Source organism: Castor canadensis, chromosome 1 (genome assembly GCF_047511655.1).
Source record: "Castor canadensis chromosome 1, mCasCan1.hap1v2, whole genome shotgun sequence".
NCBI lineage: Eukaryota > Metazoa > Chordata > Mammalia > Rodentia > Castoridae > Castor > Castor canadensis.
Window position 1 is genome coordinate 196,135,012 of NC_133386.1, and position 144,179 is coordinate 196,279,190.

The following is a 144,179-nucleotide window of genomic DNA, read 5'->3' on the forward strand; positions in this document are numbered from 1 at the left end:
TTTTATTGCTCCATGTACTTTGAATGATAGTTTTGCTTGGTAGAGTATCCTGGGGTTGAAGTTGTTTTCATTCAGTGCCTGGAAGATCTCAACCCAAGCTCTTCTTGCTTTTAATGTTTCTGTTGAGAAGTCTGCTGTGATTTTGATGGGTTTACTTTTGTATGTTATTTGTTTTTTGTCTCTTACAGCCTTCAATATTCTTTCCCTAGTTTCTGAACATGTTGTTTTAATGATGATATGTCATGGGGTAATTCTATTTTGATCTGGTCTGTTTGGTGTTCTGGAGGCCTCTTGCATCTGTATGGGCATAACTTTCTCTTTATTTTGGAAATTTTCTGTTATTATTTTCTTGAATATATTACTCATTCCCTTTGCTTGCACCTCTTCTCCTTCTTCGATGCCCATGATTCTCAGGTTTGGTCTTTTGATGGAGTTGGTGAGTTCTTGCATTTTCTTTTCACAGGTCTTGAGTTGTTTAATTAATAGTTCTTTGGTTTTTCCTTTAATTACCCTTTCATCTTCGAGTTCTGAGATTCTGTCTTCTGTTTGTTCTATTCTACTGGGTAGCCTTCCATTTTGTTTTGCAATTCTGTTTCATTCTTTTTTCTGAGGTTTTCCATGTCCTGGGTCATTTTCTCTTTATCGTTGTCTATTTTTGTCCTGAGTTCATTTATCTCTTTATTAGTTGTGTTCTCTGTTTCACTTTGGTGTTTCTACAGTGCTTGTATGGTTATCTTTATTTCTTCTTTTGCTTTTTCAAATTCTCTATTTTTGTTGTCTTGGAATTTCTTGAGTGTCTCCTGTACATTTTGGTTGACCATATCCAGTATCATCTCTATAAAATTCTCTTTGAGTACCTGTAGTATTTCTTCTTTTAGATTATTCTTGTGGGCTTCATTGGGTTCTTTGGCATAGTTTATCTTCATTTTGTTGGAGTCTGGATCTGAGTATCTGTTTCCTTCATTTCCCTTGGTTCCTTTACTAATTTTTTGCTGTGGGGAAACTGGTTTCCCTGTTTTTTCTGTCTTCCCATCATTGCCCTTGGTGTTGTTTTTGTCCCTGTACTGTGTGCAATTAAGTATTTTGTGGCTTGTAATATTAACACTATTGATATTTAGAATGGAAGGGTGAGAGGAGATGGAAAGCACAGAATTTAAAGGAAAAGGGAAAAACAAATAAACAAGTAGAAAAAAAACAAAGAAATAAACAAAAAAGTTTCAAAGATATAAACAGGAAGAGACAGTGTAATAATAAACCATAAGTGGGAAAGGCTTTAGAGAGACAGAGAGAGGATTGAAAAATAAAAAATAAAATAATAGTAAAAATAAAAATAAAAAATAAATAAATGAAAAAAATATATATATATATATAAATCTCCAAGTTCAAATGCAATAAAGTTTCAATCTTAATAATATTGATGTTTGTCCCTCAGTCTCCAATCCTGGAGATAGTACCTCTGATGTTGTTCTGTAGTTGTCTCATCAAAGGGGAAAAATAAAATAAAACAAAACCACGCAAAACAAAAAACCCACAAAGTGTCCCAAGTTCAAATGCAATAGTTTCAGTAAGTTTTTCAGCACGCACGTGTAGTTCAGTTGTTGTCTCATCAAAGGTAGGGAGGGAGAAAAGAAAAAAAAAGTCTGCAAAAAGTTCTGTGAAGGCTATCTGAGGCTGTGGCTCGCCTGCCTACTGCTGTCAGCCAGCTGTTGCTGGAGGCTTTATTTATGCAGATCTCAGGGGTGAGCTTAGCACTCACCTGGCCCCGCAGGCTTTATTTACTCCGAGTTCTCCTCTGTGCGAGCTGCTGCTTCAAGCTTTCCCCTTTCCAAGTACACTGGGGGAGGTGACACTGCACCCACTTTCTCAGGCTGGCGTGTTTATTTACAGCTCATGTGGGAAGTGGGCCTTCCCCTCCTCCTGTGGAGTTTTCCTCAAACCACTGCTTTTACAAGCTTTCCCACTCCTGGTTGCTGGGCGTTAGCCACCGCTCCTGCTTTCTCCAGCCCAGCTTGTTTATTTACAGTTCTGTGAGGGATTCCCCGCCCCTTCTGTGCTCAGGGCACCCCACCCTCTTTGCTATGTGTCTTTATTGTTCTTATTGCTTATTACTCAGTTTCTCTTTTTTTCCCTGGGTGGGGGTTGGTCTGTCCAGGGGGCTATGCTGATCTGGCCCAGGGTTATCTTTGGGAGTACCACATACCCCTTATGTCACCTTGTGGTCCACGTCTTCCCAAGCTTTCTGGGTGCCAGCGTCTGCTGGCAGTGCGGAAGCACTCCTGGTTTCTCCATTTAACATGAATTGAAGATGCTCTGTGCAGGCTGGAGGTGTGGAGGGGTCAAAGTTTTGCCTCTTCTCGGTGGTTTTGCCTGTAATGTGTATCTCCAGCGTCTCTTCCAGATTTTTCTTTAGTAGGCACACTTTCTGCTTCCTCCCTCTAGCCGTTTCTTGGAATCCCCTATTTTGTTGTTTTTGCATTTACTTACATGTGTATACAATGGAAGTATATGTTTAGGCCCCTCCTCCCTCTTCCTATTCTCCCCCACTCATCTTCCCTTCCAGCCCCCCCACCCCCGGCCCACTGCTTCCATGCAGAACCTGTTCCACACTTTTGGCCTCCTAAGAGATAATAAGAAAGACATAGCATTTTTGCTAGTTTGAGGTAAAAATAGCTACATAGAGAGACACTTAGCGATGCTTCCATGCACTTGTGCATTGCACCCCACATTGGTGCATCTTTGCCAGACCTTTTCAATACTTCCTGGTGCCCTGCCCATAGTGGACTCTGCCAGTTTAAGATTACTGTATTTACTCCTATACAATGAGCACATCAACCACATTCAAGTTTTAGGTTTCCTACACTTTCCCTATTCCTTCCATGCACATTCTCCTCTTAGTGTATGACCCATGTCCAAGAATATTACTGCATTTGTTTAAGTCTATAATCCACATATGAGGGAGAACATATGATTTTTGGCCTTCTGAGTCTGGCTAACTTCTCTTAAGATGTTCTCCAGTTCCACGCATTTACTTGCAAATGCCAAAATTTCATCCTTCTTCATGGCTGAGTAAAATTCCATTGTGTATAAATATCACGTTTTCTTAATCCACTCATTGGTCGTGGGGCATCTTGGCTGTTTCAATAGCTTGGCTATTGTGAATAGTGCTGCAATAAAAATGGGTGTGCAGGACCCTTTGTAATAACCTGAGTCCCATCACTTCAGGTATATCCCTAGGAGTGGGATTGCTGGATCATATGGCAGATCTATGTTTAGTTTTTTAAGAACCCTCCATATTGTTTTCCAAAGTGGCTGTACTAGCTTACATTCCCAGCAGCAGTATATGAGGATTCCTTTTTCACTGCATCCTTACCCACATTTGTTGTTGGTGGTGTTCTTGATGCTGGCTATTCTTAAAGGGGCAAGGTGGAATCTGAATGTGGTTTTGATTTGCGTTTCCTTTATGGCCAGGGATGGTGAGCATTTTTTTCATGTGTTTTTGGGACATTCAGAGTTCTTCCTTCAAAAAAGTTCTATTTAGTTCCGTTGCCACTTCTTTAAAGGTTCTTTAATTTGGGGGGAGTTTAGTTTTTTGAGCTCCCTATATATTTTGTTTATCAGTTGTTTCTCTGATGTATACCTAGCAAACATTTTCTCCTACTCTGTGGGTGGTCTTTCAGTTTAGAGACCATTTCTTTTGTTGTGCAGAAGCTTTTTAATTTCACACAGTCTCATTTATCCATCCTTTCTCTTAATTACTGGGTTGCTGGAGTTCTGCTGAGGAATGTCCATCCTATACCTATTGTTTTGGGTATTCCCTTCTCTCTCATGTATTACCTGCAGATTTTGGGTCTGAGATTAAGGTCATTGATCCACTTTCACTTGATACTAATGCAGGGTAATAAGCATGGATCTAGTTTCAGTTTTCTGCAGGTAGTTAACCTCTTTTCCCATCAACATTGTTGAAGAGGCTGTCTTTTCTCCATTGTATATTTTTGGCACGTTTGTCAAAAATAAGGTGGGTGTAGCTGTGAGGGTTCATATCTCAGTCCTCTATTCTGTTCTACTGGTCATCATATCTGTTTTTATGCCAGTATCATGTTATTTTTATTGCTAATGCTCTGTAGTATAGTTTGAAGTCAGGTATTGTGATACCTCCAGCATTGCTCAGGATTGTCTTGGCTGTTCATGGTCTTTTGTGATTCCAAATGAACATTAGGTAGATTTCTTAATCTCTGTGATGAATATCATGGGACTTTGATGGGAACTGCATTGAACATGTAGATTGCTTTTGGTATTATAGCCATTTTCACTATGTTTTTTCTGCTAATCCCTGAGCATGGGAGATCTTTCCATCTTCTGCAGTCTTCCTCAGTCTCTTTCTTCATTGGTTTCGTCTCTTTGTAGAGATCATTTACATCTTCTGTTAATTTATTCCTAGGCATTTGATTTTTTGGGGGGGGCAGTTATTGTAAATGGAATTGTTTCCATATATTCTTTCTCAATTTTCTCGTTGTTGGTGAATAGAAAAGCTACTGATATTTGTAAGTTGATTTTGTATCCTGCTACATTGCTGAAGCTGTTTAAGTTGTCTAGGAGTTTTTGGATGGAGTTTTTTGGGTCTTTGAGGTATAGGATTATGTCATCTCCAAATAGAGATACTTTGACTATTTCCTTTTATTTCTTCTTCTTGCCTTATTGCTCTGGCTAGGAATTCCAGGACTATGTTGAATAGGAATGGGGAGAGTCGGCATCCTTGTCTCGTTCCTGACTTTAGGGGAAATGGTTTCAGACTTTCCCCATTAAGTATGATGTTGGCTATTGGTTTATCATATTTAGCCTTTATAATGTTGAGGTACATTCCTTCTGTTCCTGGTTTTCTTTGAGCTTTTGTCATGAAGTGGTGCTGAATCTTATCAAAGGTTTTTTCTGCATCTGTTGAGATGATCAAGTGGTTTTTGTCTTTGCTTCTGTTAATGTGCTATATTACATTTATTGATTTGTGAATGTTGAACCATCCCTGCATCCCTGAGATGAAGCTGACTTGGTCATGGTGCATGGTCTTTCTAATATTTTATTAGACTTTGATTGCCATTATTTTATTGAGGATTTTTGCATTGATGTTCATTAAGGAGATTGCCCTGTAGTTCTCCTTTTGGATGTGTCCTTGTTCAGTTTTGAGATAAGTATGTTACTTGCTTCATAGAATAAGTTAGGCAGTGTTCCTTCCCTTTCTATTTCATGGAAAAGTTTAAGGAGTGCTGGTATTAGTTGTTTTAGGTTAGTCTGGTAGCATTTAGCTGAGAATCCTCCAGGTCCTGGACTTTTCTTTATTTGGAGGCTCTTTATTGCTGATTCACTTTCATTACATTTTATAGATATGTTTAAGTGGATAATATCCTCTTGGTTCAGTTTTGGATGGTAATAAGTATCCAGAAACTTGTCCATTTCTTCAAGATTTTCAAATTTATGGGAATATAGGTTCTCAAAGTACTCTCTGATTATTCCCTGGATTTCCTTAGTGTTTGTTTTTATCTCTTCTTGTTCATTTCTGATTTTACTAACTTGGGTCTTTCCCCTCCTCATTTTAGTCAGATTTGCAAGTGCTGGTCAATCTTATTTTTTCAAAGATTTCATTGATTCTTTGTATGTTCTTTTTTCCTTTTTTTTTTTTTTTTTTTTGGTTTCTATTTCATTAATTTTGGCCCTTACTTTTATTATTTCTCTCCTTCTGCTTGTTTTGGGTTTTTCTTGTTCTTGTTTTTCTAGGAGCTTGAGGTTTAGCATTAAGTAGTTTACTTGAGATCTTTCTGTCCTTTTAACATATGTACTCATGGTTGTAAACTTTCCTCTTAGGACTCTTTTGCTATGTCCCATAGGTTCTGGTAGGTGGTGTTCTCACTTTCCTTAGTTTCCAGGAAACTTTTGATGTCCTCTTATTTCTTCTATGACCCACTAATCTTTGAGCAATGTTTTGTTCAGCCTCCAATTATTTGCATATTTTCTGCTGTTGCTTTTGTGGTAATATAAGAATAAGAAATTCACAGGTTACATGCCAGACCAGGTATTTACATATTATATAGAAACCCCTTGATGATAATATCTATAAACAGTGAGAGTTGGGGCAGATGATGGTTATTAGGTTATTTACAAATATTGAGGAATTGGTAAAGGTGGTACTTAAAGGGGAGTTGGGAAAAGGGGTGGGTAGATGGGGTAAGAGTTATGGGGGCTGCTGGGTTTTGTGAACTTGTGTGTGTTTGGGTGTGTTTCTGTTGTTGTAGTGGAGGGTGCTTGTGTCAGGGATTGCAGAGGGTGGAGTTGTGTACTGTTGGTACAGTAGGCTAGTCAGCAGGTGGTGAGTGTGTAGGAGGGAGGTGCAGTGTGGTGACAAGGTGGAGAAGGATAGGATGGGAGGATGAAGATGGGGAAAAGAGTGGATGAGGGGGCAGAAAGAGTAATTGGGAGGGAGAACATTGGATTGTAGCACAGGAGAAGGAGGCAAAGTGAAGAAGGTAAGAATAGGGGTAAGAGAATAATGGTGTGAAGTTAATAATACAGGAATGATAAAATTTAAAATAAAATAAAGTCAATAAAAAATACCCAGTTCAAGAACCACAGAAAGTTCAGTCTTTTGGTAAAAGTTCTGGAGTTTTCCTTAGGTGTCTAATCCTAGCATTGGTGTACAATCAAAAGCTCTAATGTGATAAGGGCAAAATAGTTTCTGCTGGGTATTGAGGGTGTTGGGGGGAGAGGGAGGGAGTGGGGTGGGTGATAAGGGAGGAGGTGGGGGCAGGGGGGAGAAATCACCCAAGCCTTGTATGCACATATGAATAACCAAACAATAAAATAAAATTTTAAAAAGCTCTAATGTGATCTCACCAAGTGACTGGCTTGTGAGTAGTATTTGATTCCTTCTGTCCACAAGATTAGTTGGAATTGTGAGGTGAGGTAAGACTGCCAGCTCATGCAGAGTGGTCAGAGCCATTTTCACCAGGCAGCAGTTGGGTTTCCCTTCAGCAGCAGCTCTGTCTGGTCAGCTCCTCCCCCAGCAAGGTGGGTAATTCAGTTTTGAATGCTGCCCTCTGTTCCCTGCTTTGGAAGGTTGGCCTGTCGCTTTTATGCCTCTCCTAATTTCTGATGGGTGCTGGCAGCTATTCTGGGAGGTTGGCTTGTCACTCTGCTCCAGCTCTCAGCCTTTGCTGCTTTAGACATGTGTTAGATCACTGAGAGTTCAGCGCTAGTAATTTGGCTCCTTGCCTCACCCCAGTTCTCCAGGGCAGGTTCAGCATTCCACCCCCACCTCCGCTATTGGTGTTAGAGTACAGTTCTCTGTTTTTCAGTTTTCCTTGGGAGGAGGTGTCAGTCTGCCCAAGGGCTGCACTGGATTATTTTCCCAGGCTGTGGGTAGGGAAGTCACCCATGGTGCATAATGCTCACCTGTTCTTCTGCTGTTTCACACAAGGAACTTTGGAGCCAGCTGGTGGGGAGAAATGGCTTGCTTTTTTCTGTGAGGTGGGGCATAGGGAGTCTTTCCACAGCTTAGGAATCCAGGATGTCACAGAATTTGATTCTGATTGATGCTCTGTCTTCTGCTTGTTGGGAGTAGAAAAGGAAAAAAAGAAGAGAAACAGCCAAGGGGCTTATTTTTACCCAGGCAGGATGCAGGACATACCTTACTGGCTGTGCCACATGGGATTTTCACAGCTGTTAGGTGCAATTAAAGGCTAATTTAAGGGTCAGCCTTTGAATTTTATCTGCACCTAATGTGATGGTGGTTATTATTTTGGCTCAGAGCAATCAGAATTACCCAAGTGTAGCTCCAACATCCCAAGGTTTCTGGGGTCACTGTGCTTAGGATTTCTGATTCCCTACCCTAGCCACCATTTTGGATTGCCCCTCTTTTTTCTTCCTGTTGCTGGGGGATTGAACCCAGGGCCTCACACTTGCTAGGCAAGCACTTTACCACTTCAGCCACATGCTGAGTCCTCTCTTATTTCCTTCCCTTTCTTTCCTTCCTTCCTTTTTCCCTTCCTTTCTTCCTCCCACTCTCCATCTTTCCCTCCCTCTCTTCCTTCCTTTTCACTATCTTGAGGGATACTTCATATATTATACAATTTGTCCATTTGAAGTGGATAATTCAGTGGTTATAAATATATTCACAGATTTTCAGTCATTACCATGGTCTAATTTTGGAAAGTTTCATCAAAAGAAACCCCATACCCACTAACTGTGGCTCCCCATTCCTCTCCACTGATTGTCCCTAGGCAACCACTAGTCTACTTTTTTGTCTCTATGGATCTGCCCATTCTGATCACTTCATCAAAGTGGAATCATATAATAGCCAATCCTTTTCTTTTTCACTCATTAGCTTAGCGTGATGTTTTCAAGGCCCATCCATATGATAACTTGTGTCAGTACTTTATTCCTTTTTGTGACCAGATAATATTCCACTATATTAATTTACCATTCTTTCTTTGGATTCATCAGTTTTCAGAACTCTGAATCATGGAATTTCTCACCTATTCTTAGTATTTCTCCCTTTGGGGAAGATGAATTCCTTTCTGGGGAGATTTGATTTGTGTTTCATCATAGTTAATACCAACTGCCTTATCCTCTTTAATGATAACTCCAATAATGGAAGGTTTTCAGATCTGTTTACATGACCTGCAATTTTTTTTCCTTCTAGCTCTCAGTTATGGGGGCTTGACTGTATCTTGTAATTTTTTTTTACTATGAACCATTTTTTGTTTGATTGAACACCATCTGTGAGAATAGTGCACTGGTATTTCTGTGCAAATCACCTTCCCGACCCCATGGGACATAGCCTGACTTGGTCTTCTGATCCTTCACCATCCAGTTCATCTACTCAGCAGGAGATCAGTCTCAGTTCCAGCAGGACTTCCCAGGTAAAAGTCACTATGGCACTTGTTTACTCCCTGGTTTCCTGGTTTTACTTCATCTGATCCTTAGCTTATTGCTCATTTTCTTAAAGTAAGTGGAAACACATGTTAAAATTATTTTATTTCAAATCCAATATTTCAGTTATTTCAGATAGGATGGCCAGACATGGAAATCCTCAGTAAACTTCATTCTTTTGTTCTTTAACTAACATTTCCTGCATATTTCAAGTCACATAATTATTTTTATGGGCCCCATACTGGAGTGTTTTCTTGATCTTTACCTAAAAGGTCTTCTTTCATTGTGTACTTTAAGATATGTGTTACCTAATTTACTATAGAAAGTTGTTTCAAAGAATTGATTTGAGTATGAGTTTAGATCGCCTCTTAATAATCATAAGGGAGGATTTTCCTGTGCTTCTCACAGGACACTTACAACCTGGGTCTACTTTAAAATTAATTATCAGTTGCAGATTCTGTTAACTGCACAGGTAATGTGGATTCAGACCACAAGCCTCCATTAAAGTGTAAGCATATGGCTACATGTCCTGAGTTTACTTTTCTGCAAATGAAGCACAAAAACCTGAAAGTCCAGATTTCCACTCAAATGTTACATGTAGTCTGGATCTCCTATCAGACATTCAGGAAGCCCCAAGCTTTTTCTTTCTTTTTCCAAATCCCTTGTGTCTGGGAAACAAGCTCAATATTACCAGAGTTAATTAGATCACTCCAACGTGGAAGACATCTTTAGAGCTACCTTAGCTTTTACAGATTTTACTTTATACCTATTTGAGTGCCAGAAATTTCCTTTTATTCCCTTGGCTACAGAAATGTATTTTAAGATATAAGTGTATTTTAAGATAACAGCAGAAATAGAGCTTTTCCAATATATAGACCAAGTGATCATTTCTTTCTTTGTTTTGTAGCTTCCAGGACTACAATACATAATACATAAAACTCCCTTTCTTCGTTCACTTTCAAACTATTATGCTTAGTTCTAAAAATAAAACCCTAGAAAACAAATTGCAGACCAGACTTCCTACTAAGCACATCCTTGGCAGAGAAGTTAGATCAAAGACTAAAATTACACTTTCTCCACATTCCCTCCTGTCTATTGGAACTTGTGTATGCACTCAAGGGTCTGAAGTCTGGGACAAAATAGTCATTATATTGTTTGTGTTGCAGCGCTTGAGAAAGACCACTGTCCTTGTGTTTAGTCCCATTCTCTTCGACATAAAGCCTGAAATTTTGTGGAAGAGTTAAAACCTGAAGAACTTAAGGTTGACACTGCATAAAAATTGATGTAGTAATTTCTTTGCAAGGTCACTGCTGGTGGAAGAGAAAAAATCAACTCTCAAGACTGAGAATAAACACAAGTTTTGCATGTCATTAAAGCAGTCATTCATAGAATTAAATGGATTACTCACTTGAAATCCTGTCACAGCATTAGTGAGGTTGAATCACATTAAAATCATTTCTCTCACATAGTCTAGACACTTCCAGTCAGCATAGTCACTACCTGACTAGACTTTTAATTAACAGTGACTGTGGGAAAGCATTCTCTTCTTCCTACTCCTCTTAAGGGCATCTTTGATTTCCTTATTCCAGGAACTGTAAATCAAAGGATTCAACATGGGAATCACCACTGTGTAGAAGACTGATGCCAACCGTCATAGCCCAAAGAATTATCAAAGCTGGGATGCATATAGACAAAGAGTGATGATCCAAAAAAGAGGGTAACTGCTGTCAGATGAGAAGCACAGGTATTGAAAGTCTTGGACCTGCCTTCCACTGAGCTAATCTTTAAGATGGCAGCAATGATATAACCATAGGAGATCATGATGATTAAGAGAGATGTCACACCAAAAATCATTGCTATCACAAACTTCATAACTTCCAAGAAAAATGTTTCAGAGCAGGATAGGGCTAATAATTGAGGAAGGTCACAAAAGAAGTGGTTGACAATATTTGGCCCACAGAAATTGAGCTGAAGTAAAACACACAATTGGACCAATGAACAAAAATACCAGTTATATAGGCTCCAACCACCATCTGCACACAGAGGATGGGGGACATGATGACTGTGTAAAGCAGAGGATTACAAATGACAACATACCAATCATAAGGCATTGCTGCAAGAAGGCAGCACTCAGTGAGACCCAAGCTAGAAAAGAAGAAGTACTGCATGGTGCACCCCATAAAGGAGATGGATTTATACTTCCTGAAGAAGTCTGAGAGCATTTTGGGGGTTGTGGAAGTAACATAGCATAAATCTAAGAAGGATAAGTTGCTGAGAAAGAAGTACATGGGTGTATGTAGGTAAGGGTCCATCCCAATCAGGATGATGAGGCCTAGTTCCAAAATGCTGTTGAAAGGTAAGTCCCCATGAATGTAACAAAGAGAACAATCTTGAGCATGGGAAAATCCAAGAATCCCAAAAGGATGAATTTGATAATTGTTGTATTAGTTTTTTCTCCAGCCATTATCTTGGAACTTCTTAAATCTGCATAAAGAAATTTGGGTTAAAAATTGTCTTTTTAAATATTATGAAACTTCATTGTTTTGAATATAATTTCATAGTTTTGAACGAAAAATCACCTACAGCCAAGCCAATTTAACAATATAAAAGTTACTTTTTAAAACTATTGGAAATCCCACTTTCCACTTGCTGTTCATAGTTTGAGTTATATTCTTACAATTTTTTTCTAGACACACAAACACAAAGATTTTGCCAATTTTTGTCTATGTGGATATCAATTCACCCCGGTGTCAAGATTTCATGGTACATGTGAGCCATTGTGTACATTAGCATGCCTGTGTACTATTTGAACCATCAGCATGAAGACCCTCCTGCTGCAGGCAGTGATCATGGCCTTTGGCTTGCCTCAGGCCTATGAAAAATTGACAGAATTCTCATACGTGATCAATTTTGATACAGGAAAGAATGCCCTTGCCAGTTATGGCTTCCATGCTTGCCACTATCACTGGGTGGCAAAGGATTCTTCAAGGACGCAACAGATGGGTGCTGTACCTCCCTTGACTGTTGCTACCACCTTCTGGAGAAAAGGGTGCAATACTGAACTTGAGCTACAAATTTTGCCAGAGCAGAGGTAAAATATTCTGCACCCTTAACCAAGAATACTGCAGGTGTCAGCTGTGTGACTGTGATAAAACTACTTCCTACTATTTTGCAAGAAACAAGAGAACCTATGATAAGAAGTACCAGTTCTATCCCAACCTGTGGTGCCATGGGAAGAAACATCATTGCTTTTGTGCTTTTATACTTACATTTCAGTTCTCTGGGATATTTTAATGCAGAGTGTAACACATAAATCTGAAATGACTTTGGTTTTGTTTTTCTAAACTGATTGTGACTATTCTCACTACCACTAATTGAATGATGTCCCCACTGATTTATGATAAGGTGCTTTTTAGAATTGCTATTCTTTTCAATTTTTAATGTGTCAGTTCACATGCCATATGTTCCGTACCAGACCATCTTCTGATTACTTATGATCATGTTTTACTAATAAGTTATAGAATGTTTTGATGACTGGTAAACATCCTCTCATTTCCACACTGAGATCACATCAAGGTTCTCATATCAGTGCCTTCTGAAGATCTTTATTCTGAATCCATCAAAGTAATAAAATTGGAATTTTCATTGCATCTCATTTTCATTAATTTGGAAAGGTAAATAAAAATTTTCTTTTTATTCAGTTGGTAAGTAAGGTTATACAAGAGATAATACTATATTTCAATAAATTTTATAATATTCTGTGTCTACATTGCTGTAAATGCTCTGTGCATTCAATTTCCTCATCCATAAAATGTGACAACTGTAGATATTCCCTTTGCCTTAAAAGGACCTTTTAGTTTTAAGAGAGCAATAATCATGGTAGGAAACTCAGTAAGGAAATGAGAGCTGATATTCCACAACATTATTAATGTGATATTAACACCCAAAGATTTTAAACTACCCAGAAGGAGGAAACCACACAGACTCAATATTATCTATCAATGTATTTAATGAGGCCTCAACAAGCATCCAGACAACGTTCTTATAGCAAGAACTGAATCATATGTCATTTATGTGTCTTCAACCAGGATAGAAAAATTCCATCATTGAATTTATATTTCAACAAGTTAGATACAAGATTCTTTGAGCTGGGCACAGTGATTCACACCTATGATCACAACTAATTGGAGGCAGAGATCAAGAGGATAATGATTCGAGGCTAGCCCAGGAAAAAAGTTAGCAAGATCCCATCTAAACCAATAGGCTAAGAGTGATTGTGCATGTCTGTGATCCCAGCTACCCAGGGCTTCCTACCTAGGTAGGAAGATAGAATTTTAAGGCCCCCTGGACAAAAACATGAGACCGTACCTGAAAAATAGGCTAAAATGTTCTTAAAAGGGTTGGGGGGAATGGCTCAAGTGGTAGAGCACCTGATTAGCAAACATTAGCCTCAAATTCAACCCCAGTACTTGAGAGAGAGAGAGGAAAGAGAGAGAGAGAGAGAACCACCAACTATTGTGTCATTTCTTTTTTTTTCCTTTTTCCTTTATTATTCATATGTGCATACAAGTCTTGGTTCATTTCTCCTCCCTGCCCCCACCCCCTCCCTTACCACCCACTCCACCCCCTCCCTCTCCCCCCCCAATACCCAGCAGAAACTATTTTGCCCTTATTTCTAATCTTGTTGTAGAGAGAGTATAAGCAATAACAGGAAGGGACAAGGGTTTTTGCTGGTTGAGATAAGGATAGCTATACAGGTCATTGACTCACATTGATTTCCTGTGCGTGGGTGTTACCTTCTAGGTTAATTCTTTTTGATCTAACCTTTTCTCTAGTACCTGTTCCCCTTTTCCTATTGGCCTCAGTTGCTTTTAAGGTATCTGCTTTAGTTTCTCTGCGTTAAGGGCGACAAATGCTAGCTAGTTTTTAGGTGTCTATTCTCGTAATATATGTGTCCTGGACATCCTGAAGCTCTAAAATTATTTTTGAGACCACAGGAAATACTTTCAGTGAGGTTGATTTGGTTTTGACTCTTTTTGCATCTGTAGGATTTTTTAAGTGAAAAGATTTTAATGAAAAATAAGTAAAATTGTGCATTATAATAAACTTTTCTAATCCACTATGAGCAAGAGAAGATGAAATGAAAATATTTAGATGGTGACAAAGACTATGATAGTGATGATAAAAACATCCAGTAGTAGAGAAGGATTATTTAAGTGGAAAAATAGAAAGTCTGTTTTTATATTGATTCCTGCAGTTATCTTTACTTCGTTCCCTGCGTTTGCTTTCATTTCCCACTGTCCACTCAATCCAAACCTACAGCCTGGAATGATAGGATATATGCAGGTCCTTCACCTTTCTTTAAGCCTGTGAAATGAACCAGGGGTCCAAGCAGTACTAACGCAATTCAGTCCCGTGTGACTTTAGAGGGATGACATCAACAACAGTGTACAGACTCAACACAGTAAGGAGCAAGAAGTACACAGACTGAACACATAAAAGAGAAAACTTAACATTCAAATTTTGTTATTATGGAAATTCACTGCAGACACAATGTTTTCAGAGTCTGATAAAATAATATTTATATAAAAATAATATCAGGAGTTTGCAAACAAAGGTATGTCACCAGTTGTACAACATACAAACACCGTTTCTATGCTTTTGGAAGGCCAATGAATAGCTGTAATGAGAACAGGACAAGGTACCAAGAACAGTTTAGTAGTTAAGAAACAAAGAATCATCTCCCTACTCTTGTTTTCTGTCTTTCTCTTTAATATAATGAAATGTCATATTTCCTAAATAAAATGTTATATCCTAAGAGTTAAATAGTTTACATTTATTTCTTTTTAATACAAAAGCCCAAATTAAATTTTGAATGTGTGAGTCATAGAAGATGTTTCTCTGTTGTTCTGCAAATAATATGATGTTTGTTGAATATCTACCATCTGCCAGGGTCCAGGTAATGTAGTCATTTGGGAAACAGAAGAAATAGCAATTAGGTAAGTGCTTCAAATGGCTCCTCATATGTTTTCATAAAGAAAGGAAAAGGAAGTAAGAAATTTAACATGAAGAGGGAAATACACATTGTATCCAGTAAAGCATATTTTTCTCTCCTACTCTGGAAACCTTTCCCAATTATGAATTCTTCTAACTCCTACTGTACCTGTGTATTTGTCTGGTAAAGCAAGACTCTTATTGCTTGTATTTTATGAGTTTTCCTAGTAGACCTCAAGCTGTAATTACAGCTTGAGGAAAGGGTACTCTTTAAAAAAATTTTAACACCTCATATGTCAGTTATAATTTTTGTACAATAAACAGCTCAAACTTATTTGTTTAGAACATCAATGAGTTGTCATTTCTCATGACTCTCTTGATTGATTGGATAGTCTGTAACCTGGCCTCACCTGTATCTACCTTGTGATGGTGGTCTATTCAGATGACTACTCAGTATACTGATGTGGAAACAACCATTCAAGATAACTTCAGTCACTTGTTTTGGGCTTCACCTGGAATGGCTGGGATGGAAGGGATGGCTAGGATGGATGGAATGGCTGGAATTTTCTCTGCTCATAGTCTTTGATTTTTCATTCTTGTAGGTATGATCTAAGGATTCCAAGACAGCAAGACCTAATAGCAAGTGCTTATCAGGCCATTGCTTGCATTGTATTTTCTGATGTTTCATTGGCCAAATCAAGTCCTATGATCAAGCAAGGAAATAATGTGAAAGGAGACTGTACAAGGACATGCATACAGGGAAATGTGATTTATTTATGTCCATTAATGTAACAAGGGACCACATCTGGGTTAATTCAGCAGCTGAACAACATGGGTATGCAATAAACACTTGTGGAATTAAAATTTGTTCAACAAATATTCTGGGAAGATGCAGAGAAAGTTCTTGCCCTCTATAAAGGAAATTGTTCTCTTCAAACAAACAGCTAAAATGTGTCTTCACTCAGAAAGGTTAATGAGGATGAGTGGCGTGACTCAAGTGGTAGAGTGCTTGCAGCATAAGATCCTGAGTTCACACACCAGTACTGCCAAAAAAGGAAAGGTTAATGGTATTATGTCTCTAGAGTAAACAGAGCCTAATTAATTGATTGATCTTGTCTACTGAAATTGAGTCAACACATTCTACCTCCTAGAAGATCTGAAAGGAGATTGAATGCAACAAGTTGCAATAGAATTAGTTGATAATATTCTAGCAATTGCCTATGTTAGGGTAGATGCTGTGAACTTTTATACATATGTACATACATTTATATATGTATATATATGTGTATACGTATGTGGGGGTTCAACTCAGGGTGTCACACTTGCTAGGCAGGGACTACCACTTAAACGATGCCTCAGCCCTTTTAAAGTTGCTTATTTTTAAGATAGGGTCTCACTTTATCCCTGGGCCGGCCTGAAGAGCAATCCTCCAATTCCTTGAAAAGCTGGGAATGACAGACATGAACCACCACAATCAACAGCGCCATTGGTTGCAATAGGATATTGCAAACTTTTTGTGGTGGCTGGCCTCTAACTGCCATCCTCCAGCTTATACTGAATGTCATAGATCTCAGCTGCTATTTGCAGTCTAAAGCCCTTTGCAAAAGGCAAACATAGTGCAATCTCCATTTTACATGTAACAATAATTTTGTTTGAAATTCAAATATTTAAGAACACAAAGTTAGACATTTAGCAAGTTGTAATACTTTACTAATACTTCTAAGACTAAAAAAAATTATCTGAAAATCATTATAGGTCATCAACAAAAGTATGCCTAATACTAAATGTTTAACAAATAGAAAGTGTAACACGTTACTTCAGTGCTTAAAATACTAAAAAAAGCTATTTTCTTAAAGATCATAATAATTATTTAAACATCATGATCTCTTTTGGCAACAACTAAGTGTCATAAATATTAATTTTTAATGTGTTGGTTTTTTCAAGAAATGTCTTTTGATAAACGTTCTAAAACATTTTTTTAAATATTCTTCAAAAATACCCTTCAAAAATAACTTTAAGCTCAAATATATTCATTGTAAATAATTTCTGATATTTTTTAGTACTGGAATTTGAACTTAGGCCTTTGCACTATGCAAATCAGGCACTCTACAGCTTGAGCCAGATCTCCAGTCCATTTTTGCTCTGGTTATTTTGCAGATGGGTCCTCATGAACTATTTCCTGGAACTTGCCTCAAACATGATCCTCCCAATCTCAGCCTCCTAAGTAGCTAGGATTACAGGCATACACCACTGGTGACTAGCTAAATATTTTAAATAAATTAAGCATTATATTATTTTGAGTCTGAAGTATCTTATATGCCTATCAATAGAAACTTCATTTCTACTCTCCCTTCCATTACCATTATGTGAGTTTGGAAGTCTTTCTTATCTTCTTATCTCCCAGAATGAAACACTGCTAGTTAAAAATTTCCCAGCACATTACAAAGGATAAAGAGAGTATGAAACTGCAAACTGCAAGAAAGATTTTGAAACTGCAAAGCCACTTGGCTAAAAACTCAAGAAAATGGTTCTATTCAGGAAAAATAAATCAAGAGTACTGAGTATTTGGTATTTAATTTGTATAATTTTTAGTTGGATAAGTAATTTCAACTAGACTTTGCAGAATATTTCATAAAGAACCATATTATGCACGTGAAAGTTATTATACACATGCGTACATATGCATCTATACAACCATGGGTTGCTTAACTGTGGCATACAGTGAAATGTGTCATTAAGTACTTTCATCATTGCACAAACATCACAGAGTGCATTTACACAAATCTACATGGAATATCTTACTATATATCAAGGCTATATGGTTTATATGTGTATATTACATGGTAAACAAGAGAACATGAGGTTAATTCAAGCACAAGAGAGGGCAATACAATCAAGAGATACCATAAACACAAAATGCATGAGGCTGCAGTGTATGAAACACAGGACACTATTTACAGTAAATGTTTCTTTCATGAATAGAAGCAGTATGCTCTAAGTAACAGTGAAAGTAGAGTAAATAGATAAACCAGTAACATAGTAGTTTATTATCATTATTATGTACTGTACATAATTATATGTGTTATACTTTTATAAAACTGGCAGCTCAGTTGGCTTGTTTGCCTTAGGTTGTTAGAAGGGCTATTATGTCACTAAGACATAGGAATTTTTCAGTTCCATTATAATTCTTTTTTTCTAGTACAGGGGTTTGAATTCAAGGCCTCATATTTGCTAAACAGGCACTCTACCACTTCAGCCACTCCACCAGCCCTTTTTTGTGTTGAGTATTTTCAAGATAGGTTCTTGTGAACTATTTGCTGGGCTGGCTTTGAACCATGATCCTCCTGATGTCTGTCTCCTGAGTAGCTAGGATTACAGGCTTGAGCCACCAGCACCCAGCATGTTCCATTATAATCTTATGGAACCACCACTGTATATTTGGTTGGTTGCTTACTGTATCACTGTGGTATACATGACTATACATATATGCACAAATATTTATGTACCTATTACATATATATCACATAAACTTGAGGCCATATTTCTTTGCTGTTCTTGTTATAATTAAAATTTATATCTTCTAGATATAATCTTAAGAGTTCAAATAACTGTTACCTAAACACAGTCTCTCTGATTTTTCTTCCTATTCTAAAAAATTCAGAAATCAGATGATGGAGAGAGTTGGCTAGAACATGGAAAGTTGATCTTGCTGAACAAGCATCTTAAGAAACAGTGATTGATCATGAAGTGCTCAGTTTTGTAAGAGTGAGAAGTACATGAAGAGATGTGGCCAATGTTGTCAAATTAAAAACTCAAAAGAATTTTTCCAAGTACGAAAACAAGTATGGTTTCTGAAGAAGTAAGAACTAAAAGGATGGTTGAAGATGTAGGAAGACACTTCTTACATCAACTGTTTCCAACATAGCTGGAAGGCTATGGAGTTTGGACTATGGTACTACAGAGATATTCTCAAGGTTTCTAATAATAAATGATAATGTGTCCTATAGAGGATTAGAATAGTGAAGGGTAGTGAAAATACCGAAATTCTTTCTTTGGGTTTTAATTACATTCTGTGTAGTGAATAAAGTTTATCTTTTACTAATTTAAGTAGTTGCTATTTATTTTTCACTTATTTGATGCCAGGCACAGTTATCAACACTTCACATACACCATCTGATTTATTCTCGCACAGCCCTATGAACATTATTTTCCACAATTTATAGATGGGAAAACTCAGACACAAGGCAGCTGAATTACTTGTCTAAATTTAAGTAGCTGATGAGTGGCCATTCTGAGATCAATTTTTTTGATATTAAGGACTAAACTAAGCAAATGGAACTTGAAATATTACATTGATTCCACGAAATGAGTTTGTTATCACTTAATTCAGATATTGAATAACATGGTCTTTTAAATGAATGATATTGACCAGGAAGGACAGGGAGATAGTAAGAGAAATCATACCAAAGTCTCCTTAACATAATAACAATTTCTTAAATTCAAGATATTGAAAAATAAAATATTCTTATTTTCATTATAATTCTCTACTGAGGGAAAATATGTCCTTCCAAGAAGAAAGGACTTGAGCTGTAAGCTTATCTTGGACACTACAGCCAGCATAATTATCTTATGAATAGGATGATACTGGAAGGCATGGTGGTATGGAGGAGAGCAGCTCCCAAATGGGGAGTCAGGACATTGGAAAGCAACATTATTATGTTGCCCCAGCTGAGTTTTGCTGCCTTCTGTTGACCACAGGCCTCACCCAGTTATTTGTGAGGAAGACAGGCATCTATGGCTGTTTATTCCACTGGTGCCTGGGAAATCTAGCAGTATCCACGTCCCCTGCTGGTTCCAGACTCCCATTCTTTAGATCCTAAGGAATATTATTGAACACTTACTTTTTGCCATCTTCCAAAGGAACATTCCAATAAGAGAATGTTTCTCCTCTAAATTCTCCTTTGCTCATGCAGTCTCCTGCCCATCCATGATAAGAGAATTTCTTTCACCCAGGTTTAACTTAAATACCTCCTTAGCTCCTAGATGTAAAGAAGGTAGCTAATTAAACTGTCCAGGTAATTGTTCTCTAGTGTGATGATATTAGAGAAAGCAAGATTTTCCCCTGTTGATTCAATTTTTACTTTCTGGATCCTTCATTCAGAAAATGTTTTATAATAACAAATCACTAGAATATGGTTGCACCTTTTAGATCATCTTAATCTAAAACTTTTCATTGTGAATTTTTTTTGTTATATACAAAATGCTATAATATATATTTCATTTTTAAAGTTATCATGTGTATTTAAATTATTCATAAACATCATTATGAACTTGAGTATTAATATTTATATAGTGTTTCACGTTAAACAATTCACCTCTGCTAGATTTTTTCTCTATTGGATTCAAAATGGAATATAAATGTTAACTATGGAAAACAATACTGTAATCAAATGCAGTTTAAACACTTCAGATAATTTCCATAAAATTGATTTCTAGAAAGAAGCATTACTCTTAGTATAAACCTTTTTTACCAGCTTTCTATTTTCATTAATTTTATTTATAATTTCCTAACTATAAGAAAATCTCATTATTTCCCACAGTGAATGTTATTGCTCTAATTTCTTCCATTGGTTTTAAGCAATGTTTTTCCAAGTTCACAAACCAGGTATGTATTTACCTGTTTTGTTGATTTTTTTTCTTTGCCTAGCATTTTGAAACTACTCAAAAAAAAACTCCAGAATTTATTTTAATTTATGGTGTAAGGAGTTCATTTTTCTTAAATACCTTGCCACTTAATTTAAAAAAACAATTTTATTTTTCAACAATTCATAACTCTTCTACCATATATTATACATAAAGGTCATGAGACAATATGGTTTTAATGGTCTGTGTCTACCTGAGCATTATAGTCAGGATTCAAAATTGTCATGAATTTTGTAGGTTCTGTGAATTTTGTATTTATTCACATTGTAGTGAAATTATTTCTTTCTAAGTAATATTCCTTGACACACTATAAGGTTCTTAAGAAAGATATCATAAACTTTCTCTCTTGGCACATTACATATTACTAGGTACCAAATGAATGCTGCTGACAGAAATGAAAGAATGAGTAAAGTCAAGCTGAATTTGATGATTGAAGAATTATATATTAAATTCATCTCTGTGGCTAAGAGTATAGTAGGATATTTACATGTTCTTTTGGCAAGGCCCTGTTTGGAGGCATTTCTTAACCGATGCATGTTATTTGTTATTGACATCAACTCCAAATACAAATGTCTTTGGTTGTTTTATAAGAGATGTTCATAGGACCTTCTGAAAGGGCAAAATGAATGGAAGGTAGGACAGTTGAGAGTTGGAACATTGAGAAGACTTCAACTTCATGTTTTATTATCTTCACTTTATCTCTCTCAGGCTCTTCTCTGTCTTTGATTCTTATTATTATTATTATTATTATTTAATTCAAAATGAGTAAGTGGACTCACTAACAAAACAGTCTACTATATCAATTTTACACATAACCCCCATCTTACTTATACCTCTGCAATCCCTGATAAAAGCACCTTCCCTCACAACTAAACTACACCTTAACACACCTACAGCCCCCACATCTCACAACCCTTTTCCCCTATTTCTTTCCCCTTTTCTGCCCCCTCATCTAGCACCATCATCTTAACTACCTATCTCTATCCAAACAACTGTTATTCTCCCATACCAGCTGTTTATAGACAACATCACCAAAGTGTTTTGTATATATTATGTAAATGACTGATCTGCATTGAATTTGATAATATGTTATTGTTAAATCGTACATTCAGGTCAGGCAACAGAAATAATACAACAACCTAGCTAATGACTAAACCAGTCACAACAAAGAAATTAAGCCAAGGGAAAGATAACAGGAGATTAAAACCCCCAACTAGCTAATCAGCCACACAGGAGCAAAGCACAAAATACAAGAAGGAAAGGAAATACAATGCCGCAAAGGACTAACAATAATTCAATAGAGGATTTAGTGGAAAGTGAAGGAAATGTGTCCTTAGTTGCTAATCCCAGTAGAATGATGAAAAGAATGTCCAATGAGATTAAAGAGGGAATCAAAAAAGAATTCAGAGAGGAGCTTGAAGAGATCATACAAAAACTCCTCAAAGAATATAAAGAGAACATAGACAAAAAACTTGAGAGGACACAGAAATAACTAAATGAACTCAGAGAGGGCTTTGACAAACTCCAAAATGAAACTAAGGAGGTTATTTCTAAAAATAGAGAAATATTAAATAAAGAAGATGGCACAAGATATAAAAGAGGAGTTTAACAAAGATGTTGAAAATCTCAGTAAAAAGGACTAAGCAGAAATCCTAGAAATAAAAAGATCCTTATATCAAATAAAAAATACAGTTGAAAACACTCCAGGAGATTGAACAAGTGAAACAATTTGAGGGCTCAAAGAATAGCCATTATCAAAAACACCACCACCACCAAGTGTTGATGAGGATGTGGGGGAAAAGGAACCTCAATCCACTGCTGGTGGGAATGCAAGCTGGTACAAACCTTTGCAAAAAAATTTGAAGACTTCTTAAAAATCTAAACACAGACCTGCCATGTGATCCAGCAATCCCATTCCTGGGGATATACTCAAAGTAATGCAATACAGGTTACTCCAGAGGCACCTGCACACCCACGTTTATTGCAGCACTATTCACAATAGCCAAGTTATGGAAAAAACCAAGAAGTCCCACTATTGATGAATGGATCAAGAAAATGTGGTACTTGTTCACAATGGAATTTTACTCAGCCATGAAGAAGAATGAAATCTTATCATTTGCAAGTAAATGGATGGAAACGGAGAACATCATTCTAAGCAAGGTCAGCCAGGCTCAGAAGATCAAAAATCGTATGCTCTCTCTCATGTGCAGACAGTAGATCTAGGGCAAATGCAGCAATGTGGTTGGACTGGGATCACATGACAAGGGGAGAGCACATATGGGAGATAAAGGAATAGGTAGAAAACCCAAAAAATGAAAGCATTTGATGTCCCCACTCCAGAGGAACTAATACAGAAAACTTAAAGTGACAGAGGTTATCATGAGAAGGAGATTACCAACTAGTGTAAAGATCAGTTAGAGTGGAATCAACATGGGTAGTAACACATGGGTACATGAAAGCAATGTTAGGAATCTCTCTGTATAGCTATCCTTAACTCAACTAGCAAAATCACTGTCTTCCTTATTATGCTTATGTCTTTTCTTCAACAAAATTAGTGATAAGGGCAGAACAGGACCTGCCTGGAACTGAGAGGGGAAGGAGGGAGAGGGTGCAAGAGGGAGGCAGGGTGGAGAAGTGACCAAAACAATGTATGCACATGTGAATAAATGAATTTTTAAAAAGACAAACCAGATATTAAAGAAAAAACAGAATTCTTGAACAAAAGACTCAAGAGCTCAAAAGGAATACGCAAGAACTCAGCAATTCCATCAAAAGAACAAACATGATAATCATGGGGATTGAAGAAGGAGAAGAGGGGCAAGCCAAAGGTATACATGATATATTCAACAAAATAATAGCAGAAAAATTTCCAAATCTCTAGAAAGAGATGCCCATTCAAGTACAGGAAGCCTACAGGACACCAAACAGACATAGCCAAAATAGAATCTCTCCACATATAATATACTTAAAACTAGACGAGAGAACAAGGAAAGAATATTGACGACTATAAGAGAAAAATCAAATAACATATAAAGATAAACCCAAAAAATAATAGCTGACTTCTCAACAGAAACCTTAAAAGCTAAAAGGGCATGGAGTATGGTATTCTGAGCACTGAAAGAAAACAATTTCAACCCTAGGATACTCTACCCAGCAAAGCTATCATTCAAAATTGTTGGAGGAATAAACGTCTTTCATGATAAACAGAAACCAAAACAATATATGAACAATAAACCACCATTACAGAAGATTCTGGAAGGAATCCTTCACTGGAAGGAATCCTTCACACAGAGGGTGAAAACAAACATAACCATGAAAGGATGGGAAATGTTAAACCTCAAGAGAAGAACAGACAAGTAATCAGAAAGTAGCATAGAATTAGCTGCACACACACAAATCCTTAAACAACAAAATAGCTACATGACAGGAATTACCACATACCTCACAATATTAATGCCGACTGCAAGTGGACTCAACTTCCCCATCAAAAGACATGTTGAAAATGCCTGAGGGGTTTGGGTTTATCTGACAATTTTTCTCATGGTTAGCAGAGGTTGTAGGTCTCTGGGAGGAGAGATACACAGATAAATTGCCAACTTTACCATATCACCTCAAAGGGTGCATGCTATTAACATAATCTATCACTGATTCTATTAACTTTGAGCACCTGGTTGAGAGTGCTTGTCAGGATTCTCAGAGTTTTTCTTTTCTCTATTTCGATATTGCACACTTTGGAGTGAGATTACTGTTCATAACTCACATGAAAGGAGTTGGGCATTAGGCTACACCTTGATGGTGGAGAATATACATAAATTACTTAGAATTCCTCCACATGTGAGACTTTGTCTGTTATTCTCCATTCTAGCACTTCTTACACCCAAAGTTTATTTTAGACTTTGGGTAATAATCCAACACTGAATTACGTACTTCATGGCTTTGATTGTTCCCACTTTGGCCATTGGGAGCCATTTTGTTCATCTTCTGGGTCCCTTTGACATACCTCCATTGTTTTGTTTATTTAATGTTTCCTTGCTCTTTGGCACTACAAGATGCTCCGAATTATGCTGTACATTCCCTGTCTTAATATATTCTGGGGAATAAAAATAAAAGTGATACTTATGTAGCTATTTGGAACTATAAGTAGCACAAAAAATGGTAGCAAAATTGAAAACAAAATAGAACATTTCCCCTTTTCACTTTGAATAATTGATCATTTTTAGGCACACTCGTTATTAACAAACATAAAAAGTAAATTTTATTACTATTTATTAATTAAGAAAAATTTTGAGACAGAGTGTCATTTATAAAACCCAGTTGGCATCTAACTCACAACCCTTCCACAATAGCCTCTCAAATTCTGGGATTACAAACAAGCATCACTGAACCCAGAAAAAATTTACTATTTTCACCTGTTTTTTCTCTAGCTTTGACTACATGATGCTTTCTGGGAAGCTTGAGTCTTCAAGAAAATACCACAGCCATAATGATTTCTATCATATGACTGAGTGATGTTAACATTTGGCTTCTATTGAGAAATATATTTCTGTTTGGGGAGCTTCCAAACAATTGCCTTAGGCAATTTCAACCATGCATGAGTGATTATTGATGTGTGACACAAGAAATATTGGAAGGTAGCATCAGATTGGAAGGAGGCATGTAGGTGATAATGATGAAGCTCTCGATGTATCAATGACCTGGAAAATTAGGTTTTCATAGATACACAAGTGCCTAGGAACCATTTGATCCATCAATAAATTCTGCTAGCTTGACCTTCAAAAATTTTTAAACTTTTGCCCACAGCTGTCATTACTACCTTCAGTCACATCTTCATTATTTGTTTCTTCTTGCAGAAGCCTTTTTTAAAGGATAACTATTTCTTCTTATCATTAAAGATACTTTGTTTGTTTTATCATTCATGAATATAATGTACCTTGATCATATTCACCTTCCTCATCATTTTCTTTTTCCCTTCTCCACCCACTGGTGTCCTCTCCCAACAGTCACCCTTCTATACTCATGTCATGTATATATATTCATATATATGTGTGTGTTCTGTGTATGTATGCATACACATCATATATATATAAGTCTATATTCTACATATGAGAGAAAACATAATATTTGTATTTCTGAGTCTGGCTTATTTAAATTAACAGGATGATCTCTGTTCTATCCATTTTCCTGCAAATGACATAATTTTATTCTTCTTTATTGCAGAAAAATATTCCATGATTTACATGTATCACATTTGCTTTATCTATTCATCTAGGTACTGATCGGTACCTAGACTGATTCCATTGCTTGGCTAACATGAATAATGCTGTAATAAACACGGGTGTATGAGTATCTCTACTATAGCTAACTTACATTTCTTCAGATATATGTCCAAAAATGATATAGCAGGATTACATGGTTATTTCTGCTTTTTAGATTTTTGAGGAACCTCTATACTGCTTTCCATAGTGACTGAACTAATTTACTTTCTCACCTATAGTGTTCCTTTTTTCCTGAATGCGCTTTAGCATTTGTCATTTGTTTTCTTGATAATGGCCTTTCTTTCTTTCTCTCTCTCTCTCTCTCTCTTTCCAGTCTCCCCCTCTCCATTCCTTTTTTTCTTTTTTTTTTTTTGAGATGGTATCTTTCTATGTTTCCCTGCGTTGCCAGGTTAGCCTTGAACTTCTGGATACAAGTGATCCTCCTACATCAGCCTCTCCATTATCTAGGACTGTAAGTGTGTGCCACTGTATCCAGCCTTTTTCTACCACTTGAGCTACTCCACCAGACCAAGCTCTTTTCTTAAACATACCCTCCAATTACTTGAAGAGCAGAAACCAGTGAGAGGCAATATTTAGTCATTAAGCTTCTTAATTCAACAAGTTTGTATTAGTTTTTACGATCTCCCATTTGTCTCAGGTGCTAAGGACATGACAATAAATAAAGCAGTATCCTCCTTAGGGATACAGGAAGAAAGAAAACATGAAATTTGAAACCAAGTCCCATGTACTGTGCTAGAGTTTAGTATAGGCTGCTAGTGGAATACACTGGCATGGTGGACAGCAGGTCTGGATTCAGAGGAAGGTCAGATAAGAAACTTTCTTGGGGGTCACAGAACTCATAACTAGTGGGGCCCATATTGTAACTCAAGCATATGTAACTCATAGGCAAATGATCTTAAGCACTGGAGTGTGGGATTTAGATTTAAAATCCTCAGGTGAAAGTTATTTAATTTATTCTTACTGTAGAATGGGAGGAAGAACTTAATTTGGATGTGATTATTTCATTAGGATGTGATTACTTTATGGAAGACATCACAGAGTCCCAAAACCACTATATGGGCTGATAATATGTGTCTCAGATCCCTTCCTGGTAACAATGCAGAAGTATAGTAGGAATATTTGGGTGTTTTTTGATTCAGTTTCTTTTAGTTTATCCAATGCTGTATTGCAAAGGCAATATACGTCTCTGTTGAAAACAATTTTATTTCTTTACTTTCTTCTGTGGCCTAAAATTTATCTATTTTTATGACATGGTGATCAGAACCATTGAAAGTCATGTGTATGTTAGTAGAAATGAAGAAATTAATTAAAAATCACTTAGTAAATACAGTTTACTTGATATGCAAACATCTTCAAAAGTGGTGATAGGAGGAAACTACTGATCTATTCCATTACAAGGTCCAAACCTTTTCCTGACTCTCCTCATGGATGACCTCATCTCCTGATTCCTTAGAGTATAGATTAATGGGTTCAGCAAAGGGGAGATGACAGTGAAGGTGACAGAGATGGCCTTATCTGTGGGGAGGGCAGTGAAGGGCCGGGCATAGACATAGATGCAAGGCACGAAATGCAGGGTCACCACAGTGATGTGGGAGGTGCAGGTGGAGATGGCTTTCCTTCTGCCCTCCCCTGCCTGAGACCTTAGCAGTGATAATATGACCACATAGGACACCAGAAGCAAGAAAAGCCACAGGGTGGTGAGCATCCCATTATTGGAAATCATCAACACTTCAAGTATAAAAACGTCTGTACACGCGAGTTTGAGGACTTGGGGGACATCACAGTAGAAAGTGTCAAGAACGTTGGGTCCACAGAAGGGGAGTGGGAGCAAGAGAGAAATCTGCACAATAGAGTGGACAAAACCCCCAGCCCAGGAGGCCACTATCAACCCAACACAACGGCCTCTGCTCATGATTGTCACATAGTGCAGGGGCTTAGAGATGGCTACATATCGATCGAATGCCATCACTGACAGAGAAAACGCATCCACACCTCCAATGAGGTGAAAGAAAAACATCTGAGTGAGGCAGCCATCAAAGGAGATGGTCTTTCTCTCTGAGAGAAGGTCCACCAGAACCTTGGGGGCAGTGATGGAGGAAAAGCAAATATCGGCAATAGATAAATTTCGGAGCAGAAAATACATGGGGGTGTGAAGGCGGGATTCACAGGTCACGGTGAACAGGATGAGGAGGTTTCCCAGTAGAGTTGTCACATATACCAAAAATAGGAGAAAAAATAAGATCAAGCTCACATCCTGATTCTGGGTTAGACCAAGGAAAACAAGTTCTTTTACTCTGGAACAATTTTCCATCTCCATTCATATCATCCTCCTTTTTGAGTTTTTGTTTCAAGCTATATCATAGGGAAGCGCTGTGCTATTTGTCTTGTTTCCTCCTAAGCACCTGGAATGCACTTCTGAATTTTCCATACATGGCTGTAATGTTTGTAATATATTGAGTTGTCCACATTTTTAAGATTGCCATCAATTTTGTGTTCATAGGCAAATTCATTCAATAATTTTTTCCTATAGAACTATTTGGTGACAGAAAAAATATGAAATAGTGACACTTACATAGCATAGTTTTTTTTCTGTTTCTTTTTTAAAGTTTTATTTTAGTTTTGAATTAGTACACATTAGTGATATGAGGGAAATTCATTGTAATAAGTCTATGCATGCATACACTGTACTTTGAAAAAGTTCACCCCCATTATATTTCCATTTCTCCTTCTCTTCCTCTTTCCTTCCCCTCTTTCAAACAGTGTTTGGTTGGTTTCATTATGCTGCCTTCATTAGCATATTTTTATTCTCTTAGTCTTAGGAATTCATTCTTCAGCATCCTTTCCTTTCCCACTTCCCTTCCCACTGATCACCCCTAGGCAGCCCCCCATATACGCTCATGTCTCATTATCATTGTCATCATTATTATTATCACTGTCATAATCATTTTAGGTCTAGATTCCACAAATGAGTGAGAACATGAGATAATTTGGCTTTCTGAGCTCAGTACACAGCATATTTCAAAAAAGATAAAATTACCAGGGTCCAATTTTATGCTTTTGATATAAAACTTTCAATGTACTAAGACTTTTCTCTGCTTTAATAAAATATTTCATCTGTCTTGTCACTTATACTAGTTTTGAAGTCGAAGTTTCAGGCTTTTATAAAAGAATAAAGTAAACTTACTCTTTGTGGGTTCTTATTTCCATTTTAACAGTCTCTGGTTTGTTCATTATTATTTTTATTATTATTATCTGTTTTATACACTGCTCAGGAACACATCTGGATAAATTTCTATGGACATTTTGGATATCTGAAAGATGATTTTTTTTTTCCAAAAGTAAAAATACCCTGTGGAGGGAGGCAGTAGGGTGTACTGCAGAGATCTCTATACTGGAAGATTGGAACATTGGTTCTATCCCCTCCATATTCTGCCATCAATAAGCTAATTCTGGGGGCTCTGCCTCCTCAAATATCAACTGTGGGTAATACCAGTTTGAGCCAGATGGGACCAGGAGGAACCTGAGTGAAGGTGGAGATTCACTTGAGAGGCTATTGGAGTGAAGAAGAGTATAGCACCCTGGGTCGGAAGAGTATAGCCTAATCTTAGGCTCTGCCAAAAAGAAGGAACCAACTGGTGGTCTACTTTTCCCTCCTGTTCTATTTCTCTTCCCCTCTCTTGTCTTCACCATCAGTAGACCCATTTGTAGGTAGTCAGGAAAAAATAGTTGGTGAGTTACGGTGCTTTCTGCAGTCTTCCTTTCACAAGACTTAAAGTGTCTTGTAAATGCTTCTCATATGTATTCCAAAGAAGAGTTTTTATTTATTCTCTATGATGAAGAAACAGTGTTCAGAAAGGTGAGCTCATTGTCCCAAACTCACAACATTAAGTTGGGAAACTGAATTTCAGATGCAATTCTATTCAGCTCTAAAGCATTGTTTAAGCATTCAATAGATTAGAATTGTTTCTTCACCTCAATTTTAGAATAAAGGTAGCAGAAAACCAGAATCAGATGAGCTATTTACTTAAAAATCCTAAAGTTTCCAGAGAAATTTGGAATCAACCCAATCTCCCACACATCTGCAGCACCTTTGGTAAAATCCTTTGCCAAAGATCATATGGGATATGGCACCATATGGCAACAGAAATTAATGTTAGTAAAATGGAACGAGACTCCCTAAAGTTAGATTAGCTTGAATTCCCAATACTGTCTTTACTAGGAACTGAGAATGCATTCATTTAGTCAATGAGTCCTGAAGTCCTTCAACACACATTTTGTAACCTTTATAGCATGGTTGGGACTGGGGTAGTACTAACTATAAACAAACAAGTACAGCAAAGTTCCTACTCCAGAGCAATTTTCAGCATAATGGAAAATGCAAAAAATTAAGTGTCTAAACATACATGGGATACAGTGCTGGTACAAACATCAGAGCTCTATCTGGGGATACTTTGTGAAGGTTTCCTAGAAGAAGTAAAAATTGCACTGTTTTGATAAATTTCTGAGAAATAGAGGCAGGAATATATCATACAAAGGAAAGAACTCATAAAAGTCCAGTCAGTAATGAAAGTAACATGACTGTACAGAGAACACTGGAAAATGAAGTGTGATTGGCACAATGTAGGGGAGTGTGGAATAAAAGGAAATTTTTATTAGTAACAATTTCTCACCTCATCACTTCATTGATAAATGTTTTGTCATTACATTCTGTGGTTCTTAGGTTTCCTTTGTCAATGAATGATTGATCTAAGCCTCCTTGTTCTCATATTCAGGATTGTAAAACTTAACTATTCCTCCAAGGTAGGTGAGAGCAATGTCCTTTAATTTCTTTACCCTCAACTCCAAACCATGTATTTAGTAGTACATGATGGGGAGTGATCTGGAAAGTCCTTGTGGGATTTTATGGCTCTTGACTGAGGGTGGGAAAATAAAAAGGTACAACATCTCCTTTTGAGAAGTGGACCATATGACATCAGTCACACTTTTCTCTGCATTTTTCCCATTATGAATGATGCCAAGCATGATGGGATCAAATAGCAGTGAGAGGCATTGGTATGACCAGAATAATGCCTTTTTTAAAAAATGAGATATTATTGATCATTTCAAGGAAGTTTTATGGTTATTATTACTTGTTCTGTCTTAAACATAGACAGTGAATATTTATTGCAATGTTTAATTGTGTGTGGATAAATGGATGGAACCAGAAGATATTATGTTCAGTAAAATATGTCAAACACATAAAGATAAGAATGTTATGTTTTCATATATGGAAGTTGAAAAAAGTTGACCTGAATGTAAACAAGTGATTAATAAGATTGGTAAGGCTGTGTGAGTGTGTGTGTATGTGTGGTGTGTGTGTGTGTGTGTCTGTGTGTGTGTGTGTGTGTATATGTGTGTCTGTGTGTGTGTGTGTGTGTGCGTGTGTGTGTGTGTGCAGGTAACGGGAGGTTGGATATGATCAGTGCATGATGGATGCCTATGTAAGAATATCACATTAACTCCACTGATATCTAAATTAATACATGTTAATCAAAAAAATTTTAATGATAAAAAATATGTATGACTTGATCTGTATTGCTAAAGTATTTACAGTATATGAAGCAGATGATTTATGCAAAATGAGAAGAAATAATGCATGATCAAAAATGAGATATGTTGGTAGAGAAGTACAGATAGATTTAGGTGCATAGGAGATAAGAGAGAGGGAAGATCATTTATGACAGTAATAAAGCATAATATTTTTTGAGTTACTTGTATATGTAACATGTTATGCTAAGTTGTTTTATTTGTTACCTATATCCATTAGGAAAGCATCAGTATTAATCCTGTTTTTCACATAAGACCTAGCATGGATCTACCTTGTGAAAATAAGGATCTATAAAATGGAAGAGATAGAAAAAGAATAAAAGACATACAATTTTTTACCCTAAATTCAAACTATATATGTGCACATTTTGTGTTGCAAAGAATTTGAAAAAGTCTGTGTGAAGGAAAGCATTCTGCATAAACACCTTTTACATTGATTTTAGTGTGTGGCAGCCTCAACCAAAAAGCAATATAAAAGGTCTTAGCAAATGCATGATGACTTCTCTCATATCCAAAACACCATTTTTATGCATCGTTCTTAACACAAAATTTCTCTTCCCAATATTTGACACCCACCTTTGTTGTCAGTGAGATGTTCATCTTTTGTTTGAAGCATTCAATACACCTGGAATATGCAAATTCATATCAGTTATACATAATCAATAATGACATCTCGATTTCACTGTGCATAGCCTTAACCTTTGCTTATACTTTAGTGTCCTTACCTATTTCCTCTGATCCTAAAATTCCAAGTAAAAATTTTATGATGTCAGGTACTGGGCATAAGATCTGTAGTCAAAAAGATGAAAATTATGTTTCTGAAAGTACAGCCCTTAGGAGGGTTAAATATCTTAGTGTTCTTTCTCCATTTTCAGGAGACAAAGGACAGACACAAGGAATCACATCTTTAAGTTTCTTGCACTTGCTCTCCTCTGTTCAAATCCCTCAGCTTTATGATTATGTAAGAATGGCAAAGGGGGGCTGGGGATATAATTCAGTGGTTTAGTGTTTGCCTCGCATGCATGAGGCCCTGAGTTCAATTACCAGTGCCACAAAAAAAAAAAAAGAATGGCAAAGGGAATATTATTGGACAAGAAAGTAGAAGCAAGTGACTGACTCCAGTTTTGGTGCCTCAATGGGAGTTATTAAAATGTTACCAAAACGTGCACATGCACACTTGCACACACACTTAAGGACAGACTTTGATTGGTGTCCAAATTATTTACATGCAACAGAAGGAACCTATCTTCCGCATTTCTCCACTGGGCCCATGTCCCATGTCCTAGTCCCTTAGCCCCAGGCCTATTGTAAGAGCTCAGCAAGGAATTATTGTTGGACACAGCAGTGGAGATGAAGTGACTAACTCCACAGGTGGTGTTGGAGTTTCAGTGGGAGTTATTAAATTGTTGCTAATACATATGAAAATGTGTAGACACACAAAGATGTGTTATGGAGAAAAACCACATTTTGGTTTGTGTCAGGTTATCTAACAGCAAGAGAAAAAATGAATCCCATTATTCCCAGCTTAATCAGTTTTTTGTTAAAACATGCCGAACAATGTCCCTGAAAACTTCCCAGGGTCCATGTTCATGTTTTAAAAAGGGGAACAGGTACTAGAGAAAAGGTTAGATCAAAAAGAATTAACCTAGAAGGTAACACCCACGCACAGGAAATCAGTGTGAGTCAATGCCCTGTATAGCTATCCTTATCTCAACCGGCAAAACCCTTGTCCCTTCCTATTATTGCTTATACTCTCTCTACAACAAAATTAGAAATAAGGGCAAAATAGTTTCTGCTGGGTATTGAGGGGGGGGAGAGGGAGGGGGCAGAGTGGGTGGTAAAGGAGAGGGTGGGGGCAGTGGGGAGAAATGACCCAAGCCTTGTATGCACATATGAATAATAAAAGAAAAATAAAAAAAAAAAAGAAAAAACACTTTCAGTTTGTAGCCAAACTGATGAAACTAGATATAACGAAAATCATAAGCATAGAGGGACAACAGATTGTTGTCACGATCAAAGTGACAGCAGATTGTTCATTAGGAACTACGTAGTTCAAAAACAAAAAAGTTGAACATTTTTTTTTGGACTGGAATTTGAACTCAGGGCCTTGAGCTTACAAAGCAGGCACTCTACCACTTGAGCCACATCTCTAGTCCAAGAAGTTGAATCTTTAAAGTTCTATAATTTAAAAGAAAAATCTGTCAACCCAAAATTATTTACCTGTTAATCTGAACATATGTTTAAATCTACCAACTTACTATTTTTCTTCTTATTTCTTCTACTCTTTATTCTTTATTTCTCTTCCTGTCTTTTTGGGGTTTGTTGTTATTGTTTTGTTTTTGTTTATTTTGAGACAAGGTGTCTCTGTACAGCTTTGGCTGGCCTGGAACTCACAATCCTCCTGCCTCAGTCTTCTGAGTGCTGGGATTACAAGTGTGTGCCACCACACCTGGCTTCTTTCTGTTTTTTAATTTTTTTAGAGTGAATACATTTTATGATTCCACTGTATTGGCTCATTATATTTAAAATTATATTAAACATAAATGGTCTAATTAAAAAAAGATGTGGAACATTATATGTTTGATGGATATGTTTGTTACCTGGATTAGGCTGACAAGAAGCTAGAATAGAGAACTGGATGGCCAGCACGTTCCTCTTATTACCCTTCATTCTTTCTTTATTTATTTATTTTGTGGTACTGGGGTATTGAACTCAGGGCCTACACCTTGAAAAACTCCACCAGCCATTTTTTGTGATTTTTTTATGATAGGGACTCGCAAACCATTTGCTTAAGCTGGCTTTGGAGTGAAATCCTCCCCATTTCTGCCTCCTGAGTAGCTAGGTTCAGGGATGAGCCACCAGCACCCATTGTTTTATCATTGAGTAGAGAATAGTTACAGTTCTCTAAACTTGGATACCCACCTGTATAGCGTGTCATAAATGATAATTAAATTTGTATGCCATATAAAAAACTTGTCTTTGTGGGGAACTAGGTAGAACTAAGTTAAGAGGTAGCTAAATATAAATAAGCTGCTAAAATTATTTCCATAATAGCATTTGGCATTGTATATTAGCTCAATTTACTGCTCTGCAGAATAAAAGCATTATGAAGTAATACCCAGTAGTTGAAATAGGAAATTTTGGTTTTTGCTATTTCTAAGGCCATGAAGTCTGGGACCAGAAGCCCAGGATTAAGTGAATCCTTGTTTCTACTCTTTATACCATCATAAATGAACTGCAGCAGGTAAAAAGAGGGACTAAAACCAACAGATTTTAGTGTGTGACAGAACTTCAATGGTCATAGGATAATTGATGAACCATAGCCTTGTTACTGTAGTCCTGAGATGTTAAGAAAAATGTCCCTGTCAAACTAGTAGATGTCTGAAAATCACAGCACTATCCTTTTCAACACTGCCTGAACACCCAAGAATTTCCATTCCATTTAATATTAATACCCTGCTCCTGTCAGTTGCTTTTCAGTGACTATGTTCTTCCAGCTTAACTTTCTGCTGATGTTCGTTCTTCAAAACAGTATTCCAAGTCACTGATCCATTGGTTGTACATGCTGAGTCCCAATATTTGGTAATATTTTATTTTATTTATTATTTTTATTAGCATATTTAATGTACAGAAGTGTTTCTTTGTTATTTTTCCACACATTCATGTAGTTTGACAGCTAATATTTTAAGTAGCTCAGTTATACAATTCTGTCTTTATCCAAAATCAATAATGAGGATATTCTTCTTAAGAAAGTGGGAGACTTTTCTTCAATTTCTCCATGGCTGACTTCATCTCCTGGCTCTTCAGGGTGTAGATCATGGGTTTCAGGATTGGAATGATGACAGGAAGGCGATAGAGACAGCTTTTCCCATTGGATGGCAGTGAAGGTGTAAGTGAAGGGTCACTAAAGTTATGTGGGTGGTGTAGATGGAAATGGCTTTCTTCCTACTCTCTTCTCGGTGTGATCCCAGTATTGTCAAGACAACTGTATAGAACACAGGAAGAAGGACAAACTATAGGGTAGTAATCAGGCCTTTGTTGGAAGGCATCTGTAGCTCAAGAGCAAAGGTGTAGGGGCAAGCAAGATTGAGGGCTTGGGAAACATAACAATAGAATACATCAACAACATTAGGTCCACAGAAAGGGATTAGGAGCATCAGAGAGATCTTTGTGATACAGTGAATAAAGGACTTCCATCCAGAGGCCATGTTGAGGGCAGTGACTGTCCCCTAGTCATGGTGATCACATGGTGCAGTGGCTTGGAGATGGCTGTATAATGATCAAATACCATCATAGAGAAATAAATATCTGCTTAATCAAGCAGGAGGAAGAAAACATATGAGTGATGTAGCCATTAAAAGACATGGTCATTCTCCTCTAAAGAAGGTACACCAGGTTCATTGGAACAGCAATAGAGAAAATGTCCAAGACAGAGAGGTTATGAAGTAAGAAGTACATAGGGTGTGAAGGTGGAACTCACAGTTCACAGTGACCATAATGGCAACATGTGCTAACACAGTTGTTGCATAACTTTAGATAAAAAGAAAAACAAGAGTAAGCTCAGCTGTTGAGAATGGGTAAGTCCACAAAAGTAAATTCAGTCACCTTGGTATAATCTGAGGGCCCTTAGATTTTGTTTCTTCCTCTATGCACACATTTGAAGAAAATAGTAATAATTCAGAGACAATGAAACCAAGGAAGGTTTATCCTTTATGTGGAAATGGAACATGTAGACATGTGCATTTTTATCATTGAAACATGTTCTTTATGAACTTTTTATAGTACCTAGGAAATCACTCAATTCTACTTGCCTCAGCTTCATCATTAGTACAAATTGTAGTTTGGAATAGGTCATTCATATTTTTACTGTACCCAGTTGGTGCTCATGAATTATGTGACAATCTACTTCTACAGGTTACTAAGGAGGAGAAACTTAACACAGGATTTGTGAAAGGAGTTCTAATCAGAACAGCTCCTCCCATTTTGTTTGTATGGCTTTAAAGATGTTGGAATGAATCACCACTCATTAACAACATGAAAACTATCCACTTAAAAAGCATATTATAGTTTAAAAAATACTTCATACTTAAATACAATAACATTTCTTAATGTCCCTCTGAGTTTGAGGAGAAGATAATTTTATTATTCTCACTTCAGTAATAATAAGACTGAAAACAGTAAGAGTAACTCAATTCACTGAGGTTATACAGAAAATCAGTGGCAGAGGAAGAATAAGATAGTTTTCTCCTGGCTCTTCATTCCCCAATCATTCTACTATTCCACAATGCCTACTAATTTGAGGAACCATAATAATCCCTTCAATTTCCTCTCTCGATCACAATGGAATTTTAGGTAGTTGGCTTTCTATTTTCTTTAACAAATAAATGACATAAATGAAGCTTATTCCTTTTAATTTCAAATTTTTATTTCAATGATACTCAGGTAGTGGATAAAAGAAGATGACAAGAATGGTAACAGAGATAGCTATACTCATGAAAGTAGCTAGGGTCAGGCACAAAAGAGCATGAAAAGTCAGATTGCCACAGAGAGGTAGGCAGTGGGAAAAGATGGATTTCCTTTTTCCTCCTCCATGTAAATGCTAAGCAGTGTCTGTCCAGGTTTATATTTCCTGGCAGAGTACAAATATACACATTCACCCCAGCACAATATGGAAACAATGACAACCACTCCCTTTTTCCCTGGTAGTTTGTTGCTTCTTTGATGATGAACTCTTGAATGTGGAAAAGGAATAAATTCACTCCCTAAGTGAAAGGAATTTCTCACTTCACTGTACTTATTCCATTTGAGTCGAGTGAGTAATTTTTTACAGTTTGAGGACCAATAAAGGAAACATAAAGCTCCCAATGGAGTTAAGCGACATATAATAAGCCACATTTCAAATTAATGATGAAGTCAGATTTTGACTTTGAGCCCAATATATTTTTCCATCCATATTACTTCAATAAATCCTGATGGTGGCAGCATAATAAGAGTTAGCTCACAGATAAGAATAGCTAGAACATGCCTCAACATAATATAGGTATACAGGATATGTATAGCCAACACTTTATTAATCAGGGGGTCCCATAACCAGCAAGAATCTAATCCCTCTCTGAATCCACAACTAGAAAAGCAACTAACCACAGAGTGAATGGGAAGAACAACTCACAGCTCAACACTCCTGATCCGTCACCCCTGAAGTCTCCACACAGCTCCAGGCTCCATTACTCAGTACTCACTGGGTGGTAAGTCCTGCTTCCCAGCATACAAAGGAATTCAGAGATCCATGTTCCCCCCAACTAAATAACTTGCTACCTTCACCCTTAAACACTAGAGAAACCAGAGCCCCTGTATAAACTGGACTCAGACTTAGGTCCACCAGGCCTGCAATAGCTGCCTTGGTTCCTGATAGCTTGCACTAGCAAGCAGACCCCAGAGCTCCCACTGCCCAAAGGCTTGGTTCCCCATGCCTGCAGTGTGATGGCTCCTGGAAGCCCATGCACAACACAAGAAGACCCCAGGGCCTCCACAACATTGTGGGCACCAGATGATTCAAGCCTGACAGGTTTGCAGCCCCACAGTCACTATCAACATGCTACTCAGTGTCAGGAGCCCACTGCCAGGCTCTATGCTTTGCTATTCTGCCAGCATCAAGAGGCTTTCCTCCCCACAGAGCACAGAGGCCCTGTGCCAACCAAAAAACTTCCCATGGGAGAGCATCTCTGCCCCATCAAACAGCTCTTCCACTGAGTGGTAATCTGTCATTCTGTGGCTGTCAGGAGACCTGCTTCAAGAAGGCATAAAAAGGCCGAGTGCTTCCCACTGTGCCTAAACCCAGAAGATCTGTTTCTCTGTTATAGGCCAAAAAAGCTAGATTGATCACTAAGAGGAGGAAATCTGTAATCTATGCAGTGAGTGGTACCACTCACTAGTGGCACTAGAAGGCCTGCCTCCTAAGGTGCACAGAGGCCCAGCACTCCTCATTGTGCAGCTGAAGCAGCTGGAGAGTTCTGGCCTCCCTGTAGGAGAGTCTGATATCTCCTGTCCAAGACCTGGAATCACATCTCCTTCACTGACTGGCAATCCACTATTCTGCAAGTGCTAGGAGGCCTGCTTCCCCCAGTGCACAGAGACACAGCACTCTCCACTGTGACTGCAGGAGAGTCCCTGTGCCCCAACCTAGAACAAGAAATCCAGACCCTTCACAGAGGGGAGAAAAGAGGTAATCTGCACCACAACAAGAATCCTGCAAGGGGTAACATTTCCAGCATAATCTCTCTGAGGAAAATTGCTGGAGCTCCAGGAGAAAAAAACCTCAAAATCCCAACAACAGGGGCACAAGGGATTAAAACCCTAGCCAAAAATAACTTCAATTGTTTAAATCTCAATTAATGAAACAGTAAGACAACTGCTTGCCCTCAAAAGTCAATTCCACCACTAAAGATGTAAACACCTGTATAAAGGAAGAGATGTCAAATAATGAATTCCAAAAAATAATAGTAAAAATGATTATCAACCTCAAAGAAGAAACACAAAACTACTCTTAACCTCAAAGAGGATTTGAATAAACAATTAAATGAGCTCAAAGAGTATACAAACAAATAAATTAATGAAATTAAGACTATCCAGGATATGAAAGAGGAAATCAATAAAGATATGGAAATCCTGAAAAAAATAATCCAAAATGAACAACTCAATACCCAAAATAAAAATCTCAATCAAAAGCTTGTGACAGAGTGGAGCATGTTGAGAATAGAGTATCAGGAATTGAAGACAAAGTAGAAGAATTAAGCCAAACAGAAAAAGATAATAAAAGAATACTAAGACAATATTAATGGAACATGCAAGATATCTGGGACACCATGAGAAGACCATTCATGGTCTATGAATCATTCATGTAGAAGAAGGAGAGGAGATACAAATTAAAGGCATTGACAACCTATTCAAAAAGAATAATAGCTGAAAACTTCCCTAACCTTGAGAAAGAGAGAGTCACCCAGATGCAGGAAACTGACAGAACAGCAAACTGTTAGGACCAAAAAAAAAATGTCCCCAGACACATCATAATTAAAATAGCACACAAAACAAAGAATTCTGAAAGCTGTAAAAGAAAAAAGACAAGTTACATAAAAAAGCAAACCATTAGAATAACAGCAAATTTCTCAACTCAAACACTAAATGCAAGATCATGGCAAGACATACTTCAGGCCCTGAATAAAAGCAAATGTCAACCTAAGACTAGTCTAACCAGAAAAACTATCCTTTGTAACTGAAAGAGAAATTAAATCTTCCACAACAAAGAAACACTAAAGGAACTTACAACTAACAAGCCAGAACTGCAGAAGATCCTTAAAGGACTTTTACATACATAAGAAGAAACTAGAGTGAGACAGGAAGACTCAAGAAAGAATAAACCCTTTTGAGCTAGCAGACGAATAGACAAGGAATAGGTGAAATTAACAGCAGGGGAATAAAAATGGCTGGAAAACAGGCACATCTCAAAATTAACACTAATTGTAAATGGCCTCAATGCCCCAATCAAAAGACATAAAATAGCAAACTGGGTTAAAAAACAAACTCGACCACAGGTTGCTTATAAGAGACTCATCACACTGGAAAAAAAAAAAAAACGCTGGATTAAAGTCAAGGGTGGAAAAAAGTTTTCCAAACAAGTGGACCCCATAAACAGGCAGGTGTACCTATACTCATATCTGATAAAGTAGACTTCAGACCAAAATCAATCAGAAGAGAAAATGAACATCACTTCATATTAATTAAAGGAAAAAAAATCATCAAGAGAAAACATCAATCCCTAGCATAAACACAGGCACAACCATCTATATTAAAAAAAACTTTAGTGGCCTTAAAAGCACAGATAGACCCTAACACAGTGATACTGGGAGATCTGAATACCCTACTGTCCCCAAGAGATAAGTCATCCAGGAAAAGAGAAACAAAAAATCTTCAGAGCTATTACAAACATTAGACCAAATAGACATGGTTGATATTTACAGAGTATTTCACTCAACAACCAGGCAATACACATTCTTTTCTGCAGCTCATGGAACTCTCTCCAAAATAGATCATATTTTAGAACACAAAGCAAGTCTCAACAAATTCAAGAAAATCAAAATAATCCCCTGCATCATATCAGATCACAACAGAATAAATGTAGACCTCAACAACAAAAGAAACCCCAGAAAATATTCAAACACATGGAGACTGAACAACACATGGCTGAAAAACCAATGGATGACCAAGTAATATAGAAAGAAATTAAAAAGTACCTAGAATTCAATGAAAATGAAAATACAATGTGTCCGAATCTGTGAGACACAGGAATTGTTATGCTAAGGGGAAATTTTATAGCTACAAGTGCCTACACTAAAAAACAAGAGACTTCTCAAATAGACAATACAGTGATGTACCTTAACCTCCCAGAAAAGCAAGAATAAACCAAACCCAAAATTAGAAGGTTGAGATCTATGAAATCAAAACCAAACAAGCTGTACAAAGAACCAATATAAAAAGTTGCTTCTTTGAAAAGATTAACAAGATCAATAAACACTTAGCCATCATGACAAACCAGAACAGGGAAAAGACCCAAATGAATAAAATCAGAGAAGAAAAAGGGGACATAACCACAAATACTAGTGAAATCCAGCGAATCATTAGAAAGTACTTTGAAAAGTTACATTCAAGAAAACTGGGAAATCTAGATGAAATGGATAAATTCCTAAATGTGTAGAATCAGGCAAAATTGAATGAAGAAGATATTAAATACCTAACTAGTCCTCTTACATATAATGAAATTGAAGCAGCAACAAAGAGTCTCCCTACAAAGAAGAGTCCAGGACCTGATGGATTCACAGCTAAATTTTAAAAACCTTTAAAGAAGAAATAACACAAATACTTCTCAAATTTCCCAGGATGTAGAAAGGGAAGGAAGTCAGTCAACAGTTGCTCATGCCTGTAATCATAACTACTGAGGAGGCAGAGATCAGGAGAATTGTGGTTTAGAACCAGCCCAGGCAAATAAGTTCATTAGACACTATCTTGAAAATACCTAACACAAAAAGAGCTAATGGAGGGGTTCAAGGTGTAGACCCTGGGTTCAACCCCAGTACCCTCCCCCCAAAAGAAAAAAGGATGGAAAGGAACACTACCAAACTCATTCTATGAAGCCACCATTACACACATTCCAAAACGCAATAAAGACATAATGAGAAAAGAGAATGATAGACCAATATCTGTAATGAATATGGATGCAAAGATTCTCAATGAAATACTGGCAATAGAATTCAGCAACATGTCAAAAATATCATACACCATGACCAAGTCAGTTTCATTCCAGTGATACAAGGACAGTTCAACAATGTAAATACATAATCATAATACAGCATATAAACACAAGCAAGGACAAAACCCACATGATCCTCTCAATAAATGCAGAAAAAGTCTTTGACAAAATGCAACACCCTTTCATGATAAAAGCTCTGAAGAAAACAGGAATAGAAGGAATGCTCCTCAACATAATAAATGCTATATAAGTCACACCTAGAGCCAACATCATACTAAATGAAGAACAATTGAAACCATTCCTACTAAAGTCAGGAATGAGGCAAAACTGTCTTCTTTCTTTCTCCACTCTTATTAAGTATAGTTTTGGAATTCCAAGCCAAAGCAATAAGAAAAGAGCAATAAATAAAAGAGATCCAAATACGGAAAGAAGAAGTCAAACTTTCCCTATTTGCAGATAACATGATCCTATACCTAAAAGTCCCTAAAAACTCTACAAAAAATTATTAAAAATCATAAACTCTTTTGACACAGTAGTAGGGTACAAAATTAACATACAAAACTCAGTAGCTTTTCTATAAACCAACAACAAACAGACCAAGAAAGAAATCAGGGAAACAATCCCATTAACAACAGCTTCAAAAACAAATAAGCACCTTGGGATAAATTTAACAAAAGATACATAAGACTTTTTTAAGCAAAACTATAAACCACTGAAGAGAGAAATCGATGAAGACATCAGAGGATGGAAAGCCCTTCCATGCATGTAGATCAGTAGAATCAACATTGTAAAAATGGACACACTACCAAAAACAATCTACATGTTCAATGTAATCCCTATCAAAACTCCAATAACATTCTGCACAGAAGTAGAAAAAGCAATCATGAAGTACATATGGTAACACAAAAGACCTTGAATGGTCAAAGCAATTCTGAGCAAAAAGTCTAATGCTGGAGGCATCACAGTTCCTGACTTCAAACTATATTACAGAGTCATAACAATTTTTTAAAAAGCATGGTATTGACACAAAATGAAAGGAAGACCAATGGATCATAATAGAAGATCCACAGATAAACCCACACATCTATAACCAACTGATCTTCAACAAAGGAGCCCAAAACACACGCTGGAGAAAAGACATCCTCTTCAACAAATGCTGCTGGGAAAACAGGAAATCCACATGCAGAAACTGAAACTAGATCCCTATCTTTCACCCTGTATCAAATTCAACTATAAGTGGATCAAAGACCTTAATATAAGGCATGACACTTTGAACGAATTCCAAGAAGCAGAAGGAAATACACTGGAACAGATAGGTATATGGAATGACTCCTAAATAGAACTTAAAGGGCTCATCATCTAAAACAATGAACAAATGAGACTGCATCAAACCAAAGAGCTTCTGCACAGCAAAGGAAACAGTCACCACACTCAAGAGACAGCCCACAGAATGGGAGAAAATCTTTGCCAGCTACTCATCCAATAAGGGACTAATATCCATAATCTACAGGGAACTCAAAAAATGTAGTCCCCAAAGAATCAACACCCCAGTGATGAAATTGGCACATGAATTAAATAGGGAATTCTCAAATGTAGATGTACAAATGGCAGTAAATATGTGAAAAAGTGTTCAGGATCCCTGATTATAAAAGAGATGCAAATCAAAACAAAACTTAGATTTCATCTCACCCCTGTTAGAATATTATAATAAATTACAATAACCACAAATTCTGGTAAGGATGTGGCAAAGCAGGAACCCTTATAGACTCAAGAAATTCCAAGACAACAAAAATAAAGAATATGAGAAGACACAAACACAAATACATGAAACCATAGGAGCCCTAAAAAAACACCAAAGTGAAACAGAAAACACCATAAATAGACAGATAAAGGAATTAAGGATGAAAATTGACAATATTAAAAAGGAAGTGGCCCATGATATGGAAAACCTCAGAAAAAAGAATGAAACAGAAATGCAGAGCAAAAAGGAAGCCCAAACTAAAACAAGCAGAAGATGGAACCTCAGGACTTGAAGATGAAATGGTAATTAAAGGAAAAACTGAAGAACTATTAGTCAGACAACTCAAGTTCTGTGAAGGAATGTGCAAGAACTTTCCAACTGCATCAAAAGACTGAACCTCATAATCATGTGCCTAGAAGAAGAAGAAGAAGAAGAGTAGAAGCAAAAGGAATTAGTAGTATATTCAACAAAATAATAACTGAAAATTTCCCAAATCTAGAGAACATTATGCCCATTCAGGTACAGGAAGCCTCCAGAACACCAAACAGACTAGACCAAAATAGAACTACCCCATGACAATAAAACAGCAAGCACAGAGAATAGAGAAGGAACATTGAAGGCTGTAAAAGAGAAAAAACAAATAATATACAAAGGTAAACCCATCAAAATCATGGCAGATATCTCAACAGAAACCTTAAAAGGAAAAAGAGCATGGAGCGAGGTCTTCTGGGCACTAACTGAAAATAACTTCAGCCCTAGGATATTCTACCCAACAAAACTATCATTCAAAATAGGTGGAGCAATAGAAGTCTTCCATGATAAGCAGAAACTAAAACAATATATGACCACCAAGCCACCACTACAAAAAATTCTTCAAGGAATTCTGCACACAGAAAGTGAAAGCAAACAAAATCATGAAAGGGCAGGCAGTACCAAACCACAGGAGAAAAGAGGCAAGAAAGTAGAGAGTACACTGATTCAGCTGCACACAATCAAACCCTTAAAGAACAAAGACAACTAAATGACAGGAATCACCACATACCTATCAATACTAACACTGAATGTTAATGGACTTAATTCCCCCATCAGAAGACACCATTTGGCAAACTGGATTAAAAATGAAGATCCAACAATCTGCTGCCTACAAGAGACCCATCACATTGACAGAAACAAGCACTGGCTGAGGGTGAAAGACCGAGATAAGATTTACCAAGACAATGGTCCTTGGATCAGGAACTACAGAAAAGGTTAGTTCAAGAAGAATTAACCTAGAAGGTAACACACACGCACAGGAAATCAATGCAAGTCAACTCCCTGTACAGCTATCCTTATTTCAACTAGCAAAAACCCTTGGTCCTTTCTATTATTACTTCTACTCTCTCTTCAACAAAATTAGAGATTAGGGCAAAATAGTTTCTTCTGAGTAGCGAGGGAGTAGGGTGGAGAGGGAGGGGATGGGGGAGTAATGGTGGGGTGGGGGAAGGGGGGAGAAATGACCCAAACGTTGTATGCAAATATGAACTTAAAAAATGAAAAAAAAAGACAATGGCCCCTGAAAACAGGCGGGGGTAGCCATGCTTATCACGGACAAAATAGACTTCAGACTTATATTGATCAAAGGCGTTAAAGAAGGACACTCCATACTAATAAAAGGGTAAACACCAAAAGGAAATAAAATTATCAACCTATATGCACCCAACGTCAATGCACCCAAGTTCATCAAACATACTCTGAAGGACCGAAAAACATTTATAGACTCCAACACAGTGGTAGTGGGAGACTTTAATAACCCCTATCACCAATTGATAAGTCACCCAAACAAAAAAATCAATAAAGAAATTCTAGAACTAAAGCACCCACAGATCAAATTGACTGAGCTGATGTCTACAGAATATTTCACCCAACATCTGCACAATATGCATTCTTCTCATCAGCTCATGGAACCTTCTCCAAAATTGATCATATATTAGGGCACAAAGCAAGCCTCAGCAAATATAAGAAAATAGAAATAATTCCATGCATTCTATCTGACCACAATTCATTAAAACTAGAAATCAACAACAAAAACAGCAGTAAAAAAACATGCAAATGATTGGAAGCTGGACAACATATTGTTCAATGAGCAATGGGTGATTGATGAAATAAAAGAGGAAATTAAAATTTTCCTGAAAGTTAGTGAAAATGAAAACACAACCTACTAGAACTTACTGGACATACCAAAGGCAGTCCTAAGAGGAAGGTTTATAGCAATGAGAGCAAATATTAAAAGGACAGAAAGATCTCAAATCAGTGACCTAATGCTATATTTCAAACTCCTAGAAAAACAAGAACAAGCAAATCCTAAAACAAGCAGAAGGAGAGAAATAATAAAAATAAAGTCTGAAATCAATGAAATAGAAACCAAAAAAACATACAAAGAATCAATGAAACAAAAAGCTGGTTCTTTCAAAAAAATAATAATATAAAAATAAGATTGACAGACTCCTGAAAACCTGACTAAAATGAGGAAAGAAAAAAACCCAAGTCAGTAAAATCAGGAAGCCAAAAGGGCAGGATAACAACAACCCCATGGAAATCCAGGAAATTATCAGAGATTACTTTGAGAACCCATATTCTAATAAATTTGAAAATCTTTAAGAAATGGACAGATTTCCTTGTACTTACGACCATCCAAAACTGAACCAAGAGGATATTAATCACATGAATAGATCTATAACACAAAATAAAATTGAAGCAGCAATAAAGAGTCTTCCAATAAAGAAAAGTCCAGGACATGATGGATTCTCTGCTGAATTCTATCAGATGTTTAAAGACAAACTAATACCAACCCTCCTTAAACTTTCATCAAAATAGAAAGGGAAGGAACACTGCCTAATTCATTTGATTAAGCCACTATTAATCTCATCCCAAACCCAGACAAAGATAACTCCAAAAAGGAGAACTATAGGACAATCTCTTTACTAAACATTGATGCAAAAATCCTCAATAAAACAATGGCAAACTGAATCCAACAACACATCAGAAAGATCATCCACTATGACCAAGTTGGCTTCATCCCATAGATGCAGGGGTGGTTCAACATAAGCAAATCTATAAATATAACACAGCACATCAATAGATGCAAAGACAAAAACCACTTGATCATCTCAATAGATTCAGAAAAAGCCTTCAACAAGATCCAACACTACTGCATGATAAAAGCTCTAAGAAAACTAGGAATAGAAGGAATGTACCTCAATATTGTAAAGGCTATATATGACAAATCTACAGCCAACATCATACTTAGAGGTGAAAAACTGAAACCATTTCCCCTAAAATCAGGAATGAGACAAAGGTGCCCTCTAACCCCAATCCTATTCAACATACTACTGGAATTGCTAGCCAGAGCAATTAGGCAAGAAGAGGAAATAAAAGGAATATAAATGGGTAAAGAATCTGTCAAAATATCTCTATTTGCAGATGAGATGATCCTATACATTAAAGACCCAAAAAACTATACCCAAAGACTCCTAGTCACCACAATCAGCTATAGAAAGGTGGCAGGATACAATATCAACTTACAAAAATCATTAGCTTTTCTATACACCAACAATGAACAAACTGAAAAGAATATATGGAAACAATTCCAGTCACAATAGCCTCAAAAAAAATCAAATATCTAGGAGTAGACTTAACAAAGGATGTGATTGATCTCTACAAGGAGAACTACAAACCCCTGAAGAAAGAGATTGAGGAAGACTACAAAAAGTTGAAATGCTCATGGATTGGTAGAATCAACATAGTAAAAATGGCTATACTACCAAAAGCAATCTACATGTTCAATGAAATTCCCATTAAAATCCCAATGACTTTCATCACAGAGATTGAAAAATCTACACTACAGTTGGTTATGAAACACAAGAGACTAGTAATAGCCAAGGCAATACTCAGCAAAAATAGCAATGCTGGAGATATCACAATTCCTGACTTCAAACTATATTACAAAGCAATAGCCATAAAAACAGCATGTTACAGGCACAAACAGACATGAAAAACAGTGGAACAGAATACAGGACCCAGATATGAATCCATACAACTATAATCACCTTATTTTTGACAAAGGTGCCAAAAATATATGATGGAGAAAAAACAGCCTCTTCAACAAGTGTTGCTGGGAAAAGTGATTATCCTTCTGCAAGAAGCCAAAACTAGATCCATGTTTATCACCCTGTACTAATATCAACTCAAAATGGATCAAGTACATTAATATCAAATCCCAAACTCTGGAGTTAGTACAGGAAGGAACAGGAAACACTCCAGAATAGGTATATGCAAGGACTTCCTCAATAGAATCCCAGCAGCCCAGCAACTAAGAGAAAGAATGGAAAAATGGGATTTCTTAAAATTAAAATGCTTCTGTAAAAAAATATTTCCCTGCCATACAACAGACAAAGGACTTATAACCAGAATATATAGGGAACTTAAGAAATTAAACTCTTCCAGAGTCAATGATTCAATTAGAAAATGGGCAATTGAGCTAAATAGAACTTTCTCAAAAGAAATTCAAATGTCCTAAAAACACATGAAAAGATGCTCACCATCTCTAACCTTAAAGGAAATGCAAATCAAAACCACATTTAGATTCCACTTCACCCCTGTTAGAATAGCCAGTACAAAAACACCACCAACAGCAAGTGTTGGTGAGGATATGGGGAAAAAGGAACCCTTGTACACTGCTGGTGGGAATGCATGCTAATGCAACCACTCTGGAAAAAAATTTGGAGGCTTCTTAAAAATCTAAAGATAGATCTGCCATATGATCCAGCAATCCTACTCCTGGGGATATACCCAAATGAATGCGACACAGGTTACTCGAGAGGCAACTGAACACCCATGTTTATTGCAGCACTATTCACAATGGCCAAGTTATGGAAACAGCCAAGATGCCCCACTACTGACGAATGGATTAAGAAAATGTGGTATATATACACAGGCTCAGAAGACCAAAAATTGTTTGTTCTCCCTCATATGCAAACTTTAGAGCTAAGGCAAATACAGCAATGTTGTTGGACTTGGGTCACATGACAACAGGAGAGCACATATGGGAAGTACGAAGATAGGCAGGAAACACAAAACATGAAATCATTGATATCTCCACTCCAGAGGAAGTAATACAGAAACCTTAAAGTAACAGAGGTCAACACAAGAAGTAGATCAGGAACCAGTGTATAAATCAGTTAGAGATGAATCAGCTTGTGTTGTAACACATTTGTACATGGAAGCAATGCTAGGAATCTCTTTATAGCTATCCTTATCTCAACTAGCAAAAATTCTTTGTCTTTCTTACTATGCTTATGTCTTTTCTTCAACAAAATTAGAGATAAGGGCATAACAGCTTCTGCCTGCAAGTGAGGGGGTGATGGTAACAGAGGGTGGGGGCCTGGAGCAGGGGGTAGAAATGACCCAAACAATGTATGCACATGTGAATAAATGAATAAAAAAATTTACAAATTGCAATATTATCAGGATATTATTCAAACATATGGAATTTAATAATATACTTCACAAAAAAAGAAGGGAAATGGTCAAATAAAGGCTTTTCTACACTTCTAGAGATTCAGATTCCAATTCCCATTTTTTTATTAGATGATCCTAATCCCATTTTATTACAAGAAAAAACAACTTCCTAATAGAGATTTGTTGTCCCAAACAAGCGCAAGCACAATATAAAGACACTGTTGTTGTTGCCCAAATCAGGGCCTAGATCACCTCAACAAAGAATGCCAGTGTCTAGGAGTTTGAAATGAAGCATTAAGTCATTGATTTGTGATCTTTCTGTCCTTTTAATATATGCACTTCTGGCTATAAACTTTCCTCTTAGGACTGCCTTTGCTGTGTCCCATAGATTCTGGTAGGTTGTGTTTTCATTTTCATTGACTTCCAGGAACTTTTAATTTCCTCTTTTATTTCATCAATGACCCATTCATCATTGAGCAATGTGTTGTTGAGCATCCAACTGTTTACATGTTTTTTACTGTTGTTTTTGCTGTTGACTTCAAGTTTTAATGCATTGTGGTCAGATAGAATGCATGAGATTATTTCTATTTTCTTATATTTGCTGAAGCTTGCTTTGTGCCCTAAGATATCATCAATTTTGGAGAAAATTCCATGTGCTGCTGAGAAGAATGTATATTGTGCAGAACTTGGATGAAATATTCTGTAGACATCAGCTAGGTCCATTTGATCTATGGTGTGATTTAGATCTAGGATTTCTTCATTGATTTTTTGTTTGGATGACCTATCTATTGGTAATAGGGGTTATTAAAGTCTCCCACTACCAGTGTGTTGGAGTTTATATATGTGTATAATTCCTTCAGGGTATGTTTGATAAAATTGGGTGCATATAAGCTGATAATTGTTATTTTCTTTTGGTGTATTTCCCTTTTTATTAGTATGCAATGTCCTTCTTTATCTCATTTGATCAATGTATGTTTGAAGTCTACTTTATCCAAGTTGAGTATTGCTACTCCTGTTTGTTTTCAGGGGCAGTGGCTTGGTAAATCTTCTTTCAGCCTTTCACCCTAAGCCGAGGCTTCTTTCTCTTGATGAGTGGGTCTCCTGTAAGCAACTGATTGTTGGATCTTCCTTTTTAATCCAGATTTCCCAATGCTGTGTTTGGATGAGCAAATAAGTCCGTTACATTCAGTGTTAGTATGAATAGGTATGTGGTGACCTTGCATTTAGTTGTCTTTGTTGTTTAAGGGTTTGATTGTGTGCAGCTAAATCAGTGTTACTCTCTACTTTCTTGCCTTGTCTTCTGTGGTTTGGTACTGCCTGTACTTTCATGGTGTGTTTGCTTTCATTTTCTGTGTGCAGAACTCCTTGAAGAATCTTTTGTAGTAGTGGCTTTGTGGTCATATATTGTTTTAGTTCTGCTTATCATGGAGGACTTTTATCGCTCCATCTGTTTTGAATGATAGTTTTGCCGGGTAGAGTCTTCTAGGGTTGAAGTTATTTTCATTCAGTGCCTGGAAGACCTCACCCCATGCTTGTTTTGCTTTTAAAGTTTCTGTTCAGAAATCTGCTGTGATTTTGATGGTTTACCTTTGTATATGTTTTTTCTCTCTTACTGCCTTCAATATTCTTTCTCTGTTCTCTGTGCTTGTTGTTTTAATGATAATATGTCATGGGGTAGTTCTATTTTGGTCAAGTCTGTTTGGTGTCCTCGTGTCCTGGAGGATTCTGGTACCTCAATGGGCATAGTTTTCTCTGGATTTGGGAAATTTTCTGTTATTATTTTGTTGAAAATATTACGAATCTGTTTTGCTTGCACCTGTTCTCCTTCTTCAATACCCATGATTCTCAGGTTTGGCCTTTGATGGAGTTGGTGAGTTCTTGCATATTCCTTTCACAGGTTTTGAGTTGTTGGAGTAATAATTCTTCATTTTTTCCTTAAATTTCCATTACATCTTCAAATTCTGAGATTTTGTCTTTTGCTTGTTCTAGTCTGCTGGAATGGCCTTCCATTGTGTTTTCTTTTTCTGTTTCATTCTTTTTCCCGAGGTTTTCCACATCATGGGTCACTTCCACTTAAATATTGTCAATTTTTGTCCTTAATTCATTTATCTCTCTATTTATGGTGCTTTCTCATATTCTTTATTTTTGTTGTCTTGGAATTTCTTGAGTGCTTCCTGTACATTTTGGTTGACTTTGTCTAGTAACATCTCCATGAAATTCTCAGTGATTTCTTGTAGGATTTCTTCTTTCAGGGTGTTCTTATTGGCTTCCTTGGATTCCTTGTGATAGTCTATCTTTGTTTGTTAAGTCTGGAACTTGCTATCCATTTTCTTCATTTCCCTCTGAACCTGTACTAATTACTTTGGGGGCAAGAGTTGTTTCCATCCCATGTTCTACTTGGTGCTGTTACTGTCCCTGATTTGCATGTAATTTAGTATTAGCTAAGCTAAAATAGTAAAACTAATGAAACCAAGAAAGAAAGAGAAAAAAGAAAGTGAAAGAAAAACAAATAGAGAACCAGAGAAATCAACTGGGAGAGATGGTGACAAACCAACAGTGAACAAGACAAACACTTAGAGAGAAAGAAAAAAAATTCCATGTTCAGGAACAATAGAATTTCAGTCTTAGTAGTTCTGGTGTTACTCCTTCAGCATCGAGTCCTGGTGTTGGTATGTAAGCAGTAGCTCCATTGTAGTCTTGCCAGGTAGTTGGGTCAGGAGACAAGCTTTGTGGACTGCTATCTGCCTTATTTCAGGCAGTGACTCATCATCCGCTTATTGTCAGCCTGTCTGCCTTTCCAGGATTTGGTTACTGAAAGTTTGTGAAGAGTTCACCTCCTTGCTCTACCCCCTTCTCCAGTGCAGCAGCTTGTTGGCCATCAACTTCTCCAGGCTTTGTTTACTGAATGATTGTGTGGAGTTCAGCTCCTTGCCCATCTCCCCTTCTCTGGAGCACTCAGTGTACCCTGTCCCCTCTGTTGTGTGTTCTTTTCAGTTCTTTGTTCATTATCCAGGTTTTTCTTCTGTGGGATGGAGGTCAATCTGTCCAGGGGACTATGCTGATTTATCCCAGGGGTAGCTGTGGAATACCACATGCCGCTTATTTGCTCACCTGTTGGTCTGCATCTCCCAAGCAGGTTTGGAGCTGGCATCTGGCTGCAAGGGAGCCCTCCTGTTTTCTCAATGTAATGTGGCATGGAGAAGCTTTGTACAAGCTGGGGGATCTGTGTTTCAGAATTTTGCTCTTCTTGGTGGTTTTTTTTCTGCCAAGTGTGGATTCAGTGTCTCAGCAAGATTTTTGATTTATGGAGCACACACTGTCTGCTTCCTCCCTCTAGTCACCATCTGGGATCCTCCTTAAGGCTGTTTTTATTCCAACTAACAATCTTTCTTCTTTTCCCTCAAAATCTGCTAGTGATTTCCCAGCTGGAATCTTGCAGATCTTCTATGATGGCCTGGAAGGATGAAGTAGGAACGCAACCCAAGATTCTACAATCAGAGATGATTTTGAAATTAAGATCAAGTCTTCTGACCCTCACTGTATAGCTTTCCTGATGGTGACACAAAAAAGAGAATTCATTATTTTCCAGTATCCAACATGTGATCACTGCCATTCCTCCAACCAAAATATCCAGTAGATATCTTTAGGAGGCTTCTTGTTTTCATTTCCTTCATATTGGAGAACCTTAGTTGAGGAAATTCCTCTTGGTGCCAGGTCTGACACAACTCACAGGCAGCTTCTTTGGTGCTATGTTCCAAGGCATGGAAACTCAGAACAGCTGTGAACTTGGTGTCTTGTGCTCAGTATTTGCTGAATTACTGTGGCACCTATGGCATAGACTCAGTTTACTCTCAGAGGCATTCATGGATGCAGCTCTCCCACAAAATTACAAAAAAAAAAGTTACAGTGGCAGCTGTCATGGTGTGTTGAGGGGCAGGACTTGAGTCCCGAGACTGAGTCTCCCAGGGATTGCAGGCCTTAACTCTAACCAGGGAGCAGAGAACTCCCCAGAGGTAGGGGCACCATGGAGACTTAGAGAATTCCAGCCAAAGAATTTAAAAAGAAAAATTAAAGAGATATTTCTTCATACCAGAGTTTATGGACTGAATTTTTCTCATATTACGTCATAACTCAAGGCTGGAGTACAGCTAAGTGAAAGAGCATTAACTCATCATGTATGAAGCCCTGGGTTCCATCCTCAGCACAAAAAAGTTGCATTTATGAAACACTTTATACTTCATGTGGTTACATTACAAAGGTTTGCTTTTTTCCTTCTTCCCATGTGAGGTCAGCAGATAATAAATTACCTCCATTTCATAAACAAAACATTTGGGCATATTGAGGCTTCCTGAACTTTTGTTAGGGTTGGTATCAATATCTTAAATTTTACAAAGTGTGACTTGTGGAAAATAAGTGTTTCTAATTGATCAAAATTATTTCTTCTATTGACAGGTCCCTGTGTCCAAACTCAGTATTTGTTATTCCTCAAAACAATCTGAAGAAACTATTCATGTGTTTGTCTTTTTTCTTTAAGACTCCACACTCAAGAGAGAACTACAGTTAATAATATTGTATTTTATTCATGATTGTGTTAAGGTAGATTTTAGTTATCCTTGCCATAGTAATAAACAAACTGGTAACTACGTGAGATGATGTATATGAGAATTTTCTTTACTACTATAACCATTTTCATGTTATAAGTACCTAATAATATCACAATGTATAGTTTAAATTAGAAAATAAAACTTAGCAAAACAGAGAAATCGTTCAGTTTAGGTGATTAAAACATTTTAGTCCTTATCAGGGGAACATGTATGTACTAACTTAATAACAAGAATTAGATCATTAACTTATTACCTCCACCCACCCTCTCTCCCTACAAGTAAGATTGGCTGAAATAGACCACACCAAGAATGAGACTTTGTCCAAAACCTGTCTGTATCTCTAGTAATTGAAAGACTAGATGAGCCCCCTCCACCTCAATCAAAACCTCTTCAAAAAAATCCCACTAAGTTTGTAGGGATGACCTCGGTAGATATGTTTAAAGGATTGGAAATGTAGCATAATATGTTAGAAAGGGCTCCAAATCAGAATAAATAAACTGTATGTGCCATTGATAAATGCAAGGCATGATAAATACTAAATACTCTATCTTATAAGATTTATCTAAATTATCTCTATGAAAGCTACTCTGTGAATTCGTTACTATGGTTAGCCCCATTTGATAGGTAAAAATGCTGATATTTGGAAGGGTTACTTTACAAAGGTTACAGAACCTGGAAGTGGCAGAGGCAGAATTCAACTCAAATTTTATGATACTAACACCCGTGGTCATGATCAGGATAAGTCGTGACTCTGTCATGAAGTAGTATTTGTATAGACCTTAATGTTGATTTCCTCACGTGTGCATGGGAAATAATAGCATGTCTGACTTACAGGACTACTGGGCTGATTGATTGACTTAGATCAGGTATTTGAGGAAATGGATATGCATATCTCTGTAATACGAAAGTGATTTGTAATCAGGGAAGTGTGTGCATATGTAACTGATTGTTATCAAACTATACTACCAGCTAAATGTATCATCTTGTGGAAAGTCCCATAATCTCTCTGATCTTATGTACTTCACCTGGAAACTGAGAGTTTAGGAATAGACAATACCTATGTCCTTTCCAGCCCAAGTACTTCCAAGTCAGTAAGAAGTTACAGTTCTGAGATCATAATAGGACCACAGGGAAGTAGGGGATGGATCCACTGACAAAGTAGGGCCTGAAATCAGCAGGGAAAAAAACTCCATGACAACCATGACACCAGAGAGCAAGAACTTGCCATGTTTTCTCCTGCTAATTGGCATTCTCCTTTCACCTCTGCTTTCAGCAGCATGTTTAAGAACATCCTCTGTATGGTCATCTCTCCTGCTGTGAGTGGACAGCCAGTTTTGTGGCCAGCAGCACCCATCTGAGCGTGCAATTGAATTCACTTGGAAATTTTCTTTGGAAAAGAAATAAGCATTGTCAACCTTTACCAAGGACTCTGTCTTCTTACAGGATCTGTGTCAAGGTCAGAAGGAAAGACTTACTCTGTGCTCTGTCAAGGTCCAAGTGATTTTTACAGTAGGAAGTACATGGAAGGTTTACGGAAACTAAACTCTCCCACTCTTCACCTCTCCCCTCTCTCTTACTTCCATACCCTGTATCTGCACTTTGTTCTCAATTTCTTTTCTCCTTATCCAAATTCTCTGACCTTCAACAAATAGAACAATCTTAAACATAAGTGTGAGGAATAAATGATGAATTCTTAATTATGTGACCTTGAACTCTGTTCCTTTCTGGTTTTTCACTTGTAAAATGATGATAAGAGGACCTTCTAAATCATAATGAGATAATGCCTATGAATCTTGACAGATTTTAAAACTCAGAAATGAAAACTGAGTCCAAAATTATGATCTATTGTGCTTCAACAGAATTTCAAAATATGCTTGCCTATGGTACCCTATTGTCTTCATCCTCAGATGCTTTTAATTTAAATTTTGCTCTTCAAGAATCTGCTTTTGAAATGATAGTAATTTGATTTTCAGTTAAATACACAGCTTGATTCATTACTTCTGTATAGTAGTAGACGAAATGAGTCTTGATGTGACGGAGTACTTGTGTGCAATTCCATTAGTCCTCTTGGACTACTTCAAAGAGCTCTCCATTGTCAGCTTTGGTGACCCTCAGAGACTGGACAGCACAGATATTGAAAATGCCCACCTGAGGCACAGATAATGTTGGTCTAAATGCACCCTTTAAGCTTATTTTACTTCACTTGTTCCTCTTTCAGGGACATTCTTGCCTTTGGCTGATTTTGTACATCACACACTCCCTAAAACTGACCGTGTCTTTATCAGACCAGAATTGGAGAATCTTGATTAGCTATACATACCCAGTGAAAACTCCAGCCAATGCTTACATCAAGCAACTTTTTTTGTCCAGTTGTCTTGAAGGATTGTAATTACATGGAAAACATTTATCAAAAGCAACATATAATTTCCCCTTTTCATAATTTTCCCCTTTTCTTCTAGCTTACCAAATTATAAAAAAGATAAACTTCAGGATAAATTTTATATAAATAAGAAAAAAAAATCCACAACCCCTCACTCTTCCAAGAATGCATCACCAGAATGCAATAAAATAGTGATGAATTCTAGTGCATCTGATGGATCAAAAATTTCACTTATCAATTTTCAATATTTATTGACTAATTATATTCATGTTTGTAGGATGCCATCTGCTGCAGCTTATAATTACAAAGTATTTTCATTAAATCTAACTCATCTTAGGTAAAACTCTGAAAAGTTACATTGAGAAACTATTCTAAGAGTAAACAGAAAGATTTCCAAATTTATAAAACCATAATGGAAATTAAACAAAAGTAAGATTCTTGTATTCAAATACAAAGCTGTGTGAAAGAACCACATAAGAATATAGTCAACATATTCTTGTTGAGTGATGTAAACACCAGTGCACTGGATGCTTGGCACTGAGAATCAAAGCCTCTCCTCTAGCCCCTTTCTGAGTCCAGTCAGCACTGTGGAGCAGGCCTTGGTGGTGGTGGAACATAAAAGTGTCCTTATCTGGATAGGGACTGACACAGTAATATGAGACAGAAATAGATAGCAATGATCTCTTTTTCAGTGTACATTAACTGTACACAGGGGTTTCATTGTAGCATTTTCACACATGGGTATATTGTATGTTGATGAAATTCACTCGCTCCTTTTTGTTATAGTTTTTAGTTGCTTTTTGGTTATTTTCATACATACATGTAATGTGCTTTGATCACATTCATGCTTCCATCTCCTTGGCCTTTCCTCCTCCCCCTTCCATCGTTCCACCACAGTCATCCTTAAACATTCATGTCAATGGTTTTTTATTTCCTAATATCATTGAGTCTAGCTTACAGTGTATCTAATTAGAAAATCATTTTATCAAGAAATCTTTAGCAATTGAAGTATTAATTTTTCTTTTTCCTCTTGTACAAAGATTAGTGATGATGAGAATGGTAATTCATAACATTTATTGAGCTCTTTCTGGTTTAAGTCTTTTATGTCATTTAATCTCTGAAACAACACCGTGAGTTGGCAAATATTGTGTCCATTAATAAATGAGGCAACTGGGGCACAAAGAGATTAGTAACCTGTGAAAATGTGTAGAGTCACATCATTATAAACACAGGAGCGTAGAACACTGAGAAAATACAGTTAAATATGATCAAGAAAATAAAAAATATGCAACCCACTATTTTTATGCTTGGCTTTGCAGTTGGTTTATGTGGGGTATGTTATGTACCAGATAATGTGTACATAAGAGAAAGAGATAGACAAAGAGAGAAAGAGAAGGAAGGAAGGAGGGGAAGCACACATGACAGAGATTATATAAATCAGAATGTCCTCCAAAAAATTGGGTGTTCAGCATTCATCACACCTTCAATATGAAGACACTCGCACATTAAAGGCATTACTATATTGTCTTTTTATATTTTGTGGCTATTTCCCAAATTTATAATTGTACTTCAACTATATTGTGTTTCCATATTTTGTGATTATTTTCCACTATATAATTATATTTTGACTCTGTTACTTATTTTTTATTTTTATTTTATCTTATTGTTCTTACATTTACTTACATGTATAGACATTATTTGGGCCACCCCTGCTTGCCCCTCCTTCTGGGCAGAACCTATTCCCTCCCTTGTTCTCCAATTTTGTTGAAGAGAAAACATAAAAGATAATAAGAAAAGCATAGCATTTCTGCTAGTTTGAGATAAAGGTAGCTACACAGAGGCATTCCTTGTGTTGTTTCCATACATGTGTATTTCAACACATATTGGTTCATCTCTACCAGACTTCTTCACAACTTCCTGTTGACTCTGTTATTTATGTGTGACTCTTTCCATCATAACTAAGTTTTAAATTCTGTTATGTTTCCATTCCCAAGTCGTATAAATGCATATCTATGTATTTCTCTAGTTTTACATTTTTACCCAGGGTGAATCAGGTCTCATATATCATTTATGAGACTTTATCTTTTCCCTTTTAACTTAAAATGCTAATTTTATCACAGATAAAATCCTTAGAAATACTTATATTCACTTTGAAATATCTATTATTTTTTCTTTTGGTTCATGTCTGTTTTTTCAATAATAATGAATTTTCCATGTTTATAATACTTTTTAATTTCTGAAAGTTCAAGTCATTCTAATCATTCACCTTTAAAAAATATTTTTCTATTATCATTGACTTTTTTATTCCAAGGAAGGACAATTTGGAGGGAACATAAAATCAAGTAGGTGTTAAATAATCTGTGAGCTCTAACTGTCTGAGCATATCTACATAAAATAAGGCATGAGAGAGAGAAAGAGGGAAGGAAGAAAGGAAGGGAGGGAGGGAGGAAGAAGAAAAAGAAGGAATGAAGGAAGAAAACTCTACTATCCCTAAGTATGCCTATCCACATGTACAGATGCCACTTGTTGATGCTTGTAAGCAATCAATGATAACAAGTCAACCTGTACTGAATAACTGCCAAGTCCTGATTGCATGCTGAGCATTTGCATGAATTTTTGCTTATAGCCCTCCCAGTGAGCTTACATTTTAAGGTTGCTTCTTGTTCTCACTTCATTAGGAATACATCAAGCTTAGTTTCCTTGAGAAACATAGGAGTTGATAGTGCAAGAGGACATCAAAACTAAAATGTTTGTGTCTGAAATCATAACCACATTACTATGCCGTTTCTGAAGAAACAAAATCATAGGAGTTGATAGTGCAAGAGGACATCAAAACTAAAATGTTTGTGTCTGAAATCATAACCACATTACTATGCCGTTTCTGAAGAAACAAAATCTCTTCAAATTGAGACAATACTTGGGGCTGAAAGTGAGCTTTAGGTGTTTTGTATGAAAGCTTCCCTAAGATTTGTTAAATAATTTCATTGGACATACAAGCTTCTGTCCTACCCACTATTATCAGAACTATATATCCTGATAACTATGTTGGAGATGTTACATTAAATTATTATAAATAAAGTAATTAAATCTAATTAAAGGTAAAAGAATAAATACTAAAAGTTCGGGACAGAAAACTCTAACAAATTTATTTTGGAAAGAAGTTATTTATACTGTTGTGATTGTAAACACAGTATATAATCACAGTTAGAGGTGAATTATCAGAAGACCTTTAAAAACTTTTTATTTCTTTGACACTTTAAATATCTGTTTTTATTCATGCAATATTCATTGTGCAAAGTAAGGGGTTTCTATATGACATTTCCATATGTATACTCATAATATATTCTGATCATATTTATTCCTGCTATTACTCTTCCTTTTAAATTTTATTTCACTTTATTGTCATTTTATTGCTGTACTAGGGATACATTGTGACATTTACAAAAGTCCTTACAATACATCTTAGTTCCTGCCCCCTTACTTGGAATAGTTTCAATAGTTCTCATTTTTCCATTTTCATATACTTATATTCCTTTATACATTTGAGTTAATATTGGCATAGGTTGATATACATGGATCTAGTTTCAGTTTTTTGCAGACTGCTAACCAGTTTTCCCAAGAGTTTTTGTTGAAGAGGCTGCTTTTTCTCCATCATATATTTTTAGCACCTTTATCAAAGACATGTTGGTTACAGTTGTGTGGCTTCATATCTGGGTCCTCTATTCTGTTCCACTAGTCTTCATGCCTGTTTTTGTGCTAGTACCATGCTGTTTTTATTGTTATTGCTTTGTAACAGGTGATACAATACCTCCACCATTGTTCTTTTGACTGAATATTGCCTTGGCTATTCGTGGCCACTGTGTTTCCATATAAATTTCACAGTAGATTTTTCAATCTCTTTAATGAATGTCATTGGAATTTGATGGGAATTGTATTAAACATGTAGATTACTTTTGGGAGTATAACATTTTTACAATCTTGATTCTACCAAACCATGAGCATGGGAGATCTCTCCACTTTCTATAGTCTTCCTCAATCTCCTTCTTCAGAAGTTTATAGTTTTTCCTTGTAGAGGTCATTCACATCTTTTGTTAGGCTTACAGCTAGGTATTTGATTTTTTTGAGGCTATTGTAAATGGAATTGTTTTCATATATTCTTTTTCAGTTTGCTCATTGTTAGTGTATAGAAATGCTAATGATTTTTCTATGTTGATTTTATATCCTGCTACCTTGCTATAGCTATTGATGGTGTCTAGGAGATTTTGAGTAGAGTTTTTTGTGTCTTTAAGGTATAGGATCATGTCATCTGCAAATAGGGATATGTTGACAGTTTCTTTACCTATTCGTATTCCTTTTATTCCTTCTTCTTGCCTAATTGCTCTGGCTAGAAATCCAGCACTATGTTGAATAGGAGTGGAGATAGTGGGCATCCTTGTCTAGTTCTTGATTTTAGAGGGAATGGTTTCAGTTTTTCTCCGGTAAGTATAATTCTGGCTGTAGGTTTGTCATATATAGGTTTTATAATGTTGAGGTACTTTCCTTCTATTCCTAGTTTTCTTAGAGCTTTTATCAAGAAATGGTGTTGGATCTTATCAAAGGCTTTTTCTGCATCTATCGAAATGATCAAGTGGTTTTTGTCTTTGTTTCTGTTCATGTGGTTTATTATGTTTATTGATTTTCGTATGTTGAACCACCCCTGCATTCCTGGGATGAAGCCTACTTGGTCGTCGTGAATGACTTTTTGATGTGTTGTTGAATTCGGTTTGCCATTATTTTATTGAGGATTTATGCATCAATCTTCATTAAGGAGGTTGGCCTATCGTTCTCCTTTTTGGAGGTGTCTTTTTGGTTTTGTGTTAGGCAGTTTTCCTTCTCTTTCTATTTCATGGAACAGTTTAAGGAGGGTTGGTATCAGTTCTTCTTTAAAGGTCTGATAGAATTCAGCAGAGGATCCATCATGTCCTGGACTTTTCTATTTGGGGAGACCTTCATTGCTGCTTCAATTTCATTTTGTGTTATAGATCTATTCAGGTGATTAATTTCCTCTTGGTTCAGTTTTGGATGATCATATGTATCTAGAAATCTGGCCATTTCTTTAAGATTTTCAAATTTACTTGAATTTAGGTTCTCGAAGTAGTCTCTGATGATTCGTGGACTTCCATGGTCTTAATTGTTATCTCCCCTTTTGCATTCCTGATTCATCTGAGTTTTTCCTCTCTTCATTTTAGTCAGGTTTGTCAGGGGTCTGTCGATCTTGTTTATTTTTTCAAAAAACCAACTTTTTGTTTCATTAATTCTTTGTATGGTTTTTTTTGGTTTCTATGTCGTTGATTTCAGCTCTTATTTTTAGTATTTCTCTACTTCTATTTGTTTTGGGATTTGCTTGTTCTTCTTTTTCTAGGAGTTTGAAATGTACCATTAGGTCATTGATTTGGGATCTTTCAGTCTTTTTAGTATATGCATTCATGGCTATAAACTTTCCTCTCAGGACTGCCTTTGCTGTGTCCCATAGGTTCTGGTAGGTTGTGTTTTCATTATCATTGAATTCCAGGAACTTTTTAATTTCCTCTTTTATTTCATCAATGACCCATTGTTCATAAGTAATGAGATATTCAGTTTTAAGCTGTTTGCATGTTTTTTGTCTTTACTTTTGTTATTGAGTTCTAGTTTTACTGCATTGTGGTCAGATAGTATGCATGGTATAATTTCTATTTTCTTATATTTGCTGAGGCTTGCTTTGTGCCCTAGGATATGATCTATTTTGGAGAAGATTCCATGGGCTGCTGAGAACAATGTATATTGTGTAGAAGTTGGATGAAATGTTCTGTAGACTTCAAGTATGTCCATTTGATTTATTGTATATATTAGAACTTGAATTTCTTTATTGATTTTTTGTTTTGATGACCTATCTATTGAAAATAATGGGGTAAAGTCTCCCACAAACACTGTGTTAGAGTTAATATATTTTTTTAGGTCTTTCAGGGTATGTTTGATAAAATTGGGTGCCTTGATATTGGGTGCATATAGGTTGATAATTGCTATTTCCTTTTAATTTATTTCCCCTTTTATTAGTATGGAATGTCCTTCTTTCTCTCATTTGATCAGTGTAGGTTTGAAGTCTACTTTGTCAGAGATAAGTATTGCTACTCCTGCCTGTTTTCAGGAACCACTGGCTTGGTAAATCTTCTTCCAGCCTTTCATCCTAAGCCTCTGCTTATTTCTGTCGGTGAGATGGATCTGTAACAAATTGTTGGAACTTCCTTTTTAATCCATTTCATCAAACGGTGCCTTTTGAGGGGGAATTAAATCTGTTAACATTAAGTGTTAGTACTGATAGGTATGTGGTGATTCCTGTCATTTCATTGTCTTAGTTGTTTGAGGGTTTGATTGTGTGTACCTAAGTTGAGGTTACTCTCTATTTTCTTGCTTTTTCTTTTCCTGTGGTTTGGTGCTGCCTGTCTTTTCATTGTTAAGTTGGGTTTCACTTTCTGTGTGCAGAATCCCTTGCAGAATCTTTTGTAGTTGTGGCTTTGTGGTCACATATTCTTTTAGTTTCTGCTTATCATGGAAGACTTTTATTGCTCCATCTATTTTGAATGATAGTTTTGCTGGGTAGAGTATCCTGGGGTTGAAGTTATTTTCATTCAGTGCCCGGAAGATCTCAACCCAAGCTCTTCTTGCTTTTAATGTTTCTGTTGAGAAGTCTGCTGTGATTTTGATGGGTTTACTTTTCTATGTTTCTTGTTTTTTCTCTCTTACAGCCTTCAATATTCTTTCCCTAGTTTCTGAACATGTTTTAATGATGATATGTCATGGGGTAATTCTATTTTGATCTGGTCTTTTTGGTGTTCTGGAGTCCTCTTGCATCTGTATGGACATAGCTTTCTCTAGATTTTGGAAATTTTCTGTTATTATTTTCTTGAATATATTACCAAGTGTGGGAGCCCTCCTGGTTTCTCCATTAAATGTGAAATGGAGATGTTCTGCGCAGGCTGGAGGTGTGGAGGGGTCAAAGTTTTGCCTCTTCTTGGTGGTTTTGCCTGTAATGTGTATCTCCAGCGTCTCTCCCAGATTTTACTTTAGGAGGCACTTTTTCTGCTTCCTCCCTCTAGCCGCCATCTTGGAATCCCCTATTTTGTTGTTTTTACATTTACTTACATGTGTATACAATGGAAGTATATGTTTGGGCCCCTCCTCCCTCTTCCTGTCCTCCCCCGCTCATCCTCCCTTCCCCCCCAAAAGCTTCCATGCATACCTTTTCCACACTTTTGGCCTCCCAAGAGATAATAAGAAAGACATAGCGTTTTTGCTAGTTTGAGGTAAAAATAGCTACACAGAGAGACACCTAGTGTTGCTTCCATGCACTTGTGCATTGCACCCCACATTGGTGCATCTTTGCCAGACCTCTTCAATACTTCCTGGTGCCCTTCCCATAGTGGACTCTGCCAGTTTAAGATTACTGTATTTACTCCTATACAATGAGCACATCAACCACATTCAAGTTTTAGGTTTCCTACACTTTCCCTATTCCTTCCGTGCACATTCTCCTCTTAGTGTATGACCCATGTCCAAGAATATTGCTGCATTTATTTAAGTCTATAATCCACATATGAGGGAGAACATATGATTTTTGGCCTTCTGAGCCTGACTAACTTCGCTTAAGATGTTCTCCAGTTCCACCCATTTACTTGCAAATGCCAAAATTTCATCCTTCTTCATGGCTGAGTAAAATTCCATTGTGTATAAATACCACATTTTCTTAATCCATTCATTGGTAGTGGGGCATCTTGGCTGTTTCCACAGCTTGGCTATTGTGAATAGTGCTGCAGTAAAAATTGGTGTGCAGGACACTTTGTAATAACCTGAGTCCCATCACTTCAGGTATATTCCTAGGAGTAGGATTGCTGGATCATATGGCAGATCTATGTTTAGTTTTTTAAGAACCCTCCATATTGTTTTCCAAAGTGGCTGTACTAGCTTACATTCCCAGCAGCAGTACATGAGGATTCCTTTTTCACTGCATCCTTACCCACATTTGTTGGTAGTGGTGTTCTTGATGCTGGCTATTCTTAAAGGGGCAAGGTAGAATCTGAATGTGGTTTTGATTTGCGTTTCCTTTATGGCCAGGGATGGTGAGCATTTTTTTCATGTGTTTTTGGGACATTCAGAGTTCTTCCTTCAAAAAAGTTCTATTTAGTTCAGTTGCCCACTTCTTTATTGGTTCTTTAATTTGGGGGGAGTTTAGTTTTTTGAGTTCCCTATATATTTTGTTTATCAGTTGTTTCTCTGATATATACCCAGCAAATATTTTCTCCCACTCTGTGGGTGGTCTTTCAGTTTAGAGACCATTTCTTTTGTTGTGCAGAAGCTTTTTAATTTCACATAGTCCCATTTGTCCATCCTTTCTCTTAGTTACTGGGCTGCTGGAGTTCTGCTGAGGAAGTCCATCCTATACCTATTGTTTTGGGTATACCCTTCTCTTTTGTGTACTACCTGCAGGTTTTGGGTCTGATATTAAGGTCATTGACCCACTTTCAGTTGATACTAGTCCAGGGTAATAAGCATGGATCTAGTTTCAGTTTCCTGCAGGTAGTAAACTGCTTTTCCCAGCAACATTGTTGAAGAGGCTGTCTTTTCTCCATTGTATATTTTTGGCAACTTTGTCAAAAATAAGGTGGGTGTATCTGTGAGGGTTCATTTCCGAGTCCTCTATTCTGTTCTACTGGTCTTCATATCTATTTTTGTGCCAGTATCACGTTATTTTTATTGCTAATGCTCTGTAGTATAGTTTGAAGTCCAGCATTGCTCAGGATTGCCATGGCTGTTCGTGGTCTTTTATGATTCCAAATGAACATTAGGTAGATTCCTCAATCTCTATGATGAATATCATGGGACTTTGATGGGAATTACATTGTAGACATAGATTGCTTTTCGTAGTTTAGCCATTTTTACTATGCTGATTCTGCCAATCCATGAGCATGGGAAATCTTTTGTAGTCTTCCTCAAACTCTTTCTTCATTGGTTTGTTGTTCTTTTTGTAGAGGTCATTTACATCCTTTGTTAGGTTTATTTGCAAGTATTTCATTTTGGGGGGGACTATTGTAAATGGAAGTGTTTTCCTATAGTCTTTCCCAATTTGTTCATTGTTGGTGTATACAAAGGATACTGATTTTTTTAAGCTGATTTTGTAACCTGCTACATTGCTGAAGCTGCTTATGGTGTCTACAAGATTTTGGGTGGAGTTTTTGGGTCTTTGAGGTTTATGATCATGACATCTGCAACTGGAGATCCTTTGACAATTTCTTTATCTATTTGTATTTCTTTTATTTGTTCTTCTTGACTTATTGCTTGGCTAGGAATTCCAGGACTATGCTGAATAGGAGTGGGGAGAGTGTGCATCGTTGTCTCATACCTAACTTTAGGGGAAATGGTTTCAGGTTTTCCCCATAAAGTATGATGTTTGCTATGGGTTTGTCATATATAGCCTTCATAATGTTAAGGTACATTCTTTCTATTCCTAGTTTTTTTAAAGATGTTATCATGAAATGGTGTTGAATTTTATTAAAGACTTTTTCTGCTATTGAGATGATCAAATGGATTTGTCTTTGCTTCTATTAATCTGCTGTATTACATTTCTTGATTTGCATATGTTGAACAACCCCTGCATCCCTGGGATGAAGCTGACTTGGTCATGGTGAATGATATTAATTATATTATGTTGGATTCAGTTTGTCATTATTTCATTGAGGATTTTGCATCTGTGTTCATTAAGGAGATTGACCTGTATTTCTTCTTTTTGGATGTGTCCTTGTCCAGTTTTTGGAATAGTGTAATACTGGCTTCATAGAATGAGTTGAGCAGTTTTCCTTCTCTTTCTATTTCATGGAAAAGGAAGGTCTGGTAGAATTCATCTGAGAATCAATCAGGTCCTGGACTTCTCTTTTTGAGGAGACTCTTTATTGCTGCTTCAATTTTATTGTGTATTATAGATCTGTTTAAGTGGTTAATATGCTCTTGGTTCAGTTTTGGATGGTCATAAATATCTAGAAATTTGTCCTTTGCTTGAATATTTTCCATATTTTGTATTTTAGAATATAGGATCTCAAGTAGTCTCTGATGATTCCTTGGATTTCATTGGTGTTTGTTGTTATCTCCCCTGTTCATTTCTGATTTTACTAATTTGAGTCTCTTCCCTCATTTAAGTCAGATTTGCCAGGGGTTTGTCAATCTTGTTTATATTTTCAAAGAACAAGCTTTTTGTTTCATTGATTCTTTGTATTTTTTATTTCCATTTCATTAATTTCAGTCCTTATTTTTATTATTTCTCTCCTTCTCCTTGTTTTGGGTTTTGTTTGTTCTTGTTTTTCTAGCAGTTTGAGATGTAGCATTAAGTTGTTTGGGATCTTTGTCCTTTTAATATATGGACTCATGGCTATAAACTTTCTTCTTAAGACTGCCTTTGCTGTTTCCCATAGGTTCTGGTTGGTGGTATTTTTGTTTTCGTTAGCATCCAGGAACCTTTTGATTTCCTCTCTTATTTCTTCTATGACCCACTGATGGTGGAGTAATGTGTTATTCAGCTTCCAACTATTTGGTACTTTTTACTGCTGTTTTTGTTGAGTTCCAGTTTTAATGCATTGTGATCAATGCAGGGGGTTATTTCTATTTTCTCATGTTTGCTGAGGCTTGCTTTATGCCTTAAGATATGATCTATTTTGGAAAAAGTTCCATGGGCTGCTAAGAAGAATGTATATTGTGTTATTGTTGGATGAAATATTCTTTAGACATAAGTTTGGTCCATTTGATTTATGGTTCATTTAGTTCCAAGATTTCTTTGTTGATTTTTTGTTTGGATGACCTATCTATTGGTGATAGAAGGGTAGTAAAGTCTCCCATTACCACTGTGCAGGAGTCTATATGTTCTTTTAAGTCCTTTAACATATATTTGATGAAATTGAGTGCATTGACCTTGGGTGCATTTAGGTTTATAATTGCTATTTCCTTTTGATGCATTGCCCCTTTCATTAGTATGAAGTGACCTTATTTATTGCATTTTACCAAAGTAAGTTTGAAGTCTATTTTGTCTGATATAAGTATTGCTACTCCTGCCTGTTTTAGGGGGACATTTGGCTTGGTAAATCTTCTTCCAGCCTTTTACCTTAAGCCAGTGCTTATTTCTGTCATTAAGATGGATCTCTTAGAAACAACAGATTTTTGAATCTTCCCTTTTAATCCAGTTTGCCAAATGGAGCCTTTTGATGGGGAGTTGAGTCCACTAACAATCATGTTAATATTGATAGGTATTTAGTGATTCCTGCCAGTTTTTTAAGGATTTGATTGTGTGCATCTGAATCAATGCTACTTTCTGATGGCTTGTCTTTTCTTCTCCTGTAGTTTAATACTTCCCATTCTCTCTTAATTTTGTTTGCTTTCATCTTTTGTATGCAGAATTTCTTGTAGAATTTTCTGTAGTGGTGACTTGGTGGCCTTATATTCTTTTAGTTTCTGTTTATCATGGAAGATTTTTACTACTCTTGTCAATTTTGAATGATAGTTTTGCTGGGGAGAGTATCCTAGGGCTGAAATTATTTTCATTCAGTGCCTGAAATACCTCACTCCATGCCTTTCTTGCTTTTAAGGTTTCTGTTGAGAAATATGTTTTTATTTTGCTGGGTTTACCTTTATATGTTATTTGTTTTTTCTCTCATATGGTCTTCAATATTCTTTCTCTGTACTTTTTGCTTGTTGTTTTAATGATAATACACCATAGGAAGTATCTATTTTGGTCAAGTCTGTTTGATTTCTTGGGGGATTCTTGTACCTGAATAGGCAAAACTTTCTCAAGATTTGGGATATTTTCTGTTATTATTTTATTGAATATATTTTGTATTTTGTCATGCACCTCTTCTTCTTCTTCAATGTCCGTGATTCTCAGGTTTGGTCTTTTGATGGAGTCACTTAATTATTGGACATTCCTTTCACAGCTCTTGAGTTGCTTGACTAAGATTTCTTTGTTTTTTTCTTTAATTTCTATTTTATATTAGTTCAGAGATTCTGTATTCCTTTTGTTCTAGTCTACTGGAGTGGCCTTCTGCTGTGCATTTTGTTTGACTAAAGGGACTTTTTATTTCCAGGATTTTTATGTGATTCTTTTTTCTGAGGTTTTCCATATATTTGTTCAATTCATCTTTTATTATAATTTTTGTTGTCCACTTTAATTCATGTATCTCTCTTTTTATAGTGTCCTTTGTTTCACTTTGGTGTAGTTGAAGTCTTCTCTGAGTTCATTTTTTTTCTGTGTCTCTTCATGTTCTTTATTTTTGTTGTCTTGAAATTACTTGACTGCATCTTGTACATTCTGATTAGCCATGTCTTGTATCTTCTGCATGAATTTCTCAGTTATATCTTCCAATATTTCTTCTTTGAGTGTTTTTATGTGTGTGTCACTGGGTTGTTTAGTGACATTTACCTTTTTTTTTTTGAGGTCAGAAAATGGGTATCCATTTCTTCATTTTCTACTGAATGCTATATTGAATTACTCTTTTGAGGAGAGTGGTTTCCATCCTTTCTTCTTCTTCCCATCACTCCACTTGATCCTGTGCAACTACCTCCTTGATAGGCTAGCTGGTGATTTTGACTGCCTGTTTTATTTCTGTGATTTACTTTTTATGTTGTGACTAACTTGGTTGTTAGCTAGGTTGATGTGCTCTTCCTGCCCCTGGCCTGGAGATGTAATTTAGCAATAACAGATTTGCATGTTAAATGCCAGACCAATCATTTACATATTATATAGAAAATCCCTTGATGATAGTATCTATAAACAGTGGGAGTTGGGTTAGGTGATGGTTATTAGATTAGTTACAGATTTCGGGGAGTTCATAAAGGTGGTACTAAAAAGAGAAGTGGGGAAAAGTGGGAGTGGCTGGGGGAAGAAGTATGGAGGCTTCAGGGTTTTGTGGCCCTTGTTTGTTTTAGGGTGTATTTCTGTTGTAGTGAAGGGTGTTTCTGTTAGGATTTTCAGGGGGCTGGGGTTGTGTACAATTGGTACATTAGGCTAGTTGGCTGCAGGTGAATGTGTAGGAAGGAGGGGTAGTGTGGTGACAGATTGAGGGAGGATAGGTAGGAGGGGGATGTGAAGACAGGGAAAAGAGTGGATAAGAAAGGTTAGAAATCATAGTTGGAAGGGAGAACAATGGATTGCAGCATGGGAGAAGGAGGGAAAGTGAAAAGGGTATGAATAGGGATAAAAAAGAAGTGATGGTTAATAATATAGGGGGGAAAAGAACAATAAAAAACACCAAGTTCAGGAATCACAAAATGTTCAGTGTTTTGGTAAAAGTTCTAGACTTATTCCTTAGGTATCCAGTCCTAGTAAACACATACAAGAGCTTTGTTGCAGTCTCACCAGGTCACTGACTCATGAGTATTATTTGGTCCTTCTGTTCACAAGATTATTTAGAATTGTGAGATGAGATAACACTGCCAGATCATGATGATCAGAGCTGTTGTTTGCACCAGGAGTCAGCTGTGTTACCCTTCAGCTTTAGTTCTATTTGGTCAGCTCTTCCCCTAGCAAGGTGGGTCATTTCAGTTTTGAAGTCTGCCCTTTGTCTCAGAGATCAGGTCCAGGATCCACCACTTTCCCTGATTTGGGAGGTTGGCCTGTCACCCCACTCCCGCTGTCAGTCTTTATGCCTCTCTCAATCCCTGCTGGATGCTAGCAGCTCCTCTGGGAAGTTGGCTTGTTGACCTGCCCCAATCTCAGCCTTTGTTGCTTTTCCTCCATTTGTTCACCGAGTGTTTGGCATTGAGAGTTCAGCTCCTTGCCCCAGCCCCATTCTCCAGGAAAGGTTCAGTGTTCCACCCTCACCTCTGCTGTCAGTGTTAGATTACAGATCTGTGTTTATGTTTTTCAGTTTTGCTGGGGGTCAGAGGTTCAGTCTGCCCTGGGCTGTGCTGGATTATTTTCCCAGCAGATTGGTAAGGGAGTCATGCATGGTGCATGATGCTCATCTGTTCATTCTTCAGTTGCACTCAAGGAGATTTAGAGACTGCTGGTGGGGAGAAATGGTGCTCCTTTTTTCAGTATGGCATGGTTTAGGGAGGATTTCTATGGGATGGGCATCCAGGATGTCACAGAGGTTGATTCTAATTGACTTCTGCTTGTTGGGAGAAAAAAAAAGAAAGAGAGGGGGGAAAAAGAGAAATGATGATGGGGGGTATTTTGCACAAGGCCAGACATGCCTTGCTGGTTGTGCTGCACAGGATTTTCATGACTTTTAGGTGCAATGAAAGACTGAATTTTATCTGTACCTAATGTTATGGTGGCTATTATTTTGACTAGAAGCAATCAGAATTACCCAAGTATAGCACCAATCTCAAGTAGGTTTCTTGTGTCACAGAGTTTAGGATTTCTGATTCCCCACCCAGCTGCCATCTTCTGTAACCTCTTTTTATTTTTTTCTTTCTCTCTATGAAGAACAAAAACTCAGCACACAGAACTGCATACTGAGCCTTGAAATTGCATGGGTAGTGCTGGACACTGGTTTCCTCCAGGAAAGGTGATTTTACTGCATTTTCAGTCCTGGAGGAAACCACATAGTCCAGCTTAGCTTGTGGGCATTGAGTGTACCCCTCTTGGACAAAGTTTTTGGCCTAAATTAATGGAATGTAATCTCCCACCTTGCTTGATGGGGCAGAATTGGCCACACAGCAGCAGAAAATAACAATGCATTTGACCACTTTGGAGAAGATAGTAGAGAGCAGGAACTGCCTTCCTAGAGAAGAGCTTTTGGACAGAAAAACTCAACTTGCATTTCCCAAGATTACCCAGTGAGTGGGAGAGTCTAGCCATTTCTCACACATCACCTTCTCACAACACCCCTTTCTAAGAACTCACTTACCCAAACAAGCTGAACCTGACTGCCCACTTCCCCTTCCCCCACAAAAAGATCCTGTGTTTAAACATTTTGAGCAGAGCCCTCCAAATCTGTCTGGTAGAGAGGAACAACCCTGATTGTTACCCAGCCCAGAATATATACTCTAAGAGGGGCAGAGACCTAGAGAAAGCCCCTGTCTAAAGGGACAGCACCTAGAATGAGAGTGGCAGTCTAAAACTTTAGGATTAAAAACTAGAGGACAGTGCCCAGTGTGCTCATTGAACACAAAGGAAACCCATACCTTTCCAAAACAAGAAAGAAATTTGGACAATAAATTTTTTTCATTACCTCATTTTTCCATTCTGCTGAAATTTTAATTTTTGTAACCAACATTTTTCTCCCCCCTTTTTTCTTCTTGTTTCCTTCTTTCTCTCTATCTTACTCTCCTTCTACACCTCCCTTTTCCCCATTGTCACTATCTCCTCTACACAAACCACTCAACAAGTGGTCTATTATATCAACTTTACACATTACTCCCATCCTTTCTATCCCTGTGGAATTCCTGACAATAGATCCCTCATCCACAATGACTGTTGACATACATTAGGGCCGTAATATCCTGTAGCTCCCCCCATATGCCCACTCTCCCTCTCTCCATCACCCTCATCCTCATCTCCTTTTCCATCCACATCATTTTTATTAACTAAGTTTTAATCTCTATACAAACAATTTTAATCTCCCTAGTTACCCATATTTATAGATAATACTGCCAAAGATTTTGTATAACATGTAAATAAATTGACATTGAATCTGGGAATTTGTAATTGCTATGTTATACCTCCTGGTCAGTAAACAGAAACAATACAACAACCTAGCTACCAAGCTATTCAAAGTATAGAAACTAACTTTTGGAAAAGATAACAGGTGGTTAAAATCCCTAACAAACTAATTCACAACACATGAGTAAATCTTAAAATAGAAGCATGGGAGATAGAAGATGGCAAGGAAATATGACTCCTTAAAAGGAAAGTAATCACACAAAATAGAGGATATGATGGTCAGTGAAGGGGATGGAATCTTAGTTTCTGAAGTTAAAAAGAAGGTGGTAAATGAAATTAAAAAGGCAATACAAGATGTAAAAGAAGAGCTTAACAAAGACCAGGAAAGTCTCAAAAATAACAACAAGGAGATTCAAATGGAAGCCCTAGAAACAAAATGTTCCTAAGTCACATAAAAATTAAAGTTGAAAGCCACTCCAGCAGACTGAAACCAGTGGAAGGCAGAATTTCAAGACTTGAAGATAAAATAGATATTAAAAAAATGGAGGAATACATAGAGAAAAGATTGAGAGTTGTGAAAGGAATATAGAAGAACTCCACAACTCCATCAAAAGACTAAGCAATAAATCATGGGCATTGAAGAAGAAGAATAGATGCAAGCTAATAGTATAGGAAATACACTCAAAAAAATAATAGCAAAAAATTTCCCAAATCTTGAGAAAGAGCTGCCATCTATGTATAAGAAGCCTCTGGGACACCAAACAGACATGACCAAATAGAACCTCTCCATAGTATATTATAGTTAAAATAATTAGCACAAAGAATGTTGAAGGCTGTAAGAGAGAAAACCCAAACCCATCAAAATAAGAGTAGGTTTTTCAATGGAAGCCTTAAAAACAAGAAGGGCATGGAGTTATTTCAAGCACTGAAAGAAAACAATTTCAAACCTAGAATATTCTACCCAGCAAAGCTATCACTCACAATTAAAGGAGAAATAAAAACCTTCTGTGATAAATATGAACTAAAATAATCCATAACCCATAAACCACACTCCAGAAGGTACTCAAAATAATCCTACATACAGAAGATGAAAATAAACATAGCCAAGAAAGGATGGGAATTAATAAATCTCAAGAAAAGAGCAGATAAACAATTATAGACTAGCATAGAAAAAATTGCACAGACCCAAACCCTTAAACACCAAAATCAGCTAAATAGTATGGATCACCACATACCTCTAAATACTAACAGTGAATGTTAATGGCCTCAACTCCTCCATCAAAAAACAGTTAGGTAAGATGGATTAAAAGAAGACCTAATCATTTGTTGTTTACAAAAAATGCACCTCACAGACAGAAAAAAATATTGGCTTATGATGAAAAAGTGGAAAAAGATTTAACAAGGAAATGGTCCCCTAAAACAGACAGGAATACCAATATTTGCATCAGATAAAGTAGACTTCAAACCTAAATTAGTCAAAAGAAATAAATAAAGTCACTTTACACTAATAAAAGGATCAATACATCAAGAGGAAATAATTATTGTTAACTTATATACACCCAATGATGGGGCACCCAGCTTCATTAAAAATGTACCACTGGACTTAAAAACACAGATAGACCCCAATACAGTGATAGTGAGAGACTTCAATACTACTCTCACCCATAGATAAGTCATTCAGACAAAAAAAGTCAACAAAGAAATTCTAGAATTGAATGACACCATAGATCAAATCAACCTGACAGACATCTACTGAGTATTTCATCCACTAACAGCACAATATACACTCTTCTTATCATGGAGCTTTCTCGAAAATAGATCATATTTTAGGTTACAAAGCAAGTCTTAATAAATATAAGAAAATTGAAATAACTCCTTGCATACTTACTGACTACAATAGAATAGAACTAGAACTCAACAGAAAAACCGACATCAGAAAATAATCACACATGTAGACACTGAACAACATGTTGCTCCATGACCAGTGAGTCATTGAAGAAATAAGGGAGGAAATCAAAAAGTTCCTAAAATACAATGAAAATGAAAACACAACTTACCATAACCTTATGCAACATAGCATAAACAATGCTAAGGAGAAACTTCATAGCTTTGAAGGCCCACATTAAAAATGCAAACTGATGGCTTAATGTTACATCTTAAATTCTTAGAAAAACAAGAGCAAGCTAACTCCAAAACCAGCAGCAGAAGAAAGGTAATAAAAATAAGGACTGGAGATTCCAAGATGGCAACTAGAGGGAGGAAGCAGAAAGTGTGCTTTCTAAAATAAAATCTTGGAAAGACTCTGGAGATACACCTTACAGGAAAAATCACCTAGAAGAGACAAAACTCCAATTCCTCCACACCACCAGCCTGCGCATAGCATCCCAACTCCATGGTAAACGGAGAAACCAGGAGGGCTCCCATGCCACCAGATGCCATTTCCTACCAGCTTGAGAGACACAGACCACCAAGTGAGCTAAGCAGTACATTATACTCCCACAGACAACCCTGGGTCAGATAGCACAGCCCCCTGTACAGACTGACCCCCACCCAGGGAAAAAAGAGAAACAACAACAACAAAAAAAGACATGGAGCAAAGAGGGTGGGGTACCCTGAGTGCCGAAGGGGGGGAGGGGCAATCCCTCACAGAACTGTAAATAAACAAGCCAGCCTGAGAAGGCAGGAGTGACAGTACCCGCCCAGAAACCTTGGAGGGAGAAAGCTTGTAAAAGTGGCAGTGGGAGGAAAACTCCACTGGGGAGGGGGAAGGGACACTTCCCACGTGAACTGTAAATAAACAAGCCGGCCAGAGATGGTGGATGAGTCGCCACCTCCCACATTGTGCTTGGAAAGGGGAAAGCTTGTAACAGTGGCGGTAGCACCCAGGAGAACTCTAAATAAACAAAGCCTGTGAGGAGGTGAGTGTTAAGCTCACTCCTGAGATCTGCAATCAATAAAGCCTACAGCAACAGCTGGCTGACAGTAGTGGGCAGGTGAACCACAGCCTCAGATAAGACATTCACAGAACTGTCTCCAGACTCTCTTTTTTTTTCTTATTCTTTCTTTTCCTTTGATGAGACAACAACTGAACTGCACCTGCATGATGAAAGACTTACTGAAACTGTATTACATTTGAACTTGGGACACTTTGTTGTGTTTTGGGTTTTTTAGTTTTTTGATTTTTTTCCCCTTTGATGAGACGACAGAACTACTTCTGAGACACCATCTCCAGGATTGGAGGCTGAGGAACTAACACCAAAATTATTAAGACTGAAACTTTATTGCATTTGAACTTGGGGATTTTTTTTAATCCTCTCCCTGTCTCTCTAATGCCTGTTTAGCTTACTGTTGATTAGTACACTATCTCTCCCTGTTTATTTCTTTGACACTGTTTTTGTTGTTGGTGTTTGTTTGTTTTGTTTTTTTACTTCCTTGTTTATTTGTTTTCCCTTTTTCTTTACCTTCTTTGCTTTCCCTCTCCCCTCATCCTTCCATTCTAAATATCACCATTGTTATTATACAAGCTAGAAAATACTTAATTGCACACAGTACAGGAACAGTAACAATGATGGGAAGACAGAAAAAAACAGGGAAACCAGTTTCCACCCAGCAAAAGATTGGTACAGGAACCAGAGGGAAATGAAGAAAACAGATACTCAGATCCAGACTCCAACAAAAAGAAGATAAACTATGACAAAGAACCCAATGAAGCCCACAAGAACAATCTGAAAGAAGAAATCCTGCAAGTAATCATGAGAATTTTATAGAGATGATACTGTATATGGTCAACCAAAATGTACAGGAGATACTCAAGAAATTCCAAGATAACAAAAATAGAGAATTTGAGAAAGCACAAGAAGAAATAAAAGTACCATAGAAGCACTCTATAAACAGGAAAGTGAAACAAAGAACACAATTAATAAAGAGATAAATGAACTCAGGAAGAAAATAGACAACATTAAAGAGGATATGGAAAAACCTCAGAAAAAAGAATGAAACAGAAATGCAAAACAAAATGGAAAGCCAATCCAGCAGAACAGAACAAGCAGAAGACAGAATCTCAGAACTCAAACATTAAATGGTAATTAATGGAAAAACCAAAGAACTATTAGTTAAACAACTCAAGACCTATGAAAAGAAAATGTAAGAACGCACTGACTCCAGCAAAAGAACAAACCTGAGAATCATGGGCATCGAAGAAGGAGAAGAGGTGCAAGCAAAGGGAATGCATAATATATTCAATAAAATAATTACAAAAAATTTCCCAAATCTAGAGAAATCTATGCCCATACAATGCAAGAGGCCTCCAGAACACCAAACAGACCTGACCAAAATAGAATTACCCCATGGCATATTATCATTAAAAAAACAAGTACAGAGACTTGAGAAAGAATATTGAAGACTGTATGAGAGAAAAGATAAATAAAATACAAAGGTAAACCCAAAATATCACAGCAGACTTCCCAACAGAAACATTAAAAGCAAGAAGAGCTTGGGGTGAGATATTCCGGGCATTGAATGAAAATAACTTCAACCCCAGGATACTCTACCCAGCAAACTATCATTCAAAATAGATGGAGCAATAAAAGTCTTCCATGATAAGCAGAAACTACAACAATATGTGACCACAAAGCCACCACTACAAAACATTCTTCAAGGGATTCTGCACAGAAAGTGAAGCCCAACATAGTCATGAAAGGACAGGCAGCACCAAACTACTAGAAAAGAAAAAGCAAGAAAGTAGAGAGTAACTTTAACTTATGTACACAGAATCAAACCTCTAAACAACTAAGAAAACTAAATGACAGGAATCACCACATACCTATCAGTACTAACATTTAATGGATTTAATTCCCCCATCAAAAGGCACCATTTGATGAAATGGATTAAAAAGGAAGATCTAACAATTTGTTCCTTACAGGAGAACCATCTCACTGACAGAAATAAGCATAAGCTTAGGATGAAAGGCTGGAAGAAGATTTACCAAGCCAATGGACCCCGAAAACAGTCAAAAGTAACAATAATTATCTCTGACAAAGAAGACTTCAAACCTACATTGATCAAATGAGATAAAGAAGGACATTCCATACTAATAAAAGTGAAAATAGATTAAAAGGAAATAACAATTATCAACCTATATGCACCCAATGTCAATGCACCCAAATTCATCAAACATACCCTGAAAGACCTAAAAGCATATATTAACTCCAACACAGTGGATGTGGGAGACTTTAACACCCCATTATCATCAACAGATAGGCCATCCAAACAAAAAATCAATAAAGAAATCCTAGATCCAAAATAGACAATAGAACAAATGGACCTACTTGATGTCTACAGAACATTTCATCCAACTTCTACACAATATACATTCTTCTCAGCAGCCCATGGAACCTTCTCCAAAATAGATCATATCCTAGGGCACAAAGCAAGCCTCAGCAAATATAAGAAAATAGAAATTATACCATGCATACTATCTGATCACAATGCAATAAAACTAGAACCCAACAACAAAACTTAAGACAAAAAACATGCAAACAGCTGGAAACTGAATAACTCAATGCTTAATGAACAATGGGTCATTGATGAAATAAAAGAGGAAATTAAAAAGTTCCTGGAAGTCAATGAAAATGAAAACACAACCTACCGGAAACTTGGGACACAGCAAAGGCAGTCTTGAGAGGAAAGTTTATAGCCATGAGTGCATATATTAAAAAGACTGAAAGATCCCAAATAAATATCCTAATGATACATCTCAAACTCCTAGAAAAACAAGAACAAGCAAATCCCAAAACAAATAGAAGGAGAGAAATAATAAAAATAAGAGCTGAAATCAACAAAATAGAAACCAAAAAAGCCATACAAAGAATTAATGAAACAAAAAGTTGGTTCTTTGAAAAAATAAACAAGATCGATAGACCCCTGGCAAACCTGACTAAAATGAGGAGAGAAAAAACTCAAATTAGTTCAATCAGGAATGCAAAAGGGGAGATAACAACAAAGAACATGGAAGTCCAGGAAATCATCAGAGACTACTTTGAGAAGCTATATTCAAATAAATTTGAAAATCTTAAAGAAATGGACAGATTTCTAGATACATATGATCATCCAAAACTGAACCAAGAGGAAATTAATCACCTGAATAGATCTATAACACGAAATGAAATTGAAGCAGCAATCAAGACTACCAAAAAATAAAAGTCCAGGACCTCATGGATTCTCTGCTGAATTCTATCAGACCTTTAAAGAAGAACTGACACCAACCCTCCTTAAACTGTTCCACGAAATAGAAAGGGAACGAAAACTGCCAAACACATTTTATGAAGCCAGTGTTACACTTATCCCAAAACCAGGCAAAGACACCTCCAAAAAGGAGAATGATAGGCCAACCTCCTTAATGAACATCAATGCAAAAATCCTCAATAAAATAATGGCAAACCGAATTCAACAACCCATCAAAAAGATCATTCACGACGACCAAGTAAGCTTCATCCCAGGATGCATGGGTGGTTCAACATACAAAAATCAATACACGTAATAAACCACATTAACAGAAGCAAAGACAAAAACCACTTGATCATCTCAATAGATGCAGAAAAAGCCTTTGATAAGATCCAACATCATTTCATGATAAAAGCTCTAAGAAAACTAGGAATAGAAGGAAAGTTCCTCAACATTATAAAAGCTATATATGACAAACCTACAGCCAGCATTATACTTAATGGAGAAAAACTGAAACCATTCCCTCTAAAATCAGGAACTAGACAAGGATGCCCACTATCTCCACTCCTATTCAACATAGTACTGGAATTCCTAGCCAGAGCAATTAGGCAAGAAGAAGGAATAAAAGGAATACAAATAGGTAAAGAAACTGTCAACATATCCCTATTTGCAGATGACATGATCCTATACCTTAAAGACACAAAAAACTCTACTCAAAATCTCCTAGACACCATCAATAGCCATAGCAAGGTGGCAGGATATAAAATCAACATAGAAAAATCATTAGCATTTCTATACACTAATAATGAACAAACTGAAAAAGAATATATGAAAACAATTCCATTTACAATAGCCTCAAAAAAATCAAATACCTAGCTGTAAACCTAACAAAAGATGTGAAAGACCTCTACAAGGAAAACTATAAACTTCTGAAGAAAGAGATTGAGGAAGACTATAGAAAGTGGAGAGATCTGCCATGCTCATGGATTGGTAGAATCAACATAGTAAAAATGTCGATACTCCCAAAAGTAATCTACATGTTTAATGCAATTCCCACCAAAATTCCAATGACATTCATTAAAGAGATTGAAAAATCTACCATTAAAATTTATGTGGAAACACAAGAGGCCACGAATAGCCAAGGCAATACTCAGTCAAAAGAACAATGCTGGAGGTATCACAATACCCGACTTCAAACTATATTACAAAGCAATAACAATAAAAATAGCATGGTACTGGCACAAAAACAGACATGAAGGCCAATTGACTAGAATAGAAGACCCAGATATGAATCCACGCAACTTTGCCCACCTGTTTTTTGACAAAGATGCCCAAAAAAATTTTGGAAAAAAGACATCCTCTTTAACAAATATTGCTGGGAAAACTGGATATCTGCATGCAGAAAACTTAAACTGGATCCATGTCTTTAACTCTATACAAGTATCAACTCAAAGTGTATTAAGGACCTTAATATAAGACCTGAAACTTTGAAACTAGTGCAGGAAGAGAAAAAGAAGGAAAAAAAGAAAGTGAATAATAATGAAATATAGCAAACGGTGTAGGAAGAAGACACAAGGAAACACACTGAAAGCTGTTGAACAACACAGGATATGGGAAAAGGAAGAAGAAGTGCAATGAAGAGACATTGCACTGACTTAAGAACAATACACATTTAAGTACAATACCAAGTCGAAAATCCCACTGAACAACAAACACACACCTAACAATGAAGGACAAAACTGAAAAAAGTTCATGCTAAGGGGAGGGCACTAACAGGGGAGGGAAGGCAAAAGAAGGAAGTAAAGATGGTGAAGGTTCTTGTACTTTCTCTATATAAGAATGAAAATAGAACATTTCTGTTGACATCTCCATAAGGAGACTTTCTCCACAAGAAAGAGGGAGGTAAAGAACAGAAAGCTATAGGTCTGTCTATGTTTCTCTTCATATCTCTCTCCTTTAAATTTCAAATACCTACAGTCTATCAGGATTCTCTGGAAGACTCATACTGTAACTTTCAAAATTTATGCTTTATGGACCACTTTGTCCACTTGAAAAGATTTATTGAGGGGCCTAGCATGGTGGTTTATGCCTGTAATCCTAGCTACTCCCAGAAGCAAATACCAGGAGAACAGCAGTTTGAGGTCAACATGGACAAAATAAAGTTAGAAAGACCAAGAAGCAGGTTATGGTGATTCATGTCTGTAATCCCAGCTATGTGGGAGGATGGTTAATATGATCTCAGCCCAAAGCAAGCTCCAGGCAAGAACATGAAACTCTATTCAAAAATTTACTAAAGCAAGAAAAGGTTAGGACATGGCTCAAGTTGTAGAGCACCTGTGTAGCAAGCAAGAGGCCCTGAGTTTAAACCCTTTCCCTGCCCCCCAAAAAAGAGAGAGAAACACACTCTTTTGAGCTTTGTTTAGAAGTAACATCAGCAGACTGTGATGACTATGTTTGACCAAATCCTTGATTTGTTCCTCACTTCAAGAGTGAATTTATGCCATTTTTCTTTTGTGAGCTTGTCTCATATTTGTAGAGCCAAGGTTATAAAAATGCGTTTAACAGAAGTCAACTCACACCACAGGTACCAGGATGCCCTGCCTCCATTACAGTCATGACTTCACAGTTCTCTGCTTGGATAAAATCTGGGCCTGTGGCCAACACTGCTGCCTTCATTGGTCCTGCAGCCCAGCCTTTCCCTTGGTCCTCAGGGGAGCAGAAGTTTCCTTCAGAAGATGTGCTTCCAGCCAGGGACTCTCTTAAATGTGTTCTTGGGGTCCAATGAGGAAAGAGAAGTAGCAATTAGCAGAAGACAACATTTTCCACTAATTATTCTCAAGAGTTGCAGATGAAGGAAGAGAGTGGGAAATTTTCTCAGCAGGTCCCATTTTTGCATCTCTGTGTGGGTCCCTCATGATTCAGTTAATAGTTATCAGTCACATACTTCTTTTAATGTGTAGACACTTCTGTGCACTCTCATTGTATTAATATTCATGGTACCTGTGTCAGAAGGCACTAAATGTCATGCTCATTTCACATATGTGGAAACTGAGACACAGAGAGGTTCAACAACTTACCCAAGAATACCTCATTAGACAGTGGCAAAGCAGGGCTGAAAATCAAGCAGTCTTGCCCTCACACCTAATGCTTGACCTAGTATACTCTCCTGTTTCTAGTGCCTAATTGAATCAAGTTCCAAGTTTTCTTTTCACATTAGTACTAGAAGGGACCAATTTGGCCTCCATACTTAGGGTTGAGTTAATAACCACAAAGCACATAGAATGTAGTGAGTGTAGCTACCACTTAGTAGTCAGTAAAGGCTACTATAATCATTTTTCTACATTTTTGCTACAGAATACTCTTACAGTACTTTGCTAGGGAATACTTTTACAAACTGTTTTTTCTCATTAATGTACCATAGGCAGATTCTAAAACTTTTGTTGCAGTACTAGGGTTTGAATACAGTGCCTCATGGCTTCTAGGCAGGCTCTTGACCACTTAAGCCATTTCTAAGTCATTTCACATCATTTTGATGGCTGTCTAATATGTCATTTTATTGTCATATCATAGTTTAATTAACAATTGTCACTCTTATCTGAAATTTAGTTTTGCAGACAATTTTAGATATTATATATATGAACTCAAAAGTCTCTGATCTCACTTATATATGCCCAAGGTGAAATCTACTAGAAGAATTTATTTCTGTTACTATGAAGGTCTGTGCTCAATATTTTACTATCCAAATTTAGCAGAAAAGCTCCAATCCCGCATGACTATGTAAGTACAACATTTTCCTACATTACCCTCTAGAGAAATCTGAAATGGTAATGGACTGGGCCAGTTTTCCAGGAGGGATCAAGTGACCTCTGAAGGCCTGATGTGTGAGAGAGACAGGTGTCCCAGGAAATGCTTGCGTGTTCTCCAGACCACACCAGGTTGCTGTTGCCATGACAGTCAGAAATTGGGTTCTAAATTGCTACCTGTCTTTTAACAATTTCTCACCCTTTCCTCTACTTTTTCGCTTCATTAATCCCAACAGGAATTGCTCATATTAAGTCTATACTATAATTACCAAGGTTTTACCCAAAGGACAAAAATAAATGTCTATTTGAAAAGGAGCCAGCAACTAAAGGTGAGATATGAGAGATCTTATTCCATAAGCTGTGACCTTCCACACAGGTCTGATATAAGTCATCTACCCTTGTCCTCCAGGGTCAGGTAGGTAACACAGGCAAGTTTAAGATTCTGTCCAATATGTGACTGTCTAGAAAATGACCAGTGCTAAAGACTTAGATTCCAAATGCCCAAAGCACACAAAAAGAAGACATTTTCACCTCCACCTTAAATTATCAATTGAGTCCTTCATTTCTACAGAGTCATGATCAGAACTAGGGAAAGCTAAGTGAAGCACCTGTTGTGCAGGTTTTAATGAGGCACTTACTCTCAAGATCTGGCAACTACAGGTCTCCTGGTCCCAACTGTTATGAATGGGTTTTCTCCATGATGATTGGTGTATTAGTTAGGATTTTCCAGAGAGATGAAACCAGTTGGACACATATAAAGATATGTGTAAATGAGACAGGAAACACTAGAATTGGTTCTTGTGTCTATGGAGGCTGAGAAGTCCCACAATACACTGTTTGCAAGCTGCAGAAGCAAGGAAGTCAGGAGCATCGGAGTCTGATCCAAAGGCCTTGGCGCCAAGGAAACCAAATGGTGTAACTTTACTTTTGAGACAAAAGGTCTAAGAATCTAGAGGGCTGCTGGTGCAAGTCCTGGTGTCCACAGACTAGAGTACCCAGAGTTCTAAAGTCCAAAGGGAGGAGAAACAGGGCAAGTGCCAAGATGAGAAAGAGACAGCGAAGGAGGGAAGGAGGGAAAGAAAGAGAGAAGGACTGAGGAAGTTAGAGAGGCCCAAAAGAAGGTAAGGAGGGAGGGAGGGAGAATATAAACAATCAAGAATCTTAGTGTTTTTAAAAAATTGTGCTATCATAAGCTGAAATAATGAATACTTTCAAAAATATTGGTTATACATGTGTTTCTGGAAGTAAGTTGTGATACATAGTCATAAAAATTGTGACTCAGGGTAGTGCCATGGCTCAAGGGGTCTAGGAAGCACAAAACCCCAAGTTCAAATCCCACTACCTAAGAAGACAAAAACATTACTCTAATACACATTTTGTCATGGCTTAGCCAGTGAAAAAGCAAACTCCTGAAAGCAGAGAGTTGATAAGAAAGCATGAACATAAGGGGTACGGACTGGGCCACATTCTCCCAGGAAGGATCCAATAAACCCGTCGCCTCAGGCCTGGGTGTGTTAATGGGCACCTGTGTAGTGTAGGGGGAAAAGACAGTGGTAAGTTTGAACAAGAGACAACACCGTGTCATTGAAACAGGGACTCCCAAAGGGTAATAATATCAGGGACAAAATAGAAAACCATATATCACAAGTAGACAGTGACATGCACAAGTCTTGCCCTTACTGTAGGAGACAGAGAAAATGTTTTCTTTAAAAGTCTCCCCTAATAACTCTTAACCTTCAACATCTACTTACTTAGATATGTAACCTAAATCTTGTCACTATTGTAGCCCTAAAAAACCCCAAAAGTCAAAGTATCTTTTTAAGGTGATTGTGGGTAAATATTGTACACCAAGTTACCTGACAGAATTAAAATAAATTGTTTCTGGAAGAACACATTTTTAAACCCAATAATTTCTAAAGATAAATTTCATAAGAGCATGAACTTCATATTAAAATTCACTCAACACTCAAATAATATTTGTTTAGGGCACCTTAAACAAGTATTAGTAATAATATTAAACTATAGCATTAGATTTGTAAAATTATGCATTTAAATCATAGGATAATAATTATATTACCAAGTATTGATATAATTGTTGGATACTAATTTAAATTAATGTATAATAGTTTAAATAGATTGCTTAATATGTTTAAATAAAGGATGATATTGTAAGTAGAATGAATAAGCAAGATGCTAACAAAATTTACTATTTGGGAAAAACAGAATGGAATCTCTTGATGAGGAAACAAAACATTATGATTGATATTTATAACTCAATAAATGAGTTAAGTAGCCAATTAATACAACTTATGATAGAATGAATTTCTTGGACTAGAGAAGTAAAAAAATTAAACAGAACAAAAAAAGAAGTACAAATAATGGGTATTTCAGTGATGTGGCAAATAAAGAAGATCCAATAAACTTTTAACTGGGGTTTCAGAGATATTACAGGAAAAAAAGAGACAATTTTCAGGTTACTAATACTGTGTTTAATAAACAGAACACAACGCCTAAGTTTACCTTATTGAATGAGTGAAAATTTGAGTAATTATGTATGTTTGTGATTAGAAGAAGATCAGTATGTATTGCAGCTGCCCAATAAATCATTTTGTCTTTATGCCTGTTGGTAATGACTATGTTGATGAAAAGACTATGAATATAGTTTTCTGCTCTTCAACCACAAAGTTCTGTGTCCATTTATCTCACTGTGGATGGAACCACCTCTAAGTCTGCGATGGTAAACACACTGGCTAGCTGCTACCTTCCATATCAAAAACAAACACATCACCACATTTTTTTCTAAACAGTTCCTAAAATAGTGTATCAGGAACCAATAACTAAACTCACTTTGGAGAAATAAAACCACTTTGATCTCACTTCTCTAAATACAGCCTTATGCTTCTTCAGGGATTCTCTATTTTTACTGACTTTAGGAAACAAGAAAATGGTTGGGGAAAGGAAGACACTTTGGATGGCTAATGTTAACAAATATCTGTAGTTCATAGACATAATTTATTCCAGCATTTTACAGCATTTCTGTAGGTAAATGTATTAGACTTCTGCTTGTATAGTTAGACACACACTCAGCCTGTGTTTGACAGTTATTTTTTGCCTTTCAAGGATTTCCATAATTTTTTTTCTATTTTGAGTTCATCTGAATAAAATTTCTTGGCTTGTATGTTTCTAGAAAGCATGACAGCTATAACATCTGGGAGAGAGCATAACTCACTCCATGCTAAAATGTTCTTTTAGTTAGTTACAATTTAGATGGAAGAATTACAACTTTGCAACACAATACGAAAAAGAGAAAAGAATTTCTCAAAATCCTATGTCAGTTTCCTAATCCTAATATAATTGCCTAATCACCCTAAACCTGACATGAGTTCAAGGAATCCTCCCATGTAGATAAGTCTTTTTCTGGGAGCCATGGGTGGTTATGGGTGATTTGGAATAGAAAACAACTCTATGCAAAGGTTATGCTTTTCTGGCAGCAAGTTCAAGGACCCAAAAGACTTTTAAGAACAACACTGACCCACAGACAATCAATATTCACTACTCTAGGTAAATTAGTTCAATTTGAAGACAAAAACATGCACATCCAGAAAAGAGAACATAATGGCTCTTTCTACCTTGTCTTATCTAACGCCTCAGAAGCCATCATAGAGTCATTAAGCTGGTTCCAGTCACATTCATTGCTAAGCTGCTTCACGGTGTATGACTTGAAACCATCACCTATGTTATTCTTATATCTTTCCAGGCTTTATGAAAGCAGAAATGCAGTCAGAGGATTGTCAATATGCCATGATTGCAGATTAATTTAATGTTGGTTCTCAAAAGATTTTAAAGGCCACATATTCCAGCATCCCCACATCATATGTGAGACCCAGCATGATTTGGGATTCTTCCAGAATTGTGGGAATAGTAGAGCTATGTCAGAATAGAATCATCCTGTTTCCCCACGTAGAGATGACAGTATTTGCTAATTTGTCCTATCTCCAGAGTCTCACATATTTGCAAAACTTGACATAGGAAAATGATGTCTTTAACAGGTTTGCTCCCAAAGACAGAATGATAATATTTATCCAAAACAATTTTTTCAATTAGAGTTGGTGATGGGAAGGCACAAACCCCCTCAACATTAATGATCCAAGTTTGTATATATAGCCAGGTGCATGCCTGAAAAAAGAAAAGAATGATGAGAGTTCTTTTTGTTCTCTTGGGATTGTAACCACTTCCTCTTCTCACCTTTTTCCTAGAAGATGACAATAAGCATATCTATGGAAGTGATGAAAATCCCACTTCTGTGGCCATGTTTGTTCATGCATTTGTTAAATGCCAAGAACTCATTTTTAAGGAGACTGTTATAGGGATGAATATTATGGAAATACATGGTATGTATGTATGAAAATAACATAATGAAACCCACAAAAAACTGTCAAAAAGGAGGGATAATGAAAGGGAGTGTTAAAAAGAGTAAATGAGTAGGCACTGGTGGCTCATGCTTGTAATCCTAGCTTCTCAGAAAGCAGAGATCAAGAGGATCAGGGTTCAAAGCCAGCCCAGGCAAATAGTTCAAGAAACCCTATCTTGAAAAAACCCATCACACACACACACACAAGTCTGGCAAAGTGGCTCAAGTGCTAAGATCAGCAACCTGACAAGAATGAGGCCCTGAGTTCAAACAACAGTGCTGCCAGAAACAAAAAGAAAGAAATAGTAAATTAACTTGATTGAAGTAAATTACATGTGTGTTGTGAATATCACAATGAAACCCCTTTGTACAATTAACATTTTCTAAGAAAAAAAAGAAGCATGAGCAGTCAAAAAACAAAAGCTTAGATCTGCCAAGAAATAGAAAAAAAGACTGAGCAATAGTCTAGTACATAGGAACCACAACTGATCAATTGTTTGTCAGTGAATATGTAGGGTTTTTCTTATCTTGGCTATTGTGAATAGTGTTGCAATGAACATGGGAGTGCAGACATCTTTATAAGGTGGTGATTTCAATGCCTTTGAGTGTATACTCAAAAGAGGAGCTTCTGGGTCACATGGTAGTTCTACTTTTAGTTCCTTTGGGAACCTCCCTACTTCTTTCCATAATGGCTACACCAATCTACATTCCCTGGATGGTAGAAAAGTTGACAACATTTTCATTTAACATTTTTAGGTTTTCTTTTTTGAGAAACGCTATTCAGCTCTGTTACGCATATTTAAATGTGTTTTTTTGTTCTCACAGTATTGTATTGTAAAAGTTATTTATAAATTTTGGATGCTAGCTCCTTATCAGACAAATGATATTTAAAATTTTTTTCTTAGTCCATAGATTTTCTGCTCATTTTGTTGTTTTCTTTGCTTTAAAAAAAAGCCTTAAGTTTGATTCAGTTCCATTTACTTAATTTGCTTTTGTAGTCTGCTTTTGGTATGATATCCAAAAACTCATTTCGGTATCAAGGAGAATGTTCCCTGTGCTCTTCTTGAGGAGTGTCGTAATTCTAAGTCTTACATTTAAGTCTTTAATCAATTTTGAGGTTTTGGGTATAGTGTAGCATATGTGTCCAATTTTATTTTATTTTTTGCTTGTGGAAATCCAGTTTTCCAAGCAGAATTTATTTAAGAAGCTATACTTTTCCCACTGTGTTCTGTTGACACTCTTGTTCAAAATTTTTTGACCTTATATTTTTAAACTTATTTCTAGACTTTTTGTAAGGTTCCATTGCTCTATGCTCCTGGGTTTTTGTCACTACCATATTGTTTGATCACTATAACTTTGTAGCATAATTTTAAATCAGGAAGTGTGATGTCCCTAACTTTATTTTTCACTGTACTATTTTTGTGGTTCCATACATATGTTTTTATATTTCCATGAATAACATCATTTGAATTTTAATAGAGATTGTATTGAATGTGTAATTTGCTTTGGGTAATGTGAACATTTTAACAACATTAATTCCTTTGATGCTTGAACATAGTATCATTTATACATATTGCCATATATTTATATCTTTATTTCACCTTCTTGATTAAATTTATCCTCAAGATTTTTTTTAAGTTACAATAAATGAAGTAGTTTTCTTGTTTCCTTTTTCTGCCTCATTGTTATTTCTATATAAAAATAGAGCTGATTTTTGTTTATTTTTACCCTTGGCCCTTTAGTGAATTCATATATTTATTCTAACAGCCTTTTGTAAAAACTTTGGAACTTTCAATCATGTCATCTGCAAATAGAGATAATTTTACTTCTCTCTTTTCAATTTGGATGCCTTTTAATTGTTTCTCTTGTCTGATTGCTTGTGCAAGTACTTCCAGACTATGTTGAATAGAAATGCTTAGATTAGACATCCCTACCTTGTAATTGATCTTAGTGAAAAATCCTTCAGTTGTTCAATTGTTCAGTTGATTATAATGGTTGCTGGGTGGCTTTGGCAAACGGTCTTTAATATGTTGGGGAACTTTCCCATTATACCTAAATTACTTGGGGTCTTTTTTGACAGTACTGGAGTTTGAACTCAGGGCCTTACACTTGTTTGGCAAGTGCTCTACTACTTCAGCAATGTCTCCAACCCTTTTTGCTTTAGCTTGTTTTTCAAATAGGGTCTCAGGCTTTGTCCAGGTTGGTCTTGAACTTTAATACTTCTACCTCCATCTCTCAAGTAACTGGAATTAAAGGTGTGCACCACCACACCAAGTTTGTTTGTTGAGACAGGATCTCACTATCTTTTTGCCTGGGATGACCTCAAACAGCAATCCTATATTCACCATCAAAGTAGCAGGGATTGCACATGTTTGCCATTACACCCAGTCCAGATTATTAAGAATTTTGCACTTTGTCAAATGATTTGTGCATCAATTGAAATGAGAATGTGGTTTCTCTCTTTTATTCTGTTAATGTGATTCATCACATTAATAAATTAATTTGCATGTATTAAACCATTTTTATGCCAGAGATAAATCCCACAACAACCATCATCTTTCAAATGTGTTGTTGACTTCAACTTGCTAATATTGAGGATTTTTAAATTAATTTTCATTACTGAAGAAAATTGCAGTTTTCTTTTGTTGTGGTGTTTTTGTCAGGTTTACATATTAAAGTGAGGTTGACTTCCTACAGTGTGTTTGAAAGAATTACCTATATTTTTTTGAAAAGTTTGAGAAGTATTGGTAATAACTCTGCATTGAATGGTACAATTCATCCATGAAACCATCTGCTCTTGGGATTTTCTTTGTTGAGAGGTTTTAATGACTGCTTGAATTTCTTTACTTGTTATTGGGCCATTTTAATTTTCTATTTCTTTCTGATTCATTCTTAGTAGGTTATATTTTTCTAGGTTTTTCTCCATTTCCTCTAGATTAAAATTGTTCATACAAATGATCATAGAACAATCACACTATGATCCTTTTTATTTCTTAGCTGTCACTGTAGTGTCTACACTTTCATTTCTGCTTGCATGTATTTAGTTTTCTCTCTATTTTCCTTAGTCTAGCAATGGGTTTGTTGATATTATTTATATTTTCAAATAACCAACTCTTTTAATTTTTTTATTATCATATTATTGTTGTACTGGAGATATATTGTGACATTTACAAAAGTGTTTACAGTATATCTCAGTCAAATTCACCCCTCCATCATTCTCCTTTATCACTCCTCCCCTCTTCTTAGAATAGTTTTAACATGTCTTATTTTTCCATTTTCATACATGAGCACATAATAATTCCACCATATTCAGCTGCCTTTACCCTTTCTGTATATCTTCCCCCCTCCTACTGGTACCAATCCCCAGAAAACAACATACTTTGCCTTCCTGTACTTCATTGTAAAAAAAAGACATTTCTGTGTAAAATAGCTATACAGGGAGTTTCACTGTAACATTTAAATATATATATATTATAATTATAAAATATATTATATATATTTATATATATATAAATATATCCCCTGAATTGGCTATGCCCTCTGTTTTCTCCTTTCTACCTTAGTCCCCCTGTTATGGTGATTTCAACAGATTAAAGTATTCTGTATTCATTCTTATATAACATGTACATCAAGCATATCCACCCTCAAAGAAATGACTTTTGGTTTTATTGATTTTTCCCTATGGTTCTTCTCTATTTATTTGATTATTTACCTTTTGATCTTTATGTTTCCTTCCCTGTATTAATACTGGGTTTGGTTTATTCTTTTTCTAGTTCCTTGTGACATAATATTGGGCAACTAGGGGGAGGATCTTTCTTATTTTCAGAGGAGCTTTTATTGCTATAAAATTCTCTCTTAGAACTACTTTTGTTACATCCCATAAGTTTTGATATATTGTATTTCTATTGTCATTTGTCTTAATATATTTTAATATCTTTTCAATTTCTTTTTGACTGATAATTCGGGAGCATTTTGTTTGATTTTAAATAACTGTGAAGGCTCTTAATTCTTCATATTGTTGATTCCTAGTTTCATACTGTTATGGTTGGAAACAATGCTAGCAATGATTACAATCTTCTTAAATTTATAAGAACATATTTTGCATTATAACATACTGTCTACAATAAAGGCTGTTCCACTAGTAGTAGAGAAAAATGTATATTCTACTGCTGTTGGGTGAAATGTTCCAAATATAACTTTTATCTTCATGTCTTTTAATATTTTCCTTATATATTTAGGTGCACCAATGTTGAATGAATACACAATTACAATTGTTATGACCTATTGATGAATTATCCCCTTCATCATTTAGTAATGACATTGGCAAATGGTTCCCCAAAACATGGGACACTGAGTGGGCTCAGTGCTGAGAATGTGGTTTAGTCCACAGAACTAAAAGTCAGATTCCCAAGGGGAGAGAGGTTGCCACACTGGCTAGGCATGGAACACAAGACTTTTCACTGAGCTGGGATTTCTGGTTCCTGGTGGATAGGACAATATATTGACTCAGGTATCTGAGGCATGTCTGCTCTGCTGGGCCACACTCAGAGCCACATTTGTTTCCCAAGGGACAAGACTCTGTTGGCTCAACCACTAGGAACCATGGTAGCTCTTCTGGGCCAAGGCTCTGAGTAGTGGGAGAGGGAGTGCAGTAGTAACTGGGATGGGGATAGAGAGCATGTCTGAGGCAGCTTGTTTCCAGGGTATAGAGCACTTAAGCAGCTTTGCTGGTGAATGGCACATTACTATGTATGAATATGACAAGTCATCAAGAATGAAGGGATTCATTGGGCTCTGAACACAGAACAGTGGCTCCACATTTAAAATGAGGCAGCACTCTACCAGCTTGGTCCACAGAGGGACTGGATACCACATGGGTGCTTCTCTGGAGCAGTGCAGACTGTGGCGCTCTAGGCAGCTCCCTAAGCTGAGTTCAGGGCCTATGAGAATGACAAGATTCACCAGTACATAAGAATACAGATGTATATGACAGTGAGTGGTCTTTGCTTATTTTCTTCCCATGGGTAGAAGTCCCTCCTGTTCCCAAGATGATCCCCACTGAGATATGGTCCTCTTGTCTGTGTGACCATACTGAACATCTGTGCCCCACAGGTTTTCAACCACTCCCTTGCTGTCTACATCCTCTCCTCAGCCCCTATCGTTCAAATGTGATTGTGTATTTGTTAATTTGTTATTTTACTTCTTTTTGGTGAAGGGCATGTACATTAGTGACCTCTAATGAGCTATCTTCTTGATACTACTTTAAACCTGCTCTTTACTACTATTTATTTTTTTCTTTGTTAAATTTGTTTCTGATTTTTAATTGGAAAAAATACATTAAAATGAAAATAAAATAAAACAAAGTATAAAATTTTAAATAAGTTTAAAAGGAATATTTTACAACTTGATTCCTAAACAGAGACACAGAAAGAGAGTAAGCAAGTAAAACAGAGAAAAATAGAGGAAAGCAGAGGACAAGTAAAGAGAGGGGAAAGAAGGGGAAAAGAGGACTCCCAGAGTCTGAACTTCTCATGGCATTAAGTCTGACCATGAAGCAGCAGATCCAATAAACAAGACTACAAAAAAGACACAGAGTCTTACCAAGAGAATTTTTTTTAAATATCAAAAAGATATTTTTCAGATGAAGGCTTAGACTGAATTTCATACATATTGCACTGCTATTTATAAAACACCCTATGATTCATGTGGTTGTATCATATAGGTTTGCCTTTTCCTTTTCTCACCCAAAGATGGCAGGTAAGAATTTATCCCCATTTTATGTAAGGGATGTTTTAGATATATGAAGGACTCCCAAGCACCTGCCAGGGTAGACAACAATACATTTCATACTCATAAAGTATGATTTTCAGAATGTAAATGATTCTAATTGGTCACAAATATTTCTTCTATTTTTGGCCACTATGCCCAAGCTTTATCCATTTACCATTATTCAAAACTATCTGAAGAAGCTATTTCATGTATTTTTATTTTTATTTAAGATTCCAAATGCAAGTGAGGACTATAGTTAATACTGTATTGCATTCAGAATTTTGTTAAATAACATTTTAGATGCTTGTGCCACAGAAACAAACTGGTAACTCTGTGAGATGGCCAGTATACTAATTTGCTTTACTACAGCAACATTTTGCTATCATATGTATCTCATAATATCATATTGTAGAGTTTAAAATATAAAATTTATTAAGTAGAAAAGTTGTTCATTTTAAAGGATTGAATCATGGACTGGAGGTATGGCTCAAGCATAGAGTGCTTTCTATGCAAGTAAAGGCCGGAGTTCAAATCCCAGTCCCACAAAAAAAGAAAAACAAAATCCAAGCATTAAGGGATTGAATCATTTTAGTCCTTACCAGGGAGAACATATAAATACCAACCTAATAACAAAAATCAAATTCTTAACTTATTATCCCCACCTACCCCTTTCTCTCTACAAGTAAGATTGGCTGAAGTAGATCAAACCAACAATGGAACCTTCAAAACAAGAGGATGAGCCTTCTCCATCCCAGTCAAAATCAATTCCAAAAAAGTCACAAAGTTTGTAGCAATGACCTTGGGTAGATATGTTTAATGAAAGATTAGAAATGCAAAACAGTATGTGGGAATGATCTCTCAATCAGAATACATAAACTCCATGTGTCATAAATAAACAGGACACATGATGTATACTACACACTCTAAGTGCGTTATAATCTTTACCTACTTTAATTATCTTTATGAATTAACTACTACTGTCAGTCCCATTTAACAGGTGAAAATTCTGAGACTTGGAGAGGTTAAATACACAAGTTTACATACCAGAAAGTGACAGAGTCATAATTCAACACAAATTGTATGATACCAACACCCATGGTTATGATCAGGATAAGTAATGATACTGTTAGGAATTTGTGAGTTCATGAATTCTTTATCAAAGTTCATCCATACCTTAGTCCCTTGATTTCCTCACTTATGCATAGGGAATAGTGCTATATCTGCCTTGGGGCTACTCTGATGATGGATTCACATCAGAAATTTGAAAAAAAATTTATGTATATAGCTATGCAAAATTAAAGTTCTCTGTATGTTCATGTATATGTAACTGATTTTTATCAAGCTATGTTGCCAGCTACCTGTTCTGTCTTGGAAAAATCCCTCAACATCTAGTTTAGGACTAAACAATCCCTATTTCTTTTCCAGCTCAAATGACTACAAGGTCAGTAAAGAAAAGTTACAATCCTGAGATCATTATAGGACCACAGGGAAGTAGGGGATTGATCCACATGGCAAAGTGAGGCCTGAAATCAGCAAGGGAAAAAAACTCCATGACAACCATGACACCAGAGAACAAGAACCTGCCATGTTTTCTCCCTCTAATTAGCTTTCTTCTTTCACCTCTGCTCTCAGTGGCACATTTAAGAGCTTCCCCTTTGTGACTATCTCACTTGCTGTGAGTGGACAGCCAATTTCGGGGCCAAAAGCACTCAACTAGGAGTGCAATAGGGCCCTCCTGGAAATTCTTTGGAAAAGAAATAGGCATTTCAACATTTGGAAGGAACTGTCTTCTTATGGGACCTGGGTCAAGATCACAGGGCAAGACTTAGAAAGGTGGAATCCATTCTCTTTCAAGATCCATATGATTTTTATAGTGGCAACAAAGTTTATGGAAGTTATTCTCTCCAGTTCTTTACCTCTCCCTTCTCCTTCACTTCCATACTTTATCCTTGGGAGTTTTTTCTTGATTTTTCTTTCTCCTTACCCAAATTTTCTGCCCTTCAGTGGAAAGAATGCTCTCAAATACAAAATTTCAGGTATTACTCTTGGGAGTAAGAAAGGGATGGGTGTTAAATTCTTAAGTATGTGACCTTGAACTCTATTACTCTGGCTTTTTTCACTTGTAAAGTGGGGAAAATGAGATTAACTAGAACCAAACAAAATAGTCTTACAAAGCATGACAGATTTTAAAGATTAGAAATTGAGATCTAGATCAAAATTACTTACTGCGTTTAAGAAGAATTTCCTAAGCTCAAAACATGCTTATCTATTTTCTCAATTTCCCCTTCCCCAGAACTCTTAATTTTTGCCCATCAGTATTCTATTTTTGAAATAATAATAACTGATTCAATTCTATTTAGATATACAGCTTTTATTCACGACTTCTATTTGTAAGAGCTAAATGGAATCTTAATGATGTGATAGAGAACTTGTGTACAATTCCATTAGACCTTCTAAAATGTTCATCTAGCTCTCTGCTATAATCTTTGGTGATGATCTTCAGGCTCAGGAGACACTAACCTATGCAACAGTTATCAGAGATGCTGGCTCAGGCATAGAAATTGTTGTTCTAAATATCCCCTTTAAACTCTTTTACTAACATTTTTCCTCTTTCAGCAAAAAGAGGCTTTTTATCCCTGGCTTTAACTGGTGTTATGCCTAGAACATCTCATCACACTCACCATGTCCTCATTAGATCGGAATTTGAAAGTGTCTTGATTTGTTATGTCTACCTAGTGAAATCGCCAACCAATATTTACATCAGACAGCTTTTATTCTCCAAAATGTTCCGGAAATGGTGATTACATGTCAAATGTTAATATAAGCAAGTGAGTATATTCAGATTTTTTTCCTATTTCTCTAGCTTACAAAATTTTAACAGGTTAAATTGTCAGGAAAAAGCTTAATATGAATAAGAAAAACAGTCCTCTTCAATCTTTTCTGGAAATGGTGGACTATACTTAGGCACAGCTCCCCATGTCACCAGAATGTGATAAATAAGGGTGAATTTAGTGCAGCTGGTGCATCAAGAGTTTGAGTTATTTTCATTGAATTGACCAGTTGTAATGGCTTTTGGAGAATGTCATCTGCTAGAGTTTAAAATTTCAAAATATTTTCATCAAACCTAACTCAGCTTGGACAAAATATCTGAAAACTTACATTGTCAGCATCTATTCAAAGTACAAGCAGAAAGATTTCCAAGTTCATAAAACCATAATGTAAACTAAACAAAAGTAAGATTATTAGTTTTATTTCTAAAGCTATGCAAAGTAGCCATTTAGTCAACATATACTTGGGATGTAGACACCAGTGCACAGGATGGTGGGCACTGAGTACTGAAGCCTGTCCTTAGTCCCTTGCTGTATCCAATCAGTGCTGTCTGCCTGAGCGTGTGTGGTGGTGGTGGAACATAAAAGTGGTGTCAGGAATTGGCACTCTGTCTGGGTGAAGGATGACAGAAATAGGTAACAATGATTTATTAACAATATTATTTAGTCTAGCCTTACAAATCATTTATATAGTAAGTATTTTTATCATGAGCTCCTTTGAGACTTCAGTATTGGTTTTGCCTTTACTCCTTTTTATAGAGAGAAGTGGTGATGGAGACAATCATTGCCCTCATTCTGTTAAGCCCTTTTGTTATTCAGTGATTGGAGTGGTAAATAGCATTATCTACATTATACATGAGACAACTGGGGCACAGAAGTGTGGACAATCTGCTAAAGGTTACACAGCAAGTAAGTCTCTTTCTCTCTCTCTCTCTCTCTCTCTCTTTCTGTCTCTCTCTCTCTCTCTTTCTCTCTCTCCCCTTCTGTTAATAATTTATACATCTTAATCATATCACTTGTACTTTTAGTGTTTGACTTTTCATGTGTGTCACTATAAATGTTTCACATATTGTATGTGTATGTGAGAGAGAAAGAGGAACAGACAGAGACAGCACACATGAGAGAGATTATAAAAGGCAAATTTTCCTCCAAACAAATACAAACATTTTGTGCACTCATCAGTGTTGGGAGTACCCATTGTTTGTTAATTTAGAAGATATCTTGTACATTAAAAGCATTACTGTGTTGTGCCTATTAAAGACATTTACTGTGACGTGACTATTTTTCCCAGTTCACAATACTATTTCAAATGCTTTTATATGCACATTTTTCTGTCACAATCAGGTTTTGAATGTTTCATCATATTGTTCCCTTACACTTTGTTTTGATGAGATGTTTCAGCAATGTCTTTCCCATCCCACAGATGTTTAATTATTGATTTCTCCCTCTGATACTTTTTTGCCTACAGTGAGTCAGGTCTCATAAACCATCTATCAGAGAGTTTATCCTTTCCCTTAAATACCAAATTACTAATGATATATGTAAGATTCTTGTCAATACTTAATTTCTGAAATGTCTACTTGTTCTTTTGGACATATCTGTTACTGAAAAACTCATAAATTATCAGTGCTAACAGTATCGTTTAATGTGTGAAAGAACAAGTCCTCTCTAATTATTCAACTTTTTTAAAAGAATTTTTGAACCAGGCTAATTCTGGCTACTCAGGAGGTAGAGATTGGGAAGTAGCAAAATCCATGTCAACCAAGAGCTGAGTGGAATGGCACACACCTGTCATCTCAGTTATGTGTGAAGCATACATAGGAGGATTATGGTCCAAGCTGACCCAGGAAAAAAATATAAGACACTACCTCAAATATAAGTAAAGCAAAAAGAGCTAGTGGCATAGTTCAAGTGTAGGGTACCTACCTAACAGTGTGAAGTCCTGAATTCAACCACCAGAGCCACCAAAAAATAATAATAATTTCTGTCCACTATTACTGGTTGACCTTTTCATCTCAAGGAAGTACACTTTGAGCATGAAAAATAGATAATAGTCATTATGTATTGTGGAGCTGTTAGGGATATCTAACATGATTACCACTACAAAAAACTTTACCTCTATATGTATTTCAGAAATGGACCTTTCCCTACATCAAGGCACATTACAGGATGATACTGGCTGTCCCTTGACCCTACGTACCCAGCATCAATCAAACTAAGTAAAACATAGTTTATGTGACATATATCTTCACAGCCCTAGACGGCTTGACCTGCCTAGACATTGGGTCTCAATCTGCACCTGCATATAGGCAAGGATGTGTCACTGCCTGCAAAGCTGATGGTATTTCAGAAATTTCTGAAAAGGAAAGAAATCTGTCAGCCCTGGCACTGCTGTCTGCAGGTGCAGCTGTTATCAGTTGTTGTTTGTAAGCAATCGATGATAACAGCAACCAGAACAGTTACGATGTACATGATTGTGTGCTGAGCATTTGCAGGCATTTCTGGTTACAACCATCTCAACAATATTCTCATTTGAGGACTCTTGCTATGCTCACTTTATAATAAGTAATTGAGCTTAGTGTGTTTAGAGGACTGGAATAAGTTAATACAGAGCAAGAGAACTAAAACAACGAAGTTAAATTTTTTTTTAATTTTTTAAAATTAGGATATGTTCACTATATGGGAGAATTTGCAGTGACAATTTGATTGGTCTTATATTGTACATCATTTACAATGCCCCCATCGTCTCTCCCTCTCAGCCCCCTCCCTAACAAAGTTAAATTCTCGACTGCATTACTATGGTGTTTCCCAAGAAGCAAAGTACCCTAAAATTGAGATGCCCTTTGCAGTCAAGAGTGAGCTGTACTCACCTGCTTTTGGAGTGCTTTATAAGAAGGCTTACCTAGGAAAACTTATTCCATAACTGTGTTAGCCACATATGACTCTGTCCCACCAACACATGTCAGAATTATAAATCATATTATGATCCAGGACAGTCTGGAGATGTGGCATTAAATACATCTGTAAAAAAATTGAGAAATTATTATAAATAGGGTAAACAATTTTTCTTAAAGGTAAAAGAATAAATTTTAAGACTCTATCCAGGACAGAAAACAAAAATTTTTCAGAGAACACCACCTGTGTTTTCAGATTGTAAAGCACCAGTTATAGAATGAATTATTAGAAGTCTTCTGAAAGATACTTATTTTCTCTACCTTATATATAGTAATTACAGTATTTATATGGCAGTCTTTTAAAGAGTGACAGTAGGTTTCAAATATCTCTTATTGTGGTTTTGATATTAACTATCCTCCAAAGGTCCATATTCTTGGTCATAACCCTGGATCACTACTGGAATGTGGTGAAGCCTTTAAGAAGTGGGGCCAAGTTGGAAGAAGTGAGGTGACTGTGTGACTGCCTTCCCTTGCTCTCACTCTTTGACTTCCCAGCCATGATAAGGCAGGCATTCTCCTCGGTAACTCACTCCATGCCATGATGTACTGTGCCACCACAACCCCAGAGACATGGAGCCAGCAAGTATGTAGTGAAACCCACAGCCAAAATAAATCTTTCCTTTGGCATGCTGGGGATCAAACCTAGGGCCTTGTGCATGCTAGGCAATTGCTGTACCACTGAGCTACAGCGCCAGCCCTTTCTTCAAGTAGTGTATGAGGTATTCTCTCACATTAATAGAATCTGACTAATCAGCTCTTTTGACTCTCATGAGATACCATGAAATTGAGAACCTAAGTCAGAGAGCAGGTTCTTGATAATTTGAGATGTTAAGAAGAGGGGTTTTTTCCGTGAAGTACAATGAAGTGCTTACCGATTGAATGAATATGGTAATACTATAATTTCACCTGAGCCAGCAATGGATTTTCTCATTTTCTTTCTAATATTAGGAGCACCAAGGTAATGATCGGAGGACTAAATATTACCGAGATCACCCAATTCATCCTCCTGGGATTCTCAGATTTTCCCAGGATCAAAGTAGTGCTCTTTGTTATATTCCTGCTGATCTACATGACCAGTCTGACCTGGAACCTGTCCCTCATTTTTTTAATAAGGATGGATTCCCACCTCCACACGCCCATGTATTTCTTCCTCAGTAATCTGTCCTTCATAGATCTCTGCTACGTCACCTCCACAGTTCCCAAGATGCTCTCCAACTTCTTCCAGGAAAGACAGTCTATCAGTCTTGTGGGTTGCATTGTTCAGTACTTCTTCTTTTCAACCATGGGACTCAGTGAATCTTATCTTATGACATCTATGGCCTATGACCGGTATGCTGCAATTTGTAATCCACTGCTCTATTCATCAATCATGTCACCCACCCTCTGTGTTCAGATGGTGTTGGGATCCTATTTGGCTGGACTCACAGCTTCTTTATCTCAAATATGTGCTTTGCTTCAGCTCCACTTCTGTGGGCCTAACATCATCAGGCACTTCTTCTGTGACATGCCTCAATTATTAAATCTATCTTGCACCAACACTTTTTTTGTACAAGTCCTGACTGCTATATTAACAATGTTGTTTGGGATAGGAAACGCCTTAGTTATCTTGATCTCCTATGGCTATATTGTCATGTCCATCATGAAGATCACTTCAGCTAAAGGTAGGGCCAAGGCATTCAACACCTGTGCTTCTCACCTGACAGCTGTTTCCCTCTTCTATACTTCGGGCTTGTTTGTCTATATAAGTTCCAGCTCTGGTGGCTCCTCCAGCTTTGACAGATTTGCATCAGTCTTCTATACTGTGGTGATTCCTATGTTGAATCCATTGATTTACAGTCTGAGGAATAAGGAAATCAAAGATGCCATGAAGAGATTGCAAAAGAAGATAAGCTATTGCTGAGGTTACACATTCTTTGATTTCTGATAGATTTGTCATGTCAGAATCACGTGACATGTATGCGAATACATAGTACAAAATTCATACATAGTTTGAACAAAGGCTCATTTTATATAAAGAGTATGCAAATGTGGACCGATAGCTGACCTGATGTCACAAAAGCACAATATCTTTATGCACTGGAGGTTTATTGTTTTCATGTTCCATCAGTGGTGGCCTTTTCCTTCATTATTCTGTCCATAGGTATTTGTGAAGCTGCAGAGTTTAGATACGTTTTAATTATTTTTCTGCTGAGACTGAAGACAGTTCACTCTCAGGATTCCACTCCTAGCAAAGATATCTTTGCAAGGTCCCCAGAACCCAAAAACCTTGTCTCACAAAGGTTCTCAAACCGCATATTAAAGATATGTTTTGGTGGCTTTAAATAGTCTGTGTCTCTGAACAGATAGGAATGAACAAGCAGAGGGAGCTTACTGTTTGAAAGAAATAGATCTATACATTAGCCTGGTTGCATCTTTTGGAAAGATGAGGCTGAGGCAGCTTGATCTTGCTAGTCAACTACCAGATCTCCACCCACTGTTATCTATATAAGGAGGAAGTGATCTACATCACGAAGAGTGATGGGAATAAGGATATGACCTGTTCAGTGCCATTTATTTAAGAATCTGATGGCTTGATTTTTTCATATAGATTTATGATGGAATATCTGATGTGGGATCTCTTACTATCTCTGATTGCAACCAGACAATTTATCCTTGATCTAAGCAAGAAATCTGTTCCTAAAGGATTATGAGGGCTTGAATACAAAACATACATGTTAGTGCCAGTGGAAGAATTTTTTGTAATATTGCACAGATACACTACTTTTCTATCTTTGAAATGTTTTATTGATACATGATAATTGCACATACTTATGGTGTGCTACATGTTTTGATAGATGTTTACATTGTGTAATGCTCAAATCAGAGTAATTGACATATCCATCACCTTAAAAATCTGACATTTCTTTAAGGTAAAATTTCTGCATTCAAAATTCTATTTATTTTGAAATATACAAAACATCGTGTTAACTGTAGTCACTGTACTTGCACTGAAGTACAATAATTTATTCCTACTATCTTTCTGTACCCAACCTTGTTTCATCCCTTATCTCCCACTGGATCTCTGATAACCATTATTCCACACTCAACACCTATCCAACCAACTTTTTTGAATTCCACATATGAGTGAGAATATCTTTCTGTGACCGGATTATTTCATTTAATATAATGTCCTTCATGTTCATCCATTTTGTTGCAAACAGTCGAATTTTGTCCATTTATAAAGCTGAATTTTGATGCACACAGTTTGAGTCCATTCTTTAGCTATTATTATTAATAGTGCCTCAATAGACATGAGAGTGCAAATAACTCTGATACACTGATTTACTTTCTTTTGCTTATATACCCAGTAATGGGATTGCTAAACCATATGGAAGTTCTATTTTTCATTCATTGAGAAATCTTTATACTATTTTCCATAACAAGAGAACTAATATGCATTCCCACCAGCATTGTGTAGGGGATCACTTTTCTCCATAGCCTCGCCAATACTTGTTAACTTTTTTCTTTTTTCATTATAGCCATTCTAACTGAAGTGGGTTGATAACTCTAATTATGGATTTGACATATTTCTGATGATTATTGATGTTAAGTTTTTTGTTGAATTTTTCAAACTGTTTACTTGGTTATTTTGCATATTATTTAATCTGGTTATTTGGAGGTTTTTTCAAGTTGGTTGAGTTCCTTATGCATTTAGAACATCTGCAAATAAAGACAATTCTAGTTCTTATTCTCTAACTTCAATGCTTTGCATTTATAGCTCCTGATTGCTTTGGCCAGGATTTTCAATACTATATTGAATAGAAATGATGAGAGTAAGTATCTTTGTAATGTTCTGTTCATTATGATGTTACCACTGAATGTGTCATATGTGGCCTTTTGTTGTACTGAAATACCTTCTATACCTAACTTTTGGAAATTTTTATCATGAAGAGATGTTGAATTTTGTCAAATACTTTTTATGCAACTATTAAAATGTTCATTTCATTATTGCCTTCATTCTGTTAATGCAAGGCATTACATTTATTAATTTGCCTGTTGTTAAACCATCCTTGTGCCTGCAAGATGAATCCCACTCCATCATGGATGGATGATTTTTTCTACATGATATTGAATCCAGTTCAATAATATTTTGTTGAGGATTTTTGCATCTGTGTCATGTTTTTGGTTTTAATATCAAAGTAATTTTGACTTCATAGAATTATTTTTAAAGTCTTTCCTAGTTTTAATTTTTGGAATAGTTTGAGAAAATTGGTATTAGTTCTTCTTCAAATGTCTCATAGAATTCAGCAGTGAAGCAACCAGCCCTGAGCTTTTATTTGATGGGAAACTTTTTATTACAGGTTGAATATCCTAACACATTATTGATTTCTCAATACTTTTATTTCTTCAAAGTTCAATCATGGTAGGTTGTAGTATCCCCAAAATTTATCCATTTCTTTTTGGTTTCCCAGAATGTAGTCATTTGTTATTTATTTTAGTCTTTTATACACCAACTTTTTTGTAGTGTCACTTGTAATGTCTCATTTTTATATCTCATTTTGTTGAGTCTTTATCTCTTATTTTTTCTTAATCTAGTCAAAGTTTTCTCAATTTTATTTATCCTTTAAAAAGACAACTTTTATAGATACTTTGCAATTTTTCCTTTGAAAAATAGTTTTAGGGTTAGCAGAGTGGCTAGTGGTAGAGGGACTGCCTAGCAAGTGCAAGGCCTTGAGTTCAAGCCTGAATAATGCATGAAAAAATTTTATTTGTAACAAAATGTTGCTGAGAAAAGTGCTTATCCATCTGCAAGAAACTGAAACCAGATCCACGTCTATCACCCTGTACTAGTATCAACTCAAAATGGATCAAGGACCTTAATATCAGACCTGAAACTCTGCAGTTAGTACAGGAAGGAACAGAAAACACTCTAGAACTAACAGGTATAGGCAAGGACTTCCTCAATAGAACCTCAGCAGCTCAGCAACTAAGAGAATGAACAACTGGGACTTCATAAAATTAAAAAGCTTCTGCACAACAAAAGAAATGGTCTCTAAACTAAAGAGACTACCACAGAGTGGGGCAAAATATTTGCCAGCTATACATCAGACAAAGGACTGATAACCAGAATATACAGGGAACTTAAAAACTAAACTCTCCCAAAATCAATGAACCAATAAAGAAATGGGCAACCAAACTAAGCAGAACTTTCTCAAAAGAAGAAATTCAAGTGGCCAAAAAACACATGAAAAGATGCTCACCATCTCTAGCCATAAAGGTAATGCAACTCAAAACCACACTAGGATTCTACCTCACCCCTGTTAGAATAGCCATCATCAAAAATACTACCAACAACAGGTGTTGGCAAGGATGTGGGGGAAAAGGAATCCTCATACACTGCTGGTGGGAATGCAAGCTAGTGCAATCACTCTGGAAATAAATTTGGAGGCTTGTTAAAAATCTAAACATAGCTCTACCATATGATCTAGCAATCCCACTCTTGGGGATATACCAAAAGGAATGCGACACAGGTTGCTCCAAAGGCACTTGCACACCCATGTTTATTGCAGTGCTAGTCACAATAACCAAGTTATGGAAACAGCCAAGATGCCCCACTACTGACGAATAGACCAAGAAAATGTGGAATTTATATGCAATGGAATTTTACTCAAACATGAAAAAGAATGAAATCTTATTATTCTCAAGTAAATGGATGGAACTGGAGAACATCATTCTGAGCAAGGTTAGCCAGGCTCAGAAGACCAAAAATCGACATTCTCCCTCATATGCAGACTTTAGATCTAGGGCAAATACAGCAATGTTTTTGGACTTGGGTCACATGACAAGGGGGAGCACATACAGAAGATATGGGGATAGATAGAAAACCCAAAACATGAAAGCATTTGATGTCCCCACTCCAGAGGAACTAATAGAGAAACTTTAAAGGAAAAGAGGTCAACACAAGAAGGAGATCAGGAACCAGTATAAAGATCAGTTAGTGCTGAATCAACTTGGGTTGTAACACATTTGTACATGGAAGCAATGCTAGGAATCTCTCTGTATAGCTATCCTTAACTCAACTAGCAAAAATGCTTTGTCTTTCTTATTATGCTTATGTCTTCCTTCAACAAAATTAGAGATAAGGGCAGAACAAGTTCTGCCTAGAAGCAAGGGGGGAGGAGGGAAGAGGGTGGTGATGGGGGGCAGTGCAGAGAAATGACCCAAACAATGTATGCACATGTGAATAAATGAATTTAAAATTTTTTATTTGTAACAGACATAAAATTTTACATATTAATGGGGAACCATGTGATGTTTAGATGCATGCGTACATTGTGCAATGTTCAAAATGGTTAAGATGTCTATTTTCTCAAATATTTATCATTTTGTAATGAAAATTTTTTAATTCTTTATCATTTTGAAATAAATGCATTGTTTCTCCAATCTTTACTTTTTAATTTCTTATTTTATCATTTTTACATTTATTTATATGTGTATACAATATTTGAGCCACCTCCCTCCCCCATTTCAGGACAGAACTTGTTCCGCCCTCTCCTACTCTGATTTTATTGAAGAGAAAACATAAGAGATAATAAGAAAGCATAGTGTTTTTTTGCTACTTTGAGATAAAGTTAGCTATACAGAGATCCTAGCGTTGCTTCCATGCACATGTGTATTACAACCCACACTGGTTCATCTCTACCAGACGTCTTCGCTGCTTCCTGGTCCCATTCCCATAGTGGCCTCTGTCAGTTTAAGATTACTATATTCACTCCTCTACATTAAGCACATCTACCATATTCAAGTTTTAGGTTTCCTTCCCCTATTTCTGCTGTGTGCATTCTCCCCTTAGTGTGTGACCCATGTCCAATAATATTACTGCATTTATTTCAGGTATATAATGTGCATATGAGGGAAAATATGTGATTTTTGGCCTTCTGAGCCTGGCTAACTTCATTTAAGATGGTGTTCTCCAGTTCCATCCATTTATTTGCAAATGACAAATTTTCAATCTTATTTGTAGCTGAGTAAAATACCATGTGTATAAATACCACATTTTCTTAGCCCATTCATTGGTAGTAGGACATCTTGGCTGTTTCCATAGCTTGGCTATTGTGAATAGTGCTGAAATAAAAAAGGGTGTGCAGGTGCCTTTGTAATAACCTGAGTCACATTCCTTCAGGTATATTCCTAGGAGTGGTATTGCTGGATCATAACACAAATCTATGTTTACATTTTTAAGAAGCCTCCATATTGTTATCCAAAGTGGTTGTACTAGCTTGCATTCCCACCAGCAGTGTGTGAGGGTTCCTTTTTTCCTGCATCCTCGCCAGCATTTGTGGCGTTGCTGTTCTTGATGTTGGCAATTCAGGAGTAAGGTAGAATCTTAATGTGGTGTTGATTTCCATTTCCTTTATGGCCAGAAATGGCAAGCATTTTTTCATGTGTTTTTTGGCCATTTGGACTTCTTCCTTTGAAAATGTTCTGTTTAGTTCAGTTGCACATTTCTTTATTGGTTCATTGATTTTTGGGGAGTTTAGTTTTTTGAACTCCCTATATATCAGTCCCTTGACTGATGTATAGCTAGCATTCTATGTGTGGTCTCTTCAATTTAGAGACCATTTCTTTTGTTGTGCAGAAGCTTTTTTATTTCATGTAGTCCCATTTGTCCATCCTTTCTCTTAGTTGCTGAGCAGCTTGAGTTCTACTGAGGAAGTCCTTTCATATGGCTATTGCTTCCAGAGTATTCCCTGTTCTTTCATGTACTAACTTCAAGGTTTCCGATCTGATATTAAGGTCTTTAATCTACTTTGAGTTGATACTAGTACAGGGTGATAGGCATGGATCTAGTTTCAGTTTTCTGCATGCAGGTAGTCACTTTTCCCAGCAATATTTGTTGAAAAGGCTATCTTTTTCCATCATATGTTTTTGATGCCTGTGTCAAAAATAGGGTAGCTGTAACTACTTGAATTCATATCCCAGTCCTCTATTCTGTTCCATGGGTCTTCTTATCTGTTTTTGTGCCAGTACCATGCTGCTTTTATTGCTATGGCTCTGTAGTATAGTTTGAAGTCGGGTATTGTAACACCTCCAGCATTGCTCTTTTTGCTCAGTATTGCCTTGAATATTCCTAATCTTTTGTGTTTCCAAATGAACGTTAAGGATAGATTTTTCAATCTCTGTGATGGATGTATTGATATTTTGATGTGAATTGTTTTGAACACATAGATTGCTTTTAGTAGTATAGCCATTTTTACTACTTTGATTCTGCAAAGCAATGAGCATAGGAGATCTTTCCATCCTTTGTGGTCTTCCTCAATCTCTTTCAATTGTTTATAGTTCTCCTTATAGAGATCATTTACATCCTTTGTTAAGTTTTTTCCTAAGTATTTAATTTTTTGAGGCTATTGTAAGTGGAATTGTTTTTCTATATTCTTTCTCAATTTGGTCATTGTGGGTGTATAAAAAGGCTACTGATTTTTTAAGTTGATTTTGTATCCTTCTTCATTATTAAAGCTGCTTATGGTGTCTAGGAGTGGAGTTTTTGGATCTTTGAAGTATAGAATCATGTCATCTGAAAATAAGGATACTTTGACTATTTCTTTACCTGTTGTATTCCTTTTATTTCTTCTTCTTGCCTTACTACTCTGGCTAGGAGTGGGGAGAGTGGGCACCCTTGTTTTATTCCTGATGTTAGAGGAAGTGGTTTCAGTTTTTCCCCATTAAGTATAATGTTGACTGTAGGTTTATCATATATATCCTTCATAATGTGGAGATATATTCCTTCTATTTCTAGTTTTCTTAGAGCTTTTATCATGAAATGGTGTTGGATCTTGTCAATGGCTTTCTCTGCAGCTATTGGGATGATGAAGTGGTTTGACTCTTTGCTTCTAATAACGTGCTGTGTTACATTTATTGATTTACATATGTTGGACCATCCTAGCCTCCCTGGGATAAAGCCAACATGGTCACAGTGAATAATCTTCCTGATATGTTGTTGGATTCAGTTTACCATTACTTTGTTAAGGATGTTTGCATCTGTGTTCATTAAGGAGATTGGCCTGTAGTTCTCCTTCTTGGATGTGTCCTTGTCCAGTTTTTGGAAGAGTGTAATACTGGCTTCATAGAAGGAGTTGGGCAGTTTCTTCCCTTTCTATTTCATGGAAGAAAGGTCTGGTAGAACACAGCTGAGAATCAATCAGGTCCTGGACTTTTCTTTTTTGGGGGACTGTTTATTCTGCTGTAATTTCATTACGTATTATAGATCTGTTTAGGTGGTTAATATACTCTTGGTTCAGGTTTAGATGGCAATAAGTATCTACAAATTTGTCTATTTCTTCAAGATTTTCAAATTTTTTGGAATATAGGTTCTCAAAGTAGTTTCTTTTGATTCCCTAGATTTTAGTGGTGATTGTTGTTATCTCCTCTTTTTCATTTTGGATTTTGTTAATTTGGGTCTTTTCCCTTTTCATTTTAGTCAGATTTGCCAAGGACTTGCCAATCTTGTTCATTTTTTCAAAGAACCAGATTTTTGTTTCATTGATTCTTTGGGGGTTTTTTTGTTTTTGTTTTTTTGGTTTTTTTGGTCACTATTTCATTAATTTCAGCTCTTATTTTTTTTTATTTCTCTCCTTCTGCTTGGTTTGGGTTTTGCTTGATCTTGCTTTTCTAGGAGTTTGAGATGTAGTATTAGGTAGTTTATTTGAGATGTTTCTGACCTTTTAATATATGTATTTATGGCTATAAACATTCCTCTTACAACTGCCATTGCTGTGTCCCATGGGTTCTGGCATCTGGTGTTTAGATTTTCATTAGCTTCCAGGAATCTTTTTATATCCTCTCTTATTTATGCTATAACCCACTGGACATTGAGCAGTGTATTATCTAGTCTCCAAATATTTGCATATTTTCTGCTGCTGTTTTTGTTGTTGAGTTCCAGTTTTAATGCATTGTGATCAGATAGAATGCAGTGAATTGTTTCTATTTTCTTATATTTGCTGAGGCTTGTTTTGTGTCCTAAGATATGAACTATTTTGGAGAAAGTTCCAAAGAATGTACGTTGTGTTGTTTTTGGATGAAATATTCTGTAGACATCAATTAGTTTCATTTGATTTTTGGTGTCCTTTAGTTCTAGGATTTCTTTGTTGATTTTTTGTTTGGATGACCTATCAGTGACAAAGGGGTATTAAAGTCTCCCACTACCATTGTGTGGAGTCTATATGTGTTTTTAAGTCCTTTAGTATATGTTTGATGAAATTGGGTGTACTGACATTGGGTGCATTTAGGTTGATAATTGTTATTTCCTTTTGATGTATTGGACCTTTTATTAGTATGAAGTGTCCTACTTTATCATGTTTGAACAATGTAAGTTTGAAGTCAATTTTGTCTGATGTAATTTTTGCTGCTCCTGCCTGTTTTCAGGCCATAGGCTTGGTAAATCCTCTTCTAGCCTTTTACCCTAACCCAATGTTTATTTTTGTCAATAAGATGAGTCTCTTGTAAACAACAGATTGTCAGATCTTTCTTTTTTTAAATTCTTTTATTCTCATATGCATACATTGTTTGGGTCATTTCTCCCCCCTGCCCCCCTCTCCCACCATCTCACCCCTTCCCCACTCAGTTCCAGGCAGGTCCTGTTCTGCCTTTATCACTAGTTTTGTTGAAGAAAGTTGACAAGCCTAATAAGGAGGACAAGCATTTTTGCTAACTGAGTTGAGGATAGCTATACAGAAATATTCCTAGCATTGCTTTCATGTACATGTGTTATGACCCATGTTGATTCATCTCTAACTGATCTTTACCCTGGTTACTGATCCCCTTCTCATGATAACCTCTGTTGCTTTAAGCTTTCTGTATTAGCTCCTCTGGAGTGGGGACATCAAATGCTTTCATGTTTTGGGTTTTCTACCTATTTCTATATCACCCAAATGTGCTTTCCCCTTATCATGTGATCCAAGCCTAACCACATTGCTGCATTTGCCCTAGATCCAAAGTCTGCATATGAGGGAGAACATACAATTTTTGGTATTCTGAGCCTGACTGACCTCACTCAGAATGATGTTCTCTAGTTCCATCCATTTACCTGCAAATGATAAGATTTCATTCTTCTTCATGGCTGAGTAAAATTCCATTGTGCAAAAGTACCACATTTTCTTGATCCATTCATCAATAGTGGGGCATCTTGGTTGTTTTCATAACTTGGCTATTGTGAATAGTGCTGCAATAAACATGGGGGTGCATGTGCCTCTGGAGTAATCTGTGTTGCATTCCTTTAGGTATATCCCCAGGGGTGAGATTTGTGGATCATATGGCAGGTCTATGTTTAGATTTTTAAGAAGTCTCCAAATTTTTTTCTAGAGTGGTTGTACCAACTTGCATTCCCACCAGCAGTGGATTAGGGCTCCTTTTTCCCCACATCCTCGCAACACATGTTGTTGGTGGTATTGATGACTATTCTAACAGGGGTGAGGTGGAATCTTAGTGTGGTTTTGATTTGCATTTCCTTTATGGCTAGAGGTTGTGAGCATTTTTTCATGTGTTTTTTGGCCATTTGCATATCTTCTGTTGAAAAACTTCTATTAAGTTCAGTTGTCCATTTTTTAATTGGTTCACTGATTTTAGGAGAGTTTAGTTTCTTAAGTTCCCTGTATATTCTGGTTATCAGTCCCTTGTCTGATGACAGAATGGAAAATCCAGATATGAATCCACACAACTATACCCACCTCACTTTTGACAAAGGTGCCAAAGACATATGATGGAGAAAAGACAGCATCTTCAACAAATGTTGCTGGGAAAAGTGGTTATCCATCTGCAAAAAACTGAAACTAATCCATGTCTCTCACCCTGTTCTAGCATCAACTCAAAATGGATTAAGGACCTAAATATATCAGACAAGGGACTTTTAACCAGATCTTTCTTTTTAATACAGTTTTCCAAACAGTGTCTTTTGATGGGGGAGTTAAGTCCTTTCATATTCAGTATTAATATTGATATGTATGTGGTGATTCCTGTGATTTAGTTGTTTTTGTTGTTTAAGGATTTTATTGTTGCAGTTAAATCAATGCTACTCTTTGATTGCTTGTCTTTTCTTCTCCTGTGGTTTGATGCTTCCTGTCCTCTTGTGGTTTTGTTTGGTTTCATCTTCTGTGTGCAGAATTCCCTGTAGAATCTTCTATAGTGGTGGCTTGGTGGTCATATTCTGTTTCAGTCTGTTTATCATGAAAGATTTTTATTGCTCTGTCAATTTTGAATGATAGAGTATATTGCAATTGAAGTTATTTTCATTCAGTGCCTGAGATACCTCACTCTGTGCCCTTATTGCTCTTAAGGTTTCTGTTGAGAAATTTGCTGTTATTTTGATGGGTTTACCTTTATATGTTATTTGTTTTTTCTCTCTTATAACCTTCAATATTCTCTCCTGTTCTCTATGCTTATTGTTTCAACAATGATGTGCCATGGGGGCAGAGTTTCTATTTTGGTCAAGTCTGTTTGGTGTCCTGGAGATTTCCTGTACCTGAATGGGCAAAACTTTCTTGAGATTTGGGAAATTTTCTGTTATTAATTTTTTGAATATATTATGTATCCATTTGGCTTGCATCTCTTCTCCTTCTTCCATGCCCATGATTCTCAGGTTGGTCTTGGAGTCACTGAGTTCTTGCATATTCCTTTCACAGCTCTTTAGTTGTTTGACTAGATCTCTTCTGTTTTTTCTTTAATTTCTATTTTATCTTTGAGCTCTGAGATTCTGTCTTCCCCTTGTTCTATTCTGCTGGAGTGTCCTTCCACTGTGTTTTTTGTTTGACTATAGGGACTTTTAATTTCCAGGATATCTGTTTGATTATTTCTTCTGAGGTTTTCCAAATCTGTGATCAACTCTTCTTTTATAATTTGTGTGGTCATCTTTAATTCATGTATCTCTCTTTTTATGGTATCCTTTGTTTCACTTTGCTGTTTGTTGAGGTCCTCTCTAAGTTCCCTTATTTGTTTCTATGTCATCTCATGTTCTTTGTTTTTGGTGTTTTGAGATTTCTTGAGTGCATCTTGTACATTCTGGTTGTCCATACCAAACATCTTCTCCATGAATTTCTCAGAGATTTCTTCCCAGATATCTTCTTTGAGGGGTTGGGTTTTTTGTTTTGTTTTGTTTTGTGGGCTTCGCTGGGTTCCTCTGTTTCATTCATTGTTGTTTTCTTGAGGTCAGGCACTGGGTATCCATTTTTTTCATTTCCCACTCAATTCTGTATTGAATTATATTTTTGAGGCAAGTAGTTTCTATCCCTTCTTCTTTTTCTTCCTATTACTCCATTTGGTGCTGTGTCACTATATTTTTGATAGGCTAGTTGATGGATTTGATTGCTTGATTTCTTTCCCTGATTTAAGCTTTGTGTTGTGGCTGACTTGGTTGTTAGCTGACTTGGTTGAGGTGCTCTATCTGACCCTGGTCTGGGGTTGTAACTTAATATTAACAAGTTCACAGGTTCAATGCCAGACCAGTTGTTAATATATTCTATAGAAAACTCCTTGATGATAATATCTATAAACTGTTTGAGTTGGGTGTGTGAAATGGTTATTAAGATAGCTATAGATTATGGAGAATTGGTAAAGGTGGCACAAAAAAGGGGTGGTGGGAAAAGGAGTGGGTGGATGGGTTGAGAGTTATGGGGGTTGCTGGGTTTTGTGGCCCTTGTGTGTGTTTGGGTGGATTTCTATTGTTATCGTGGAGGGTGTTTGTTTCAGGGATTGCAGTGGACTGGGGTTGTGTGTAGTTGATAGAGTAGGCTAGTCACCAGGTGATGAGTGTGAGGAAGGAGGGGTATTACAGTGACAGGTTGTGGGGGATAGGAGGGTAAGGGGAAGGCAGGGGGAAGACAGGGGAAAGAGTAGATGAGGAGGGACAAAAGAGTAGTTGGGAGGGAGAACAATGGATTGTAGTACAGGAAAAGGAGGGAGAGTGAAGAGGATGTGAATAGGAATAAGAGAATAGTGATTATGGAGTTAATAATACAGGAATAAAAAAGAAAAAGAAAGAAAGAAACAGAATTTTTAAAAAACATATTCAGAAACTTGGTTCAGTTCAGTCTATTAATAAAAGTTCTGGAGTTATTCCTTAGGTGTCCAATCCTGGTATTGGTGTTCAAGCAGATGCTCTGATGAGGTCTCACCAGGTGACTGTCTTGTGAGTGCTATTTGGACCTTCTGCCCATAAGACTAGTTGGAGTTGTGAGGTGAGATAAGATTGCCAGCTCATGTGGGGTAGTCAGAGCTGTTTTCAGGAGGCCACAGCTGGGGTGTTCTTCAGCTGCTAGTCTGATTGGTCAGCTCCGTCCGCAGCAAAGTGGGGCAATTCAGTTTTGAATGCTGCCTTCTGACCCAGATATCAGATATCAGCTCTGGGATCCACCTTTTGCCCTGCTTTGGGAGATTATTTTCCTTTTGTTAGCCTTTATGACTCTCTAGATCTCTGCTGGGTGCCAGCAGCTCCTCTAAGCAGTTGGCTTGTCAGCCTACCTTCACTCTGAGCCTTTGCTCCTTAATGGTTCATGTCACTGAGAGCTCAGTGCTGATAGCTCAGTTCCTTGTCACCCCTCTGTATCTTCTGCAGTTTCATGCAGGCACCTTTGGAGCCAACTGTCAGGGAGGCTTTCCATGGGCTAGGGGTCCAGGATGTCATAGGGCTTGACTATGATTGAAACTCTGTCTTCTGCTTGTTGGGAGAAGAATGAAAAGAAAAGAAAAGAGAAGTGGCCAAGGGCTTTTTTCCCAGTGCTGGAGCCAGACATGCATTGCTGGCTGTGTGGGGTGGGATTTTCACAACTGTTAGGTGCAATTAAAGTTGATTTAAGAGTCAGTCTTTGAATTTTATCTGCCCTAATGTGGTAGTGATTATTATTTTGACTAGGAGTAATCAGAATTACCCAAGTGTGGCTCCAGTGTCTCAAGGAGGTTTCTGAAGTTGCAAAGATTAGGAGATCTGATTCCCCACCTTAACCACCATTTTTTTCCCTCAGGTGAAGTTTTGTTTTTAAATAATTAGTTCTTATAATAAACACACCAAGACAGTCAAGAGATTTCATTTGGTGAGATAATTTACTCTCCAATATAATTTTGCCTAGCTATATACTATTGGATTTTCACTTTACATGCATTCTCCAATTAAAAAGGACTCAACCTATGAAAGAATTCCTGGATCTCTCTTTCTAGTACAGTTGTTGTCTTTTGATGGGGGAGTTGAGTCCATTGACATTCAGTGTTATTATTGATAGATATGTGGTGATTCCTGCCATTTAGTTGTTTTTGTTATTTAAGTGTTTGATTGTGTGCAGCTGAATCAATGCTACTCTCTGATTGCTTGTCTTTTCTTTTCCTGTGGTTTGATACTTCCTGTCCTCTTGTGATTTTATTTGCTTTCATCTCTTGTATGCAGAATTCCTTATAGAATCTTCTGGAGTGGTGGCTTGGTAGTCATATATTGTTTTCAGTTTCTGTTTATTGTGGAAGACTTTTATCACTCTGTCAATTTTGAATGATAGTTTTGCTGGGTAGAGTATCTAGCTGAAATTATTTTCATGCAGGGTCCAAAATACCTCACTCCATACCCTTCTTGCTTTTAAGGTTTCTGTTGAGAAATCTGCTGTCATTTTGATGGGTTTACCTTTATGTTATTTGTTTTGTTTTGTTTTTTTCTCTTATAGCCTTCAATATTCTTTCTCTGTTCTCTATGCTTGTTGTTTTGATGATGATATGCTGTGGGAAGATTTTTATTTTGGCCAAGTCTGTTTGGTGTCCTGGAGGCTTCCTGTACCTGAATAGGCAAAACTTTTTCAAGATTTGGGAAATTTTCTCTCATTATTTTGTTGAATATATTATGTATCTTTTTGACTTGCACCTCTTCTTCTTCGATGCCCATGATTCTCAGGTTTGGACTTTTGATGGAATCACTGAGTTCTTGCATATTCCTTTCACAGCTCTTGAGTTGTTTGACCAAGATTTCTTTTGTTTTTTCTTTAATTTCTATTTTATCTCTGAGTTCTGAGATTCCATCTCCCACTTGTTCTATTATGGTAGAATGGCCTTCCACTGTGTTTTTTATTTGACTAAAGGGAATTTTTATTTCCAAGACCTTTGTGTTATTCTTTTTCTGAGATTTTCCTTATCTTTTTCAACTTGACTTTTATATTTTCTGATATCTTCTTTAATTCATGTATCTCTTTTTTTTAATAGTGTCCTTTGTTTCACTTTGGTGTTAAGGTCCTCTCTGAGTTCATTTTATTTGTTCCTGTGATTTCATGTTCTTTATTTTTGGTGTCTTGAAATTTTTTGAGTGCATCTTGTACATTCTGGTTAACCATGTCTAAAATCTTCTCCCTGAATTTCCCTGTGATTCCTCCAAGATTTCCTCTTTAAGAGATTTTTGTGTGGGTGTCACTGGGCTCCTTAGTGACATTTATCATTGTTTTGTTGAGGTCAAGAACTGTGCGTCAGTTTTCTTCATTTCCCACTGAATCCTGTATTGAATTATTTTTTGAGGAATGTGGTTTTCATCCTTTTTTCTTCTTCCCATCACTCCACTTGGTGCTGTGCAACTATGTTCTTGATATGCTAGTTGGTGGTTTTAATTGCCTGTTTTCTTTCCCTTGACTTAATTTTTGTGTTGTGACTGACTTGGTTGTTAGCTTGGTTAATGTGCTCTTTCTGTCCCTGGCCTGGTGGTGTAATTTAGCAATAACAAATTCTCAGGTGCAGTGACAGACCAGTTATTTACACATCTGGTGTAAACATCTTGGTGACAATATCTATAAACAGTGGGAGTTGGTGACAATATCTATAAACAGTGGGAGTTGGGGGAGGTGGTAATTGTTACTAGGCTACATATAGAAATTTGGGTTTTTTGTAAAGGTGACACTAAAAAAGGGGGGACACAGAAGGGGTGGTTGGGGAAGAGGTATAGGGGCTGCTGGGTTTTGTGACCTTTGTGTGTGTGGGGGTGTATTTCTGCTGTTGTAATGGAGAGTGCTTGTGTCAGGAATTGAAGGAGGTTGGAAGTGTGTACTGTACAGTAGGCTAGGCAATGAGTGGTGAGCCTGTAGGAGGAAGAGGTAGTATGGTGATGGGTTGGGAAAGGATAGGAGGGGGAGGTGAGATGGGGGAGAGAATGGCTGAGAAGGGGCAGAAAGAGTAGTTGGGAGGTAGAACAATGGATTGTAACACAGGAAAAGGAGGGTAAGTGAAGGGGATAAGAATCAGGATAAGAAAATAGTGATGGTAAAGTTGATAATACAGAAATATATATATATATTTCAGGAACTGCACCAACTAAAAGTTCAGGTGACTGGCTTGTGAGTAGTATTTGGTTCCTTCTGTCCACAGGGCAAGTTGCAATTGGAAGCTGAGGTAACTCAGTGCCAATTTGTGCAGGGTGGTCAGAGCTGTTGTTTCCACCAGTTGGCAGCTACATTGCTGTACAGCTACAACTCTGTTTGGTCAGCTAGTCCCCAAGAAATGTGGGGCAATTCAGTTTCAGTACTGACCTCTGTCCCATGATACCAGCTCTGGGATCCACCACCTGCCCCACTTTGGGAGGTTGGCTTGTCACCCCACCTCCACTCTCAGCCTTTGTGCCTCTCCCAACCTCTTCTCAGTGCTAGTTCAGTTCCTCTGGGAAGTTGGCTTGTCATCCCACCCTCACTCTCAACCTTTGTTCCTCTCCCAACTGGCTCCTTGCCCCACCCCTGTTCTCTGGTGCAGGTTCAGTGTTCCACCTCCACCTCCACTGTCAGTGTTAGATTACAATTCGCTGTTTATGCTTTCATTTTTGTTGGGGCTGGGGATTCAGTCTGCCCAGCAACTGAACTGGATTTAGTTCCCAGGGTATGGATAGAGAGTCACGTATGGTGTGTGATGTTTGCTTGTTCATTTTGCAGATTCGTGCAAGCAGCATTGGAGCCAGCTGGCAGGGAGAAATGGCATACTGCTCCTCTCTGCATGGCAGGTCATAGGGAGACTTTCCATGGGTTAGGAGTCCAGGATGTTGTAGAGTTTGATTCAGATTGATTCTGTATCATCTGCATGTTGAGAGGGGAAAAAAACAAAAGAAAAGAAAAAGAAATGACCAGGGGGGCTTTTTCCCAGGGCCAGACATGCCTTGCTGGCTGTGCTGTGTGACATTTTCCTGGCTGTTAGGTACAATTAAAAGCTGTTTTAAGGGTCAGTCTTTGCAGTGACACAGGTTACTCCAGAGGCACCTGCACACCCATGTTTTTTGCGGCACTATTCATAATAGCCAAGTTATGGAAACAGCCAAGATGCCCCACTACCAGTGAATGGATCAAGAAAATGTGGTATCTATACACAATGGAGTTTTATGCAGCCATGAAGAAGAACAAAATGTTATCATTCGCTGGTAAATGGATGGAATTGGAGAACATCATTCTGAGTGAGGTTAGCTTGGCCCAAAAGACCAAAAATCATGTGTTCTCCCTCATATGTGGACATTAGATCAAGGGCAAACACAACAATGGGATTGGACTTTGATCACATGATAAAAGTGAGAGCACACAAGGGAGGGGTGAGGATAGGTAAGACATCTAAAAAATTAGCTAGCATTTGTTGCCCTTAACGCAGAGAAACTAAAGCAAATACCTTAAAAGCAACTGAGGCCAATAGGAGAAGGGGATCAGGAACTAGAGAAAAGGTTAGACCAAAAAGAATCAACCTAGAAGGTAACACACATGCACAGGAAATTAATGTGAGTCAACTCCCTATATAGCTATCCTATCTAAACTAGCAAAAACCCTTGTTCCTTCCTATTATTGCTTCTACTCTCTCTTCAACAAAATTAGAGATAAGGGCAAAATAGTTTCTGCCAGGTATCGAGGGGGTTGGGGGTAGAGGGAGGGGGTGGAGTGGGTGGTAAGGGAAGGGGTGGGGGCAGGCGGGAGAAATGACCCAAGCATTGTATGCACATATGAAAAATTTAAAAAATTAAAAATAAATAATAAATAAAAATAAAAAATAAAGTAATTGATCCATTTTTATTTGAGCCATGTTAACAAAAACAGCAGTAATAGTAGCACAAAATGAGATATGTAGACTAACAGAATAGAATAGAAGATCTAGAGATAAACCCATGTAGATACAGTCTTCTGATTTTCCACAAAGGAAAAAAGATAATTTCTTCAACAAGTAGTGCTGGGAAAACTGGATATCCACATATAGAAAACTGCAACTTTATTCCCGCATCTCACTTTGTACAAAAATCAACTCAAAATGGACCAAAGAACTTAATGCCTTTTTCTTTGACTTTCTGCAGTTAGATTATAATATGCGTTGGGAATGACTTTTATGGATGAATATGTTGACTTTTGAGCTACATGGATATGGAAGCTCCTATCTCTCTTTAGACTTGGAAAATGTTTAGTTATTATTCTGTTGGATAGGTTGTCTTGGGTTTTTTTATCTCTTCTCTCACAAGAACTCCCATAATGCAAATGATTGTCAACTTAAGAGTGTCCCATAAATTCCATAGGGTTTTGCTGATCTTTTTATTCTTTTTTTCTTTTTTTAATCGGACTGGATGATAGAAATTCTTCTGTTTAATCTAGTCTACTGTCAAAATCTCAATCATATTTTTATTTTACTCATTATATTCTTCAATGATTTTTATTTGGTTATTTTTATGATATCTTCCTCTTTGCTGAATTTATCATTTAGATCATAAATTGTTTCCTCAATTTCACCAAATGACCTATCTATATTCACATGCATCTTACTAAGTTTCCTTAAGATCAGTATTTTGAATCCCTTTTCAGGCAGTTAATCACAGTATTTTGAGTCTGTTTTCAGGCAATTAGTAAACTTCCTTTTTTATGGAGTCAGATAACTAGAGAATTGTAGATCCTTTGGTGGTGTGATGTTTTATTCTTTTGTCATGTTTCTTGTATCCCTGCATTGATACCTGTGCATTTATTGAAGCAATCACCTCTTCAGTTTTATGAGGGGCATTTCCTAGGTAAAGACTTTCTTCTTCAGATGGGTATAGGTTAGGTAGGGTGGGTTGACTTCAATTCTGAGTAAGTCCAGCACTGTAGTTTCTATGAAGTTTCTTCAGGTGTAGCCATGGTCAGCAATGCCTGTGAATATCTCAGTGGCCTAGGCTGCAAGAATTTTTGAAAGTTGTAGTGTGACTACTGCAGTCTGGTCAACAGAATGGTTCTCAAGCTGAGAGGGTACACACTATAGCATGTCCACCAGCCTCTGGGAAGACCTCAACAAGAACTGTGTGCCAGGTTGGTTTTCTAAATAATGGGTATGCAGCATGACAGGACCACAAGATTCAAAGCAGAAGGTTAGCTAGGTAACAGCACCAGGTTGGTTACAAAGGCAAGAATGCATGTGGTGGGGCTACCAACTTGCAAAAGCAGCCTTGCTTGCAGTGGGATTTCAGGCTGGTTCTCTAGCTAGGCTGTTCAAAGTGACTCCTCAAGTTCTGATTGACTTCCCACTGTGGAGGAATGCTTGTTTGTTAATGGCAGAGTGCCTTGTGGGTTTGGGAACTGGGGTTAAATTGTTTTGTTGGCCTGGGGTTGAGACACAGCAGATCCTTGGATGATCATGATGAAATGATGGCAGAGTCTTGGGGAAGAAGAGATGTGATGGCTACTGGACCCCAGAAAAAAATCACACTATAAGAAAGAGTCTAGATTCAAGCCAGTACCATTTTATAGCATGGGTGGTTAATGGAGAATGAGGGGAAATATTGGTTCCTTCTCTGAAGCAATGTAGCCATGTGTACTAGAGACACCTTCACAAATTGGACTCAGGGACTATGCAAACTTCTGAATTTGCTAGTAGCAAAAACTTCTGGGGTATGAAGTATATAGGGAGCTTTGGGGGACTTTCTGCTTACCTTTTCTCCATGGGAGAAGTCTGTCTTGACTATAGGCCAATTACAACTGTGACAATGGAGTGACAGATGCAGTGTGGTTCCTTCCTTACTCTGTTCAGCCAGTTTCTGTGCTCCACAGAGCCACCACTACTCATACTTTCCCAAGCCCTCTGCTTTACATACTCTATACAAAATAGTTATTCATTATTTTAGTACTTTTGGGAGGGGATAAATATTAGGCACCCTTGTGATCCATTTTGATGAAATCACTTCAAATCCATCTCTTGATGGTCGCAGATGAGCCAAGGAAGTGATGCATAGAAGTTTCTGGTGATGTTTGGAAGCAGTTTTCTAAGAGCTACAGTGGATGAGTGCACTACCTTGACTGATACAGGAAGCACTTTTTTTGAGGGGAAACTACACTTTCAGATTAAGTACAATAATCACCACAATTCCCTAGTCTGTCTTGAAAATAACCTACATATAAAAGTTAGTGAATTAGTAAAGGGCAGGTTCAAGTGCAAATGTCAGAAAACTGAAATTCTAAAAAAAAAAAAAGAGAAATATGTTTTTTGTTTTCAAAGACAGCCGAGAATTAATAGGCATAGTTATGATCAGTAGAGACCCAGGCCTTTTCTGATTTGTTTTGTTTTGTTATCCTTATTGAATGGCTGTCACTCAATGTCTGAAATGGTTCCTCCAGATGAATCAGTTATGTTACATTCCAGTAAACAGTGAAGATAAAAGAAGAGTGAAGGCAAACTTCCTCCCATTAGAACATTTCTTAGAAGTTACACACACCAATTCTTCTCACATTTCACTGGAAAGAATTAGTCTTACATCTAGATCCAAGAAAGGGCTGGAAAACAGCAGTAATTATTAATCCAAGTAAGATGTCAGGGGTTTATTTTATGAGAAAAAATATATAGGACAAATGGCAGAGGTCATTTACTAGTTCTCTTAATCTGCTACATGCCTACAAAGAAAAATTAAGAACAGAATAGTTTACATACAAATTAAGTAGGGGAAGATTTGGTAACATACTTTGGTGACAGTTCTGCTGAAATATTAACCAAGTCTATATTGTTTTAAGGAATGCAGGGTCTTAAGGATGCCCACTATCTCCACTCCTATTCAACATAGTACTGGAATTCCTAGCCAGAGCAATTAGGCAAGAAGAAGGAATAAAAGGAATACAAATAGGTAAAGAAACTGTCAAAATATCCCTATTTGCAGACGACATGATCCTATACCTTAAAGACCCAAAAAACTCTACTCAGAAGCTTCTAGACATCATCAATAACTATAGCAAGGTAGCAGGATATAAAATCAACATAGAAAAATCATTAGCATTTCTATACACTAACAATGAGCAAACGGAAAAAGAATGTATGAAAACAATTCCATTTACAATAGCCTCAAACAAAATCAAACACCTAGGTGTAAACCTAGCAAAAGATGTGAAAGACCTCTATAAGGAAAACTATAAACTTCTGAAGAAAGAGATTAAGGAAGACTATAGAAAGTGGAGAGATCTCCCATGCTCATGGATTGGTAGAATCAACGTAGTAAAAATGTCGATACTCCCCAAAGTAATCTACATGTTTAATGCAATTCCCATCAAAATTCCAATGACATTCATTAAAGAGATTGAAAAATCTACTGTGAAATTTATATGGAAACACAAGAGGCCACGAATAGCCAAGGCAATACTCAGTCAAAAGAACAATGCAGGAGGTATCACAATACCTGACTTCAAACTATATTACAAAGCAATAACAATAAAAACAGCATGGTACTGGCACAAAAACAGACATGAAAACCAGTGGAACAGAATAGAGGATCCAGATATGAAGCCACACAACTATAAGCAACTTATCTTTGACAAAGGAGCTAAAAATATACGATGGAGAAATAGCAGCCTCTTCAACAAAAACTGCTGGGAAAACTGGTTAGCAGTCTGCAAAAAACTGAAACTAGATCCATGTATATCACCCTATACCAAGATTAACTCAAAATGGATCAAGGATCTTAATATCAGACCCCAAACTCTTAAGTTGATACAAGAAAGAGTAGGAAATACTCTGGAGTTAGTAGGTATAGGTAAGAACTTTCTCAATGAAACCCCAGCAGCACAGCAACTAAGAGATAGCATAGATAAATGGGACCTCATGAAACTAAAAAGCTTCTGTTCATCAAAAGAAATGGTCTCTAAACTGAAGAGAACACCCACAGAGTGGGAGAAAATATTTGCCAACTATACATCAGACAAAGGACTGATAACCAGAATTTACAGGAAACTTAAAAAACTAAATTCTCCCAAAACTAATGAACCAATAAAGAAATGGGCAAGTGAACTAAACAGAACTTTCTCAAGTGAAGAAATACAAATGGCCAAAAAACACATGAAAAAATGCTCACCATCTCTAGCAATAAAGGAAATGCAAATTAAAACCACGCTAAGATTCCACCTCACCCCTGTTAGAATAGCCATCATCAGCAACACCATTACCAACAGGTGTTGGCGAGGATGTGGGGAAAAAGGAACCCTCTTACACTGTTGGTGGGAATGTAGACTAGTACAACCACTCTGGAAAAAAATTTGGAGGCTACTTAAAAAGCTGGACATCGATCTACCATTTGATCCAGCCATACCACTCTTGGGGATATATCCAAAAGACTGTTACTCCAGAGGCACCTGCACATCCATGTTTATTGCGGCACTATTCACAATAGCCAAGTTATGGAAACAGCCAAGATGCCCCACCACTGACGAATGGATTAAGAAAATGTGGTATCTATACACAATGGAATTTTATGCAGCCATGAAGAAGAACAAAATGTTATCATTCGCTGGTAAATGGATGGAATTGGAAAACATCATTCTGAGTGAGGTTAGCCTGGCTCAAAAAACCAAAAATTGTATGTTCTCCCTCATATGTGGACGTTAGATCAAGGGCAAACACAACAAGGGGATTGGACTATGAGCACATGATAAAAGCAAGAGCACACAAGGGAGGGGTGAGGATAGGTAAGACACCTAAAAAACTAGCTAGCATTTGTTGCCCTTAACGCAGAGAAACTAAAGCAGATACCTTAAAAGCAACTGAGGCCAATAGGAAAAGGGGAACAGGTACTAGAGAAAAGGTTAGATCAAAAAGAATTAACCTAGAAGGTAACACCCACGCACAGGAAATCAATGTGAGTCAATGCCCTGTATAGCTATCCTTATCTCAATCAGCAAAAACCCTTGTTCCTTCCTATTATTGCTTATACTCTCTGTACAACAAAATTAGAAATAAGGGCAAAATAGTTTCTGCTTGGTATTGAGGCGGGGGAGAGGGAGGGGGCGGAGTGGTTGGTAAGGGAGGGGGTGGGGGCAGGGGGGAGAAATGAACCAAGCACATATGCACATATGCACATATGAATAATAAAAGAAAAATGAAAAAAGAAAAAAGAAAAATAAAGACAAAAAACATGCAAACAGCTGGAAACTAAATAACTCATTACTTAATGAAGAATGGATCATCGATGAAATAAAAGAGGAAATTAAAAAGTTCCTGGAAGTCAATGAAAATGAAAACACAACCTACCGGAACCTATGGGACACAGCTAAGGCAGTCCTGAGAGGAAAGTTTATAGCCATGAGTGCATATATTAAAAAGACTGAAAGATCTCAAATCAATGACCTAATGATACATCTCAAATTCCTAGAAAAACAAGAACAAGCAAATCCCAAAACAAATAGAAGGAGGGAAGTAATAAAACTAAGAGCTGAAATCAATGAGATAGAAACCAAAAAAAACCACACAAAGAATTAATGAAACAAAAAGTTGGTTCTTTGAAAAAATAAACAAGATCGACAGACCCCTGGCAAACCTGACTAAAATAAAGAGAGAAAAAACCCATTTTAATAAAATCAGGAATGATTTTACTCCAAGGACTGGACTGGCCTTGGAGCTGTGGGACGTTTCGCGCCCTCCTCACCTTCTCTGACAACATCATGCTCCAGTTCCTGCTTGGATTTACTTTTGGCAACATGGTTGGTATGTATCTGGCTCAGAACTACGACATTCCAAACCTGGCTAAAAAAGTTGAAGAGATTAAAAAGGACTTGGAAGCCAAGAAGAAACCCCCTAGTTCCTGAAGCCTGCTCCAGCACTGTGTTCTGGATTCACCAATTCTACTGCTTCTGAGGGGCCATCTTCACTTCTTAATCCCAAAACTCTGGCTCTCTTCTCCAGTCTCCGAGATTTTTTTCTTTACTAGATACTGTGTGTTGCCTCAGAGAAAAATGGGGCTACAAGTTGACAACAACTCTTTATGTTTCCAGCAGCCTCACCTCTTCCTGTGTCTTCCTTCTAGCTACTTGGGAAGTTCTAAGACTAGATTATGGTGCTAGGTTAGCAAACACAAACTTTAATTAGTAGTTTATTTCCTCTGGGATTTCTACTACCTTTTCTCAAAAGAAAAATTGATGAGTTTTGTATAGCTGACCAGGTATAAGTAGTGCTGATTTTCACAGTTTAGCAATTATAATGGGTGCTTGCTAAAACACTTGTTACAAAATTTGTTGATTCAAAGTAACTAAAATATGTAGAAGCCAGTTTCTGATGAATTATCCGTTTATTTTATACTGTTGTCAGGCAGCTCCACAGTTGATAATTTAACCAATAAATCAGTTTGCTCTTCATAAACTGAGAAACTATATTCTAGGAATTCTGTATAGAACCGGGGAATTAAAAAAATATGCAAAATAATTGTTTTTGTCTCAATAGAGTTCACAGTCTATTTATGATGCACGTTTTTCCTTAGTGATATATTTGGTCTGACTCTTTCTTCCAGAGGATCATGGGATTATAGATGCATTTGACATTACATGACGAACAAATGAGAAGTTGTTGGTAAAAAAAAACTACTATGGTGTTTCACACTAAAAATGTATTTACATTATAATTTCATAGACATTATTCTAAAAAAAAGTGTGGTCCAAATTCACACTAAAATCAGCCACTCAAGGAGAAAAAAATCTGTTTCTTTTAATAGGTGATTCTTTTGGGGTTGTTTTCTGCAATTAGAAATTACCCTAGTAATTTGTCAAATGTATAAGCAGTCTTTTTGGGGGGGGTGGGATGGGGTGGAGTCTCACTGTGTTTCCCAGGCTGATCACCAGCTCCAGTCTTTGCACCTGAGTGCTGAGACTATAGTTGTGTACCATTTCATCTCCACATTTTTTAATTAAAAATATTTTCCCATGGTTGAATATACAACAGTGATTTCATATAAACAGTCTCTCTAGCTCCTTTCTGCTCCAAGCCCTTCCCCCTCTGACACTCATTATTACTTCCTTTGTGCCTTTGAGAAAGAGTCTCTGCCTAAACATTCACCTGCATGAATTTTTTTCTTTTTTTCTACACAAATGGTAACAAACTATACATTACCCCCTTTGGAAACCCTCCCCCTTCTTAATAGAAGTCATTCCATATTAGTTTCTAAGGAATAAGAAACCTTATTCCTTTTTTGTCTTTATAATATTCTATTAAATGAATATACAATAATTTGATCTGCTACTGATAAATGTTTAGGTTATTCTTTTGCTATTATGTTAATAGCATTAAAACTAATGTTACACATATCTATGTAGGGTATAGCTACAAGATAAAAAGTCCTAAAAAGTGTAATTTGTACCAATATAGTGTTTTGTTTCAGAGCTTGTTGGGCAGTTTTACCAATAATGTCTTCCTGAAGATATTTTAGTGGAATCATAAGTGCAACAAGTATTTATAGTCACCTTTTTGCAGACAGTGATGACACTGATCCTGTATGAGATTCTAAATTAAGTGATCCCACTTCTCTCTGAAAACATGGATCTCATATATGGAGATAAGTTTTTTCCTTGAAAGGGTCATTCTCGTGTGTGAGACAGATTGGGATCAAATTATGTTTTGGTTTCTCCCTAGCAGTGGGAAGAAGGCATATGGTTTACTCTTTCTGAAACTGTTGCATTATTTGTAAGATGTGGATGTAATACCTACCTCAAAGTGTTTTCATGAGAAACAATTGAGACTATGTATGTATGTGTTATAACATGCTTTACAATTGTCCAATAAATAGTAGACATTACTTGAAAAAAAAGGAATGCAAAAGGGGAGATAACAACAAACACCATGGAAGTCCAGGAAATCATCAAGACTACTTTGAGAACCTATATTCTAATAAATTTGAAAATCTTGAAGAAATGGACAGATGTCAAAGATACTTATGATCATCCACAACTGAACCAAGAGGACATTAATCACTTGAATAGATCTATAACAGAAAAAGAAATTGAAGCAGCAATCAAGAGTCTCTCCAAAAAGAAAAGTCCAGGACCCGATGGATTCTCTGCTGATATCAGACCTTTAAAGAACTAATACCAACCCTCCTTAAACTGTTCCATGAAATAGAAAGGGAAGGAAAACTGCATAACACATTTTATGAAGCCAGTATCACACTTATCCCAAAACCAGGAAAAGACATCTCCAAAAAGGAGAACTATAGGCCAACCTCCTTAATGAACATTGATGCAAAAACCCTCAAAAAAATAACAGCAAACCAAATTCAACAACACATCAAAAAGATCATTCACCACGACCAAGTAGGCTTCATCCCAGGAATGGAGGGGTAGTCAACATATGAAAATCAATACTGTAATACAGCACTTTAATAGAAGCAAAGACAAAAACCACTTGATCATCTCAACAGATGCACAAAAAGCCTTCGACAAGATCCAACACAATTTCATGATAAAAGCTCTAAGAAAACTAGGAAAAGAACGAATGTATCTCAATATTGTAAAGACTATATATGACAAACCTACAGCCAGCATTATACTTAATGGTGAAAAACTGAAACTATTTCCCCTAAAATCAGGAAGGAGACAAGGATGCCCACTCTCCCCACTCCTATTCAACATTGTACTAGAATTCCTAGCCACAGCATTTAGGCAAGAAGAAGAAATAAAAGGAATACAAATAGGTAAAGAAACTGTCAACATATCCCTATTTGCACACAATATGGTCCTACACCTTAAAGACCCAAAAAACACTACTCAAAATCTCCTAGACACCATCAATAGCTATACCAAAGTAGCAGGATATAAAACCAACACAGAAAAATCATTAGCATTTCTATACACTAATAATGAACAAACTGAGAAAGAATATATGAAAACAATTCCATTTACAATAGCCTCAAAAAAAAATCAAATACCTAGATATTAACTTAAAAGGATGTGAACGACCTCTACAAGGAAAACTATAAACTTCTGAAGAAAGAGATTGAGGAAGACTGTAGAAAGTGGAGAGATCTCTCATGCTCATGGATTGATACAATCGACATAGCAAAAATGTCTATACTCCCAAAAGTAATCTACATGTTTAATGCAATTCCCATCAAAATTCCAATGACATTCATTAAAGAGATTGAAAAATCTACTGTTAAATTTATATGGAAACACAAGAGGCCACAAATAGCCAAGGCAATACTCAGTCAAAAGAACAATGCTGGAGGTATCACAATACCTGACTTCAAACTATATTACAAAGCAGTAGCAATAAAAACAGCATGGTACTTGCACAAAAACAGACATGAAGACCAGTGGAACAAAATAGAGGACCCAGAAATGAAGCCACACAACTATAACCAGCTTGTCTTTGACAAAGGAGCTAAAAATATATGATGGAGAAAAGACAGCCTCTTCAACAAAAACTGCTGGGAAAACTGGTTAGCAGTTTGCAAAAAACTGAAACTAGACCCATGTTTATCACCCTATACCAATATTGACTCAAAATGGATCAAGGACCTTAATATCAGACACCAAACTCTAAAGTTGATACAGGAAAGAGTAGGAAACACTTTGGAACTAATAGGTATAGGCAAGGACTTCCTCACTAGAACCCCAGCAGCTCAGCAACTAAGAGATAGCATAGATAAATGGGACTTCATAAAACTAAAAAGCTTCTGCTCAACAAAAGAAATGGTCTCTAAACTGAAGAGACCACCCACAGAGTGGGAGAAAATATTTGCCAGCTATACATCAGGCAAAGGACTGATAACTAGAATATATAAGGAACTCAAAAAACTAAATTCTCCCAAAATTAAGGAACCAATTAAAAAATGGGCAAGTGAACTAAACAGAACTTTCTCAAAAGAAGAAATTCAAATGCCCAAAAACACATGAAAAAATGCTCACCATCCCTAGCAATAAAGGAAATGCAAATTAAAACCACACTAAGATTCCACCTCACCCCCCTGTTAGAATAGCCATCATCAGCAACACCACCAACAACAGGTGTTGGTGAGGATGCGGGGAAAAAGGAACCCTCTTACACTGTTGGTGGGAATGTAAACTAGTACAACCACTCTGGAAAAAAATATGGAGGCTTCTTAAAAATCTAAACTTAGATCTACCATTTGATCCAGCAATACCACTCTTGGGGATATACCCAAAAGACTGTGACACAGGTAACTCCAGAGGCACCTGCACACCCATGTTTATTGCAGCACTATTCACAATAGCCAAGTTATGGAAACAGCCAAGATGCCCCACTACTGACGAATGGATCAAGAAAATGTGGTATCTATACACAATGGAATTTTATGCAGCCATGAAGAAGAATGAAATTTTATCATTCTCAAGTAAATGGATGGAAAGTAAATGGATGGAAAGTAAATCAATGAACCAATTAAAAAATGGGCAACTGAACTTAATAGAACTTTCTCAAAAGAAGAAATTCAAATGGCAAAAAAGTACATGAAAAAATGCTCACCATCTCTAGCAATAAAGGAAATGCAAATCAAAACCATGCTAAGATTCCACCTCACCCCTGTTACAATAGTCATCACCAAAAATACCACCAACAGCATGTGTTGGGGAGGATGTGGGGAAAAAAAACCCTAATCCACTGCTGGTGGGAATGCAAGCTGGTAAAACCACTCTAGAAAAAAATTTGGTGACTCCTTAAAAATCTAAACGTAGACCTGCCATATGATCCAGCAATCCCACTCTTAGGGATATACCCAAAGGAATGCAACACAAGTTACTCCAGAGGCACCTGCACACCCATGTTTATTGCAGCACTATTCACAATAGCCAAGTTATGGAAACAACCAAGATGCCCCACTATTGATGAATGGATCAAGAAAATGTGGTATCTATACACAATGGAATTTTACTCAGCCATGAAGAAAGATGAAATCTTATCATTCACAAATAAATGGATGGAACTAGAGAACATCATTCTGAGCAGGGTTAGCCAGACTCAGAAGACCAAAAATAGTATGTTCTCCCTCATATGAGGTCTTTGGATCTAAGGCAAATGCAGCAATGTTGTAGGACTTGCATTACATGACAAGGGGAGAACATATACCCGAGGTACGGGGTTAGATAGAAAACCCAAAACATGAAAGCATTTGATGTCCCCACTCCAGAGGAGCTAATACAGAAACCTTAAAGCAACAGAGGTTATCATGAGAAGGGGATCAGAAACCAGGGTAAAGATCAGTTAGAGATAAATCAACCTGGGTTGTAACACATTTGTACATGAAAGCAATGCTAGGAATACTTCTGGATATCTATCCTTAACTCAACTAGCAAAAGCTCTTTGTCTTCCTTATTATGCTTGTCTCGTTTCTTCAACAAAACTAGTGATAAAGGCAGAACAGGACCTGCCTTGAGCTGAGGGGGGAAAGGGGCAGACAGTGGGAGGGGGGCAGGGGGTAGAAATGACCCAAACAATGTATGCACATGTGAATAAATGAATAATAAAAAAATTGCCCAGATTGTCAACACAGAAACTCGAAGGGACCATAAGCCTGCACTAGTTTATCACTCAGACAACTCAATTAGCAGATAAACTTGATGTTTCCACTATAGTGGAATGAACAGTGTTAATAAATATAATAATAATAATAATATTGAGTAATTAATTTATAAGCTGACATTATTACCATAGGCCAGGGCAGTAGGCTAAGCCATTGTCATGCATATTCTCATTTCATTGTTGAGTCCATTCTATGACATAGAAGCAACTATTATCTTGGGCTGGCAGAGTGACTTACATAATAGAGTACTTGCCTAACAAGCATGAAGTCCTGAGTTCAATTCCCAGTACAAAAAAATGAATAATTTCAATAATCTCAACCACTCTTTGCTATTGTCTCCCAAAACCCCCCTTCCTATACACTAAAGCCTGTTACAAAGATCATGTTTTCAACATATACACAAAAACTCTGTAGAACATGTTTGTAATAGTGAACTACTCTATGGAACTCAGGGAAGGAGGGAAAGGAAAAGAGAAAGAGCATGGAGCATCAATAATATCGTAAAACAACATCTGTGAAGATAGAGGATATAACATATGTATTGAAAGCTGTTGAAAAACAGGTTGGGAAAGAGGGGGTAAGGGAAAGTAACAGATCAAAGTAAAGTATACTCACAGCTGGGATACATCAAGAAACCTCTTTGAACATTAACTTAGAAATTAATAATAAAAGACAGGATTGTAAAATTGATACAATGTGTGGGGGCATAATTGTTGGGGGAAGGGTGAACAAAGGAGATTAAGGTTAGGGAATATGGATGATTCATTCATATACCTATATGAAATAAAACAATGAAACCTCTTGTCATTGCTTGAAGTGGAGCAGGAAGAAGGTCCACAGGGAGAGATGGTGGGAGCGATCTAACCAATATAAGCCTATTTAGAATTGTCACAATGAATATATCCTAATAAAAAAAATCTTATTGGGCACCAGTGGTGCAGGCCTATAATCTTAGCTACTCAGGAGGCAGAGATCAGGAAGATCACAGTTTGAAGCCAACCCCAGGCAAATAGTTTGCAAGACCCTATTTCAAAAATACCCAACACAAAAAAGAGCTGGTAGAGTGGCTTAAGGTGCCCTGAGTTCACACCCAGTACTGCAAAAAAATTTTTTAAAGATCATGTTTTCTACAAAACTAAGAAAAATTCTTCCATTTCTTTGGCTTGAATAATTATGTCATTACATAATAATAATAACAGCATCTCTTGAACACTTACTCCACACAAGGCAGTATTCCTAGTTTTTGCATATACTGATCCATTTTATTCTTCACAATAAGCTAGGAGATAATTACTATTATTATTATTATTCCTACTTTGCAGCTATGGCACTGAGGCACAGAGCCCAAATAACTTATCCCAGGACACACAAGTAGGTATCATTTACTCACTTATTTATGGCTACTCCAGAAAGACCACAGTTAAACACATGTATTCAAGTTTTTACTGCCAATTCAAGGACACATAACATGTTCCAAGAAAATAACCATCTTCAGTTCCTTGGCTAAATTCTCACACAAAACTTACCACAAACCTGATGAACATAAGTATCTTTCATACTGAATGATGGTGTATTCTTTATATCTCTAAGAAACTTTGAATGTTAGCTAGAAAGCTGTCACTGTGATCTCAAGCAATAATTCCTTGATTTTATTTAAGTAATCATAGTGACTATTTTTTGCATAGTTGATTAAGTTAGCTAACAATTTGTCCACTTTGTTCAATCAATGGGACTTGAATCAGAATTTGTGCCTTAATACATCTCAAAAAGCATTAGTACATTCTATCAGTGACAGAGGTTCACTATGGCCATGAGTCTCAAACATGGGAGGGTGTCTTCTTTGTGGTTCTCATGTCCTCTAGGGAAAATATTTGAAAATTTCAGAAGAGGGAAAGGCAATTGTGTTTAGAGGATAAATTGCTCTCTTCAGAATATTATGCTCTATAGTGTCATAAGATTCACCACCTTCAATCCCGGACTAACATTTTCTTCAATGGTTATCCTCCTGTATACACAAACTCTACTTTGAAGTTCCAGAATTTCTTATCATGATGTTTTCTATTAAACAGAGCATTTGAAGTCTCAATCTATGCAATACTATTTATTGTAGATGCCAATAGTGACCAAATTATTTTCTAATCACCAAGAGTCTTAGAAAAGGTGGGGGAAAGGCTTAGTCCACACAAATCATCATGTAGATCAACGAGTCCAAACTATATGAATGTCTGTGACATTGACCCAGGTCATGGCTTCATTGTAAACATATGGTTAGAAAAATGAATGCCCATGGGTCAGCACATGGTCCCTTTCCACAGCTTTCCTCATGGCATTTTTAATCTCCTTATTCCTAAGACTGTAGATGATGGGATTCATCATGGGAATCACCACAGCATAGAATACAGACACCACCTTGTCCCAGTTTAGGGAGTAGCTGGAGTGAGGTCGCATGTACATGAAGAAACCAGAACCATAGAAGACAGTCACAGCAGTCAAGTGAGACACACAGGTGCTGAAGGCCTTGGTCCTACCTTTACCTGAGCTGATCCTCAGGACAGCAGCAACAATGTAACCATAAGAGATAAGGACCACAAGGACAGACACAATTCCAACAACAATACCCAGAAAAAAAGTCACCACCTGGCTGGTGAAGGTGTCAGAGCAAGACAGAGCCAAGACTGGAGGAAGATCACAGAAGAAGTGGTTGATCATGTTGGGCCCGCAGAAATCATGCTGATAGACAGAACATGTTTCAATCAGAGAACTGAGGAATCCACCCACATATGCACCAGCCACCATCTTTAAACAAAGTGTGTGGGACACGAGAGCTGTGTAGAGCAATGGTTTGCAGATTGCAGCATAACGGTCATAGGCCATAGCCGCCAAAAGAAAGCACTCGGTCAGTCCCATTCCACAGAAAATAAAGTACTGCGCGGCACAACCAACAAAGGAAATGGTTTTCTGCCCTGTGATGATGTCAGAAAGCATTTTAGGGGCTGTGGAAGACACATAGCAGATGTCAAGAAAAGACAAGTTACTGAGGAAGAAGTACATGGGTGTGTGAAGGTGAGAGTACATCCTGATGAGGGCGATGAGGCTCAGGTTCCAGGCCAGGGTCAGGAGGTAGATCCCAAGAAATAACACAAAAAGGAAAACCTTCATTTGAGGAAGATCAGAAAACCCAAGGAGGATGAAGTTTTTCACAGTTGTGTTGTTCCTTCCTACAGCCATAAGCTTGCTTCCTGTGTAAAGGAAAGGATCAATCCTATGGCCAGAGATTGAGTTTGTCATTCTAATAATGGAAACTTCTTGTTAGAACAAACTGTGAATACCCAGTTACAATTCCAGCTGCCTTCTAGCAAAATCTAATCAGAGAAAATCACCCTGAAATAATCTGTTGGCCTTATTTAAAACCCATATGTTATAGGCCTTGTTGATTAAAAAGAGGGTTAGTCTAATGGAGTAGAAAGTGACCAGGAGATGAAAAACTGATTTTTGTTTTTGATTCCTTTTCTATCTCGGTAAGAGCTGTGGAAAAGCCACCTGACCTCTATAGAGTTTTACTTTACCAAATGTAAAATCAGATGAGTTTAAAGGTCCTTTTAGAATTGGGTTTCCTGTGGCTCTTTTAGACTTTCTAACTTAAAAAGTATAAACCAAATTGAGATGAAAATAAACTTAGACATTTTTAATGCTTTATGTATCATTAATATAATTACTCAAGAAAAGGGAGCTAGATACAATGGGTTATAATCTTTGACATATTTTATTTTGGAGAAGAGAATTCAAGCCACACTCTAAAATTCATTTTTCTAGATAGTGAAACTAAGAAAAATTATATATGTGTTTATACATACTTAAGATTAGATATTTTTTGGTGGCATGTGTGCTTGCTTCTCAGGTAAAACATGGATGAAAGTTTACAGAGTAAGTGAAAAAGGAAGATGAGTGCTAAAAAGAGAATGCCCAAAGGAGCTCTACAGACTGAAAAGTATTCTCAAAGTAGACAGTGATGTTTTAATGAAAGATGTTCAAGAGACAGCACCTGTGATATACCCAACCATCGCCAAGTGGAAATTCAAAGTGTAGAGGAGAATGAAAAGATGACATGAAAATGAAGACAGATTAATAGGATGAACCAGAGGCAGATTTTAAAAGTCTAAAGGTAACGCCGGGTGCCAGCAGCTCACACCTGTAATCCTAGCTACTCAGGAAGCAGAGATCAGTAAGATTGCAGTTTGAAGCCAGCCCAGGCAAATAGTTGACAAGACCCTATCTCGAAAATACCCTTCATAAAAAAGGGCTGGTGGAGTGGCTTAAGGTGTAGGCCCTGAGTTCATACCCCTTACCACAAAAAGTAAATGAATAAATAAATAGTAAAAATAAAGGCAAAGCGAGGGAACAGAAGGGGGAAAAGTAAAGCAAAGGCAGCAAAGGGTTTGGCCTGGTAGACCCTCTAAAACTTAAAATGCCAATGGGACAAATGCGTAATCAGAATGTGTACACTGATTGCAGCTCCCACTGAATGAAGACTGTTTTCAACTTGTTAGTTTTTCTTCAATTCAAACCTTCAAAATAACTCCTCAATTTTATTTTGGGAACTTGAATAAAATTTTCTTTGATGAATGAAAGTTGTACTGATGTTTTAGTTGGATGCTGACCAATAATTAGATATTATCAGGAGACTAAATCCCATTGAGTGTGGTTGCAACTATTCTTTGAACTTGGTAAGTAAAGTCGGTAAAAGACAAAACAAATGATGAACTGAAAAAAAGATTAGATATTTTTCATACAAGTCACCACATAAAATTCATAAAAATATAAAAATTTCTGTGACTTGCTCAATTGCACCATTACAGAATAGAAGGCTGTGAACAAGCCTCCACAACATGGGGAGGGAAGCAATTCCAGATTTGAATGAAACTGCCTGAGCTATTGTAGTCAAGAACTAGCAGAAACTAGCTGGGCATAGTGGCACATGTCTGTAATCCCAGCAATTTGGAAGTGGAGGCAGGATAACCCTAAGTTACAGGTCAGCCTTGGACAAGAAACGTTGAGAGAAGAAAGAGTTTGTGAGATATTTGAGGACAATAATTTGCAAAGCTCAACTCTGATGTCATTGGTCCAGATCAGATTATCATTCTAAAAGGAAAAAGTAAATCCATATATACATTTATTAATTAAGAAAGTCTACCCTGAGTTCAATCCCCAGTACCACCAAAAAAATTAAAAATAAAGTGAAAAAAAAAACAAGAAAGACAGGCTGACCCTGATGTCATATCCAAATGAGGAAATTGGAAATCAAAAACGGTGTAAGAAGACAGAAGTGCCCTGTGGAAGACTCGTTATTGAAATTTAAGTTGCAGGACTTTTGTCATTTGTATGGAATTTGATTGGCCAGGCATGCTTGCAACCAAACATAACTCTGGTTGTGTTTCCCTGTCATTCACCTCTAACACTGCGTCATGAAAAATTTTTTAATCTCATCATAGGTCACCGACTGTCAAAACCAAGAACAATGAAGGCAACACTTCACCATGAAATCAATCTTTTACTCCCATCAAAAAGTAAATAAGATGAATTTGGTGTGTTTTATCTTCCTTCCCAAAGTATAATCCATTCAGGACAAGTAGGGAGTTTTATCCGTTCAGTCTATATTTCTATCTGAATACCTATAACAATGACTGGGTACATAGGTATCAGAAAATATAAATAAGACCATTTTTTTCACTTCTTCTCAGAATTTAGCAATGTTTGGCCTACAAGTTATTATATTTTGCCTATTATTTCAATAAAACAAATAATCATGATTAATCACAATATAATAACAAATATAATAATATAACCATGAATACTTATTTAGAACTTACTGCATACCAGGCACTCTTCTACAGACTCAATTTATAAAAATCCATTTGCTTCTCCCCACAGCCTCAGGAAATGCTAGTGTTACTCTGCCCCTTTTACAGATAAAAGAGAGTAGGCCCCAAATCTGTAGTTCTCATTTGCTTGGCGAATGAGGCAGGAAGCAATGAGTTGGACTTACTGAATTATTTTAGGAGTAAGTGTCCTGAGATCTTGTGCTACAAGAGAAAAAATGTGTATTGGTTTTTTCCCTTAACATCTTTTGCAGACTTCATTTTATTTGCATTTCTCACTGCCCCAAGCCTGGTTTTGGGTTCCACCAATTTTTTATTATAAATTCTTATAAGGATATATTCATTATACAGGGGTGGTTCCACCAATCTTTTTATACATTGGCCTCAAATAAATAGTAATATCTGCTTCTGAAATCCCTGCTCCTTTGTTACCAAGTCTTCCAAATGACCTGTGGGAATTCATTACTTTAATGGGCAGAGGTAGCCAACCACACACTTCCTCCAGAGACTGCCCTCTGTCACTCACTCCAAAGCCCAGTGATCATTAGAGCTAAACCTTTCTGAGTATTAATTGTTTTCCTGATTAATGGAGAAAAGGGTCAATTACCCATCACCAAAGTCTTTCCAGTCCTCTGACCCATTCCTCTCTGAGCCTTCCCTGATTAGGGTCCAAAAGATAAGACTTCCTTTTATATTAGGGAGCCACCTTCCACTTTAAGAGCCCATTAGATAGAAGTAAGTCACACATATACACACACACACACACAAACAGACAAAGACTTGTACTAAAATATAGTGGTAAAAACACAGATTTCCACCTGAGAGAATGGGTTCAAATTCTGACTGTGCCATCCTATCAATGTAAACATATGTGAGGTTGTTTAATTGCTTAAATATCAACTTCCTTATTTATAAAACTAACATAATAATAACACCTACCTCAAAAAGGTTGTTTTGATACTTAAGTAAGATTTGAATAAGAAGGGCTTAGATTTGAATAAGAAAAAATTATTTGAATAAGAAATGCCTAATGAATAAAAATCACTCAATTAATGTAAATGAATAACATCATTAACTCTATTGGGTCACAGCCAAGAAATGTCTTCCTTTCTGCCTGACTTTTTACTCATTTTCATTATGATAAAAATAATGCATTTTCTTTTTTTATTTTTTTATTGTAAGCATATGATAGTTGTACCAGTGGTACACTGTGGCATTTACAGAAGTGTTTTCAATATATCTTAGATTCATCCTCACCATTTTTCTCCTTTATCTTCCCTCCCCACTTCTCAGAACAGTTTCATACATGAATACAAAATACTTTCACCATACTCATCCTCCTTTTCCTTTTGCCCTCCCCCCTCACACCAGTTCCCACCCCTTAACAGGACCGGTTTTACCTTCCTGTTCTTCATTTTTTAGTAGACATTTTTGTTAGTTCATGATAGTTATACAGAGAGGTTCATAGAGACATATCCATATCCATGTATGCATGCATTATACCTCAAATTGTTTCACCACTTCCAGTATTCTCCTTTCTATCTTAGTTCCCTTCTTATTGTGATTTCAAGAGGTTTGAACATTACATATTCATACTTGTATAGAAAGTACATCATCTATAATCATCCTCTATTTTCTTCATTACTCTATACCTCCCACTCATGCCCCTCCCTCAGCATGGCCTGTTTAACGTTCCTGTCCTTCATTGTTTAGACATCTGTTTGTTGTTGATATTTTCCTTGATATTTTCCCTATAAATATATTGTATTTAAGTCAGTCTGGCCTCCCTCCAATGCTGTTCCTCAACCTTTTCAACCTACCCTGTCTTGTTCAACAGTTTTTAGTGTGTTTGTGTCTTGACCCTACACAGATGTGACACATTTCATTATTATTCACTCTCTACCATTTTTCCCTCCTCCCTTAGTCTCCTTTAACAGTCCCACTTTTGGAAACATGTTTATATATATGTCTTATATATATTTATATATATTATATATATGTTTTATATATATTTCTTCAATATATTTTTATATAATATATGTGTATATATATTATTTGTTTTTTATTATTCATATGTGCATAGAATGTTTGGGTCATTTCTCCTCCCTTTGTCCACCTCCTCCCTACCCCTCAGCACCTTATGTCTCCCCCACATCCCCTTGATACCTGGCAGAAACTATTTTGCCCTTATCTCTAATTTTGTTGAAGAGAGAGTATAAGCAATAATAGGAAGAAACAAGGGTTTTTGCTGGTTGAGATAAGGATAGCTATACAGGGCATTGACTCACATTAATTTCCTGTGCATGTGTGTTACCTTCTAAGTTAACTCTTCTTGATCTAACCTTTTCTCTAGTTCCTGGTCCCCTTCTCCTATTGGCCTCAGTTCCTTTAAAGTATCTGGTTTAGTTTCTCTGCATTGAGGGCAACAAATGCTATCTAGTTTTTTAGGTGTCTTACCTATCCTCATACCTCCCTTGGGGGCTCTCGCTTTATCATGTGATCAAAGTCAAATCCTCTTGTTGTGTTTGCCCTCGATCTAATGTCCACATATGAGGGAGAACATATTTTTGGTCTTTTGGGCCAGGCTAACCTCACTCAGAATGATGTTCTCCAATTAAATCCATTTACCACCATGGAGACACATTTAAAATTCCCAAACATCTATTGTATAATCTGTTAAGCAATTTACCCAACTGTTTTACACCCCCCCAAACAACAGGTGATTAAAATGATATTTATTCTGGTCTGTGTGGATTTGTTTTGGATGATTTTTTGTAGTTGCTACTTATCTGTTCTTTTCTTTTTCTTTGAGGAGATATTAGCCGCTCAATAGAAATTACCTATGGTATTATAGTAAATCTTTCCTAGTTTTTTAAAATAAAAATGAATATTTTCTCCATTGACAAAATAAAAAAAAATCCATTTACCAGTGAATGATAACATTTCGTTCTTCTTCATGGCTGCATAAAATTCCATGGTGTATAGATACCACATTTTCTTAATCCATTCGCCAGTAGTGGGGGGGGCATATTGGCTGTTTCCATAACTTGGCTATTGTGAATAGTGCCGCAATAAACATGGGTGTGCAGGTGCATCTGGAGTAACCTGTGTCACAGTCTTTTGGGTATATCCCCAAGAGTGATATTGCTGGATCAAATTGTAGATCAATGTTTAGCTTTTTAAGTAGCCTCCAAATTTTTTTCCAGAGTGGTTGTACTAGTTTACATTCCCACCAACAGTGTAAGAGGGTTCTTTTTTCCCCACATCCTCCCCAACACCTGTTGTTAGTGGTGTTGCTAATGATGGCTATTCTAACAAGGGTGAGGTGGAATCTTAGTGTGGTTTTAATTTGCATTTCCTTTATTGGTAGAGATGGTGAGCATTTTTTCATGTGTTTTTTGACCATTTGAATTTCTTCTTTTGAGAAAGTTCTGTTTAGTTCACTTGCCCATTTCTTTATTGGTTCGTTAATTTGGGGAGAATTTAGTTTTTTAAGTTCCCTATATATTCTGGTTATCAGTCTTTTGTCTGATGTATAGCTGGCAAATATTTTCTCCCACTCTGTGGATGGTCTCTTCAGTTTAGAGACCATTTCTTTTGTTGAGCATAAGTTTTTAGTTTTATAAAGTCCCATTTATCTATGCTAACTCTTAGTTGCTCTGCTGCTGGGGTTCCATTGAGAAAGTTCTTGCCTATACCTATTAATTCCAGAGTGTTTCCTACTCTTTCCTGTACCAACTTTAGAGTTTGGTGTCTGATATTAAGATCTTTGATCCATTTTGAGTTAATATTTGCATAGGGTGATATACATGGATCTAGTTTCAGTTTTTTACAGACTGCTAACCAGTTTTCCCAGCAGTTTTTGTTGAAGAGGCTGCTATTTCTCCATGATATATTTTTAGCTCCTTTGTCAAAGACAAGTTGATTATAGTTGTGTGGCTTCATATCTCGGTCCTCTATTTTGTTCCACTGGTCTTCATGTCTGTTTATGTGCCAGTACCATGCTGTTTTTATTGTTATTGCTTTGTAATATAGTTTGAAGTGATATTTCCAGCATTGTTCTTTTGACTGAGTATTGCCTTGGCTATTTGTGGCCTCTTGTGTTTCCATATAAATTTAATAGTAGATTTTTCAATCTCTTTGATGAATGTCATTGGAATTTTGATGGTAATTGTAAACATGCATATTGCTTTTGGGAGTATCGACATTTTTACTATGTCGATTCTACCAATCCATGAGCATGGGAGATCTCTCCACTTCCTATAGTCTTCCTCAATCTTTTTCTTCAGAAGTTTATAGTTTTCCATGTAGAGGTCATTCACATCCTTTTAAGTTAACACCTAGGTATTTGATTTTTTTAATTGGGATTGTTTTCAAATATTCTTTCTCAGTTTGTTCATTGTTAGTGTATAGAAATGATAATGATTTTTCTATGATAATTTTATATCCTGCTACCTTGCTATAGCTATTAATGGTGTCTAGGAGATCTTGAGGTATAGGATCATATCATCTGCAAATAGGGATATTTTGACAGTTTCTTTACCTATTTGTACTCCTTTTATTCCTTCTTCTTGCCTAATTGCTCTGGCTAGGAATTCCAGTACTAGTTGAATAGGAGTGGATATTGTGGGCATCCTTGTTCATTAAGGAGATTGGCCTATAGTTCTCCTTTTTGGAGGTGTCTTTGCCTGGTTTTGGGATAAGTGTAATACTGGCTTCATAAAATGTGTTCAGCAGTTTTCCTTCCCTTTCTATTTCGTGGCACAGTTTAAGAAGGGTTGGTATCAATTCTTCTTTAAAGGTCTGATAGAATTCAGCAGAGAATTCAACAGGTCCTGGACTTTTCTTTTTGGGGAGACTCTTGATTGCTGCTTCAATTTCATTTTGTGTTATAGATCTATTCAGGTAATTAATTTCCTCTTGGTTCAGTTTTGGATGATCATATGTATATAGAAATCTGTCCATTTCTTTTAGATTTTCAAATTTATTTGAATATAGGTTCTCAAAGTAGTCTCTGATGATTTCCTGGACTTCCATGGTCTTTGTTGTTATCTCGCCTTTTGCATTCCTTATTCTACTAACTTGGGTTTTTTCTCTCCTCATTTTAGTCAGGTTTGCCAGGGGTATATCGATCTTGTTTATTTTTTCAAAGAACCAACTTTTTGTTTCATTAATTCTTTCTATGGTTTTTTTGGTTTCTATTTCATTGATTTCAGCTCTTATTATTTCTCTCCTTCTATTTGTTTTGGGATTTGCTTGTTCTTGTTTTTCTAGGAGTTTGAGATGTATCATTAGGTCATTGATTTGAGATCTTTCAATCTTTTTAATATATGCACTCATGGCTATAAACTTTCCTCTCAGGACTGCCTTTGCTGCATCCCTTTGGTTCTGGTAGATTGTGTTTTCATTTTCATTGACTTCCAGGAACTTTTTAATTTCCTCTTTTATTTCATCAATGATTCATTGTTCATTAAGTAATGAGTTATTTAGTTTCCAGCTGTTTGCATATTTTTTGTCTTTACTTTTGTTGTTGAGTTCTAGTTTTACTGCATTGTGACCAGATAGTATGCACGGTATAATTTCTATTTTCTTATATTTGCTGAGGCTTGCTTCGTGCCCTAGGGTATGATCTATTTTGGAGAAGGTTCCATGGACTGCTGAGAAGAATGCATATTGTGTAGAAGATGGATGAAATGTTCTGTAGACATCAACTAGGTCCATTTGCTCTATTGTATATTTTAGATCTTGAATTTCTTTATTGATTTTTGTTTGGATGACCTATCTATTGATGATAATGGGGTGTTAAAGTCTCCCACAACCACTGTGTTGGAGTTAATATATGCTTTTAGGTCATTCAGGGTATGTTTGATGAAATTGGGTGCATTGACATTGGGTGCATATAGGTTGATAGTTATTATTTCCTTTTGGTCTATTTCCCCTTTTATTAGTATGGAATATCCTTTTTTTTGTCTTCTCTTTTTTTTTTTCTTTTATTATTCATATGTGCTTACAAGGCTTGGTTCATTTCTCCCCCCTGCCCCCGCCCCCTCCCTTACCACCCACTCCGCCCCCTCCCGCTCCCCCCCCTCAATACCCAGCAGAAACTATTTTGCCCTTATCTCTAATTTTGTTGTAGAGAGAGTATAAGCAATAATAGGAAGGAACAAGGGGTTTTGCCAGTTGAGATAAGGATAGCTATACAGGGCATTGACTCACATTGATTTCCTGTGCGTGGGTGTTACCTTCTAGGTTAATTCTTTTTGATCTAACCTTTTCTCTAGTACCTGTTCCCCTTTTCCTATTGGCCTCAGTTGCTTTAAGGTATCTGCTTTAGTTTCTCTGCATTAAGGGCAACAAATGCTAGCTAGTTTTTTAGGTGTCTTACCTATCCTCACCCCCCCCTTGTGTACTCTCACTTTTATCATGTGCTCAAAGTCCAGTCCCCTTGTTGTGTTTGCCCTTGATCTAATGTCCACATATGAGGGAGAACATACTTTTGGTATGTTCTTTATCTCTTTTGATCAATGTAGGTTGAAGTCTACTTTGTCAGAGATAAGTATTGCTACTCCTGCCTGTTTTTGGGGGAGATTGGCTTGGTAAATCTCATTCCAGCCTTTCATCCTAAACCTAGGCTTATTTCTATCGGTGAGATGGGTCTCCTATTAGCAACAAATTGTTGGAGCTTCGTTTTTAATCCATTTCATCAAACTGTGCCTTTCAATGGGGGAATTAAGTCCATTAACATTAAGTGTTAGTACTGATAGGTATGTGGTGATTCCTGTCATTTCATTGTCTTAGTTGTTTGAAGGTTTGATTGTGTGTTCCTAAGTTGAGGTTACTCTCTACTTTCTTGCTTTTTCTTTTCCTGTGGTTTGTTGCTGCCTGTCTTTTCATGGTTAAGTTGGGTTTCACTTTCTGTGTGCAGAATCCCTTGCAGAATCTTTTGTAGTTGTGGCTTTGTGGTCACATATTGTTTTAGTTTCTGCTTATCATGGAAGACTTTTATTGCTCCATCTATTTTGAATGATAGCTTTGCTGGGTAGAGTATCCTGGGGTTGAAGTTATCTTCATTCAGTGCCCGGAAGCTCTCACTCAATGCTCTTCTTGCTTTTAATGTTTCTGTTGAGAAGTCTGCTGTGATTTTGATGGGTTTACCTTTGTATGTTACTTGTTTTTTCTCTCTTACAGCCTTCAACATTCTTTCCCTAATTTTTGAACTTGTTGTTTTAATGATGAAACGTCGTGGGGTAGTTCTATTTTGATCTGGTCTGTTTGGTGTCCTGGAGGCCTCTTGCATCTGTATGGGAATATCTTTCTCTAGATTTGGGAAATTTTCTGTTATTATTTTGTTGAATATATTATGCATTCCCTTTGCTTGCACCTCTTCTCCTTCTTCAGTGCCCATGATTCTCAAGTTTGGTCTTTTGATGGAGTTGGTGAGTTCTTGCATTTTCTTTTCACAGGTCTTGAGTTGTTTAATTAATAGTTCTTCAGTTTTTCCTTGAATTACCATTTCATCTTCAAGTTCTGAAATTCTGTGTTCTGTTTGTTCTATTCTGCTGGATTGGCTTTCCATTTTGTTTTGCAGTTCTCTTTCGTTCTTTTTTCTGAGGTTTTCATATCTTGAGTGGTTTCCTCCTTAATGTTGTCTATTTTTGTCCTGAGTTCATTGATCTGTTTATTAATCATGTTCTCTGTTTCACTTTGGTGTTTATACAGTGCTTCTATGGTTTCCTTTATTTCTTCTTTTGCTTTGTCAAATTCTCTATTTTTGTTGTCTTGGAATTTCTTGAGTGTCTCCTATACATTTTGGTTGACCATATCCAGTATCATCTCTATAAAATTCTCATTGAGTACCTGTAGTATGTCTTCTTTTAAATTATTCTTGTGGGCTTCATTGGGTCCTTTGGCATAGTTTATCTTCATTTTGTTGGAGTCTGGATCTGAGTATCTGTTTTCTTCATTCCCCTCTGGTTCCTGTACTAATTTTTTGCTGTGGGGAAACTGTTTTCCCTGTTTTTTCTGTCTTCCCATCATTGTCCTTGGTGTTGTTACTATCCCTGTAGTGTGTGCAATTAAGTATTTTCTAGCTTGTAATAATAACAATGGTAATATTTAGAATGGAAGGGTGAGAAGAGATGGAAAGCAAGAAGTTAAAGAAAAAGGGAAAAACAAATAAACAGACAAGTAGGAAAAAACAAAACAAGGAATCAAACAAAAAAGTTTCAAAGGTATAAACAGGGAGCGTTAGTGTACTAATCGACAGTAAGTGAACAGGCATTAGAGAGACAGAGAGAGGATTGAAAATAAAAAATAAAAAGAATAAAGGTAAGAATAAAAATAAAAAATAAGCAAATGAAAGAAATATATATATATATATAAAATAAAACAAAATGAAAAATAGAAAATAAAAACCTCCAAGTTCAAATGCAATGAAGTTTCAGTCTTAATAATTTTGGTGTCCATCTCAGTCTCCAATCCTGGAGATGGTGCCTCAGATGTTGCTCTGTTGTTGTCTCATCAAAGGGGATGCATAAAGTAGAACAAACTGCACAAAAAAAAACCCATAAAGTGTCCCAAGTTCAAATGCAATACAGTTTCAGTAAGTTTTTCAGCATGCAGGTGTAGTTCGGTTGTTTTCTCATCAAAGGTGGGGAGAGAGAAAAAAAAGAGTCTGGAGACAGGTCTGTGAATGGTATCTGCAGCTGTGGCTTGCTTGCCCGCTGCTGTCAACCAGCTGTTGCTGGAGGCGTTATTTATGCAGATCTCAGGGGTGAGCTTAACATGCACCTGACCCTACAGGCTCTGTTTACTCAGAGTTCTCCTGTGCGTGAGCCTCTGCTCCAAGCTTTCCCCTTTCCAAGCACACTGGAGGAGGTGACACTGCACCCGCTTTTTCTAGCCTGCATGATTATTTACAGCTCACGTGGGAAGTGGGTCTTCCCCTCTCTCCTGTGGAGTTTTCCTCCCTCCGCCACTCTCACAAGCTTTCCCACTCCTGGTTGCTGGGCACACGCCCCCACGCCCGCTGGAGCCTCTCCAGCCAGGTCCAGCTTGTTTATTTACAGTTCTGGGAAGGATTCCCTTCCCCCCCTCTTCTGTGTTCAGTGTGCCCCACTCTCTTTCCCACGTGTCTTTATTGTTCTTATTAATTATTACTCACTTTCTCTTTTTTCCCCGGGTGGAGGTCGGTCTGTCCAGGGGGCTATGCTGCTCTGGCCCAGGCTTGTCTGTGGGAGTACTGCAGTACTGCGAAGCTCACCTGGTCCATGTCTTCCCAAGCCGTCTGGGCGCCAGCGACTGGCGGCCTGGGGGCCCTCCTGGTTTCTCTGTTTAACGTGAAGTGGAGATGCTCTGTGCCGGCTGGAGGTGTGGAGGGGTCAAAGTTTTGCCTCTTCTTGGTGGTTTTGCCTGCAAGGTGTGTCTCCACAATCTCTCCAAGATTTCACTATAGGAGGCTCACTTTCTGCTTCCTCCCTCTAGCCACCATCTTGGAATAGTGTGTCTCAGTAGCCTTTCTATTCACTAACAATGAACAAATTTAGAAATAATATAGGAAAGTAATTCCATTTAAAATAGCCCCCCGAAAATCAAATTCCTTAGAATAAATTTATCAAAAGAAGTAAATGACCTCTATAAGGAGAACTACAAACTACCAAAGAAAGAGATCAAGAAAGACTACAGAAGATGGAAAGAAATCCCATGCTCATGGATTGACAGAATCAACATAGTAAAAATAGCTATATTACCAAAAGCAATCTACATGTTCAACACATTTCCCATCAAAATCTCAATGACATTCATCACAGAAATTGAAAAATCTACCCCAAATTTTATTTGGAAACACAAAAGACCACAAATAGCCAATGCAATATTGAGCAAAAAGAGCAACGCTGGAGGAATCACTACCTGACTTCAAACTACACTCCAGAGTC

General features: G+C 37.0%; 4 protein-coding genes and 2 pseudogenes across 4 annotated transcripts; 2 read left to right on the forward strand and 4 right to left on the reverse strand.

Annotated features, from left to right (window-relative positions):
- Positions 1-10,420: 10,420 nt before the first annotated feature.
- Positions 10,421-11,380, reverse strand: LOC109680540 (olfactory receptor 5AN6-like; annotated as a pseudogene).
- Positions 11,381-27,264: 15,884 nt separating this feature from the next.
- Positions 27,265-28,206, reverse strand: LOC109680539 (olfactory receptor 4D10-like). Its single transcript, XM_020155346.1, has one exon. The coding sequence runs from the start codon at positions 28,204-28,206 to the stop codon at positions 27,265-27,267; it is 942 nt and encodes a 313-aa protein (XP_020010935.1).
- A 7,013-nt stretch (positions 28,207-35,219) lies between these two features.
- Positions 35,220-81,825, reverse strand: LOC141419675 (olfactory receptor 4D9-like; annotated as a pseudogene).
- A 16,777-nt stretch (positions 81,826-98,602) lies between these two features.
- LOC109680541 (olfactory receptor 5AN1-like) lies at positions 98,603-99,541 on the forward strand. The gene has a single exon (XM_020155348.1). The coding sequence runs from the start codon at positions 98,603-98,605 to the stop codon at positions 99,539-99,541; it is 939 nt and encodes a 312-aa protein (XP_020010937.1).
- A 22,966-nt stretch (positions 99,542-122,507) lies between these two features.
- On the forward strand, positions 122,508-122,699 carry LOC141422334 (short transmembrane mitochondrial protein 1-like). The gene has a single exon (XM_074069529.1). It carries the CDS (start codon positions 122,508-122,510, stop codon positions 122,649-122,651), a length of 144 nt encoding a protein of 47 aa, XP_073925630.1. The 3' UTR covers positions 122,652-122,699.
- A 7,937-nt stretch (positions 122,700-130,636) lies between these two features.
- Positions 130,637-131,596, reverse strand: Or5a2 (olfactory receptor family 5 subfamily A member 2). Its single transcript, XM_074069533.1, has one exon. The coding sequence runs from the start codon at positions 131,594-131,596 to the stop codon at positions 130,637-130,639; it is 960 nt and encodes a 319-aa protein (XP_073925634.1).
- Positions 131,597-144,179: the final 12,583 nt, after the last annotated feature.

What these genes read in the sequence shown, in the direction of transcription:
- LOC141422334 (XM_074069529.1), top strand. Translation starts at nt 122,508, where the DNA reads ATGCTCCAGTTCCTGCTTGGATTTACTTTTGGCAACATGGTTGGTATG.
- LOC109680541 (XM_020155348.1), top strand. Translation starts at nt 98,603, where the DNA reads ATGATCGGAGGACTAAATATTACCGAGATCACCCAATTCATCCTCCTG.
- Or5a2 (XM_074069533.1), bottom strand. Translation starts at nt 131,596, where the DNA reads ATGGCTGTAGGAAGGAACAACACAACTGTGAAAAACTTCATCCTCCTT.
- LOC109680539 (XM_020155346.1), bottom strand. Translation starts at nt 28,206, where the DNA reads ATGGAGATGGAAAATTGTTCCAGAGTAAAAGAACTTGTTTTCCTTGGT.